Raw genomic sequence first — 132,992 nt, forward strand, 5'->3', positions numbered from 1 at the left:
CTTTCCTCTTCTTTGTGTTATGGCTACATTTTCCTCACTAGTCTTTTCATGCCGTGTAATTTCACATGGACTTTAGGTTCTGATGATAAGATTGAAGTTTTTTAATATGGTAATTTTTTTTTTTTTGAGACGGAGTTTCGCTCTTGTTACCTAGGCTGGAGTGCAATGGCATGACCTCGGCTCACTGCAACCTCCGCCTCCTGGGTTCAGGCAATTCTCCTGCTTCAGCCTCCTGAGTAGCTGGGATTACAGGCACGCGCCACCATTCCCAGCTAATTTTTTTGTATTTTCAGTAGAGACGGGGTTTCACCATGTTGACCAGGATGGTCTCGATCTTTTGACCTCGTGATCCACCCACCTTGGCCTCCCAAAGTACTGGGATTACAGGCATGAGCCACCACGCCCGGCCTGGTAAATTGTTTTTAACTGGGGTGTTTGAGGTTATTTATAGCTTATCAGTGCAACATTTAGATCACTTTTTTTTTTTTTTTTTTTGAGACGGTGTTTCGCTCTTGTTGCCCAGGCTGGAGTGCAATGGCGTGATCTCGGCTCACCGCAACCTCCGCCTCCTGGGTTCAGGCAATTCTCCTGCCTCAGCCTCCTTAGTAGCCGGGATTACAGGCACACGCCACCATGCCCAGCTAATTTTTAGTATTTTTAGTAGAGACAGGGTTTCACCATGTTGACCAGGGTGGTCTCGATCTCTTGACCTCGTGATCCACCCGCCTCAGCCTCCTAAAGTGCTGGGATTACAGGCTTGAGCCACCGTGCCCGGCCATTTAGATCACTTGATTGAGATAAGAGTAATTCACTGTCCACAGGTAAGAGAAATAAGTCATTCAGTATTGCTTTTTTTGTATTTGTAAAAGAAAAATTGTGTGAGATTCTGTCATAAAGTGTGCTAAATATAAGAAAAAGTAGAATAAGCATTAATATGAATGAGTTGCATATTGTAAGCACCATATGAAAAATCACATCAGAATCTTGAAATTTCTTAAGAGAAAATACGTGTTAGAAATAAAATTTTTAGTCTGGGTATGGTGGCTCATGCCTGTAATCCCTACACTTTGGGAGGCCAAGGTGGATGGATCACAAGGTCAAGAGATCAAGACCATCCTGGCCAACATTGTGAAACTCCATTGTACAGTGAGCCAAAGTCACCCCACTGCACTCCAGCCTGGTGACACAGTGAGACTCCATCAAATAAAAGTCTCAATACATTCCACCAAGATTAGACCTGACCCACCCCAGAAAGCTAAGCAGCTCTGGGACCTTGGGATAGAGAAATCAAGGACGAAAATAATGCCTACATTTGCACATCTAAGCTCCAATCCAAACTCTGCCACGCAGCTATAAAACCTCATTTGCTGAGCCTCAGCCTTTTCTGTTATAAAATGAAACTACAGAGGCAACAATAAGCTCAGCATAAGGGCAGAACTGCACTCTGAATGCAGGAGTGCCTGGCAGGTGGAAAACACTCACTGACTTTTGGTTTAAGCACATGAGTAGTAATATGTTTCATTTCCTCTTCCCCATGGTGTCAGTTTCATGGCTCCAAATCCTGGGGCCTTGTGATCAACCCTTCTGCTAAGTGATGGATGAATAGATGAATGGATGGGTGGATGAAAGGATGGATGGAAACGGATGGATGCTCAGGGGAGCAGAAAGAAGTAAAGAGAGTAAAAATGACAATGAGGAGATGATTGAAGGATAAAGAATTGATGCATGAAATAGAAGCATAGTCTCCAGTCCTCCTAACCCCACTCAGCCCCTCCAACACCTGCTATGAGGTAGCAGTGGCACATGCCTCAGATGGTGTCCCCAGTCACCATGACATAGCTGCAGAAGGTGACATAGACCAGAGGCTGATCATGGCCCATGAGAAAGGTGCTGAGGGCCAACAGAAAAAAGCACAGCAGCCTGATGAAGTCAATGTTGAAGCTCTTTTCTGCCATGGCTGCCTAGCCAGACCCTAGTCTATGCACTCCTGGCAGAGGCATGCATGTCATCCAGCAAAAACACTCAGGCAGGCTCACAGGGTCGGACAAAGCTCTGTGATTCCTGCCAATTGAGGCTTACAGGGAGAGCAAGACCCCAGTCAGGTCCCCAGTCAGTCTTTGATTGAGCCCTTACTGCATGGCAGAGTGTGGACACTAAGAAACACAGGTTTCAGGGATGGAAGGCACACTCTCCTTATTTCTGGGGCACAATATAGCCAAGGCTGTGCAACTTCAGAAGTCCAGCATGTGCATGAAGCCAAGAGAGAGAGAGGGAATGGAGGCCAACAGGACAGATTCACAAAGGGACTTCTGAGAAGGCAGTTAAAGTTCTGCTGGGGCAGGGAAAGATTTCCAGGCACAGAAGCCAGCATGTGCAAAGGCACAGAGGTAAGTACACATTGACACACTGCTAGAGAAAAACCTCTAAATGCTGTGTACAGGCTGCCTACATTGCATCCTCCTCCCCAAATCCCATCCTTTCAGTTAGTGAACCAGGCACTATCCTCACCTCCTCTCTCACACCCACCTCCTGTGGGTCCCGACTTCAAGATACAAGAATCCAGTTGCTTCTCATCCCCCATGACTACTCATTGCCTGGGATGAGCCTCCATCTTCCCTCTCCCCCACCTGGTCTCCACTTCCATTGTTGACCCCTGAAGTCCCTTAACAACCCAACACTAGGTGAGATCGTACCAGTGCTCTGCACAGAACCATGAACTAGCTTCCTGTCTCATCAGAGTAAAAGCCAAAGGCTTTAAGGTGACCCGGAAGACATTGGAGAATTGGCTCATGCTGCCTGCACATCACCCCTCTGAGCTTGCCTTCCACCGCACCACCTCTTACTTGCTCCCTTCCAGCCACCCTGGCCCTGTGCTCTTCCTGGAATATATAGGCCCCTTCAGGGCCCCTGCACCTGCTGTTTCTTCTGCCTGAAACTGCCGTTTCTTTAGATAGCTGCACAGCTTTCTCCCTTACCTCCTTCAACCCTTTGCCTAAATGTCACCTTCACAGTGAGGTCTTCCCTGACCTGCCTCTAAAGATGCAGAACTGCCTCCCTCAGGGGTTTGCTGTCTTTTCCCTATCTCTTTTTCTCCACAGTCGTTATCACCACCAGTCACACTACATATATTGTTTATTCATCTTGTCTCTTATCTGTCTCTCTCAAGGAGAACTCAGGCTCCCAAGGATGTGGGCATTGTTTTGTTCATTGCTATACCCCCAGGAGCTGGAATAGGGTAGGCTCTGGACACGTGGATGAATGAATTGAAGGAGTCTACATTGCCTGGGAATGGGAGCTGGGAATGGAAATACAGGCAAGAAACCTCTTGGATCTAAGGGCATCTGACATTTTTCACATAGGTTATGCAGAGGAAACAGGGAATCAGACATTAATTTTCAATTAGGATGAGAAAGACTCAAGTGAGCAATAATTAGCATCTGGGGGAGTAGCAGGGGAGGATACTGAGTGGGAGGGGCTGGGTGAAGGTGGAGTCCTCTAGGAGAAGGGGTTGCCAGTCCACCCAGAGGACAGCAAAAGCCCAGGAGGGGCCTGATACAGTTTGGCTGTGTTCCACCCAAATCTCATCTTGAATTTCCATGTGTTGTGGGAGGGATCTGGTGGGAGGTAATTGAATCATGGGGGCAGGTCTTTTCCATGCTGTTCTCATGATAGTGAATAAGTCTCATGAGATCTGATGGTTTTATACAGGGAAGGTTCCCTTCATGAGCTCTCTTCTCTTTTCTGCCACCCTGTGAGATGTGCCTTTCACCTTGTGCCATGATCGTGAGGCCTTCAAAGCCATGTAGAACTGTAAGTCCATTAAACCTCTTTCTTTTGTAAGTTGCCCAGTCTTGGGTATGTGTTTATCAGCAGCATGAAAATGAAAATGGACAAATACAGTAAATTGGTACCAGTAGAATAGGACACTGCTCAAAAGATAACCAAAAGTACCACATTTCTAAAATCCAACCCATCACTGATAGGCTCCTAGATTGATTTTCTGTCTTTGCTATTGTGCATAGTATTGCAATGCACATATGAGTGCATATGTCTTTTTGGTAGAATAATTGGGTTTCTTTGGGATAAATACCCAGTATGGGATTGTTGGATTAAATGGTAACTCTAAATTCTCTGAGAAATCTCCATACCGCTTTCTAAAGTGGCTGAACAGATTTACATTCCTACTAGGAGTGTATAAGTGTTCCATTTTTCCACAGCCTCACCAATATCTGTCTTTTCTGACTTTTTTTTTTTCTTTTTGAGACGGATTTCGCTCTTGTTACCCAGGCTGGAGTGCAATGGCGCGATCTCGGCTCACCGCAACCTCCGCCTCCTGGGTTCAGGCAATTCTCCTGCCTCAGCCTCCTGAGTAGCTGGGATTACAGGCACGCGCCACCATGCCCAGCTAATTTTTGTATTTTTAGTAGAGACGGGGTTTCACCATGTTGACCAGGATGGTCTCGATCTCTCGACCTCGTGATCCACCCGCCTCGGCCTCCCAAAGTGCTGAGATTACAGGCTTGAGCCACCGTGCCTGGCCCTGACTTTTTAATCATAGCCATTCTGATATGAGATGATATTTCACTCTGATTTTGATTTGCATTGCTCTGATGATTAGTGATGTGGAGCATATTTTCATGTTTGTTGGGTGCTTGTAATTTCTCCTTTGATAAGTATCTGCTCATGCTTTTGCTCGTTTTAAAATAGGCTTTTTTCGCCTTTTTTGATTGTTTACATTTATTACAGATTGTGGAAGTTAGACCTTTGTCAGATACATAGTTTGCAATTATCGTCTTTTTATTTTTTTTTTTAATTTTCTATCTTCTTTTATTCCATAGATTTTCTCTTTACTCTGTGGATAGCTTCTTTTGCTGTGTAAAAGCTTTTTAGTTTAATTAGGTCCCACTTGTCAATGTTTGTTTTTCTTTCAATTGCTTTTGTGGACTTAGCCAAAAATTCTTTCCCAGTGTCAAGAAAATTGTTTTTTTGTTTAGTTTTTTTTTTTTTTTTAGACAGAGTCTCACTCTGTGGCTCAGGCTGGAGTGCAGTGGCACAATCTTGGATCACTGCAACTTCTGCCTCCCAGGATCAAGCAATACTCTGCCTCAGCCTTCTGGATAGCTGGGATTACAGGTGCCTGCCACCACACTCAGCTAATTTTTTATTGTATTTTTAGTAGAGACAGGGTTCATCATCTTGGCCAGTCTGGTCTTGAACTCCCAACCTTGTGATCCACCTGCCTCGGCCTCCCAAAGTGCTGGGATTACAGGTGAGAGCCACCACACCTGGCCAAGAAAAATTTCTAGGTGTTCTTGACCCAAAAAATTCACATATATGTGTGCTCTTCCTCCTCCTCCTCTTCCTCTTCTTCTCCTTCTCCTTCTTTTCCTTCTTCTTTTCCTTTTTTTTTCACTTCCACTTCTGTTTCTTCTTATTTATTATGTATATGCCCACCAACAAACAACATGCTAGTGTGAGCATCTCTGTGCAGATGCTCAAGTGTTCTTATGAGATGCCTTTGAGGAGGTAGAATCCTTTATGCAGTAACATGTGACTCTCAACTTCTTTTTTTTTTTTTTTTAATATGGTTTCACTCTGTTGCCCAGGCTGAAGTGCAATAATACAATCTCAGCCCACTATAACCTGTACCTCCCAAACTCTACTGATCCTCACACCTCAACTTCCCAAGTAACTGGAACTGTAGGCTCACACCACAACACCCAGATCTTTTTTGCATTTTTTTAGATACGAGATTTTGACACGTAACTGAGCCCGATCTTGAACTCCTGTATTCAACCAATTCACCCACCTTGGCCTCTCAAAGTGCTGAAATTACAGGTGTGAGCTGTCATGCTTGGCTTCTTTCAACTATTGATACATATTTTAAAATTATCTTTCAAAAGGTTATTGAACATGTATACACTTTGCAAGTATGAACAGTGTGTTTCTACTGCTCATAAAAAGGGACAATATTAGAAAACATTTAATTTCCCAAACTGATGGTCAGACAAAACTCATATATTTTGTAGCTTTTTTTCCTAACCACCATTGAAGTCAGATGTCTTACGAAAAATGGCCATTTTTACTTCTTTTAATGTGTAATTTTTTTTATAAATTCTGTGTATTTTTTAATTGAGTTTGTGATTTTTTTCTTTATTGTCAGGGGTTTCTAACACCTTTTGTGTGTGTGTGTGTGTGTGTGTGTGTGTGTGTGTGAGACAGAGTCTCACCCTGTTGCTCAGGCTGGAGTGTAGTGGAGCAATCTCGGCTTGCTGCAATCTCCGCCTCCCAGGTTCAAGCAATTCTTCTACCTCAGCCTCCTGAGTAGCTGGGATTACAGGTGCCTGCCACCAAACCTGGCTGATTTTGTTTTTGTATTTTTAGTAGAGATGGGGTTTCACCGTGTTAGCCAGGATGGTCTCGAGCTCCTGACCTCGTGATCCACCCGCCTCAGGCTCCCAAAGTGCTGGGATTACAGGCATGAGCCACCGTGCCCAGCCCTTAACACCTATTTTACTGCAATCTCTCCCACATCATTCTAGCAGGGCAATGACTGTCCACACATTCAAGAATACATCTGTCATGCCAGGCGCAGTGGCTCACGCCTGTAATCCCAGCACATTGGGAGGCCGAAGCGGGTGGATCACGAGGTCAAGAGATCGAGACCGCCGGGCGCGGTGGCTCAAGTTTGTAATCCCAGCACTTTGGGAGGCCGAGGCGGGTGGATCACGAGGTCGAGAGATCGAGACCATCCTGGTCAACGTGGTGAAACCCCGTCTCTACTAAAAATACAAAAAATTAGCTGGGCATGGTGGCGCGTGCCTGTAATCCCAGCTACTCAGGAGGCTGAGGCAGGAGAATTGCCTGAACCCAGGAGGCGGAGGTTGCGGTGAGCCGAGATCGCGCCATTGCACTCCAGCCTGGGTAACAAGAGCGAAACTCCGTCTCAAAAAAAAAAAAAAAAAAAAAAAAAAAAGACAGGTTTCCAGGATTCCAGGACAGATTGATTACAAATAACCTGCAAATGCCTGACACCCTATAAGTATCGATTTTGTTTTTCCTTTATTTAAAGTTAAATTTGTTGTAAGATGATATTGACTTATATGTAAGTGAGGCAGGAGAACAGGGTTTGGAGGCAGGGAGCTTAAAGCCAATTCGTGCTGACTTCCTAAGAGAAAAAGCACCAAGGTCTGGGAGCAGGGAACCTAAGGCCAATTAATATGAACTTTCCACATCTAAACCAAAAGGTAAAACCTCATCTACACCCAGGTAGCAAAGGATCAAAGGCTACTGTCACTACAACCCTCCCCCTTGCACCACTTCTCTGATAGAAAAGGAGAGTGCCGCCGGGTGCGGTGGCTCAGGCCTGTAATCCTAGCACTTTGGGAGGCCGAGGTGGGTGGATCACCTGAGGTCAGGAGTTCAAGACCAGCCTGGCCATCAGGGTGAAACCCATCTTAAAAAGAAAAGAAAAGAAAAGGAGAGTGCCTTGCAGTGGCCATGGGCCAAGCACAGGCCATGCCTTCATCTGCATAGGGTACAAATTCACCTCAGCCTTCAATTGCCACAGTCCAAATCTTTCATTCAGATAATGGATAGCTGATAGGGACCTCAAAAGGAGTACTTAAAACCCAGAAAACTTTGTAACCGGGTCCTTAAACTGCTTGCTGGGGCCTACACCCACCCTGTGGAGTGCTTTCTCACTTTAATAAACCCCCGTTTTTGCTGCTTCCTTCATATGTTTCATTCCTTTGTGCGTTTTGTTTGATTCTTTGTTCAAAATGTCAAGGATCTGGATAACTCATATTCACAGCCTTCCTTCTGGGAACAGAAATGCAGGTAGATACGGATGCAGGTGATTTGTGATTAAACTCACACAGTGCCCCACACCACCGGAGAAAAACATACAGTTACAGCCTGACAATTAGGTCCAAAGGCAAATAGCAAAACAAGAAGTTTGCCTTCAGTCTATTCCCTCTACATCTAAACTCTGGAGGCCAAGGCTGTGAAGAGATCTGAAAACATGGTGCTCTCTCCTCCTGGGGCCCCATCATTCTTTTTTACTGTCTGATATTTAAAAGGAAGAGGAACCCCTGAGAGAGGAGGCAGTCAGAGGCTGGTTAGGAAGATAGGGAGGGAAGGTCTCGGGAGAGGAAAAACACATGCAGGACTGCACCTGCACCACCCATGTAGCTAGCAGAAGAAATATGATTGAGAGCTTCCTCTTATGCCAGAATGTTGCTCAGAAGGGACTGTCCCAACTTAGGCCCAAGTGTAATAAATCAACCTAAATGTCATTAACTTGACCAAGCTCCTTATAATGTTACTAACATGACATAAGTATTTTGGTTTTAGCTTTATGCTTTCCACCTGCCCTGGGTTTCGCCGGGGCACTCATGGGTAATAACCAAGATGGAGATACTGTGGTCAACCCCAGACATATTCAGATGCAACACCCTTGAGGGGAACTTTACCCCTCCCATTTGGGCAGAACCTGCAGAAGACTTCCTTGTTTTTGACACATAAAAGACCTAGAACTCAGCTCCATTTCTGGCAACCTGCTCTTATGTCTCCTCTTGCTGAGAGCTTTCCTTTTGCTTAATAAATCCTACTCTGCTTTACTCTCTGGTATCTGTATGCCTTATTCTTCTGGTCAGGGGATGAGAGCCCAGACCTGGCTGAACTGAGGAGTCCACCACACCAGCACCAAACAGCAACTGGGAGACCGTGGTCTTCACATGGACACTCTCATCTTGCAGCCCCTGATCTCTCTAGGGTCACTGTCCCAACCACCCTTAACCCGGAGGAGAAAAGTTGGTAGACAGGCTGTTTCCTCTCTTCCAGCAGAAATAAGGTGTTTCAGGCCCTCACTTCCCTGAGGTCAGAGCCCTTGCGGCTGCACTCATTGTGGCAGTCACATGCCTTATGCAGCTACTGGGTACCTAGAATATGGATGTTTTGAAGTAAAATGTGTTGCAAAAGTAAATTATACAGTGAGATTAGAAGAATTAAATCAGAAATATACTTTATTTCTAAATAAATATTGATCACATTAAAACAATAGTATTTTGGATAAAAGCGGTTAAAATTATAATTTCACTTGTTTATTTTTATTAGTTTTGATGTGGCTAACAAAAAATCGAAAATTCACAAATAGCTAATTTTTTTTTTTTTTTTTTTTTTTTTTGAGAGGGAGTCTCGCTCTGTTACCAGGCTAGAGTGCAGTGGAGCGATCTCTGCTCACTGCAACCACCACCTCCCAGGTTCAAGCAATTCCCCTGCCTCAGTCTCCTGAGTAGCTGGAACTACAAGTGAGTGCCACCTAGGCCAGCTAATTTTTTTTTGGTATTTTTAGTAGAGACGGGGTTTTACCATGTTGGACAGGATGGTCTTGATCTCCTGACCTCGTGATCCACCCACGTTGGCCTCCCAAAGTGCCGGGATTACAGGGGTGAGCCACCGGGCATGGCCCTAACATTTTATTTTTTAGAGGATTGCTTCCCTCTTCAAATCTCAGGTGTCCTACTCAAAAGACCAGAGGTCAGAAAGGTTATGAAATGTAAAATATTAAAATAGTTGTCATTATATTGTTTCCATTTGTGAACAAGAGTGTGTCGGTGTGTGCGCACGCGCGTGCGTTCACAATTTATAAATGCGTGTAACCTTAACACGTCTGAGGGTTAAAAATGAACCCCCAACAGAGCCAGGCTTAGCACCGAAAGCCCTGGCCGAAAGTGCCCGCAGGAACGAGTCTGTCACTCTTGCCTCATTCAATGCACGGTATGGTCGCTATTTCTGTCACTCAAAGCCTGAGGGCGTGGAGCTTGGAGCCACACCCAGTCAGGGCGCTGGACTGAGAACTGCCCAATCAGGCGCGCAGCCGGAGGAGAGAGGGCGGGATCCGGAATCTGGCGCGCCTTTTGCTCCAGCCCCAGCTGGGTTAGGGCCTCGCCGCCCTGCTTCCACCCCGTCAGGGAGGCCCGGGTGACTCTGCCACAGCCTCGGCCTCCGTCGCTCTGTGAGCTGCGGGCATCGCATGATTCGCAGCTGAGACTCCGCGACACCCTGAAGCCCAGAAATGGTGAGTGTGCGGGGCAGGGCGTCCCGAGGCCGGGGAGGCCTCCTCGGAACCGGCGGGAAATGGCGGCGGCGGCGGGACCGAGTGTGTGAGCCGAGTCCCCGCCGCCGCCGCTCGGCCGTCGGTCCTCAGTCCCCTCCGGTGGGGGACCCGGGCTCCCGTCGGCCCCCGCACGGCGGCTCTGGCCCGGCCTGCAGCCCTTCCTGTGCAGCTCTGCGCCCGCACCCGCAGCGTCCCCGGGCTGTGAGGTGAGGAGGAGCCGATCGGGAAGACGCCGGCGCGGCGTGCGCGGTGCCTGCGTGGGAGGCGCTGTGGTCCGGGGTCCCGCCGCTACTGGACCCCGTTCGGAATTAGATGGAGGCTCCGTGGAAACATGGAGTTCCTGTGAGCAAACGGGGACTCGGGGATGGGACGGCCCCGGCCGTGGCTCGTGGTTTGGGGGCTGCCCGCGGGTCTTGAAGGAAAGGCTTTTGTGAGGTGTGTGAGGGAGCGAAGCGAATCACCCGCCCGCCCCGACTTTCCCGCCGGTTCCCTCGCCCTGTGCGTGTCCCCCGCGTGGCGTTCCTGAGGGGCGTCTTTTCGAATCCACCGGCGTAGGTGCGCCCAGCGCTGCGCTGAGTTCTGAGCAGTTCTGCCACGTGATTGAGCCTGAGGAGCGTGTGGGCGCCCTTGGTTTGTAGGCAGGCGTTCAGAACTGGAGACGCGTGTCCAGAGGCAGGGACTGGCGTCTGCGGGGGGCAGCTGCGGGAAGAGCGCTGAGCTTGTGGGGTCGGCGCTGACCCTGGGTGGTGTCGTTAGTGAGTTGCTGGACATCGCGTTGGGGTTGGAGCGTTGACTGGTGTTGAGCACGTTTTCTGTCAGAAGACAGACGTGGCTGAGTCTGGGCTGGAGGGAGATGCTGGGTGTTGGAGGGAGACCCGGCCGGGTTCAGCACATGCGCTGTCCTGTTGTTCCAGGCCTCCTCCGGGGAGAGAGGGAACTGGAAACCTAGAGGAAAGGAGTTCTGAGAAAATCGATTCCTTGCCCCCTGCTGCCAGCCCCCACCCACTAACCCACTCCTGAGCACACCCACTGGGCATTTGCATGGCCACATCCCTCCCAGGAGAGAGTTCTACTATCAGGAATTGTGCCCATTGCCAGCTTTGCTCCTGCAGTTTCTCCTAAGAACACACATAATGGCCAGAAGACCTGTAACTGGGACTACGGGTACATTCCACCACGCCCAGCTGTTTTTTTTTTTTTTTTTTTTTTTTTTTTGAGACGGAGTTTCGCCCTTGTTACCCAGGCTGGAGTGCAATGGCGCGATCTCGGCTCACCGCAACCTCCGCCTCCTGGGCTCAGGGAATTCTCCTGCCTCAGCCTCCTGAGTAGCTGGGATTACAGGCACGCGCCACCATGCCCAGCTAATTTTTTGCACTTTTAGTAGAGACGGGGTTTCACCATGTTGACTAGGATGGTCTCGATCTCTCGACCTCGTGATCCACCCGCCTCGGCCTCCCAAAGTGCTGGGATTACAGGCTTGAGCCACCGCTCCCGGCTTTTTTTTTTTTTTTTTTTTTTTTTTTTTTTTTTTTAGCAGAGACAGGGTTTCATTGTTTAAGGATGGTCGCGATCTCCTGACCTTGTGATCTGCCCGCCTTGGTCTTTCAGAGTGCTGGGATTAGAGGTGTTAGCCACCTGTAATCCCAGCACTTTGAAAGAGCCTAAAAAATTCCTGTTTTTTAAATTAAATTCATCACATGATTCTACCACGAGGCCAGGGTCAAGCATGAGGGCTTCCAGATACTTTAATGAGAAGTGAGTTCACCCTTTGTTCCAATAGGTCACACAGAGCCTGCTCTGCTTGGTTTTGGGTGGGGGCAGGTCAGTGTAGCCCATATTTTCACTCTAGCAAGAGAAATTACTGGCATGCCCTCCTTTTTCCTCAGTTATATAATTTTTTAGAGAACATTACTGTGTTGAAAGTTATTTCATCAGATAATTCCCGTCAGTCCCATAAGTCAGAATTAGCTCTCTTAACTCATTTCTCCTGTTGTCAAATTAAGAACTCTGTCACTTGATAAATATGTGTTTTCAGGAACTCTTAACATTCAAGGATGTGGCCATAGAATTCTCCCCAGAAGAGTGGAAATGTCTGGATCTTGCTCAGCAGAATTTATATAGAGATGTGATGTTGGAGAACTACAGAAACTTGGTCACCCTGGGTGAGGATAGCTTTAATATGTAATTCCTAATACTCCCTAAGAGTTTTATTTTTTTCCTTTGTAGGATGTCTCTTGGGAGCTTCTGCTTTGCATGGATTAATTTCAGTTTCTTTCTTCATGAAGAAATTGGGAGTTTGCTGATGTGAAAAAGAAAATCTTTTAAAATGTTTCATCTTTACCTAAACCTTCTCTTTTCTTGAAGTAATTTGTGTCCTTCACTCTAGATTAGTTGGTAATTCTAGAAATTCAATGTTATAAGATATTATTTTCCACATCTTAAAATCCAGTTTGCACCGTAGTATTGGGTAGTGAAATTCAGAACCGACAGATTTAAAATACTTAAATATTCTAAAGATTCTGTCAGGAATCTTTAAATAAAAGCAATTATTTTATTTTTTAAAAATCTTCCATAATTTATCTTTTCTGCGTAGCATAGTACTAGGTTGGTAATTAGAGAATCCTCAGCAATAGTCATGTTAATTTTTTTTTTTTTTTTTTTAATAAAACAGGTGCTGCTCCCTCTAACTCAGACGGGGTCACCTGTTTGGAGCAAAGAAAAGAGCCCTTCAGTGAAAGACATGTGAGACAGTAACTGAAAGCCCAGGTAGGTGAGAGTGAATGAAGGAGATGACACAGGCAAGGGGACCAGAGGTGAAGAAGGAAGCCAGGCCTTAGAATGTATTTGGAAAGGCCCTTCTCCAGTGAAAATAATTTCTGAAAAGGCTGCGTTTTTTTCTCATGTTCACAAGTAGGGGCATCTTTAGGCCATGCTGTTAAATATTCTAAGAATTCTCTTTTTTCTTTAGTGATCTCCCTTCAAGTTTACAGGGAGAGCCAGTGTCCACTTTATCACTTAAAAGGGGCTGCATGATCTGACTGCTGTTTCATTGCTTTTGGAGACGTACGAATATTTGTGTTATTGAGGAGCTCTATGTTAATGTATTTTTTTCAAATATTGTTTTTGCATCATGTCTAAAATATGTAAGGCAAGTAGTGGACATGTTGGGATTTGGTTCAGAAATCCTAGGAACACCAGGGACAGATGTTGCATCTTTTCTGCTTAGCGATTTTTTTTTTCTTTTTTTTTTGAGACTGTCTTGCTCTGTCTCCAGACTGGAGTGCACTGGCATGATCTCGGCTCACTGCAACCTCCGCCTCTGGGGTTCAAGTGATTCTCCTGCCTCAGCCTCCTGAGTAGCTGGGACTATAGATGCCCGCCACCATGCCCAGCTTATTTTTGTATTTTTAGTAGAGATGAGGTTTCAGCATGTTGGCCAGGATGGTCTCGATTTGTTGACATTGTGATCCACCCACCTCTGCCTCCCAGAGTGGTAGGATTACAGGCATGAGCCACCGCACCTGGCCCCGCTTAGTGATTTTTAATTCTTTTTTTTTTTTTTTTTTTTTGAGACGGAGTTTCGCTCTTGTTACCCAGGCTGGAGTGCAATGGCGCGATCTCGGCTCACCGCAACCTCCGCCTCCTGGGTTCAGGCAATTCTCCTGCCTCAGCCTCCTAAGTAGCTGGGATTACAGGCACGTGCCTCCATGCCCAGCTAATTTTTTGTATTTTTAGTAGAGACGGGGTTTCACCATGTTGACCAGGATGGTCTCGATCTCTTGACCTCGTGATCCACCCGCCTCGGCCTCCCAAAGTGCTGGGATTACAGGCTTGAGCCACCGCGCCCGGCCAGTGATTTTTAATTCTATGGCAAGTTTAATTCTGCAAATTCTTGTTAGCAACTTTATCAGAATGATAAGCATTTTCCTAAATACAAAAAAATGTAATGTTAATTGTTTTTCAAATTGTTATTGTTTTAGTAGAAACTGAGATTTGTAATTTTTTTTTTTTTTTGAGACGGAATTTCACTCTTGTTACCCAGGCTGGAGTGCAATAGCGTGATCTCGGCTCACCGCAACCTCTGCCTCCTGGGTTCAGGCAATTCTCCTGCCTCAGCCTCCTGAGTAGCTGGGATTACAGGCACGCGCCACCATGCCCAGCTGATTTTTTGTATTTTTAGTAGAGACGGGGTTTCACCATGTTGACCAGGTTGGTCTTGATCTCTTGACCTCGTGATCCACCCGCCTCGGCCTCCCAAAGTGCTGGGATTACAGGCTTGAGCCACCGCGCCCAGCAAAGATCAATCTTTTTTTTTTTTTTTTTTTTTTTTTTTTGAGACGGAGTTTCGCTCTTGTTACCCAGGCTGGAGTGCAATGGCGCGATCTCGGCTCACTGCAACCTCCGCCTCCTGGGTTCAGGCAATTCTCCTGCCTCAGCCTCCTGAGTAGCTGGGACTACAGGCATGTGCCACCATGCCCAGCTAATTTTTGTATTTTTAGTAGAGACGGGGTTTCACTTGTTGACCAGGATAGTCTCGATCTCTTGACCTCGTGATCCACCCGCCTCGGCCTCCCAAAGTGCTGGGATTATAGGCGTGAGCCACCGCGCCTGGCATATTATTATTTCTTAATAACTATTATCTTACAATTTTAGTAAGAAGCCTACTGGGATTCTGTCATTGAGATCAATCTAGATATAAAAATGTGGGTCTCACACATACACAGACCTATATAAGTTATATACGTGTATTGTAAATTCTCACTTAACATTGTTCATACTTTGAAGCAACATATTGTTTAAGAAAACTTTTTAGGACGGGCGCGGTGGCTCAAGCTTGTAATCCCAGCACTTTGGGAGGCCGAGGCGGGTGGATCATGAGGTCGAGAGATCGAGACCATCCTGGTCAACATGGTGAAACCCCGTCTCTACTAAAAATACAAAAAATTAGCTGGGCATGGTGGCGCGTGCCTGTAATCCCAGCTACTCAGGAGGCTGAGGCAGGAGAATTGCCTGAACCCAGGAGGCGGAGGTTGCGGTGAGCCGAGATCACGCCATTGCACTCCAGCCTGGGTAACAAGAGTGAAACTCTGTCTCAAAAAAAAAAAAAAGAAAAAAAGAAAACTTTTTGGGCAGCCGTGGTGGCTCACGCCTGTAATCCCAGCACTTTGGGAGGCTGAGGCGGGCAGATCATGAGGTCAGGAAGTTGAGACCCACCTGGTCAACATGGTGAAACCCCATCTCTACTAAAGATACAAAAAATTAGCCAGGTGTGGTGGCATGCGGCTGTAATCCAGCTATTTCGGAGGCTGCAACAGGAGAATCCCTTGAACCCAGGAGGCGGAATTACCATAGTTTAATTGCATATGGTAACATTGTTTTATTTAAAGATGCAGTTTTCGGGAACCTATTTTGACCGTTAAGTGAGGACTTACTGTACAACTGTGTTTGTATGACATGGATTTTTCTTTTTTTTTTTTTTTTTTGGCCTGGCAATAAATATTTTAATTTTTGCTTCATTTTCATGATGACAAATAATTTTCAAGTTTATTTCCTTGTTTATTTAAATACAAAGCTAAACCAAAAACAGGTACAATCAAGACATTGTATCTCACATTTACACTCCTGTCGGATCCTCGTCCAATTTGCTGACCACTGACCAGGCTAGTGGTAGGGTGGGAGGGAAGACTTTCTTAGGTAGCACCGTCTTGAGGCCTGGGGTGGGGTTGTGGGGAATCAAAGATGAGGACAGGCTCTCATACCTGTCTCCATTCACATTTACCTGGGACCAGGGTGGGCAGGAGATACCAGGTCACGGCTCCTGAGCCCCAGCCTCCTGGACTGAAGGAACAGTGAGAATCAGTTCTGTGAAGGGAGGAAGGAGGCAGCCACTTATTCCTCCTACCCTCATAGTCAAGGTGAAAACCTTAGCCCTATCGTTGATTCCTGGGGGCTGCCGGGCCCTATGCACTCCCCTGTACACCTTTTTTTTTTTTTTTTTTTTTGAGACGGAGTTTCGCTCTTGTTACCCAGGCTGGAGTGCAATGGCGCGATCTCGGCTCACTGCAACCTCCGCCTCTTGGGTTCAGGCAATAACCTCCTGAGTAGCTGGGATTACAGGCACGCGCCACCATGCCCAGCTAATGTTTTGTATTTTTAGTAGAGATGGGGTTTCACCGTGTTGACCAGGATGGTCTCGATCTCTTGACCTCGTGATCCATCTGCCTGGGCCTCCCAAAGTACTGGGATTACAGGCTTGAGCCACCGCACCCAGCCTGTGACATGGATTTTTCTAATAAAAATTGTATAACTATATATTTAATGTGTACAATGTAATGATTTGATATGCATATACATTGTGAAATAAAATACAGTCAAGTTGATGAACACATCTATTACCTCAAATTTTTTTTGTAGTAAGAACACTTATGATCTGCTGTAGCAAATTATAAGCATAAATTGCAGTATAAGTAACTATAAACACAGTGCTATTTGGCTAATCTAATGCGAATTTACATTAGATTTCTCAGACTTACTCAACTTGTAACTAAAAATTTGTATTCTTTGAACATACCCTCATATTTCTACCCCCAGGTACTAACAACCACCATTCTACACTCTGCTTCTGTGAGTTCACTTTTTTAGATTTCCCATGTACCTTAAAACAAGCAGTTTCTTTGTCTTTCTGTGTTTGGCTTATTTTATTTAGCATAATGTCCTCCAGGTCTATCCATGTTGTAAATGACTAGATTTCCTTCTCTTATGGCTGAATAGTATTCTGCTGTCTATATATACATACACACATATCATATTTTGGCTATTGCAAACAATACTACGGTGAACATAGGGCTAAAGATATCTCTTCAAGGTACAAATACTATTTCTTTTGGTAGGATGCCCAGAAGTGGTACTGCTGGATTATATGATATTTACATTTTTATTTTTTACTGGTTTTTATGATGACGATTTATTTACATCTCACCAACAGCATACAGATTTCCCTGGTATGTATGTCTGTATTGGGAAAAAATACATAATCTTTTTTCTATTTTTGAATGGGTTATAATTGTTTTGCTTTGAATTGCATAAGCTTATACATTTTTGAAATTAACTTCTTATTAGATACATGGCTTGATTTTTCTTTTTTTTTTTTTTTTTTTTGAGACGGAGTTTTCGCTCTTGTTACCCAGGCTGGAGTGCAATGGCGCGATCTCGGCTCACCGCAACCTCCGCCTCCTGGGTTCAGGCAATTCTCCTGCCTCAGCCTCCTGAGTAGCTGGGATTACAGGCACACACCACCATGCCCAGCTAATTTTTTGTATTTTTAGTAGAGACGGGGTTTCACCATGTTGACCAGGATGGTCTCGATCTCTTGACCTTGTGATCCACCCGCCTCGGCCTCCCAAAGTGCTGGGATTACAGGCTTGAGCCACCGCGCCCGGCATGGCTTGATTTTTCTATGTTGTAGGGTTAAAAAAATTTTTTTTTTTTGCTGTGCCCAAGCTGTTTAATTTGATACAGTCTCACTTGTTTGTATTTTTTATTGCTGTGCTTTTGATGTCTTATCAAAAGTTACTGCCAAGACCAATGTCAACAAGATTTTTTTTTTTAAACATGTTTTCTTCAGGAGTTTTAAGGTTTTATGTCTTACATTTAAGCCTTTCATTTTGAGTTAATTTTGGGGTATGGTTTTTTTTTTTTTTTTTTGAGACAGAGTTTCGCTCTTGTTACCCAGGCTGGAGTACAATGGCGCGATCTCGGCTCACCGCAACCCCCGCCTCTTGGGTTCAGGCAATTCTCCTGCCTCAGCCCCCTGAGTAGCTGGGATTACAGGCACGCGCCACCATGCCCAGCTAATTTTTTGTATTTTTGGTAGAGACGGGGTTTCACCATGTTGACCAGGATATTCTCGATGTCTTGACCTCATGATCCACCCGCCTCGGCCTCCCAAAGTGCTGGGATTACAGGCTTGAGCCACCGCGCCTGGCCTGGGGTATGGTTTAAGAAAACGATCTACTTTTATTTTTTCTCTTATGGGTATCCAGTTTTTCTGGGACCGTGTTATCAAGAAGACTTCTTTCTGCATTGTATATTCTTGTTGGCCTTGTCAAAGATTACTTGACCTTGTATTCCTGGTTTTGTTTCTGGGCTCCCTATTCTGCTCTGTTCATTTCTGTATCAATTTTTATCCACATACTATACTCTTGATTACTATAACCTTTAAATAAAATTTGAAATTAGAGAGTATGATGCCCCAGCATTGTTCTTTCTCAAGATTGCTCAGGTTATTTAAAGTTTTTTTAGGTTACTTAAATTTTACAATTGTGTTTTCTATTACTGTGAAAAATGCCACTAAAATTTTGATGGGGATCATGTTGAATCTGTAGATGATTTTGGATAATATGATACTTTGACAGGGTTAGTTATCCTAACGGAATATGTTTCCATTTATTTGTGTCTACTTCAATTTCTGTCATCAATCTTTTTTTTTTTTTTTTTTTTGAGACGGAGTTTCGCTCTTGTTACCCAGGCTGGAGTGCAATGGTGCGATCTCGGCTCACCGCAACCTCCGCCTCCTGGGTTCAGGCAATTCTCCTGCCTCAGCCTCCTGAGTAGCTGGGATTACAGGCACACGCCACCATGCCCAGCTAATTTTTTGTATTTTTAGTAGAGACGGGGTTTCACCAAGTTGACCAGGATGGTCTCGATCTCTCGACCTTGTGATCCACCCGCCTCGGCCTCCCAAAGTGCTGGGATTACAAGCTTGAGCCACCGCGCCCGGCCTCTGTCATCAATCTTATATTTAATGTATATATTTTTTATTTCATTGGTTAAATTTATTTTAATTAAATTTCTTTTTATACTATTGCAAATGGAAATTATTTCTTTTTTTGGCAAGTTTGCTGCTACTGTATGGAAATGCAACAAATATTTGTATATTGGGCCAGGTGCAGTGTCTCATTTCTGTAATCCCTGCACTTTCAGAGTCCAAGGCAGGTGGATCACTTGAGGACAGAAGTTTGAGATGAGTCTGGACAACACAGTGAGATCCTGTCTAGAAAAAAAAAACAAAAACCCACAAGTATTCATATATTGATCATGTATCCTGATATCCTGATACTTCCATGAATGCATTTCTTAGTTCAAAGATTTTTTTGTTGTTTTACTCTAGGGTTTTATATATATATATATATATATATATATATATATATATGTATGTATGTATATGCATGATCATATTATCTACAAACAGTAATTTTTACTTCTTTTCCAAGCTGGAGAGCTTTATTCTCCTTTTCCTTGCCCAATTGTTCTGAAAGAAACTTCCAGAAATACGGTAAGATAGAAGCTGTGGCCCTAGAGGCAGGCCTGCAGATCTTGGCCTCAGCTGTGGTCTCTGAAGCAGCCCTGTGTCTGTACATTTGAAGGATCTAACAATGATTATAGTTTCTATAAACTATTTTTGACAGGTAAAGATCTCCTGTTTGTTTGATCCGCAGGCTGATGATATTACCTCTGGGTTTGCAGAGAAGGGTGGTAGCTGGGTCACAAGGATACTGCTGGGTCTGCTGTGGGGTCTGCCTTTGATGGCTGTGTTACCAGAGATTTGTACAGTCATGGATTCTTTGTAGGCTCTGGAAAGATTAAATATCCTTGAGGACATTAATCTGTATGGTAGGCAATAGGGTTGGGTTTTGAAGTTTGTCTGCATATAATGGGCCAAATACCAAGTGTGTGAATGGGTTTGGCTTCTGCTGACTACCTGGGAGCAGTTTTCACAAGTCTGTATGTGGGTCCCAGAGTGTATGCAGCTGGCCACAGACTGACTGTGAGGGCTAGAACTGAGTCACAGGGCTGCTTCAGGGAGCACAGGCGAGGCCAAGATATACAGGCCTCCCTCCAGAGTTTTGGCTGGGTATGTCTCCCCACAGGTCTCTTGATGGGAAGGACCACTTGTGGACTGTAACTGAGAGGAGTTTGAGATAGTTGCAGAACTGTTTCATAATTTTCAGTAAGACAAAGCTTGGTGCACCATTTCCGTATCTGTAGCCATGTCTATGGGCCCTTGAGTTGGCCACCTGGGTGAGGGCCTGCTTTTCCTAAATAACCTTCCTTGAGTTCTGGCTCCACTAAGGTTTCACAACTCGAACCATAGGCAAGCATCTTTCTACTTCTGTTTCCTAGTTTACTACTTAAAATATTGTATAAAAGTGGAATCATACACTATTACTTTGTTGGTGTCTTATTTCTCTTAAAATAATGGCTTTAAGATTTTTCCTAATTGTAGCATCTGACGATATTTTTATTTGGGACTAAAGAATATTTTATTGTATGTATAAAGCACATCTTTTTAAATCATTTATCCATTGAAGGATGTTTGAGTTTTTTTACTCTTCAGCTTTTGTAAATGATATGGTTTGGATCTGCGTTTTCATTCAAATCTCATGTCAAACTGCTATCCTTAATGTTGGAGGTGGGGCCTGGTGGGAGATGATTGGGTCATAGGGTTGGCTTATCATGAATGGTTTAGCTTAGCTCCTTTGGTACTATCTTGCCATAGTGAGTGAATTTTCCTGAGGTCTCATTTTTCAAAAGTATGTGGCACCTCTTCTCTCACTGTCTTACTCCTGCTCCTACCATGTAAGATGACTCGCCATCCCTTCACTTTCTGCTGTGGTTGGAAGCTTTTTGAGGTCTCCCCAGAAGCAGAAGCTGCAGTGCTTTCTGTACAGCCTGCAGAACCATGACCCAGGTAAACCTCTTTTTTAAAACAAATTACCCAGTCTCAGGTATTTCTTTATAGCAATGCCAGAAAAAACTAATGCAGTGAATATTGCTGCAGTAAACTAGGATGTACAAATATTTCTTTCAGGTACACTTTGCATATTTTGAATAGATGCTCAGAAGTGGGGCTGGGCACGGAGGCTCATGGCCGTAATCCTGGTATATTCTTGACACCGTTGTCAAAAATAAGTTTGCCATAGATATATGGATATGTCTCTGTATTCTCTCTACTGTTTCACCGATCAGTTTCATGCTGTTTCAATTATTGTAGCTCTGTAGTATCATTAAGTCAAATACTATGATTCCTCCAGTTTCTTTTTTTCTTACAATGGCTTTGGCTATTCTGATTCTTTTGTGGTTCTGTCTACATTGTAGGATTGTTTTTTCTATTTCTGTGAAGAATGGCATTGATGTTTTTCTAGACATTGTATTAAATCTGTAGATTGCTTTGGGTAGTATGGACATTTTAAAAATGTTGATTCTTCCTATTTATGAACATAAAATATTATTGTTTTTTGTCTTTTTAAATTTCTTCCATCAGTGTCTTATATTTTATAGTACTCATTGTAGAGATTTTTCACGTCTTTGCTTAATTCCTAGGTATTTAATTTGTGGCTATTGTAAATGGGATTACTCTTGATTTCTTTTTCACATTGTTCACTGTTAGCATATAGACACACTACTAATTTTTTATTTTATTTTGTATTATTTATGTTATTTATTTATTTTTTAAAGACAAGGTTTCACCATGTTGGTCAGGCTGGTCTTAAACTCCTGACCTCAGGTGATCCACCCGCCCTGGCCTCCAAAGTGTCTGGATTACAGGCGTGAGCCACCGCGCCTGGCCGTCACACTACTAATTTTTTAATCTTTTTTTTTGAAAAGTCTTGCTCTGTCGCCCAGGCTGGAGTGCATTGGCATGATCTCTGCTCACTGCAACCTCCACCTCCCATGTTCAAGCAGTTCTCCCGCCTCAGCCTCCTCAGTAGCTGGGACTACAGGCGTGAGCTAATTTTTGTATTTTTTTAGCAGAGATGAGGTTTCACTATGTTGGCCAGGTTGGTCTCAAACTCCTGACCTCAGGTGATCTGCCTGCCTCGGCCTCCCAAAGTGCTAGGATTACAGGCATGAGCCACCACTACCAGCTGACTTTTAATCTTATATCTTGACTAAATTCAATCAATTCTAGCAGTGTTTTAATGAATTAGGTTTTTCCAAATATAAGACCACATCATCTGCAAACAAAGATAATTTTACTTCTTCCTTTCCAATTTGGATGCCCCCTTTTTTTCCCTCTTATTGCTCTAGTTAGCACTTCTAATACTATGTTGAATAACAGTGTGCATCCTTTGTGCCTCTTCTTTTGTCTTCTTCAGATACAGATACCTTATCAGAATGGTTTTGGGTTTAGGTTCCCAACTTTACAGGGTAATTTGTCGTCAGCCATCCTTTTGTCTTTTCCTGGTCCTAGGCTTCAGAACTGTCTAGGGACGATTGCACATGCCCACAGTAGCCATGTCTCGTGGAGTGTTTAGGGAATAACAGTTACTGCACCATCTCCTTATAGTGGATGGCCTGAGGTGTCAAGTGGACCCTCTGAGGGGAGCAGCTGGGTGCCCTGGTGCTTAGAGCATTCTGTGGTATACACTTCATTTAAAAAGCCACATCCTCATGACATTAAGATTTTCTTTTTCCCAATCCACTTTCCATTTTTTTGGAGACACATTGCTGTTCAGCTAATGGAATTCTGATATTGAGGGGAAAGGCAGAAATAATTTCCACCATCTGGATTTTTTTTCAGAATTGTGAAGGGAGAAAAAGATAATATCCTCAAAGACAAAGTCCATTCTAGCAAGATGGTGCAAGGACCTGCAAAAAAAAAAAAAAAAAAATTATGTACTCCAGGCACACAGGGGGACACAGTGCAGAGGCTCTTGGGGTGGTCATTGAGTACTTCAATGAGAAGGATGAAGGTGGGAAGATGTATATAATAGGACAGAAAACCCGACTTGACACATGAGTCAGACATATCATTATTCTAGCCAGTACTGCTACTCCTTGGGTTTGTTATCTTGAAAAAATTGTTTACTTATTTCAACTTCCATTTGTATTAATTGTACAATGCATTTTATTGGTAGATCTTGAAAAATAGGAAAATATTCTCAAAGAGGCATAAAAATGTAAATTCAAAAAATGTCTAGTGATTTGTTAAAAATTCTTTCATTTTTCCCTTGAGGGTGTGTAATAAGTTTTTGAGATCTGTACATTTTCGGAGTGGTTTCAAACAGAACCTCAGGGCTTTAGTTATGGGATTGTTACTGGGTAAAAAAAAGTAGGAAACATTTCCTTTATGGGTAGAGACGTGTTAATATTTTTGTTGTAAGTTTTGATTCCATTACAACTCAAAAAATTCTCATTATCATTTGTTGTTAATTCAGGTTTAGTGATTAAAAATTTCCTCAACTTTTTTTCAATCTGAAAAGATTCTGATTGATACTTCATTTATAAAGAACAGCCTTGTCAGGTGTAGTCTTCCTACTTGTCAAGGTTTTTTCTTTTTCTCTCTTTATTTGCACTTTAAATATATACTTTCACTCTTATGTGGCTTGCATGGTTTCTGCTGAGCAATCTGATAACCTTATAGGAGTTCCCTTGTATGTGAAGAATTCTCTTTTCTCTTGCTTCTTTTAAGAATCTCTCGCCGGGCGTGGTGGCTCAAGCCTGTAATCCCAGCACTTTGGGAGGCCGAGGCGGGTGGATCACGAGATCGAGAGATCGAGACCATCCTGGTCAACATGGTGAAACCCCGTCTCTACTAAAAGTGCAAAAAATTAGCTGGGCATGGTGGCACGTGCCTGTAATCCCAGCTACTCAGGAGGCTGAGGCAGGAGAATTGCCTGAGCCCAGGAGGCGGAGGTTGCGGTGAGCCGAGATCGCGCCATTGCACTCCAGCCTGGGTAACAAGGGCGAAACTCAGTCTTAAAAAAAAAAAAAAAAAGAATCTCTCTGTCTTTGAATTTTGGCAGTTTAATTATAATGTGTCCTGGGCAATTTTTGTTAGATTCTTCTTGCTATAGACATTTTGAGCTTTTTAATGTCTATATTTCTTCCACGATTAGGAAGAATTGAAGACGTTATATCTTTAAACAAATTTAAGAAACTTTTCTTAAAATTTTTTTTCTCTCTCTCATGAACCTCCTAAAATACGTACATTCTTACCTACCGTTTATTATGCAGTATGGACCCCAAATGCTTTGTTCACTCTTACATTCTTTTTTAAAATTCTAATTAAAGGAACTTTTAAATGACATACTTTTACCTTTCCTGATTTTTTTTCTGTATAAAGTAGTCTCCTGTTAAAGCTTTCTCTTAAATGTTTTAGATTTCCTGTTATGTACTTCAGTTCCAGTATATCTGATTTGTTTTTTTTGTTTGTTTGTTTGAGACAGAGTTTCGCTCTTGTCGCCCATGCTGGAGTACATTGGTGCAATCTCAGCTTACTGCAACCTCTGACTCCTGGGTTCAAGCGATTCTCCAGCCTCAGTCTCCTGAGTAGCTGGGATTACAGGCATGCACCACCACACCTGGCTAATTTTTCGTATTTTTAGTACAGACGGTGCTTCACCATGTTAGTCACGATCGTCTCGAACTCCTGACCTCAGGTGATCTACCCACCTTGGCCTCCAAAGGTGCTGGGATTACAGGCATGAGTGACCACGTTGGCTCTATTTTGATGGTTTCTCTTTATTATAATTGTGATTTTGATCATACATTGTTGTAAAAAAATTTTAGTAATTTGTGGTTATTTTGCGTCTCATTGAGATTCATTAAGATAATTATTTTGAGCTGGGCTCGGTGGCTCAAGCCTGTAATCCCAGCACTTTGGGAGGCCAAGGCGGGTGGATCACGAGGTCAAGAGATCGAGACCATCCTGGTCAACATGGTGAAACCCCGTCTCTACTAAAAATACAAAAAATTAGCTGGGCATGGTGGCGCGTGCCTGTAATCCCAGCTACTCAGGAGGCTGAGGCAGGAGAATTGCCTGAGCCCAGGAGGCGGAGGTTGCGGTGAGCCGAGATCGCGCCATTGCACTCCAGCCTGGGTAACAAGAGCGAAACTCCGTCTCAAAAAAAAAAAAAAAAAAAAAAAAAAAAGATAATTATTTTGAATTCTTACCATTTTTTTTTTTTTTTAAGATCTGTGTTTTATTGTAAGTGGTCACTAGAGCCATTTTTAGTTTATCCTGGTGGTGTTATGTTTGCCTGATCCTTCATGATCTGTGATGCCTTGTTTTTATGTCCTTGCATCTGAAGGACATAAATACCTCTTTCAGTCATTACTAATTAGTTTGGGGAGGTAAATATTTTCTTCTATTGGATCTCTGTGCTGATGAGATTTTCACTGAGATTGCAGTAAGGTGCACTGGATCCCGGGTCACATTGAAGTTCATGCTTGACAAACCTGTTATCAGGGTATCAGACCATTGTGGATTTTTGTCTCTTTTCTGGGGATCCTGAACTTGCTTCAGGATCTTAATCAGTAAGGCTGGTGCTGAGGAAAAAACATCTCCAGTTATATATGCAGATGACAGTGCTGATATAATCAATGTAAGCAGGTGTGGCTTGTGCTATGTGGCTCTTGCTGAGTTTTGGGGAATCCTCTAACCCAGTCATTGGACAGGTTCCTAGATAAGCAGTACTGACTCTTGATCACAGCTGAGAGGGTGTGGAACTGATTCATAGGGCTGTTTCAGGATACACAGCTCAGACCAAAGTCTTCAAGTCTGTTTGTGGGTTTATGGCATTTCTCCCTCTAGATTTCTGGGTGGGCAGGTCTGCTCCCAGACTCTAGCTGACACGGACTGGAGCTGGGTTATAGGACTGCTTCACGATTCACAGTGGGAATAAAGTCAGCCAGCATGCCTACCAGGGGCACATATAGGTGCAGTTTTTGGCAGATCACAGATTAGGAAAACCTATTCTAGACTTTGGTTTCATGGACTTGGAGCAAGATTGTAGTGCGACATCAAGATCCACGATCAAATAAATATTGGCAAGTCTACATTCAGTGACACAGATGTATGTTTCTGTCACTGGGTTCCTGCATGTGCAGAATTTCTTCCACACCATGACAGCTGTGTGCAAGGGACTAATTCAGAGATCACAGACAGAACTGACCTCTAAAGGCCTTTCACCTGAGACACAGGACATTATGAATCCTCCTAGGTGTCTTGACAGAAGGTGCTAGTGGCAGAAACAAATGGTCTGTAGCTATATCAATGAGAATTAATCATTTTATATTGTACCTGGGACTATGATGGACAAGCATGCCACTCAAGCAAGGTGTTTGATTTTCTGTTCCTTGTGTCAGTTTGCTGAGAATGATGATTTCCAGATTCATCCATGTCCCTACAAAGGACACAAACTGATCGTTATTTTGTTTTTGTTATTTTTTTCTTACTTAACAGGCAAAAGTTGCATCCTTTAGAACTCATGATTTTTTTATGCATGCATAGTATTCCATGGTGTGTATGTGCCACATTTTCCTTGTCCAGTCTATCATCAGTGGGCATTTGGGTTCGTTGCAAGTCTTTGCTATTGTAAACAGTGCCACAATGAACATACGTGTGCATGTGTCTTTATAATAGAAGGATTTATAATCATTTGGATATATACCCAATAATGGGATTGCTGGGTCAAATGGAATTTCTATTTCTAGGTCCTTGAGGAATCGCTACACTGTCTTCCACAATGGTTGAACTAATACACTCCCACCAACAGTGTAAAAGTGTTGCTATTTCCCCACATCCTCTCCAGCATCTGTTGTCTCCAGATTTTTTAATGCTTGCCATTCTAACTGGCGTGAGATGGTATCTCAATGTGGTTTTGATTTGCATTTCTCTAATGACCAGTGATCATGAGGATTTTTTCATATGTTTCTTGGCCACATATTTGTCGTTTTTTGAAAAGCGTCTGTTCATATCCTTTGCCCACTTTTGAATGGGTTTGCTTTTTTCTTGTAAATCTGCTTTAGTTCTTTGTAGATTCTGGATATTACCCCTTTGTCAGATGCATAGATTGCAAAAATTTTTTCCCATTCTGTTGGTTGCCGATTAACTCTAATGACTGTTTCTTTTGCTGTACAGAAGCTCTGGAGTTTAATTAGATCCCATTTGTCTATTTTGGCTTTTGTTGCCAATGCTTTTGGTCTTTTGGTCATGAAGTCCTTGCCTATGCCTATGTTCTAAATGGTTTTGCCTAGATTTTCTTCTACCATTTTTATGGTGTTAGGTCTTATGTTTAAGTCTTTAATCCATCTGGAGTTAATTTTAGTGTAAGGTGTCAGAAAGTTTCTGCTTTCTGCACATGGCTAGCCAGTTTTGCCAACACCATTTATTAAACAGGGAATCCTTTCCCCATTGCTTGTTTTTGTCAGGTTTGCCAAAGATCGAATGGTTGTAAATATGTGGTGTTGCCTTCAAGGCCTCTCTTCTGTTCCATTGGTCTATATATCTGTTTTGGTACCAGTACCATGCTGTTTTGATTACTGTAGCCTTGTAATATAGTTTGAAGTCTGGTAGTGTGATGCATCCCACTTTTTTCTTTTTGCTTAGAATTGACTTGGCTATGTGGGCTCCCTTTTGGTTTCATATGAAGTTTAAGGTGGTTTTTTCCAGTTCTGTGAAGAACATCATTGGTAGCTTGATGGGGATAGTGTTGAATCTGTAAATTACTTTGGGCAGTATGGCCACTTTCACTATATTGATTCTTCCTAACCATGAACATGGAATGTTTCTCCATCTGTTTATGTCCTCTTATTGAGCAGTAGTTTGTGGTTCTCCTTGAAGAGGTCATTTACATCCTTTGTTAGTTGTATTCCCAGGTATTTTATTCTCTTTTTAGCAATTGTGAATGGCAGTTCGTTCTTTAAGTCTTTCATTGTTGTATAGTAATGCTTGTGATTTTTGCACATTGATTTTGTATCCCAAGAATTTGTACAAGTTGCTTATCAGTTTCAGGAGATTTGGGGCTGAGAAGATGGGGTCTTCTAAATATACAATCATGTTGTCTGCAAATAGAGACAATTTGACTTCCCCCTTTCCTAATTTTGAAGACCCTTCATTTCTTTTTCTTGCCTGATTGCTCTGGCTAGACCTTCCAATACTATATTGAATAGGAGTGGTGACAGAGGGCATCTTTGCCTAGTGCCAGATTTCAAAGGGAATGCTTTCAGTTTTTGCCCATTCAGTATGATATTTGCTGTGGGTTTGTCATAAATAGCTTTTATTATTTTGAGATATGTTCCATCGATACCTAGTTTATTGAGAGTTTTCAGGATAAAGTGCTGTTGAATTTTGTCGAAGGGCTTCTCTGCATCTATTGAGATAATCATGTGGTCTTTATCTTTGGTTCTGTTTATGTAGTGGATTATGTTTATAAACTTGGTATGTTGGACCAGGCTTACATCCCTGGGATGAAGCCTACTTGATCATGATGGATACACTTTTTGACATGCTGTTGCAGTCGGTTTGCCAGTATTTTATTGAAGATTTTTGCATCTATGTTCATCATGGATATTGGCCTGAAGTTTTTTTTTCTTGAGTCTCTGCCAAGTTTTAGTATCAGGATGATATTGGTCTCATAAAATGATTTGGGAGAATTCCCTCTTTTTGGATAGTAATAGTTTCAGAAGGAATGGCACCAGCTTCTCTTTGTATGTATGGTAGAATTCGGCTGTGAATCCATCTTGACCTGGGCTTTTTTTGGTTCTTAGGCTATTAATTGCTTCCCCAGCTTCAGCCCTTGTTATTGGTCTATTCAGGGTTTCAATTTCTTCCTGGTTTAGGCTTTGGGAGGGTGCAACTGTCCAGGAATTTATCCAGTTTTTCCAGGTGTACTGGTTTATGTGCATAGAGTTGTTTGTATTAATCTCTGATGGTACTTTGTATTTCTGTGGAATCAGTGGTGATATCCCCTTTATCATTTTTTAATTGCATCTATTTGATTATTCTCTCTTTTCTTTTTTTATTAATCTGGCTAGTAGTCTGTCTATTCTGTTGATCTTTTCGAAAAAACAGCTCCTGGATTTATTGATTTTTTTTTTAAGCGTTATTTTGTGGCTCAATCTCCTTCAGTTCTTCTCTGATCTTAGTTATTTCTTGTCTTCTGCTAGCTTTTGAGGTTTTTAAAAATACCTTCCTCCTCTAGCTCTTTCAATTTTGATGATAGGGTGTCGATTTTAGATCTTCCCTTGCTTGTGGGCATTTATTACTATAAATTTTCCTCTAGACTCTGCTTTAAATGTGTCCCAGAGATTCTGGTACATTGTGTCTTTGTTCTCGTTCGTTTCGAAGAACATCTTTATTTCTGCATTCATTTCATTGTTTATCCAGTCAGCATTCAAGAGCCAGTTGTTCAGTTCACCATGAAGTCGTGCAGTTCTGAGTTAGTTTCTGAATTCTGAGTTCTAACTTTATTGCACTGTGGTCTGAGAGATTGTTATGATTTCCTTTCTTTTGCATTTGCTGAAGAGTGATTTACTTCCAATTATGTGGTCAGTTTTAGAGTAGGTGTGATGTGGTGCTGAGAAGAAAGTATATTCTGTGGATTTGGGGAGGAGAGTTCTGTGAATTTCTATTAGGTTTGATTGTTCCAGGTCTGAGTTCAAGTCCTGGATATCCTTGTTAATTTTCTGTCTTCTTGATCTGTCTAATGTTGACAACGGGGTGTTAAAGTCTCCCACTGTTACTGTGTGGGAGTCTAAGTCTCTTTGTAGGTCATTAAGAACCTGCTTTATGTATCTGGGTACTCCTGTATTGGGTTTGTATATATTCAGGATCATTAGCTCTTTTTGTTGCATTGATCCTTTTACCATTATGTAATGCCCTTCTTTGTCTCTTTTGATCTTTGTTGGTTTCAAGTCTATTTATCGAAGACTAGGATTGCAACTCCGGCTTTTTTTTTTTTTTTTTTTTTGCTCTCCACTTGCTTGGTAAATCATCTTCCATCCCTTTATTTTGAGCCTATGTGAGATGAGTTTCCTGGATACAGCACACTGATGGGTTTTGACTTTTTCTCCAATTTGCCAGTCTGTGTATTTTGATTGGGGCATTTAGCCCATTTACATTTAAGGTTAATATTGTTATGTGTGAATTTGATCCTGCCGTTTTGATGCTAGTTGGTTGTTTTGTCCATTAGAGCAATTCCTTGTTCATAAAGGATTTTACTTCTCCTTTGCTTATGAAGCTTAGTTTGACTGGATACGAAATTCTAGTTTGAAAGTTCTTTTCCTTAGGGATGTTGAATATTGGCCTCCAGTCTCCTCTGCCTTGTATGGTTTCTGCTGAGAGAGCCGTTGTCAGTCTGATAGGGCTTCCCTTTGTGGATAACCCGACCTTTCTCTCTGGCTGCCCTTAGCATTTTTTCCTTCATTTCAACCCTGGTGAATCTGATGATTATGTGCCTTGTGGTTGCTCTTCTTGAGGAATATCTTTGTGGTTTCTCTGTATTTCCTGGACTTGAATGTTGGCCCACCTTGCTAGGTTGGCGAAGTTCTCCTGGATAATATCCTGAAGAGTATTTTCCAGCTTTGATTTATTCTCTCCATCACATTCAGGTACAGCTATCAAATGTAGATTAGGTCTTTTCACATAATCCCATATTTCTTGGAGGCTTTCTTCATTTCTTTTCACTCATTTTTTTTTTTTTTTTTTTAATGATTTTGCCTTCTTGTTTTATTTCATTTAGTCTATCTTCAATCTCATATCCTTTCTTCTGCTTGGTCAGTTCGGCTATTGAAACTTGTGTATGCTTCTTGAAGTTCTCGTGTTGTCTTTTTCAGCTCCATGAGGTCATTTATATTCTTCTCTAAGCTGTTTATTCTCGTTAGCATTTTGTCAAACCTTTTTTCAAGATTCTTAGTTTCTTTGCATTGGATTAGAACACGTTCTTTTCGCTCAGAGACGTTTGTTATTACCTACCTTCTGAAGCCTGTTTCTGTCATTTCATCAGAGTCATTCTCCATCCAGCTTTGTTCCTTTGCTGGTGAGGAGTTGTGATCCCTTGGAGGAGGGGAGGCGTTCTGGTTTTGGGTATTTTCATCCTTTTTGTGCTGGTTTCTTCCCATCTTTGTGGATTTATCTACCTGTGGTCTTTGTAGTTGGTGACTTTCTGATGGGGTCTCTACGTGGATGTCCCTTGGTTGATGGTGAAGTTATTTTTTTCTGTTTTTTGTTTGTTTGTTTGTTTGTTTTCCTTCTAACAGTCAGGCCCCTCTGCTGTAGGCCTTCTGGAGGTCCATTCCAGACCCTGCTTGCCTGGGAATCACCTGTGGCAGCTGCAGAACAGTAAGGGTTTCTGCCCGTTTCTTCTTCTGTTATCTTAGTCCCAGAAGGATACCTGCCAGATGTCATCCTGAGCTTTCCTTTGCAAGGTGTCTCTTTGGATATATGAGGGTCAAGGAAGTGCTTAAGGAGACAGTCTGACCTCTATAGGAGCTCAAGTGCTGAGCTGTGGCTCCGTTGTTCTGTTCAGAACTGCCGGGCAGGTACGTTTAAGTCTACTGCGGTGGAACTCATAACCACCTTTTTTCCCAGGTGCTCTGTCCTGGGAAGGTGGGGCTTTATTTATAAGTTCCTGACGTGCTTCTGCCTTCTTTCAGAGATGCCCTGCGCAGCTAGGAAGTAGCCTAGTCACAGTCTGCCAGCAGAAGCATTGCTGAGCTGCCATGGGCTCTGCCCAGCTGCTATGTGAACTTCCTTGTGGTTTTATTTATACAGGTGTAGTTAGAAGTGCCTCAGTAATGGCAGACTGCCTTGGTAGTGGTGGACTGCCTTGGTAATGGCAGATGCCCTTCCCCCCACAGAGCTGGACTGTCCTGGGTCCAACTGCGCTTGCTGTAAAACTCTCAATCCAGAGTGTTTCCGATTTCTGATCTTTGTTGGGGTGGGACTCGCCTGAGCCACATCACCCGGCTCCCTGTTTCAGCCCCCTTTTTTTCAGTTGAATGGGTGGCTCTGTCTCTAAGGCATTCCAGGCACCAGTTGAAACGGCCACCCAGGTTGTATGAGTTTTTGTGTGGAGACTCAATGCACTGGCTGAAACAGCTATGGTGGAAACTCATGGCACTTTTTAGCCTGGGAATCTCCTGGTCTGTCGGCAGTAATAACTTGTTTGGAAATGATGATCACTCACCCTGTGTTGTTATCGCTGGGAACTGCACTCCATAGCTGTTCCTATTCGGCCATCTTGGATGCATCCCCTTTCCATATTCTTAACAGTGTAAGTATATAATGTGTGTTTCTTTTTGACTTTTATTTTAGGTAACAATGTTCTCGGGCTTTTTGTAAGATGTAGTCATAATAAACGATTGTATTCTCTGTTCTTAGTTCTTACAATTTAGCCCAGATATTTGCCCTGACGTGCCTGGACAAGCCCACGCAAGCCTTAGATCATAGTTTATTCCTCTTCCTGATTTGGAAGTGGTTTTGCCTCTCTAAGCATTCCTCAGGTTACTTCCTCTTTTCCTTTGTTCTCCTCTGCCTTTACCTCTTTAGGAAAGTTTTGAGTTTTTAGCCAACTGGGTGTAGCCTTAGACTGTGAGGTCTAGTTCCAGCCAGTGGAATCAGGACGCAGCAGTAGGGCCATGCATTAGATATAAATAGCCTTGCCTCTGTTTGGTGTGCTCTGCTGGTGAGGGGCACCCTTTCTTCGAAAGTAAAGTTGCTTTGCTGAGAAACCTTTTATCGGAATGCTGATTCTTCCTTGAGTCATCAGAATAGGCATTTATTTCCAACATATTATAATTGTATATGACAGTATTCAACTGTGTACACTGTAAGACTGTGGAGCATGGCTGGGTGTGATGGCTTATGCCTGTAATCCCAGTACTTTGGGAGGCTGAGGTGGGTGGATCACTTGAGGTCAGGAGTTCAAGACAAGCCTAGCCAACATTGTGAAATCCTGTCTTTACTAAAAATACAAAAATTAGCTGAGTGTAGTGGTGGGGCACCTGTAATCCCAGCTACTCAAGAGGCTGAGGCAAGAGAATCACTAGAACCTGGGAGGTGGAGGTTGCAGTCAGCCAAGATCATGCCACTAGCACTCCAGTCTGGGCAACAGAGTGGGACTCCATATCAAAAAAACAAAGACTGGAGCACAAGTTAAAAATGGATCAGTGATAATGTCTGTTTCCAGTATAAAAATCTGTGTTTATCTGTATGCATATGTTCCTGTATAGTTTATGAGTGGTATACTTGTTCTGTTTATGTGCATACAATGGTGGTTTTACCCTACCTAGGTGAGTAGTCATTTAAATTATCCTAATTTTACCCTCTATTCATTTGTAAATCTATATTTTTGTGTGTGGGGAAGAAACACTTTTGTGATTTGAGGGTAATTTCAAAAGCTGTCATACCTCTGTATCTGTTTTAGATATTTTAATTATCAAAAACACAAACTTCACAATCCTAAATTTTTTTTTTTTTTTTTTTTTTTTTTGAGACGGAGTTTCGCCCTTGTTACCCAGGCTGGAGTGCAATGGCACGATCTCGGCTCACCGCAACCTCCGCCTCCTGGGCTCAGGCAATTCTCCTGCCTCAGCCTCCTGAGTAGCTGGGATTACAGGCACGCGCCACCATGCCCAGCTAATTTTTTGCACTTTTGGTAGAGACGGGGTTTCACCATGTTGACCAGGATGGTCTCGATCTCTCGACCTCGTGATCCACCCGCCTCGGCCTCCCAAAGTGCTGGGATTACAGGCTTGAGCCACCGCGCCCGGCTAATCCTAAATATTTTTAAATATTAAGTTTAGTCATTTTATGTTGACTTTGTTATGCACTATATCTGTAACATATGTTTATCTTGCAAAGCTAACACTCAATACGCATTGAACAACTACCTTCATTTTCTGTTTTCTGGCCCTTTACAAAAACAGTTGTTTTCTATTTAGAGTCAAATTGCCTTCGATGTCTCAGGTAAGTTGATTCATACAGTATCTATGTTTTCATGGCTGACTTATTTCATGTCGCATAATGTCATCAAGATTTATCTTTATTATACTTGGTACAGTTTTTTGCTTTTTACAAACAGTAATATTTCTTTTTCTTTTTTTTTTTTTTGAGATGGAGTTTCACTCGTTACCCAGGCTGGAGTGCAATGGCACAATCTTGGCTCACCGCAACCTCTGCCTCCTGGGTTTAGGCAATTCTCCTGCCTCAGCCTCCTGGGTAGCTGGGATTACAGGCACGCACCACCATGCCCAGCTAATTTTTTGTATTTTTAGTAGAGACGGGGTTTCACCATGTTGACCAGGATGGTCTCGATCTCTTAACCTCATGATCCACCCCCCTCGGCCTCCCAAAGTGCTGGGATTACAGGCGTGAGCCACTGCGCCCAGCCTCTGAACAGTAATGTTTCATTATTTTAATATTTCAAATTTATTGATTTGGTGAGAGAAGTTTGCATTGCTTTCACTTACTTGCTTTCATTAACAATACTACAATAATTACGACTGTACAAAAATTACTCTTCATGTGACCATGTGTATGAAAGTGTATATTTTTGCTGGATTTTATTTTATTGGTCTAGCTGTTCAACTTTATACCCATACCAAATTGTTTTAATTCTTTAGGTTTGTATGTGTTTTGAAATAATGAGCTGTGGTGCCTCCAACGTTGTTTCTCGTTTTAAAAATTGTTGGGTGCTTTATTGTCCCTTGAAATTCCATATAACTGTCAGGTTGCTATTTCTATTTCTGGAAAAAAAAATTGATTAGAAATTGAACAGGGATTTCATTTAATCTGTAGATTACATTGAGTAGTCTAGACAGCTTCATAATATTATTTCATAATTGGAACAAGATCATGCTGAACACTGTATTTTTATTGCCTGGCTGGAGTGCAATGGCATGATCTCAGCTCACTGCAACCTCCACATCCAGAGTTGAAACCATTCTCCTGCCTCAGCCTCCTGAGTAGCTGGGACTACAGGTGTCTGCCACCATGCCCAGCTAATTTTTGCATTTTTTGTAGACAGGGTTTCACCATGTTGGTCGGGCTGGTCTCGAACTCTTCACCTCAGGTGATCCACCCGCCTCCCAAAGTGCTGGGATTACAGGCATAAGCCACCGCGCCCAGCGTCTTTTTAAAATTTTTCTATTGATAGGTCCCCTTATACTTTTGTGTATCTATAAATACTTTGTAGTATCTTGGGAATTAAATAAAATTTCTTAATGTTAAAATAATGTATTTTAAACTGCCAAAAATCGTTGCATTTGTAAATTCTTCCTCATTACATTTGGCCTCAACTTTGTTATTGATGTCACTAATCATATTTTATGTTGTAAATTAACAGACTATGGTTAAGTTTATTTCTATGCTTTTATCTTTAAAATTTTAGAGATTAAAATGTTTTCTGCACTATTATAATGGTACAGAACCTTATATTTGTGTATGTGCAAATCTTTTTCAGAAAGTTATTTATTTTCTTATGATAATGTTTTATTTATGTGTTCCCATTTAACTCATTGAGAATTATTCAGGTTAAATTTTTAAAAACTTGTACATCTTCATTTTTTGTGGTTTTCTGAAAATTTTTAAATTTGACCATGTTCTGCTGATATTTCATATGCATTATAATCTTTGCTTGCTATTTGAAGATTAACAAAATGCTATTAGTTAGATTTTTTTTTTTGAGACGGAATTTCACTCTTGTTATCCAGGCTGGAGCGCAATGGCACAATCTCGGCTCACCGCAACCTCCGCCTCCTGGGCTCAGGCAATTCTCCAGAGTATCTGGGATTACAGGCACGTGCCACCATGCCCAGCTAATTTTTTGTATTTTTAGTAGAGACGGCGTTTCACCATGTTGACCAGGATGGTCTCGATCTCTTGACCTCGTGATCCACCCGCCTCGGCCTCCCAAGTGCTGGGATTACAGGCTTGAGCCACCGCACCTGGCTAGTTAGAATTTTACAACGTTGCTTTGTCCTGACGTAGTCAGCAACCAGTTGTCTTTGATAGAGATTACAGGAGCCTCTCATACATGTTCTAAGTATGTGTCTTCCCTGGAATTATATGTTTTTCAGTTAAAAGCATTTGTTCACATTTCTTCTCAATGGTCACTTGCTTTACCTACTCTGTATTTAACACTGCAGTCTGCTCCTGAAACATTTACATTTTGTCTCAGCAAACCCAAGCTGTTCTTTCAAAGCATACTACTATTTCTTTCAGCAGTTACCACCAAAACACAAAGTAAAGATATGTGTGTCAGTATTTTTCTTCTCTTTAAAGAAAGAAGCCAAGAGTTGGCAGTTTATTTCTGAAGACACAGTACTATATTGGGGAGGAGGAAGAGCGGTGTATATGTAACAAATGTTCCTTCCTGTTCTGTGTTGCTCTTGGCATTGTGCATTACATACAGTTAACTCATTTAGAGATTTTGCACAAAGGCATTTTGATCAGTGTATGTTGGTTATCTGTATATATCTGTGAGGGAATGATGTATGGCCTGTGGTATTTTGTTATGCCATTTTACTAATGTACTTTGTCTAAGTTTATTAGATTTGTAAAGTATATTCATATGAATCTAGTAAGTGGAATAATTTGTTATTTTTATTTCTTTCAGTGATGTATTCTCATTTCACCCAAGACCTTTGGCCAGTGCAGGGCATAGAAGATTCATTCCACAAACTTGCACTGAGAAGATAGGAGAAAAGTGTAAATTCTTATGTCCAATTAAGAAAAGGTTGTAAAAGTGTAAATGAGTGTAAGGTACAGACAGGAGGTTATAATGGACTTTACCAATGCTTGTCAACTACCCCCAGCAAAATAATTCAATGTAATATGTGTGTCAGTGTTTTTAATAAATTTTCAAATTCATACAAACATAAGACAAGACATACCGGAGAGAAACCATTTAAATGTAAAAAATGTGGCAGATCATTTCATAGGTTTCTACAACTAACTCAATATAAGGGGAATACATGCTGGAGAGAAACCCCTCACATGTGAAGAATGTGGCAAAATCTTTATCTTATCCTTAAACTTTGACAAACAGAATTCATACCAGAGAGAAACGCTACACGTAAAGAATGTGGCAAAGCCTTTAATAGTTCTACAAGCCTTACTAAATATAAGAAAATTCATACTGGAGAGAAACCCTATACATGTGAAGAATGTGGCAAGGCCTTTAGTTGGTCCTCAGCACTGAGTGAACATAGGAAAATTCATACTGGAGAGAAACCATACAAATGTAAAGAATGTGCCAAAGCCTTTAGACACTCCTTAGCACCGAATAAACATAAGAAAATTCATACTGGAGAGAAACCCTACACATGTAAAGAATGTGGCAAAGCCTTTAGACAGTCCAGAAGCCTGAGTGAACATAATAGTCATACTGGAGAGAAACCCTACACATGTGAAGAAAGAATGTCGCAAAGTTTTTTTTACCAGTCATCAAAGCTTACTCTACACAGGTGCACTCATTGTGAACAAAAACTTTACAAATGTGAAGGATGTGGCAAAATCTTAGTACTGAGTCCTCATCCCTTCATAAACATAAGAGAATTCATAGTGGTGAGAAACCCTACATATGTAAAGAATGTGGCAAAGCCTTTTATAGGTCTTCACACCTTACTCAACATAAGAGAATTCATTCTTGGCAAAAACCCTACAAATGTGAAGAATGTGGCAAAGCCTTTAATAGTTCTACAGGCCTTACTAAACGTAGGTAAAGCTTTTACTTGGTCCTCAACCCTTACTGTACAAAGGAGAATTCATACAGGTGAGAAACATAGTTGACAACATATTCGAATGACTTTTTATTCCATATTCTTCATTTCTTAAAATTTTTGTAGACACATAGTATCTATATATATTTATGGCATATATAGGTTATTTGAATACAGGCATACACCACATAATAATCCATTGAAGAGTTCTTCATCAAATATTTACTACAGATTGTTTTATGATTGTAATATTATATAATTATAATTTATACATTTCTGAATGCTTTTAAAAGTTTTTCATATTTCTCTTTGAACATGTAGCATATTTATCCTATAAACACATACAGACTTTGACTTTATTTACGTGAAGTTAACTATTTAAACATACTGCTCTAAAAATAAACCTTAAGAAAACTATGGAGCAAGCAACAGTGTTTGTGTGAGATCAAATCTGTTTCTTTGTAATTACTGTAAAATCTAATAAATTGAGACTCTTCCCCATGTAAATTGTTTTTGTCTAGTACTCATGTTAGAGCTATAATTTACTTATTTCTTTTGTTTTCACTTCAAGAAGTATTATGTGAGCTTAATGTGTTATAAAATTTTGTACTGCACAAAATTTTTAGATGCAAGTTCACAATTTGTGTATTGTTACATTTTATCTAGCTAGAACATTTCATTTTGTTGCTTTAATTGGAGAACCCTGTATGAGCTGTTTTCTTTAGTGTTTCACTTTTTAATTGACATAAATGAGTTTATGTATTGGGCCAATTTGTTAAGGTAAGTGCTGGGAAATCTTTATAAGTCATGGATATGTTTTGATATATAATTGTAGTGAACAAAGTAATGGTTGTGTAATAGATGCTCTATTTAGCCATATTTTTCTGGAGTCGGTTAGTAGCTGCAAGCAAGAGATTGAAAATATCAATAGTGAAGAAATGGTATGTATTCTGCATGTGGAGAGGACGTCTGTTCCCCGACTGCAAAACTGACTCTTATCTATAGTTTTGTGGTATCCTCATGTGTTTATCCACAGCTATGCATGCGTCACAACCTGTCTCCTTCTTGTGTTAGGCTGCAGTTTTCTCATTGTTCACTGGGCTATTTGAGGTTATTTATAGCTTATCAATGCAGCATTTAGATTGCTTAATTTAGATAAGTATTTTACAGTTCACAGGTAAGAGAAGTCAGCATTTTTTTATGAAAGAAAAATTTTAAGTGTAAGTTAGAATAAGTAAAGAATTAATATGAGTGGGTTGCATATTGTCGGCACCATATGAAGAAACAGATCAGAATTTTGAAATTTCTTAAGAGTAAATATATCTTGGGGTAAAATTTTTAGGAGACAATGCTAGAGGAAGAATTGTACATTTAATTTTCTATTGACATACAGCAAAACTTACTTTTTCATGCAGAATCTTCTGTTTTTGAATGTGAATCTTAAGTGTTAGAAAATAGAATGGTCTCTGTAGATTCAAAATTTAGAATGATGTATTTTGTCCAGATTGATATTATAATCCTGAGGAATTTGTCTTAGGATTTTTTGTTTGTTTTAGTATCCGATGCAATTCATGGTCTAGAGTTTTCATTCTTAGTCACCTAACTTTAACCAAGTCCTTGGTCACTTTCTTAGGAAAAATTTTGGAGAGTATGGCAGCTGTTACATTTAACATTTTCTCAGTGATTTTTAATGCAAATTCATTTACTTTGTTCACACCACGGCTAGTTACCCTTTTTTAGTGTCTTCCCTATGATTACCATCAGCACTAGAAACTCCAAGTGCTTCAAGCTGAAAGCAAAAGCCCTAGAGTACATCATCTTGTCTTATATATAGTGTTGTGGGTCTCGGACATGCTAGTAGAGTTTCTGTGATTATATTACAAAACCAGTACAAAAAGTATCTTTTTTGTAATATTCAAGACAGACCAGCATTTGAAACGTTATTATCCTATGACAGTTTTTAAAATGCATTTTTAATTGAGAGATATGGTGATTTGAAATACATAGACATGCTCTCAAAGGCTTAATTCTAGGTAATTAACCAATGCTTAAACTCAATAGTAATTATTTTTGTGAGAGCACACATAACACTCTTAGCATTTTTTCAAAAATACATTTCATTGATAAACTATAGTCACCATGCTGTACAATAGTTTAGCCATCTGTAATTATGTATTATTTTACAGACATCTCTCCAAATGCTCCTTTTTTCTAAATACCCAAGTATCTGGTAAGCAGATAAGCTACTGTCTGGCTTATTTTCACTTAGCATAATGTCCTCCAAATTTATTCATATTGTTTCACGTGACAATTATTTCCTCACTTCTAATGTTGAATTGTATTTCCTATGTATACCACATTTTTAAAAAATGAAATATCCATTTATTGGCTGAAAATTTTATTTACTGAAAAGATATTTCTGTATTAAAGCATGTATTAATGAAATTCAGCTTTTTACACATTTTATTAATATTATTATTATTGTCCTTATTTTACAGAGAAAGAAACAGAGCCACAGAGAAAAATTACTTGGTCACAATAATGGAGCCAGTTTTAAAACACAGGCAACTTTGACTCCAGAGGAAACACTCTTTATTACAGTAAGTACCGTCTTCAAACAAAATAATTGTCTTTGCCCATTCTTAGTAAAAATATAAGAAAATTCAACCAATTGATACATTTTTGTTATGTGTATATGCATGCAAATGTACAAAATATGATACATAAAGGAGAAATACTTCCTGAACTATATAAACTCTAGAAATTGCCCTTTGATACTGACATGGGGAACACCCTTTCCTTCAGCTGTCCTTCTGAGAGAATGTATTCTCTTCAGGTTCACAAGGGGGCATGGTTTCAAAGGCAAGAAATTCCCAGTATCAGGCCTCTGCCCACTTCTCCCATCAGGGAGCTTAGAGGTCTTTAACTTTCACGCACGGGGGAAGACATGGACGCTGCTTTTCTTTCTCCTTTTTCTCTCTCTCTCTGCCTAAATAAATCACTTTCTGCAAAATTCTTTGGGATTCAATATTTACTTAAGAGCCTACTAAATCTGGCAAGGTCCTCTCCCCCATTCTTGGGTGAGTGAGGGACCAAGGGCCTGGAAGAACACAGCCCATCAGGGAGCAACCTGAGCCCATCATCTGCAATTTGGTCACCATTCTCCACCCCTCCAGCAGTTCAGAATATAGCATAATTTTTACCTTAACCTGTAGTCAGCAAATGCTATAATGGGATTAATCAAATATTTACTACAAATGCAAGCAGTATACTATGATTTAATTGCCTTTCTAATACAAATTTCTCAATTATTTCACTCTATATTAGTTTTCTTTGTGTCTGTTTCTCAGTTTTGCCTAGTACCTTACAGTTGCCTTCCAAATCGTTTGTCTATAAAACTATCTCTGGGAACTTCAGCTCACCAGTCTAGAGCACACAGTCCGGACCAGAGCCCTAGAATAAGAACCAGGGAGTTAGTTACTATTTATACAGATACCAAATATGCCTTTTTAATATTTCACAATTATGCCATCATTTGGAAAGAAAAATGATTTTTCTTTTTTTGAGATGGAGTTACACTTTTGTTGCCCAGGCTGGAGTGCAATGGTGTCATCTTTGCTCACCACAACCTCCACCTCCCAGGTTCAAGCAATTCTGCCTCAGAAACCCTCTCAAGAAGCTGGGTGGGTTTCTTCTTGCTGAACTGGCTGAATTAAGGGACGTAGCTTAAGGCCTTGAGGATTATTATAGACACAGATGGACAGGCTTTACAAACTTGTCAAAAAAGAGGGTTTTTTGGGTTTTTTTGTTTGTTTACAGCTGATGGAGATGGTCTCTCCCAAAGAGACGAGAATTATGGAGTGCCTTTATTTCTGCTGGAGGACCTGAGGAAAATAAAGAACATCTCCCAGTTTATACAGTCTTTCAGGTCCTAGGGTATATTCAGGTTTGATAACCCATTTATTTTCCTCTTGAGCATATTGCAGGGTGGACAGGTTGTTAGGCAAAATTGGGATAAGGGCCATAAGGAGTTCCCCAGAAAGGGTGGTGGCCCTAGCTCCTTGGCCAACCCTCTGTTTCTCTAGGTAATCTCATATTGGCATTTCTGGTAACCCCGGCAATGAACTACAGTTTTCTGTGGTAGGTGGATAGCCTGGAGTAGGTTAAAACTCTGTGACCTATATTTAATAGGGGTATCCTTTGCTGTCAACAATCCTTTTTCAGCTGAGTGTGGTGGCTCACACCTGCAATCCCAGCACTTTGGGAAGCTGAGGCAGGAGGATCACCCAAGGTCAGGAGTTAGGGAGACCAGCCTGACCAACATGGAGAAATCCCATTTCTACTAAAAATACAAAATTAGCCAAGCATGGTGGCACATGCCCGTAACCATAAGGTTACACACAATCCTGCTGCTGGAACCCCAAATGCCCTTGGCTCATGAGCTCTATCGTGGACCTCAGGATCAACCTGCACCCCTGAAAGGCTCCCCTGTGGACGAAACCTCAACTACAGGGCTCCTTCTATGCCTAAGTTCAGCAGGAAGTAAAGAGCGATCAATGCCCATGTTCCAACAGGAGTTGAACTTTCCTGTTGAAAGGGGGAAATGAGGGAATGTGTTCTCTTTCTGGGTCCACAAGGGGGTGTAGTTTTAAGGGCATAAACTTTCCAGAGCCATACCCTCCTCCCATGCTTCTCCTTCCATGAGTTTTAACAGTTTCTGTTTTAATTTTCGCAGGCACAGGTAAAGGTCAAGGGAAAAGGTCAAAAGTCAACCACTCTAGCGGAAGTTTAAGGGAACTCTTTTCATTGGCCACGGGGCTTGGAGAAGGTGGAAATTCCTCCCATATTAAAGGTCTCTGTCTCCCTCATCCAGGTGGACTTACCTCTCTGGAGTCCCCTTACACACTTGTGGAAGCTGCTTTTCCTCTCCTGGATTCCATACTTGGGTCCCCTTTCACACTCCGTTTGTGGAAGCTGTCTTTCCTCTCTGGAGGAAAGACCTCTGGGGTCCCCTTCCGCACTCTTCATGGAAGCTTTTCATCTCCTTTTTCTCTAAGTAAATCATTTCTCTGCCCAAAAAAAAAATTTTTTTTTTTTGTATATAAAAATTTATTATACAAAACAATATTGCCACTAACACAATTCTTTACATATAAAGATTACCACTAACAAATGCAGACGGGCTAGGACACCATGGTACTGGGTGGAAGAAGGGTAGCTCTTTGGAAAGTGAAAGGTTTGGGTGATGTAGGCCTCATGCCATGCTGAATAGTCAGTAGACAGGAGGGCACATGCCAAATGACACAGGGCATCAGGTGCCTGCTCTGCGTGCCCACAAGTGTTCCCTGTCTCATCTGGGCCTTCAAACAGCACACCCAGAAGCGAGTAACTGAAGCAAAAGGGCTTCCTAAGGTGCCCCAGGCTTGTCTCAAGTCATAGCAACACCATTTTAAGCAATATGTTTAATTGGATGATTTCCACAAACTATCTGCAGAGTTTCTAACCATCACAATTCAGTGAAGTACAAAACATTAAGTTACAGGCTGTGGGAGAAGTCAGCACCAATGGTGTCACCTTCCAATCCGGCTGGTTCTAAGGGCAGGGAGAGGGGAAGGTCTTTTTTTTAAACCAAGCCCCTCATTTCAACGTACAAAAGAATTACTCTGAGGCCAGGCGCGGTGGCTCAAGCCTGTAATCCCAGCACTTTGGGAGGCCGAGGCGGGTGGATCACAAGGTCAAAAGATTGAGACCATCCTGGTCAACATGGTGAAACCCCGTCTCTACTAAAAATACAATAAAACTAGCTGGGCATGGTGGCACGTGCCTGTAATCCCAGCTACTCAGGAGGCTGAGGCAGGAGAATTGCCTGAACCCAGGAGGCGGAGGTTGCGGTGAGCCGAAATCGTGCCATTGCACTCCAGCCTAGGTAACAAGAGCGAAACTCCGTCTCAAAAAAAAAAAAAAAAAAAAAATTACTCTGATCAATATTAAATTGTATTGAAAACAAAATGGTCTAAAAAGCAAATACTACTCTATGTTGGGATGGAAGTGGGAGGAAAGAATGCATCATTTGAAGCAGTAAGGGAGACAGCAGGGGGAAGGTTCTGTGCCTGTGACCCTGGGTGGTCACTCACGCTGCTCCATTTTTACATTTGGTGGTCTCAGGAAAGTATGATTTTTCTTCTTTCTTCCCCTTTGTGTTGGCTTGGAAATTCTGCCAGCTGTCCACACAAACATCTGGACTTTCCTCAAAGTTTTTCTGCCACTTTCTCGTTTGGCTTTTTCTTGAGTTTCAATCTCTTCCTTTGTCGTTTCCTTTCATGCATCTCTTTGGCTTCTCTTTCCTTTTAATTTCCAGCTTAGCAAAGAGTTTCATTGTCTGTTTATATACAGCTTGTTTGAACAGCTCAGGATCATCCTCCTCTACAATCATAGGTTTTCCTTCCCTCTTTATTATTATTATTTTTTTTGCTCTTTCACACTGTTTCACATGATCTTTTCTTGCCTGAATTACATACCAGTGGGAAGAATGGTAGGTAGACTTCACTTAATTGTCACTTAATTAGCCTATTGAGGCTACAAATGCCTTTTACTGCCTAGGTTGAAGCCTCTCATACCAGAATAGAAAAAATACAGGGAGTTGAGAAAAAAGATACAAGATCATTCTGAAAGAAATTATCTTTTTGGGCTTCCATGGTCTTCACAATGAGGATGGGTTTAAGAAAATCTTTAAAGGCTCCTTTAGGTTGTGTTAAAAATATTTTGTTAGCAGGGAGGAGGTTTTGTATAGAGAGGTCATGACGGTAGATGAGGCTAAGTTGGGCTAACAGGCTGAGGCATAGGAAGAATTGGGTAGTTCTGTGTCATTTGGCATGTGCCCTACTGTTTACTGACTAATCAGCATGGCATGAGGCCTACATCACCCAAACCTTTCACTTTCCAAAGAGCTACCCATCCGCCACCCAGTAACAATGGCCCATATTTTATTCTACAAACTACACAAACAGTGGCAAAAGCCCTAGGGATAAAATGCTCTTCACACTCCTCCTGAAAACCACAATCTTCCAGGAAGGTAGGAGGGACTAATTGAGCTATTAAAAGGACCTTGAGCAAATGATGCCAGGATACCTCTTTACCATGGCTTCTTGCCCATGGCACTTCTGATCAGAACAACCCCTAAATTATATCTATGCCTTAGTTTCTTTGAAATCTTTTTTTTTTCTTTTTTTTTTTGAGACAGAGTTTCCCTCTTGTGACCCAGGCTGGAGTGCAATGGCGAGATCTGGGCTAACCGCAACCTCCGCCTCCTGGGTTCAGGCAATTCTCCTGCCTCAGCCTCCTGAGTAGCTGGGATTACAGGCACACACCACCATGCCCAGCTAATTTTTTGTATTTTTAGTAGAGACGGGGTTTCACCATGTTGACCAGGATGGTTTTGATCTCTTGACCTCGTGATCCACCCGCCTCAGCCTCCCAAAGTGCTGGGATTACAGGCTTGAGCCACCGCGCCCGGCTGAAATCTTATATTGGAGATCCTACATGCAAACCTAATAACCTACATGCAAACCATCCAGGAATTTGGACAAACAATTCGGAGTTGGCTCCCCTAATAACCCTCATAACCAGGCAGGGTGACAAGTCCTCATTAAAATCTGGAGAGATCGCCTATTAGTAATCCCAGCACTTTGGGACGCCAAGGCGAGTGGATCACGACGTCAACAGGTAGAGACCATCCTGGTCAACGTGGTGAAACCCCATCTCTACTTAAAAAAAAAAAAAAAAAAAAAAAAAAAATCAGCTGGGCATGGTGGCGCATGCCTATAATCCCAGCTACTCAGGAGGCTGAGGCAGGAGAATTGCCTGAACCTAGGAGGCAGAGGTTGCGGTGAGCCGAGATCGCGCCATTGCACTCCAGCCTGGGTAACAACAGCGAAACTCTCTCAAAAAAAAAAAAAAAAAAATCTGGAGAGATGCATCTCTCGGATCTCAACTAACCTCATTACAAAAGAACAATTTTACTATCATACTTTCCACCCCAATAGCTATCAAGTTTTCTGGCATCTCTAACGGGATACATTACTTTTGAATACAACTGGAAACATAGTGATGGAACTAACACTCAGCTACACCTATGAGCCAAAGGAGGACTTAAAAATTTCTCTCAAAATGAGAAGATAAGTAATGCTCTCCCTCCTTTTACCTCAAAGTCGGGTAATCCCAATATTGGAAATCTTATTTGCAGTGGTACTGTTGATTCTTATTTTAACCCTAACTTGCACACCACCAGGATCTCCATTAAGAGCTTGCTTTATCTAATACTAATTTTTTTAACCTAATTTAGTTATTTTATTTTTGACTGCTTTAGGCCATCAGCAATGTTAGTAATATTTTGGTGTTAATATTACAACTCATAATACTCTGCACATTTACTAATGTCTTTGTTACTGTAAACCAATAGCCACTCCAGGGAAGAGTTTGCTATGTCCCTCCTAAACATCAAAGCCATAATCTGAGTAGTGATCTCTCTCTCTCTAATACTCATTGGGGTAACAGTTTCTCTTCCTACTCAACAAGCATCTCAATTTGGTCGTATTCTACTTCCCTTGGAACCATACAGCCTAATGTTCTATGGTCATCACTCGTACTTCTAACTAAATGACCTCATAAGCCCTAACTGCCCCTCTCCTCTTTTTTTTTTTTTTTTCCCACTCTGCAAGCAACTCAACAACTAGGAAAACTACCAATTCTTCCTATGCCTCAGCCTGTTAGCCCAACTTAGCCTCATCTACCACCAGGACCTCTCTATACAAAACCTTCTCCCTGCTAACAAAATATTTTTAACACAACCTAAAGGAGCCTTTAAAGATTTTCTTAAACCCATCCTCGTTGTTTCAAGCTTCTTCTCCTCTGCTACACTCATTGGCTAGGCACTTGTATGCATCTGTGCTACTATAAATTGCAGAACCATCATGGGTGCTTTTGGCCAAGCACAGTGCAACATAACCAGCACCATTATTGATACTTATCAAACTTTTTTGTTAAACTAAATATTTTCAATGTCAAATTAGATTTTCTATTCTTCTCCCAAATGTTCTAACTCCTGGACCATCCATCCAAAATGATGCCACTGAATTCTGCATCAGCCACCCTTCTTGGTAGTCAACTCAACCCATGATATCAATCAAGCCAGTATAAATTATGCAAAAGGTTTCAAGTCTTTAATTTCTTTCAGAAAACCCTTCTCCTTGATACTACCAGACACACGACCATGTTAAAAGAAAAAATAGGACCCATGTCTGCCTCCATAGGCAGCAGCAGCTTTAGGGGCAGAATCTCACATATTGGGTAGCCAACAAGGGCCCTGGTCAATGCTTGGAACTGACCTCACCTTCTGCATCCATTTTTATCGACTACAGAACTTCCTATGTGAAATGCAAGCGTATCTCTCTTCACCCCTAAAACTTCCATTGTCACAAGTGATGCTTCTTTACTGTTATTCTTTACTACCTCACATTGTAATAACCTGCTTTTTGCCAGCTAAAACTAACTCTTTCTCAGACTAAAAGCTGTCCAGGTTTTATGTTAGCTTCTTGAGCCAGACAGACTCCATCTTGGCTTCTTCATTTTAGTTATTTTCTCACCATTAAGTTGTGACTATAGTATGAAGCTGGGTCAGGCTGACACTGGGCACCCAGGAATGCATTCGTTGATAAGTTAAGTGGTACCAGCAGAGCCTGGGAATGCAGGTTCAGTTGGCGCCCAGAGCCCCCATTATCTGTAAGTTGTATGTCTTTCATGACAGCTTTACCCCTCGCACCTGGCACTGTTTAATTTCTTTTTTTTTTTTTTTTTTTTTTTTTTTTGAGACAGAGTTTCGCTCTTGTTACCCAGGCTGGAGTACAATGGTGCGATCTCGGCTCACCGCAACCTCTGCCTCCTGGGTTCAGGCAATTCTTCTGCCTCAGCCTCCCGAGTAGCTGAAATTACAGGCACGTGCCACCATGGCCCGCTAATTTTTTTGTATTTTTAGTACAGATGGGGTTTCACCGTGTTGACCAGGATGGTCTCGATCTCTTGACCTCGTGATCCACCCGCCTCGGCCTCCCAAAGTGCTGGGATTACAGGTGTGAGCCATCGCGCCCGGCCCTAATTTCTTATGTATCAATTTATCTTTTAACTTTTTGCTTATTCTGCTTTTGTGAAAAATTTGCTTCAGCTAGGTTCCCCCTCCATGTTAAAACTAATGTATAAAAGACCACCTAATTTTTTCTTTGGGGCCAAGAGAATTTTGGGCATTAGCCACTCTTGGTCGCCAGCTCAATAAAGGACTCATAATTCAATCATAGTGTGGCGCATTCCTTGACTCACTTGGGTACAACATCAGATCAACTGAGCAGGTTATCTTCTTTTTTTCTTGGCATCTCAAGTACCACTACAGGAATAGCTGGCGTAATTACTGCCTACTCAACTTACCACAACCTGTCTCTGGTGCTGACTCACAAAACAGAAATCACTGCTCAGAGTGACAGCAACAAGTTGGTTATCTCATGGCTGTAGTTCCAAACTGCAGAGGTCTTGCCACACCAGCTGCAGCTCAGGAAAGAATTTGACTTATTCAAGGAGAAAAATGCTGTTTCTAGGTAAACAAAGTAGGGAAAGTCCAGGACCATGTTAGAGATTTTATAAACAAGGTCTGTCACCATCAGAAACATGACACGGTTCTCCTGGGGCGCCACCTGGTCCCAATTCTCATGACATCTCATTTTTGGGGGATCCCTAGTCTTTGTCCTTTTTCTTTGTGGGCTTTGCTCACTAAATCGAGTAACTAAGTTTGTTTCCTCTCACCTAGAAACTGTCTTCAAACAGTCCTGCAATAGGAATATTGGCCTATTTTCCTCCCTTCTGGACAACCATGTTCCTCCACATTTTCCTCTGGACACTGCAAGTTGAACCTTCTGGAAGAACATTGAGGGAATCTGTTTCTGACAATGAGCAAGATAATGAGACACTGATGAGTTTTTTTTTTTTGTTTTTTTTTTGAGACTGAGTTTTGCTCTTGTTACCCAGGCTGGAGTGCAATGGTGCGATCTCTACTCACCACAACCTCCGCCTCCTGGGTTCAGGCAATTCTCCTGCCTCAGCCTCCCGAGTAGCTGGGATTACAGGCATGCACCACCACGCCCAGCTAATTTTTTGTACTTTGAGTAGAGACAGGGTTTCACCATGTTGACCAGGATGGTCTTGATCTCTTGACCTCGTGATCCTCCCACCTTGGCCTCCCAAAGTGCTGGGATTACAGGCGTGAGCCATTGCACGGGTCGGCACATCTGCCCGGGGGTCTCTCGACCTGCAAGAGGGTCCCAATACCTGGAAGAGGGAGTGCGCCTGAGAAAATAATAAAGACAGAGAGAGAGAAAGCGAGGCGTCTGGAGGGCTGATAGGCTGTGCCTAAATAGCAAATTTTATTTTTCAAATGCCAGGAATAAATACACTTTCTTGGCTTTGATCTACGTCATAGTAAGAGGAATGTAAATGTATGCCTCACATGGCCTATACAATAGAGAAATCAGATATGCGATCAATGGTTGTAAAAAGTAACAAAATTTTCTACAATCACAAAGCTTGTTTATATCTAAACATCATTCAGGAGACTTGTTTATATCAAAACATTGTCCAGGAGACTTGTTTATATCAAAACATTATTCAGGAGACTTGTTTATATCAAAACATTATTCAGGAGACTTGTTTATATCAAAACATTATCTAGGGTACAAGGCAGTTAGGTAAGTAAAGGTTAAAACTTATTCTTAAAGTCATAAAAAGGTCATAGCAGGAACCGGTTGCTGGTAGGGGGTTACTCTGCTGGTAGGGGGTTACTCGGTCTAGCAGCAATGCATAGTTTTAGGCCCAAACGATATTGTGGTTGATATTAGAAACTGATCATTCATCTTTCTTCCTATATTTCCGGATAGCTCGACTGCCTCCAGTAGGAAACTGTGTTTGGGATCAAACTCACCGTATAGTGAGACTCACACCTTTTAGGGGTCTCACACGGGAGTGTTCCCCACACCACAGTACCCCTAGACTCAAAGATTTATAGAGTCTCAATCTATTAAGGAGGAAACTTTAGATTAGGCAGTTAGTTAGACATGAGCAGAAAAAAAGCCCCTGGGGAAAAAATAATCTCATGGTCCAAAGACAACCCAAAACATGTATGCTAAATTTGAACAGAGAGGAATGGAAATGCCTATGAAGAAAGTACACCTGGAAACACCCCTTAAGACACCCAGTAATTGCTCATACTGTGATTAAACTGTCAAGATGTAGCTAGCTACATGCTAATAAAAAGGGGGAAAGGGCAAAAGGAAAATTCCTAAGACATGTAGGCACAGTAAGTACAGATTTGACTGCTATTCCTAGGGTGGTGGTAATAAGCAATGCTGCCATTAACTCATTGATCGCTGGAACAATCAGCTGACAGTAAGGAAGCATCTCAGACCTGGGCAGAAACTCAGGATAAAAAAAGAGATTTACCTGGAAGCAGGAAACTAAACAAAGACAAAGGCCACTTAAGACAGAGGTGGAAATTTTTTTGTTAAAGTCTATAATAATAAAAATGGCAACATGTAACTCTCAAGGCTGTTTCCAGGTGAGTCACCCCACTCCTCTTTCAGTGTGTACTTTATTTTCCTTTAATAAGCTCTTGGCTTGCTTCACTAATTATCTCTGGGCTGAATTATTTCTCTCAAGAAAACAACAACTAAGAACCTTACAATTACTGGTAACACTTTCACACGCCCCCAGCTCTTGACAAACACCACTGTATTTTGTTTTCATGAGCTACTAAAAATATCTCACATAAATGAAATTATAAATTTCTTAACTCCTACAAAATTCACCCCTGTGGAGAAGTCACCCTAACTGCTGTTAGGGGGTTTGGGTGACGACTCTTTCTGGCTACTTCCTTTAATAGGGGTATCCTTTGCTGTCAAAATCCTCTTTCCAGATGGCTGCATATGCATGGAGTCTTCTAAAAGGCATATTTGAAGTTTCTATTAATAGTAACTTTTTCATCTTATTTCTAGGGCTCTGAGTTTTGACTGCTGAGATGAGGTTCCTGGAGATAATTTAAAGTTTTATAAACAACTATTTGGGGAGCAACTGTAAGATAACTGGTAGTATTTAGGCAAAACTGAAAAACAGGCACAAAGAAAACTAATATAGAGTGAAATAATTATTTGATTCAATAATTTTGCACTGAAAAAGGTAATAAAATCACAGCGTATTAGATGTGTTTCTAGTAAATAATACAGCATTTGCTGACTAGTTCTGGGTAAAGAAAATATGCTATTAAGTATTCTGAATTGCTGGAGCGGTGATAAAGCGCAGTTGAAAGGAAAATTGTTCCCAAACATCAGTATCAAAGAGCAATTTCTAGAGTTTTTATGGCTTAAATTGAGGAAGTATTTCTCTTTTCTGTATTATAATGTATACATTTACACATACGTATATAAGAAACGTAATATATTCGTTTTCATTTATTAAAAATAGGTGAAGATAATAATGTATTTTCTATCTGAAGAAAGTGTTTACTGTAATAGTTAAAAGTGTTATCTCTGGAGTCAAAGTTGCGTGTGTTTTAGTACTGGTTCTGCTGTTGTGAGGAAGTCATTTTTTTCTGTGGCTCTGTTCCTCCCTCTGTAAAATCCTAATAACTATGCTAGCTATTTTCTGTGAAATTAACACATATAAAGTGTTAGGTTAGTATTTGTGCGACCCGCAGAGACCCTTCCCAAAATGATTCAGTCCGAGGAGTTGTTGGGCCGAGTCCAGGTTTTATTGGGTTCTGCGGGCAACTCAAGCGGGGGAAGAAGAGCTGCCCCCAGCGACTGCTGGAGAGGGTTTTTATAGGGGTGGCGGCCTGCTCAGGTGAGGTGTTGCGGAGTGATTGGTGGCGGTTGGACATGGGCAGAGGGGGAATCTCGTGGCATGCAAGGGTTGGCTTAGCTTTGGCGGGCTAAAGTGGGGAGATGGTTGGCTTGCCTTGTTGCTGGGCAGACTAATCTCTAGAGGCGGCCTGCCGGATGTGGGTTCCGGATATGGGGGAAGGGCTACTTCTACCCAACAGTATTTGGTACAAATTAAAATGTATATGCTAAATTATATTAATGTAACTAACGAATATTTGAATTCAATAGCTGCCATAATCTCCGAATTTTTTTCCAGAGAAGGTGACCAAGGACTTGGATAAAGTTAGTTGACTAAAAATGAAAACTGTATCCCATGAACTGCATCCACTAAAACAACAACAAAAAAAAATCGTAACACATTTCTCAAGATTGTAATATGAATCTCCACAAAAAAGATCATTGCAGATTTTGAATCTACAGAGATCAGTTTTTCCAACATTTAACCTTTACATTCAAAAATAGAAGATTCAGCATTTTAAAAAAAGTTTTGCTATGCCACAGAAAATTATATTTTAAATTCTTCACATACCATTAAGTCTCTTAAAAAGTTTATTTCTAAGATGTATGTTATGAGATTTCAAAACTGTTATGTATTTCTTCATATGGTGCTTACAATATGCAACCCACTTATATTAATGCTTTACCTATTGTGACATATTACATTTAATACACTCTGTTAGAATCTCATACAATTTTTCTCTTTACAAAAAAAGAGAAACAAGGGGCCGGGCACGGTGGCTCAAGCCTGTAATCCCAGCACTTTGGGAGGCCGAGGCGGGTGGATCACGAGGTCAAGAGACCGAGACCATCCTGGTCAACATGGTGAAACCCCGTCTCTACTAAAAATACAAAAAATTAGCTGGGCATGGTGGCACGTGCCTGTAATCCCAGCTACTCAGGAGGCTGAGGCAGGAGAATTGCTTGAACCCAGGAGGCGGAGGTTGCAGTGAGCCGAGATCACACCATTGCACTCCAGCCTGGGTTAACAAGAGCGAAACTCCGTCTCAAAAAAAAAAAAAAAAAAGAGAAACAATGTTGACCTAATCTTCTTACCTGTGGACAATGAATTACTTTTATCTCAGTTAAGTGATCGGAATATTGCATTGATAAGCTATAATCCCAAACACCCCAGTTAAAAACAATAATTTACCACATTAAAAATTCCAATCTTCTGTAATCCCAGCACTTTGGGAGGCTGAGGTGGGCGGATCACGAGTTCAGGGATTCAAGACCAGCCTGACCAACATGGTGAAAGCCCGACTCTAAAAATAAATAAATAAATAAATAAATAAAATTTAAAAAATAAAAATAAATACCAATCCTCTCATCGGAACCTAGAAAGTCCATGTGAAATTACATAGCATGAAGAGAACAGTGAGGAAAATGTAGCCATAACACAAAGAAAAAGAAGACCTGTGAGGCATACATAGCTGGGTATAAACACATGAAGACATCACAAATGATCAGAAAATAAAAACATAAATCCTCCTTAAATTCAGAATAAGTTTTGCAGCCTGGGAACAAATGTCCTCTCCACATACACAATTAATGCCATTTCTTCACCATAAATATTTTCAGTCTCTCACTTGGAGCTACAAACTAACTCCAGGAATATTTATGGCTAGTTCTGGAGCATCTGTTACATACCCAGCACTTTCTTGTGTTTGTTCACTACAAATATATCAAAACATACCTATGACTGCTAACATTTTCCCAGTACTTACCTGAACAAATTGACCCAATAAATAACCCATTTATGTCAATTGTAAAAAGTGAAAGGAACAATAACTAAAGAAAACAGCTTATATAAGGCTATCCAATTAAAATGAAATGTTCTAATTAAATAAAATATAACAACATACACATTGTAAAATTACATCTAAAAAGTACTTTCTGTACACTAAATTAAAAAAAAAAAACTATTCTTATAATTTCTGACCAGCTCACGTACTTTATGAAGTAAAAAAACAAAAAAAAATGAAAAACAAGAAACATAGCTCTGCTGTGAGCACCACATAAAAATAGAATTTGCATGGGGAGAGTCTCAACAACGATGCATTAGATTTTACAGTAAATAGATAAAAAGAAAATACAGTATTTTTTAGTCTCAGCTATTATCATACTAGCAACTGCTGCTATTGCAGCTGATTCTCTGAATCTATTCACACAGCCTCAGTGGTGAACCACATGGTATACAATGTAACCCATAAATTTCAAGAACAGGTAAATATTGACACAACTATTCTGTCTCTCCTGGACTCCTGAAGCTGCTGTTGAATGGCTGGGGGATTAGCAGCAGGCATTCATTACCTGTCAAAATTTACATTGTGATTGGCAATATAATTCTATCTGTAGCAACCCCTGCTATATAATAGCTTCCAATATGCTTGGGAGAGAGTGAAAGCACATCTGCAAGGGTCTTATCATAACCATTTGTCTTCTCAAATTTCCACTTTTGAGTGTAAATTAAAGAAATAAAGAATGGTTACAGCTATTACAAACAAGTGCCCTTCAGCAATTACAAGGATTTCAATGGTTAAACCCAAACACTTGGTTGTCTGGGTTAGATATATGCATTTGGGTGATGGCCACTATACTTACTCTTTTTTGTATCTATTTGCTAGGCATTTGCAGATGGCTCTGTGCTGCCATCGACACATCTATGACCAGAGACGATAGAAGCTTACCTTGCATTGGATAACTGCATGCTCTAAGAGTTAAAGAAGGGGTAGATGTGGGGGAGTGCACAGCAACATATTCAAGCTTATGTACAAGGCATTTCAGGTTGGGGTATGGAAACATACTGAGGCACTGTGTGTATATTCTTTGTGCATGAGAATGAAACTCCTTGACCCTGAAAACAAGACAGAGAGTGGAGTCTGTGGTGTGATAAGGAATGCTGAAAACAGCCTCCTGAGAACGCAGTTTGAGTATCCTATAAGGTCACAGGTGCCTCACTAACCCACTCGAAAAGCCATCTAGTGGACGTTAGTAGGTAATACAAACCCTTTCAATAAATAGTTGGCAGATGTGCTGGGGTGGACTGTCATAGAAGAGCTACCCCCCACCCGATTCAGCTGGAATGTCTGAGTACTTTATTCTTGGCATTCACTGCAAGCTATAAGCTTTGCACCAAAATCCACCCTTTGCACATGTCAGTCATGGTATGGAAGTAATCCTGCCCAAACACCCACAGAAACATCCATCTGTACTCCTGGATGTAGGCTTACCAGTATTTATTTGATGGTGGATCTTGATGTGGCACTATAACCTGGCTCCAAGGCCAGAAGAAGTTTTTCCTAACCTGGTTCTTGCCAAACAGCACACCTATATGTGCCATTGTAGGCATGCTGGCTGACTTTATTCCTACTGTGAATCTTGAAGCAGTCCTATAACCAACTTCTGGTCCCTGTCAGCTAGAGTCTGTGAGAAGTCCTACCCACCCAAAAATCCAGAGAGAGAAATGCCATGAACTCAAAGACCTGAAGACATTGATCTAAGAACCTGTTCAATGACTAGGTTAGAGCATTTCCAAATACCCAGCAAGAGCCACACAGCAGGAGCCACACCTACTCAAATTGATTGTATCAGCAACTTAATCTGCAGATATAATTGGAGGGTTTTTTCCCTGCAGTGCCAGTCATATTGATCAACATCTTGAAGAAAGTTCAGTCTTCTCAGAAAATAGAATCCAAACTGTCTCATGCCCCGATAACAGGTCTGACAAGCATGAATTTCACTGCAAACCCAGTAATAGGTGTTATGTGACCTGGATTCAAAGCACTTTATTACAGTCTCAGTGGAAATCTCATCAGCCCAGAAATCCAATAGAAGATACTTACCTCCCCAGACTAGTCTATAATGACTGAAAGAAGTATTTACTCCTTCAGATGCAATGTTATCAAAACAAGGCTTTACGAATTATGAAGGATCAGGCAAACATAACACCATCAAAGGAAACTAAAAATGATCCAGGATCCACTAACAACAAAATATAGATCTAAAAAATGGCTAACAGAAAATGATACCCACAAAGGGAAGCCCATCAGACTAACAGGGGATCTCTCTGCAGAAACCTTATAAGCCAGAAGAGAGTGGGGGCCAATATTCAACACTCTTAAAGAATTTTCAACCCAGAATTTCATATCCAGCCAAACTAAGCTTCATAAGCAAAGGAGAAATAAAATCCTTTACAGACTAGCAAATGCTGAGAGAAAGTCTGATGAGCTTCTCTTTGTGGGTAACCTGACCTAACAGCCGACCTCTCTGCAGAAACCCTACAAACCAGAAGAGAGTAGGGGCCAATATTCAACATTCTTAAAGAATTTTCAACCCAGAATTTCATGTCCAGCCAAACTAAGCTTCGTAAGTGAAGGAGAAATAAAATTCTTTATGGACAAGCAAATGCTGAGAGATTTTGTCACCACCATACCTGTTTTACAAGAGCTCCTGAAGAAAGCACTTAACAAAAGGAAATACCAGTACCACCCACTGCAAAAGCATAATAAATTGTAAAGACCATTGACACTATGAAGAAACTGCATCAACTCATGCACAAAATAACCAGGTAGCATCATGACAGGACCAAATTTACACATAACAATATTAACCTTAAATGTAAATGGGCTAAATGCCCCCAATTAAAAGACATAAACTTTTTTTTTTTTTTTTTTTTGAGATGGAGTTTTGCTCTTGTTACCCAGGCTGGAGTGCAATGGCGCGATCTCGGCTCACGGCAACCTCTGCCTCCTGGGTTCAAGCAATTCTCCTGCCTCAGCCTCCTGAGTAGCTGGGATTACAGGCACATGCCACCATGCCCAGCTAATTTTTGTATTTTTTAGTAGAGACGGGGTTTCACCATGTTGACCAGGATGGTCTCGATCTCTCGACCTCGTGATCCACCCGCCTCGGCCTCCCAAAGTGCTGGGATTACAGGCTTGAGCCACCGCGCCCGGCAAAGACAGAAACTTTTAAAATTAGATAAAGAGTCTCAAAATCAGATAAAGATCTATCAGTGTGCTGTATTCAGGAGACCCATCTCATGTGTAAAGACATACATGGGCTCAAAATAAAAATGGAGGAATTATTTACCAAGCAAATGGAAAGGAAAAAAAAAAAAAAAAAAGCAGGGGTTGCAATCCTAGTCTCTGATCAAAACAAACTTTAAACCAACAAAGATCAAAAAAAGAAGGCTATTACATAATGGTAAAGGGATCAATGCAACAAGAAGAGATAACTATCCTAAATACATAGGTACCCAATACAGGAGCACCCAGATTCATAAAGCAAGTTCTTAGAGACCTACAAAGAGACTTAGACTCTCACAAAATAATAGCAGGAGACTTTAACACCCCACTGTCAATATCAGACTGATCAACAAGACAGAAAATTAATAAGGATATTCAGAACTTGAACTCAGCTCTGGACCAAGTGAACTTAAAAGACATATACAGAACTCTCTACCTCAAATCAACAGAATATATATTCTTCTCAGCACCACATCACACTTATTCTAAAATTGACCACATAATTAGAAGTAAAACACTCCTCAGCAAATGCAAAAAAACCAGAAATCATAACAAACAGTCTCTCGGACCACAGTGCAATCAAATTAGAACTAACGATTAAGAAACTCACTCAAAACTGCACAACTACATGGAAACTGAACAACCTGCTCCTGAATAACTACTGGGTAAATAACAAAATTAAAGCAGAAATAAATTATTTGAAAACAATGAGAACGAAGATACAATGTATCAAAATCTGGGACACAGCCAAAGCAGTCTTTAGAGGGAAATTTATAGCACTAAATGCCCACAAGAGAAAGCAGGAAAGATCTAAAATTGACGCCATATTATCACAATTACAAGAACTAGAGAAGTAAGAGCAAACAAATTCAAAAGCTAGAAGACAAGAAATAACTAAGACCAGAACTAAACAGAACTGAAGGAGATAGAGACATGAAAAACGCTTAAAAAAAAAAAAAAAAAAAAAATCAATGAACCCAGGAGCTGGTTTTTTGAAAAGACCAACAAAATAGATCACTCGCCAGTCTAATAAAGAAGAAACGAGAGAAGAATCAAATAGACACAATAAAAAATGATAAAGGGAATATCACCACTAATCCCACAGAAATACAAACTACCATCAGAGAATACTATAAACACCTCTATGCAAATAAACTAGAAAATCTAGAGGAAACTGATAAATTCCTGGACACATACACCTTCCCAAGACTAAATCAGGAAGAAGGCGAATCCCTGAACAGATCGATAACAAGTTCTGAAACTGAAGCAGTAATTAATAGCCTACCAACCAAAAAAAGCCCAGGACCACATGGATTCACAGCCAAATTCTACCAGAGGTACAAAGAGGAGCTGGTACCATTCCTTCTGAAACTATTGGAAACAACAGAAAAAGGACTCCTCCCTAACTCATTTTATGAGGCCAGCATCATCCTGATACCAAAACCTGGCAGAGACACAACAAAAGAAGAAAATTTCAGGCCAGTATCCCTGATGAACGTCAATGCAAAAACCCTCAATAAAATACTGGCACACCAAATGAATCTAGCAGCAGCACAACAAAAAGCTTATGGACCATGATGAACTCAGCTTCATCCCTGCAAGGCTGGTTCAACATACACAAATCCATAAACATAATCCATCACATAAACAGAACCAATGACAAAAACCACATAATTATCTATTATAATAGATCAAGAAAAGGCCTTTGATAAAATTCAACACCCCTTTGTGCTAAAAACTCTCAATAAACTACATATTGATGGAATGTATCTCAAAAATAATAAAAGCTATTTATGACAAATCCACAGCCAATATCATGCTGAATGGGCAAAAGCAGGAAGCATTCCCTTTGAATACCAGAACAAGTCAAGGATGAAAGTTCTGGCCAGGGCAGTCTGGCAAGAGAAAGAAAAAAAGAGTATTCAAATAAAAAGAGAGGAAGTCAAATTGTTTCTGTTTGCAGATGACATGATTGTATATTTAGAAAACCCCATCATTTCAGCCCAAAATCTCCTTAAGCTTAGAAGCAACTTCAGCAAAGTCTCAAGATATGAAATCAATGTGCAAAAATCACAAGCATTCCTATATACAAATAATAGACAAAGAGAGCCAAATCATGAGTGAACTCCCATTCACAACTGCTACAAAGAGAATAAAATACCTAGGAATACAACTTACAAAGAACGTGAAGGACCTCTTCAAGGAGAACTACAAACCACTGCTCAAAGAAATAAGAGAGAACACAAACCAGCGAAGAAACATTCTGTGCTCATGAATAGGAAGAATCAGTATCACAAAAATGGCCATACTGCCTAAAGTAATATATAGATTCAATGCTATTCCCATCAAGCTACCATTGACTTTTTTACAAAATTAGAAAAAACTACTTTAAATTTCATATGGAACCAAAAAAGAGCCCGCATAGCCAAGACAATCCTAAGCAAAACGAACAAAGCTGGAGGCATCACACTACCTGACTTCAAACTATACTACAAGGCTACAGTAGTCAAAACAGCATGGTACTGGTACCAAAACAGGTATGTAGACCAACAGAACATAGGCCTCAGAAATAACACCACACATCTACAACCATCTGATCTTTGACAAATCTGACAAAAACAAGAAATGGGGAAAGGATTCCCTATTTAATAAATGGTGTTGGGAAAACTGGCCAGCTATATGCAGAAAACTGAAACTGGACCCCTTCCTTACACCTTATACAAAAATTAACTCAACATGCATTAAAGACTTAAACGTAAGACCTAACACCAAAAAAATGGTATTGCCTAGAAGAAAACCTAGGCAATACCATTCAGGACATAGGCATGAGCAAAGACTTCATGACTAAAACACCAAAAGCAATGGCAACAAAAGCCAAAATTGACAAATGTCACCTAATTAAACTAAAGAGCTTCTGCACAGCAAAAGAAACAATCATTAGAGTGAACAGGCAACCTACAGAATGGGAAAAAAATTTTGCGATCTATCCATCTGATAAAGGGCTAATATCCAGAATCTATAAAGAACTTAAATTTACAAGAAAAAAACAACCCCATCAAAAAGTGGGCAAAGGATACGAGCAGACACTTCTCAAAAGAAGACATTTATGCGGCCAACAAATGTGAAAAAAAAAATCTTATCATCACTGGTCATTAGAGAAATGCAAATCAAAACCACAGTGAGTCACTTTCTCATACCAGGTTGAATGGCGATCATTAAAAAGTCAGGAAGGCCGGGCGCGGTGGCTCAAGCCTGTAATCTCAGCACTTTGGGAGGCTGAGGCGGTGGATCACGAGGTCGCGAGATCGAGACCATCCTGGTCAACATGTTGAAACTCCATCTCTACTAAAAATACAAAAAATTAGCTGGGCATGGTGGTGCGTGCTTGTAATCCCAGCTACTCAGGAGGCTGAGGCAGGAGAATTGCCTGAACCCAAGAGGCGGAGGTTGCGGTGAGCCAAGATCGCGCCATTGCACTCCAGCCTGGGTAACAAGAGTGAAACTCCAACTCAAAAAAAAAAAAAAAGTCAGGAAACAACAGATGCTGAGGAGGATGCAGAGAAATAAAAATGCTTTTACACTGTCGATGGTAGTATAAATTAGTTCAACCATTGTGGAGGACAGTGTGGTGATTCCTCAAGGATTTAGAACCAGCAATACTATCTGATCCAGCAATCCTGTTACTGGGTATATACCTAAAGGATTCTAAATCATTCTACTACAAAGACACATGCACACATATGTGTATTGCAGCACTGTTCACAATAGCAAAGACTTGGAACCAACCCAAATGCCCATCAATGACAGACTGGATAAAGAAAATGTGGCGCATATACACCATGGAATACTATGCAGCCATAAAAAAGAATGAGTTCATGTCCTTTGCAGGAACAAGGATGAAGCGGGAAACCATCATTCTCAGCAAACTAACACAAGGACAGAAAACCAAACACCGCATGTTCTCACTCTTAAGTGGGAGTTGAACAATGAGAATATCTGGACACAGGAAGGGGAACATCACACACCAGAACCTGTCAGGGGGTGGGGGTGGGGAGGGGTAGCATTAGGAGGAATACCTAATTAAATGACGGGTTGATGGGTGCAGCAAACCACCATGGCACCTGTATACCTATGTAATGAACCTGCATGTTTTGCACATGTATCTCAGAACTTAAAAGTATAATAATAAAAAGAGTGGCTAACAGAAAATTCAAAATAATTATCTTAAAAAAATCTCGGTAAGATGCAAAAGTACACAGATTAACAAATTTTTTGCAACAATGCATGACGAAAATTAATTATAATAAAGAAAGATAACCATTAAAAAGCAACCAAGGACGCCAGGCGCGGTGGCTCAAGCCTGTAATCCCAGCACTTTGGGAGGCCGAGGCGGGTGGATCACAAGGTCGAGAGATCGAGACCAACCTGGTCAACATGGTGAAACCCCGTCTCTACTAAAAATACAAAAAATTAGCTGGGCATGGTGGTGCATGCCTGTAATCCCAGCTACTCAGGAGGCTGAGGCAGGCAGGAGAATTGCCTGAACCCAGGAGGCGGAGGTTGCGGTGAGCCGAGATCGTGCCATTGCACTCCAGCCTGGGTAACAAAAGCGAAACTCCGTCTCAAAAAAAAAAAAAAAAAAAAAAAAAAAAAAAGCAACCAAGGGCCGGGCACGGTGGCTCACGCCTGTAATCCCAGCACTTTGGGAGGCCGAGGCGGGTGGATCACGAGGTCGACAGATCGAGACCATCCTGGTCAACATGGTGAAACCCCCATCTCTACTAAAAATACAAAAATTAGCTGGGCATGGTGGCGCGTGCCTGTAATCCCAGCTACTCAGGAGGCTGAGGCAGGAGAATTGCCTGAATCCAGGAGGCGGAGGTTGCGGTGAGCCGAGATCGTGCCATTGCACTCCAGCCTGGGTAACAAGAGCGAAACTCTGTCTCAAAAAAAAAAAAAAAAAAAAAAAAGCAACCAAGGAGATATGCTGAGGCTGAAGTACACAATAGTAGAACTAAAACATTTAACAGAAAGCTTTAACGGGAGACTTGGTTATACAGGGGGAAAAGAATCAGCAAACGTAAAAGTTATTTGAGGCCAGGTGCAGTGGCTCACGCCTGTAATCCCAGCACCTTGGGAGGCCAAGGTGGGTGAATCACCTGAGGCCAGGAGTTTGAAACCAGCCTAGCCAACATGGCAAAACCCCATCTCTACTAAAAATATAAAAATTAGCCAGGCATGGTGGCAGGAGCCTGTAATCCCAGCTACTCAGGAGACTGAGGCAGAAGAATTGCTTGAACCTGGGAGGCAGAGGTTGTAGTAAGCCAAGATCGCACCACTGCACTCCAGCCTAGGCTACAGAGCAAGACTCAGCCCCAAAAAAAGTCATTTGAAAGTTCTTAATTATAATTTTTTTAAAAGTCAAAGAGTGAATAAAGCATATAGCTTCAATAATATGTTAATAGTATATAATATAAAAAGATGTAAAGTGTGACATAGTGTGTTGAAGGGAGTAAAACTGTTTAATAATTTTATACATAGAAGTTAACTTTTGCTTGAGGCCAGGAGTTCAAAACCAGCCTGGTCAAATATAGCAGGACTCTGTCTCTAAATACATGAATAAAATAAAATAAAGATTTCAGAAAGCTACTTAGCCTTTTTTTTTTAAAAAGCAGCAGCTAGGCCTGATAATGTATGCCTATAAACGTAGCACTTTGTGAGGCCAACACAGATCGATTTCCTGAGCCCAGGAGTTCAAGACCAGCCTGAGCAACATGGCAAAACCGTGTCTCTACAAAAAATACCAAAAAAGTAAGCTGGACATGGTGGCATATGCTTGTAGTCCCAGCTGCTCAGGAGGCTGAGATGGGAAAACTGTTTGATATAGGAGAGTCTGAGGCTGCATTGAGCTGTAAATGCACCACTGCTCTACAGCCCGGAAAACAAAGGAAGACCCTATGTGGATAAAAACCGAAGTCAGATTGTTATCTTAAGCTAGACTTTTGTAACTATGAGGTAATTTATGTCTCTTAAAAATTACAAAAAAACAAAAACAAAAAACTAGTAGACACACACACAAACACACACACGCACACACAGAAACCAAAGCATATAACAATAAAAACAACAAAAACTCAATACTACACAAGAGAAGGCAGCATGAAAGAATTAAAAAACACAAACTACTAAGTGGTCAGAAAACAATGAATGAAATGGTAGTAAGTTCTTTCTGTGCCTTTTATCTTTTTTGTTGTCTTTTTTTCTTGAGACAGAACCTCACTGTCTCCCAGGCTGGAGTGCAGTGGCATAATCTTGGCTCACTGCATCCTCCGCCTCCTGAGTTCAAGCAATTCTCCTGCCTCAGCCTCAGTTATTAAAAGAAAACTGCAGAACTCCTCATTGGTTTTTCTTTATCTAATGGTTTCTGTGAAGTGAGATGTGGGTGGTGGGAAGAAGGAATTAGTCTACCTGCCACCCTGCATGTGTGTACACTTGTGCACATGCTATCTACATGTAATCCACTCCCTTTTCTTTCCTTTGAAACTGGTAAGGTTAAAATAGGGAGGAATCCTGTATATTGCAATGGTAGCTTTTTGGAAAATTTAAGAAATCAAACTGTCCAGGCTCTCCGTCTTAATTTATGCTTGAGTTGTTATGTGCCATACTTGCTTTGAACGCTGATTATCAGAAGTTTTACTAAAATGTTGAAGAAATAATTCACTTTCATCTGCTTTATAGATTTTGTACATCTCATTAATAAAGCAAAGCTTGCTGATGGTGTAGTTTTCTAAATGCCACAAATTTGCAGCCATTATCATAACAAAGGAGTTTGAATGAGAGATTTTTTTCTTTTTTAAAATAGTTCCTGTTTCTGTAGAAATTTCATTTTTAGATTAAATTGCAATGGATTAGCTATTTTAAAAAAAGAGAAAGAAAGAAAATGAGATCTCAGGAGAAATCACTCACTATGGTGAAGACAGTACCAAAGGGGATAGTGCTAAACGATTCATGAGAAGCCAACCCTAGGATCCAATCACTTCCTACCAGGCCCCACCTCCAATATTAGAGATTATGATTTGATGTGAGATTGGAATGGGGCCACAGATCCAAACCATATTATTTACAAATGCTGAAAAGTGAAAAAACTCAAACATCCTTCGACGAATGAATAATTTAAAAGGATGTGGCTTACACATACAATGAAAAATTCTTGAGACTCAAAAGAAAATATCTTACCAGATGCTACAATAAGGACAAATCTTAAAGCCATTATTTTAAGTGAAATAAGACCCTAAAAAAGTGACAGTGTGATTCCACTTATATAAGATACTTTAAGTAATACATTCCTAGAAAATATAAGTAGAAAGGTGCTTGCCTATAAATAGCGTTGTGAAACCTCAGTGGAGTCAGAGATCAAGGAGGGTTATTTGGAATAAGCAGGCCCTCACCCACGTGCCAACTCCAGAGCCCATAGACATGGCTACAGACATGAAAACAGGGTACGAAGCCTCGTCTTACTGGGGATTCTGAAGCAGTTCTATAACCTCTCTCAAATTCAATCTCAGCTATAGTCCAGAAGTGGGCCTTCCCATCAAGAGACCTGCAGGAAGACACACCCAGCCAGGGCCCTGGAGACAGGCTTACAGATCCTGGCCTTAGCCGTGGTCCCTGAAGCAGCCCTGTGACTTAGTTCTAGCCATTTCTAGTCATAGTCTGTGGCCATTTGCACACACACTCAGAGGCCCACAGAGAGACCTGTAAAAATTGTTCTCAGGCAGTCAGTAGAAGCCAAACCCATTCATACACCTGGTACTCGGCCCATCATATGCAAATAAACTTCAAAACCCAACCCTACTGCCTGCCATATAGATTAATGTCCTCAAGGAAATCTAATCTTTCCGGAGCCCAGAAAGGATCTATGACTGTCCAAATCTCTGGTAACACAAACATCAAAGGCAGACCCCACAGCACACCCCGCAGCACCTTTGTGACCCAGCTACAACCCTTCTCTGCAACCTCAGAGGTAATCTCAACAACCTGGGGACCCAAGAAAAGGAGATGTTTACCTGCCAAAAAATAAGATTATAGAAACTGTAATCATTGTTAAATCCCTAAAATATACAGAAACAGGAATGCTTCAGGGACCAGGAGGCCAAGATCTGCAAGCATGCCTCCAGAACCACAGCTTCTATCTTAACATATTACTGAAAGTTTGTATCGCAACAATTAGGCAAGGAAAAGCAGAACAAAGCTCTCCTGCCTGCAAAAGAAGGAAAAATGTTACTGTTTGTAGATAATATGATCATGCATATATATAAAACCCTAGAGCAAAAACACAAAAACTGAACTAATATATGCATTTATTATGGTTTCAGAATACATGATCAACACAAATATTTGTGGGTTGTTCTTTTGTTTGTGTTTTTGAGACAGGGTCTCACTCTGAGGCTCAGGATCATCTAACTCTTGTGCTCAACTGATTCACATGCTCTGGCCTCTCAAAGTGCTGGGATTACAAAATTGAACCACAATACCTGCCCCAACATACAAATATTTGTTTCATTCCCATAAAGTAACAATAAAAAAAAAATCAGTGTGCAATGTTGCACCCAAGTCAGTCAAGGAATGTGCCACACTTCTAGATTGATTTATGAGTGTTTTATTGAGCTGGCAAGCAAGGGTGGCTAACGCCTAAAATTCTCTTGGCCCTGAAGGAAGTTAGGTGATTTTTCTATGCATTAGTTTTAAAACGGAGGGGGAACCCAGTTGAAGCAAATTTTCACAGAAGCAGAGTAAGCAAAAAGTTAAAAGATAAACTGATACATAAGAAATAAAACAGTGCCAGGTGCAAGAGGTAAAGCTGTCAAGAATGATACACAACTTATAGATAATGAGGGCTTTGGGAACTCACTGCACCTGCATTTCCAGGCTCTGCTAGTACCACTTAACTCAGCCTCTTATCAACAAATGCAGTCCTGGGTGCCCAGTGTCAGCCTGACCCGGCTTTATACTACAGTTATATATTAACGGTGAAAGAATAACTAAAATGAAGAAGCTAACATGGAGTCTGTCCAGCTCAAAAAGCTAATATAAAGCCTGAACAGCTTTTAGTATGGGAAAGGAAGAGTTAGTTTTAGCTGGCAAAAAGCTGATTATCAGAGCAATACTATAAAAATGACAAATTAGGATGGATCCAAGATGGCCGATTTGGAGCAGCACAGGATTGCAGCTCCCAGCGAAAGCATGGAGGGTGAGTGGATGCCACATTTCTAGATGGATTTTTACTGCCCACAGACCAGGATATTCCCAGGTGGAGGAGCCCCACGGGTCGCCAGCATGGCTGTTTCAGCCGGCACGGTGGGTCCCCGCATGAAAAATCACACAGATCCTGGCGCCTTTTCAACAGGCTACTGGAACACCTGGGAAACAGAGTCGCCCATTCAACTGCAAAAAAAAGGGGGGGGGTCTGAGGCAGGGAGCCAGGTGATCATGCTCGGCTGGTCCCACCCCCAACAAAAAAAACAGCAATTGGAAATGCTCTGGATTGAGAGTTTCACAGCAAGTACAGCTGAATCCGGGACGGTCCAGCACTGTGGGGGAGAAGCGTCTGCCATTACTGAGGCAGTCCACCACTATGGAGGTAGTTTGCCATTGCTGAGGCAGCCCGCCATTACACAGAGTCCGCCACTACAGAGGTGGGCCGCCATTGCCAAGGCAGTTCTAACTATACCCATACAAACAGGACTGCAGGGAAGTTCACATGGCAGCTGGGCAGAGCCCACAGCAGCTCAGCAAAGCCTCTGCAGGTAGACAGTGACTAGGCTGCCTCCTCGCTGGGCAGGGCAGCCCTGAAAAAAGGCAGCAGCACAACAGAAACTCATAAATAAAGCCCTAAATCCCCGGGAGAGAACACCTGGGGGAGAAAAAAGGAGGGGGTGCTATGAGTTCTGCTGCAGCAGACTTAAACTTACCTGCCCAGCAGCTCTGAATGAACAATGGAGCTCACAGCTCAACACCTGAGCTCCTATAAAGGACAGACTGTCTCCTCAAGCAGCTGCCTGACCCCCATATATCCAAAGAGTCACCTCATAAAAAAGCCCAGATTGACATCTGATGGGTTTCCTTCTGGGACAAAGATAGCAGAAGAAGGAACTGGCAGCAACCTTTACTGTTCTGCAGTTGCTGCAGGTGATCCCCAGGCAAGCAGGGCCTGGAGTGGATCTCAGCAGTCCTACAGCAGAGAGGCCTATTAGAAGGAAAACTAAGAAACAGAAAGAAATAACTTCATCATCAACAAACTGGACATCCACTCAGAGTTCCAATCTGAAAGTCAACAACTACAAAAACGACAGGTGGATAAATCCACAAAGTTGGGAAGAAACTGGCACAAAAAAGATAAAAACACCCAAAACCAGAACACCTCTCCTCCTACAAGGGATCACAACTCCTCACCAGCAAGGGAACAAGGCTGGATGGAGAATGAGTATGATGAATTGACAGAAACAGGCTTCAGAAGGTGGGTAATAACAAACTTCTCTGAGCTAAAGGAACATGTTCTAACCCAATGCAAAGAAACTAAGAACCTTGAAAAAAGATTTGATGAAATGCTACCGATAATAAACAACTTACAGAGGAATATAAGTGAATTGATAGAGCTGAAAAACACAACATGAGAACTTCGTGAAGCATACACAAGTTTAAACAGCTGAATTGACCAAGCAGAAGAAAGGATACCAGAGGTCGAAGATCAACTCAATGAAATAAAATGAGAAGGCAAGATTAGAGAAAAAAGGGTAAAAGGGAAGGAACAAAGTCTCCGAGAAGTATGGGACTATGTGAAAACATCTAATCTACGTTTGATAGGTGTACCTGAATGTGATGGAGAGAATGAATCCAAGCTGCAAAATACTCTTCAGGATATTATCCAGGAAAAATTCCCCAACCTAGCATGGCAGGCCAATATTCAAGTCCAGGATATACAGAGAGCACCACCAAGATATTCCTCAAGAAGAGCAACCCCAAGGCACATAATCGTGAGATTCTCCAGGGTTGAAATGAAGGAGAAAATGCTAAGGGCAGCCAGAGAGAAAGGCTGGGTTACCCACAAAGGGAAGCCCATCAGACTCACAGCAGATCTTTCAGCAGAAACCCTACAAGCCAGAAGAGAGTGGGGGCCAATATTCAACATCCTTAGAGAAAAGACCTTTCAACACAGAATTTCATATCATGCCAAACTAAGCTTCATAAGTGAAGAAGAAATAAAATCCTTCATGGACAAGCAATTACTCAGAGGTTTCCTCACCACCAGCCCTGCTTTACAAAAGCTCCTGAAAGCACTAAGCATAGAAAGGAACAACCAGTACCAGCCACTCCAAAAACATACCAAATGGTAAAGAGCATTGACACAATGAAGAAATGGCATGAACGGGCAAAACAGCCAGCTAGCATAAAAATGGCAGGATCAAATTCACACATAACAATATTAACCCTAAATGTAAATGGGCTAAACACCCCAATCAAAAGACACAGACTGCTAAATTGGATAAAAAGCCAAAATCCATCAGTGTGCTATATCCAGGAAACCCATCTCACATGCAAGGATACACAAAGACTCAAAATAAAGGGATGGAGGAAGATTTACCAAGCAAATGGACAGCAAAAACAAGCAGGAGTTGCAATTTTCATCTCTGATAAAATAGACTTTAAACCAACAAAAATCAAAAGAGACAAAGAAGGACATGACATAATGGTAAAAAGATCAATGCAACAAGAAGAGCTAATGATCCTAAATATATACTCACCCAATATAGGAGCACCCAGATACATAAGGCAAGTTTGTAATGACTTACAAAGAGACTTAGACTCCCACACAATAATAGTGGGAGACTTTAAGACCCCATTGTCAACATTAGACAGATCAACGAGACAGAAAATTAACAAGGATATCCAGGACTTGAACTCAAGACATGAACCAAGCAAACCAAATAGACATTTACAGAACCCTCCACCCCAAATCCACAGAATATACACTCTTCTCAGCACCACATCGCACCTACTCTCAAATTGACCACGTAATTGGAAGTAAATCACTCCTCAGCAAATGCAAAAGAATGAAGATCATAACAAACAGTCTCTCAGACCACAGTGTAATCAAGTTAGAACTCAGAATTCGGAAACAAACTCAGAATGGCACAGCTTCATGGAAACCAAACAACTGGCTCTTGAATGTTGAATGTTGATTGGATAAACAATGAAATGAAGGCAAAAATAAAGATGTTCTTACAAGCTAATGAGAACAAAGACACAACATACCAGAATCTCTGGGATACATTTATTTATTTATTTATTTTTGAGACGGAGTTTCGCTCTTGTCACCCAGGCTGGAGTGCAATGATGCAATCTCGGCTCACCGCAACCTCCGCCTCCTGGGTTCAGGCAATTCTCCTGCCTCAGCCTCCTGAGTAGCTGGGATTACAGGCACGAGCCACCACGCCCAGCTAATGTTTTGTATTTTTAGTAGAGACGGGGTTTCACCATTTTGACCAGGATAGTCTCGATCTCTCGACCTCGTGATCCACCCGCCTCGGCCTCCCAAAGTGCTGGGATTACAGGCGTGAGCCACCGCGCCCGGCCTGGGATACATTTAAAGCAGTGTCTAGAGGAAAATATATAGCAATAAATGCCCACATGAGAAGGAAGGAAAGCTCTAAGATCGACACTCTATCATCAAAATTGAAAGAGCTAGAGGAGCAAGATCAAAAAAAAACCTCAAAACCTAGCAGAAGACAAGAAATAACTAAGATCAGAGCAGAACTGAAGGAGATAGGGACACAAAAAAAAAATCTTCAAAAAAATCAATAAATCCAGGAGCTGGTTTTTCAAAAATATCAACAAAATAGACAGACCACTAGCCAGATTAATAAAAAAGGAGAGAGAATAATCAAATAGATGCAATAAAAAACGATAAAGGGGATATCACCACAGATCCCACAGAAATACAAACCATCATCAGAGATTATTACAAACAACTCTATGCACATAAACTGGTAAACCTGGAAGAAATGGATAAATTCCTGGACACTTGCATCCTCCCAAGCCTAAACCAGAAAGAAGCCGAAACCCTGAGTAGGCCAATAACAAGGTCTGAAGTGGAGGCAGCAATTAAGAGCCTACCACCCAAAAAAAGTCCAGGTCCAGATGGGTTCACAGCTGAATTCTACCAGACATACAAAGAGGAGCTGGTACCATTCCTTCTGAAACTATTCCAAACAATCCAATATGAGGGAATCCTTACCAAATCATTTTATGAGACCTATATTGTCCTGATACCAAAACCTGGCAGAGAAATCAGCAAGAAAAGAAAACTTCAGGCCAATATCCATGATGAACATAGATGCAAAAATCTTCAATAAAATACTGGCGAACTGATGGTAACAGCACATCAAAAAGTTTATCCACCATGATCAAGCAGGCTTCATCCCGGGGATGCAAGGCTGGTTCAACATATGCAAGCCTATAAACGTAATTCACCACATAAACAGAACCAAAGACAAAAACCACGATTATCTCAACTGATGCAGAGAAGGCCTTTGACAAAATTCAACAGCCCTTTATGCTAGCTCTTTGGGAGGCTGAGGCAGAAGAATCGCTTGAACCCAGTTGGTGGAGGTTGCAGTGAGCTGAGAGCACCACTGTACTCCAGCCTGGGCAACAAGAGCAAAACTCTATCTCAAAAAAAATAAAATAAAAAATAAGTTAATATCCATATCCAAAATGTGTAAGAAACTTCGGCAATTCAAAGCAAAACAATAATGATCAGGATAAGCCATTCGAAAATACTCAGTAAATTATTTTTTTTCCCAAAGAAGACATACATACAAGGGAAATGCTGTATGCTGTTGGTGAAATGTAAATTGATAAAGTCATCATAAGAAACAGTAAAAAATAAAAATGGAAATATCATATAATACAGCAATACCACTTCTGGGCATACTACCAAAGGAAATTAAATGAGCACCTTGAAGAAATGTCTTCAGCCCCATGTTCATTGTAGTATATATACAATTGCCAAAATATGGTGTGTATATATACACAGTAGAATGCCATTCAGCCATAAGAAAAAAGGAAATCTAGCCATTTACAACATGGATAGACCTAGAGGACATGATGCTAAATGAAATTAGCCAAACACAAAGAGACAAACTGCTTCTTCAGCCTGGGCGCGGTGGCTCACGCCTGTAATCCCAGCACTTTGGGAGGCCGAGGCGGGTGGATCACGAGGTCAAGAGATCGAGACCATCCTGGTCAACATGGCGAAACCCTGTCTCTACTAAAAATACAAAAAATTAGCTGGGCATGGTGGCGCGTGCCTGTAATCCAAGCTACTCAGGAGGCTGAGGCAAGAGAATTGCCTGAACCCAGGAGGCGGAGGTTGCGGTGAGCCGAGACCACACCATTGCACTCCAGCCTGGGTAACAAGAGCAAAACTCCATCTCAAAAAAAAAAAAAAAGAAAAGAAACTGCTTCTTCTCAGAGATGAGGAATCGAAAAATGTAAACTCATGAAAGCAGAAAGTAGAAAGGTGGTTGTTAGTGTAAGGCCGATTGCCTCACCGGGAGCCTGGACACGCCCATCCCTCTCCGAGCCTAAAAACTGCTGTCACCACTCCACGCCGGGGACCAAGCCCTACACTCAGCACCTAGCTGCACCATGTAGCTCCCCCACTGCCCACTTCTGCACTCAGCATCCAAATCTGCACTCAACACTAGGATCTGCACTCAGTACCTAGCCCGTAAAAAACCCTGCCAAAATTTAAAAGAAACCCCGCCAAAGCCTGCCCAATAGCAGTTTGCCCCGTCCATATCCCGTTCCCCCTGGCCGGCCTGCCCACCGGACATCCTGCCTACCTAACAATGGCAGCTTGCCCTGTACACGTCCTGTTCCCTTATAACCAATCAGAAAACCCTACTCCTCGCTCACTATAAAAGCCCCATGCCTCGTGAAATCAGTGCAACTTCTCTGGCCCCCCTCTCCCGGACCACAGAACCTCGCTCAGGAGCTGAATAAATTGGAATTTAATTGTTCTTATGCTGGCCTCAGTTTCCTCATTTTAAACTCGGCAATAACCCTTACAGTTAGTGCCTAAGCATGGGAATATGAGGATATGTTCAAAAAGTACAAATTTTTAGTTATAAGTTAAGTAAGTCTGAGAAATCTGATGTGCAATAGCATTAGATTAGCAAAATAGCATTGTGTTTATACTTAGTAATACTGTAATGTATGCTTACAATTTGCTACAACAGTAGACCTTAAGTGTTAATACAAAAAAAAAAGTTATCTATGTAAGGTAAAAGATGTGTCGATCAACTTCACTGTATTTTTACAATAAAATATATGCAATATCAAATCATTACAAAATATGTGTATCAAATCACTACATTGTACACATTAAATATATATTTTTATTTATCAGAAAAATCCATATCACACTAATACAGGTGTACAGTTAAGTCCTCACTTAATGTAAAAAACAGGTTATTGAAAACTGTAACTTGAAGCAATGTTATATGTGGGGAACACTCCTGTGTGAGACCCCTAAAAGGCGTGAGTCTCACTATACGGTGAGTTTGATCCCAAACACAGTTTCCTACTGGAGGCAGTCGAGCTATCCGGAATATAGGAACTGAAAGATGAATGATCAGTTTCTAATATCAACCACAATATCGTTTGGGCCTAAAACTATGCATTGCTGCTAGACCGAGTTACCCCCTGCCGGCAACCGGTTCCTGCTTTTAACCTTTTTATGACTTTAAGTATAATCCTTAAACCTTACTTACCAGACTGCCTTGCACCTTAGATAATGGTTTAACTGTCAATATTTGCAAAGCAAAATGTCACCATAAGGGATGGCTTTGATTCCTGACTCAGAGATTCCTGAATGGGGAAATTGAGTTGAGTTAGGAGTAGACAAAGGAGAATTCGGATAAAAGATACTCTGATAAGCAAAACCAGAGACACCTGCAGCCAGGAGGAATAATGTCTGGATGCAAACAAGCTTTGTGATCACAGGAAATTCTGTTACCTTTTACAACCACTGATTGTGTATCTGTAAGGCCATGTAAGGTATACATTTACATTTTGTCTTGCAACCATTGTGTATTTGACTTCTCTATTGTATAGGCCATGTGAGGCATACATTTACATTCCTCTTACTATGACGTAAACCAGAGCCATGAAAGTGTATTTATTCCTGGCCTTTGAAAAATAAAATTTGCTGTTTAGGCACAGCCTATCAGCCCTCCAGACGCCTCGCTTTCTCTCTCTCTGTCTTTATTATTTTCTCAGGCGCACTCCCTCTTCCAGGTATTGGGACCCTCTTGCAGGTCGAGAGACCCCCGGGCAGACGTGCCTACCCGTCCGGACGGTCCACGACAGTTATATACCAAACATAACTCTTGTATCAATTAAACTCTGGTAAAACTAGTTTTGTTTTTTTTTTTGTTTTTTTTTTTTTTTTGAGACAGAGTTTTGCTCTTGTCATCTAGACTGGAGTGCAATGGTGCGATCTTGGCTCACGGTAACCCCTGCCTCCCAGATTCGATGATTCTCCTGCCTCAGCCTCCAGAGTAGCTGGATTACAGACACCTGCCACCATGCCCAGCTAATTTTTTGTATTTTTAGTAGAGATGGGGCTTTGCCATGTTGGCCAGGGTGGTCTCAAACTCCTGACCTCATGATTTGCCTGCCTCAGCCTCCAAAAGTGCTGGGATTACAGGCGTTAGCCACCACACCCGGCCCTAAAATCAGTTTTCTTAAATGATATGTTGCTTCACTTCCAGTTTCCAAGAATCTATCAACAATGTTTACTACATACATATATAACTTATTTAAGTGTGCATGTGTGTGAGAGAGACACATATTTATATATACGTATCTCAATGACAGAATCTCAGGCTTCCTAATAAGACAAAATTATAATAGTTATTAAGAAATAAGGTAATGGGTGGGTCAGGAGCTTGGCCTCTGCCCAGCCACAGAGCTGGGGCTGGAGGTGCTAGCCCGTTTCACAGCGAATCCCGGCATGGCCTGGAGCACGAGTTTCAAGATGCTGAACGTCCCTTCCCAGTCTATACTGGCCCCCAGGTCTCAGCAGCGTATCACTGCCAGGCAGTGGAGGGGGTTCATAGCAAGGTATCTTTAAAACAGGGCAGAAGCCTCATGGATTGGATTCAACTGACCAAAGGTAGAAAGGAGCTAACAGGATTAAAAGGCAGGTTAATTGAAGTAACTGAAGAACTTTAAAAACACCACAAAAAAGATGATTGCTGGATATGCATAAGAGGTTTCGTTTATAATGCCAGCCCTTATATGGAGTATCACCCTGGTAGAGAAGATGAGCTAATGAGAGCAGCATGGTACTGAAATTTTTGATCAGATTCATCGTTGGGGCAATTATGAATCCATGCTTAAAGAACGCCTGGTTGGCAGAATAGCAGTTAAACCTGCTGTTCTGAAAAAATGCTTTTCTTCAGGGACTCCTGACAGATGCCTACACATTTTCAAAACTTAGCTAAAATACGACTTCTATGGAGTCTTCAAATTTCTTCCAGTTGAGACATTCTTCTTTTGTGCTTCAGTAACACCTTCTGCATACATCTTTTACAACACTTACCACACACTGTCTTAAAAAGAATGAAGGATATGAACAGACACTTCTCAAAAGACATTTATGCAGCCAACAAACATACAGAAAAAAGCTTATCATCACTGATCATTAGAGAAATGCAAATCAAAACCACATTGAGATACTATCTCATGCCAGTTAGAATGGCGATCATTAAGAAGTCAGGAAACAACAGATGCTGGAGAGGATGTGGAGAAATAGAAATGGAGTGTATCATCCAGGCATGGTGGCTAGCACCTGTAATCCCAGCACTTTGAGATGCTAAGGCAGGTGGATTGCTTGAGCTCAGGAGTTCAAGACCAGCCTGGGCTACATAGCGAAAACCTGTCTCTACCAAAAAAATTAGCCAGGCCTGGTGGTTCGTGCCTGTGGTCCCAGCTACTTGGGAGGCTGAGGCAGGAGAATTGCTTGAGCTCAAGAGGCAGAGGTTGCAGTGAGCCAAGATAGAACCACTGTACTCCAGCCTGGGTAACAGAGCGAGGCCCTGTCTCAAAAAAAAAGAAAAAGAAAAAGAAAAAGAACTACAATTGGGTCATAATTAAAGATCCTTACCAAGAGTGAGCTACGTGCTGTTAGATCACGGCACCAGCCTTCTAAATGACTCTGACCTCTCTGGAAATAGAGGTTCTTATCAAAGTAAATAGTCTAATCAGCTTTATGAGAAGATACAAATTTGATTGGCCATGAAGCCAACTAAATGATGGAATTAGGTACCAAGAGAAGACATCAGATTTTTTTTCAGGGAGGAAAGTATCTCCTGTGACTAAAATGATTCAGATGTAAATATGCTTAAGAGTGAAAAACAGGCCGGGCGCGGTGGCTCAAGCCTGTAATCCCAGCACTTTGGGAGGCCGAGGCGGGTGGATCACGAGGTCAAGAGATCGAGACCAACCTGGTCAACATGGTGAAACCCCGTCTCTACTAAAAATACAAAAAATTAGCTGGGCATGGTGGCGCGTGCCTGTAATCCCAGCTACTCAGGAGGCTGAGGCAGGAGAATTGCCTGAACCCAGGAGGCGGAGGTTGCGGTGAGCCGAGATCGCGCCATTGCACTCCAGCCTGGGTAACAAGAGCGAAACTCCGTCTCAAAAAAAAAAAAAAAAAAAAAAAAAAAGAGTGAAAAACAGTCTCCTCCATTTCTATGACTCAGTTTTTGAAAAGTTATAAAAGTAGACTGGGAGAATTTTTAAAGGTAACCCAGATTCTTTAAGTGGAAGTTCTGTTCATACTAGTACTTCTTGTATTAAAAAAAGACTCAGGGGGAATAAAAACCCTACTAGTTTCACAGGATGCAGAAAGTTCTGACAGATTCAAATCTATTGCTATCAGGCAAGAAATAATCATGAGACAATATTTTTTTTCTTAGAAACAAATTACCTGGGATAATTTTTAAAAAATTGGGAACCTCTTAGATAAAAATTGTTTTAAATGATAAATGAGATTTATTAAACCGTTGACTATATTGTGCACTGAACATATATTTCACAGAACATAAATACACCTATTTATGTTCTGTGAATTTCTAAGATAAAACAAATAATTACAGCTGTAACAGCAAAGACAGATAAAACTGACTGGATAAAAGTAGGTGACTAAGCAGGGGCATGGGTGATCCTTTACAAACTGTAATAGCCAGATTTGTATCTGGCAGTTGATAAAGCTCATTTTGAAGTACAATTTAAATGGTTTTTAGGCCCACTATTTCTTTAGGAAACATTAACTCTAGCAATGGATTGCCAAGAAAAATAGGACTATGTTTCAGGAGAGACAAATCTAATTTTGGCTTCGTTGCTAGAGAGCTGTGGAATTCATTCAAGTCCTTTGACCTCTGATTTTCAGCCTTTATTAGGAGATCAGGTGATAATTTGCCGTATATTGTTAAAATTCCTTTCAGCTATAAAATTAATTTGGTAAAATGAGGAAAAGGAAAATAATGGTCATTTGGCTTCCTTAATGATTATTATTTTGGAGTGAATGAATGAAGTAGAGTTAATTATGCAATTTTTGGCAATTAAAAATTGGAACACAAAATTTGAAAGCTTTGATTTTAAATACGTTAGTTTCTTTTTGTATGAAACAAGATGATGTCAGCTTAACTAAATGATGTCTTTCAATGTAACTACTTGAATATTTTTTGTTAGCTTATCCCTTTTATTTTTTGAAATTTTGACAACTTGCTGAGGTGTTTATTTTGACTATAATGGTATAACACTTGTGGTTACAGTATTAGAATATAATATAGCTTTGTGAGTTGACTGCCATCCTGAAATAAAATATCTGTTAATTTTTCTTCCTGAGTTTGTAATACTAATAATTACATGTATACATGCAAAAATCTGAACATATTTTAAACTTATAATAATGATCACTTTATGCATTTAACTCAGTAAAAGGGAAAGATAATTAAAAAAAAAAAAAAAGAAGGAAGGTAAGGACTGAGAGCTTAATATACACTTAGCAAGGTTCTTGCTTGGTTAATGACATAGTACATTTAAGAAACCTAGAAGGTGGCCGGGCGCGGTGGCTCAAGCCTGTAATCCCAGCACTTTGGGAGGCCGAGGCGGGTGGATCACGAGGTCAAGAGACCGAGACCATCCTGGTCAACATGGTGAAACCCCGTCTCTACTAAAAATACAAAAAATTAGCTGGGCATGGTGGCACGTGCCTGTAATCCCAGCTACTCAGGAGGCTGAGGCAGGAGAATTGCCTGAACCCAGGAGGCGGAGGTTGCGGTGAGCCGAGATCGCGCCATTGCACTCCAGCCTGGGTAACAAGAGCAAAACTCCATCACAAAAAAAAAAAAGAAACCTAGAAGGTAAGCAGATACTTTATCCAGTGGTGTCCAACCCTTATTTATGGTGGTAGATATCACAAAATTATTCGTGAACCTTTTTTTTTTTTAAGCTCATCGGCTATCATTAGTATTAATGTATTTTATGTGTGGCTCAAGACAATTCTTCCAGTGTGGCCCAGGGAAGCCAAAAGGTTGGAAATCTGTGCTTTAAACTATATTAAAATTTGAAAATTTGCACATATAGCGTTTAAATCACAAATCTCCGATTATACTAAAACAATAACATTTTGGGCCGGGCGCGGTGGCTCACGCCTGTAATCTCAGCACTTTGGGAGGCCAAGGTGGGTGGATCACGAGGTCGAGAGATCGAGACCATCCTGGTCAACATGGTGAAACCCTATCTCTACCAAAACAAAAAATTAGCTGGGCATGGTGGCACGTGCCTGTAATCCTAGCTACTCAGGAGGCTGAGGCAGGAGAATCGCCTGAACCCAGGAGGCGGAGGTTGTGGTGAGCCGAGATCGCACCATTGCACTCCAGCCTGGGTAACATGAGCGAAACTCCGTCTCAAAAAAAAAAAAAAAAAACATTTTGAAGTAGTATTACATTTTTTCATATTTAGGAAAATGCTTATTCTGATAAAACTGCTGAATAAGAATTTTTGTAGAATTATATTTGCAACCTCTGTAAGATTAAAAATCACTAAGCAGAAAAGATACATCATCTGTCCCTGGTATTCCTAGGATTTCTGAACCAAATTCCAGTATGTCCACTACTCACCTTACACATTTTAGACATGGTATGAAAAGAGTATTTGAAAAAAATACTTTGACCTAGATCTCCTCAATATACAAATATTTCTATGTCTTCAAAAGCAATGGAACAGCAGTCATATCACGCAGCCCCCTTATAAGTGATAAAGTGGACATTGGCTTTCCCTGTAAACTCTAAGGGAGATCACGAAAAAGAGAATTCTTAGACGATTTAACAGCATGAGACAGAAGATGCCCCTATTCATGAATATGGGGAAAAAAATGCAGCCTTTTCAGAAATTATTTCCATTGAAGCAGAGCTTCCCAAACTACCTTTAAAGGCTTTAAAGGCCTGACTTCCTTCTTGATCTTGGTCCCCTTGCCTGTGTCCTCTCTTTCATTCACTGTCACCTACCTGGGGGTCTGGCTACTGCCTCATGTATCTTTACATTGTAGGGTTCTTTTCTTTGCTCCAGACAGGTGACCAGGTCTGGGTTAGAGAAAGCAACACCTGTTTTATTTTAAAAAGTTATCAAGACTATTGTTAGGGATTCTCCAATTACCAACCTAGTACTATGTGAAGCAGAAAAGAGAAATTATGAAGATCCTAGAAAATTAATCCAAAAATTGTTTCCTGACAGAATCTTTAAAATATTTAAGTATTTTAAATCTGTAGGTTCCACTACCAAATACTACTGAATCAAAATAAGTGGTGCAAATTGTATTTCAAGATGTGGAAAACAATACTTCATGTAATTGAATTGCTAGAATTGCCACTAACTTAGAGTGGAAGACACAAATTTGTTCAAAAAAAAGAGAAGTTTTATGTAAAGATGAAACATCTTAAAGATTTTTTTTTTTTAGACAGAGTCTTGCTTTGTCACCCAGGCTGGAGTGCAGTGGCATGATCTTGGCTCACTGGGTTCAAGTGACTCTCCTGCCTCAGGGTCCTGAGTAGCTGGGACTACCGGCGCATCCCCGGCTAATTTTTTGTATTTTTAGTGGAGACAGCGTTTCACTGTGTTAGCTAGGATGGTCTCAATCTCCTGACCTCATGATCCACCGTGCCTGCCCAAGATACTCTTTTTTACACCAGCAAATTCCCAAGAGTTTCTTGAAGAAAGAAACTGAAATTAATCCATATAAAGCAGAAGTTCCCAAGAAGACATTCTACAAAAATAGAAAATAAAACTCCGAAGGAGTATTAGGAATTATGCATTTAAGCTATCCTCACCCAGGGAGACCAGGTTTCTATAGTTCTCCAACATTACATCTCTATATAAATTCTGCTGGGTAGGGTCCAGGCATTTCCACTCTTCTGGAGAGAATTCTATGGCCACATCCCTGAATGTTAAGAGTTCCTGAAAATATATATGTATCAAGTGACAGAGTTCTTAATTTGACTACAGGTGAAATGAATTAAGAGAACTAGTTCTGACATGTGACTGAGTAGGATTATCTGCTTAAATAACTTTCAACACAGTAATGTTCTCTAAAGTATTCTATAGCTCTGTAGAAAAAGGAAGGCATTCCAACATTTTCTGTTGCTGCAATAAAAATATGGGCTACACTGACATGCCCCTACCAAAACCAAGCAGAGTAAGCCCTGTGACCTCCTGGAAAACCAGTTGAACTCACCTCTCATTAAAGTATCTGGAAGCCCTCATGCTTGACCTTGGCCTCGCGTAATTTGTGAGAAACTTAATTTCAAAAACAGAAATGTTTCCACCCAGAACAACAGACAGGATCTGTGGTGAAGACCTCAGGCGATGATTTCTCTTCAAATTGTGCATGAGATCCTATTGGAGGCCTGGGCTGAAAGTCACTTAGCTAAGCACTGCCTCTTAAGCTTCAATGCACATATAAATTATCTGATATTACTTGATACACATATAAACTATTTCATCTATTATTTCACCTCACTGTAACAAAATTTTGCAGGTCTGAGAAAAGTCCATGAATTAGCTTCTTATACTTAAGTCTCCTGTTAATGCTCACGTTCCTCCTCCTAGAACCATTTATAGTACCACTCAGCTATAGAAAGCAGGCACAGCACACAGAGTCCCTTACACCAACACCCTTATCACAACGCAGATACTTTTCATCCGAAGACAAGATCACCAATCATCAACCTGAAGCATGGCATTCTCTGCAGGCCCTTTAAAGTTTACAGAAGCTGGAGATGGTGTCAATGTCTGAGTTGAAGAGAAAAATTAAATAATAACAATAGTAGTCTGTAATTGCTGCATAATAAAGTTTTACTGTGTTGTGTTCAGTATAAAACCTAAACCCCAGCTCTGCTTGAAATATACTAACTCCTTGTAAAATCTACCTTATCTATTCTCCCTACATTCTCAGCAAAGTTCTCAAGCATCTCAAGACTCTTGTTTTTCTTGCAGACCAGCAGCAAGGTCACAGGGCAAGATAACACCAAAAGAATGTGCAATGTGTTTCTCAAAATGCTATTTTCAAATGTAACGTACATCACAAGACATGTCACAAATTAACTATTCTTTGTTCTGGCTTCTGTAAACCTGTTAGCAGCTACGTCATCCTGGATATATAAAAGTCAAGCCCTGTCTTTGTTAGGGGCTCAGCCTTGGGATGCTAATCCACTGAGCTGGTGGCCACCTTAATAAAATCCTCCTGTTTCACCCATGGTCTCTGGTCTCCTGAATATTCTGTAACAGAGTGAGTCTGCATTTGAAAAACAACATGTGCAACTGCATTAATGCAATGTTTATGGAGCATGTACTATGTGCACAGTAGTATGTCACAGAGCACTGTGCTGTGACACTAACATTATGTATTAATTCTCATAATGTGACATGGTAAAAGCCTCTCACCCTCACCCTCACCCCAACCCAGGAGGTGGTTTACAGAATTTCCAAAGTCCACTGGCCCTTGGAATGTCCAAAGCCCCTTGCCCCCACCCCCAGCCAGAAAGTGGTTTACAAGCATAAAAGGTCTTGACACCCTCCTTTCAGGGCCACAAGTTAGAGAGACGCGAGTCCTCTGTGGCCACTAGCAATAAAGACCCTGTAACTTGGCCTAGGCTTTGTCTCAGTGGTGATTTTGCACTTGCTTGGTTACATTTGGAGGCCCCAGCGAGATTTGTCCATCATCACTCAGACAAAGCAGCAGCCCCTGCCTCGGGGATCTCTAGGGGAGGCGCCCCCCTGAGATGTTCCAGGGCCACAGAGTTCTGGCCCTGTGGTGGATGGGCGACTACCTAGCCGACATTCACCCGAAATTCCTCAGGGTCCCGGGAACCTTCAGAGGTAAGTCAGGTCTAGAAACTGGTGGTGGGGGGGGGGTGGGGAGCGTGGCAAGTGGGGCACAGAGTGATCCATCAGGAGCCTAGGTCAGGACACCGGATGCGGTCATTAATCTCTGACTAGGCAAGCCTACCATGAGACGTCACTGGAGGCTCAGGTAATTCAGTTTTTGGTTGTCTTCTGTAACCTCAGTGTAAGTGAGAGAGTGAGTGCATATATGTGTGGTCCCAAGGCCAGCGGGCTACGAACCTGTGTGGGCCTTCACCTGCAGTTCCACAGAGACGTTATAGGGCATAACAGTGATTCACCTCTGCAGTGACCAGGCCCAGGGTTTATAAGGGTACACCTTAGCCAAGACACTCTGAAATATCCCTTCGGGAACATGGCCAGGCAGGCATCAGATTGGTCTCCCACAGGGGACACTCACCTGTGTCTGTCTACCCCTCATGTGGTTGTGTCTTTACTGTAAATTCTCTAGTTTTCTAAGGTGTTTATTGACTGATCTGCAATGGTTTAGGCCCGCCTCACTAAGGCCAGACGATGTTCTCAATTGGTTAAATAAACACTGGTTGCAGGGGACTTGCACTTATTTTATGCCCCTAATAAAATAATTTTATTATCCTTCCTTTTCCTCTTCCTCTTTCACCATTAGGCCCCTCCTTTTCTCCTTTAAATGTCTGGGAGGCGATTCTGCCCCCAGCAACTCCCTGGTGTTGGGAGGCTGACTGCCATCAACCAGTTGATACTAACTGGAAAAAGTTTTGTGATCTCTATGAGCCGTGGTGAATTTCAAAATTCACACCCAGTTAATTTGCTGGCCCATTTGTTCATTTGTTTTGTCACTTTCCAACCTTCCCTAAGTCCTTGAACTCCAGGGCACATCTAAGTGAAGATCCTACCAAAGCAGGTTTTTTTAATCTCCTAAAAGCTTACCATTCACTGCTGTGGTCCCATGAGGGTAACATCGACCCGCATCCGTGGCCGCTTCTGCACATCTCCTTGCCTCGTGCCAGGGGTAAAGCCTATCAAACCTGTTGCCCCCTCCTTACAAAACCTTGCTACAGAAGCATACTTAAAACTGGTACTGGAAAGGGCAAGGCACAAGTACAATGCTTTCCAGAACTGAGAGTACTGTAAAAGCAAACAGGCCCAGGTAACAACTGGTAGGTTAAAAAAAAAAAAAAAAACAAAAAAAACCAGGCCGGGCGCGGTGGCTCAAGCCTGTAATCCCAGCACTTTGGGAGGCCGAGGCTGGTGGATCACGAGGTCAAGAGATCGAGACCATCCTGGTCAACATGGTGAAACCCCGTCTCTACTAAAAATACAAAAAATAAGCTGGGCGTGGCAGCATGCGCCTGTAGTCCCAGCTACTTGGAAGGCTGAGGCAAGAGAATTGCTTGAACCCAGGTGGTGGAGGTTGCAGTGAGCCGAGATTGTGCCACTGCACTCCAGCCTAGTGCCTGGCAACAGAGTGAGACTCTGTCTCAAAACAAACAAACAAACAAACAAACAAACAAACAAACAAAAACAGATGGGATCGTCTGGTTCCTGGCCCTGCACCCCCCTCCAGTGCATAACGGCCAATTTCAAGGCTAAATTTTCAGGCCAATATGTGGTAAAACTAACCCCAAAAAAACTCTGCACCCTGTGTAAATTGAAGTGGCCATCGTTTAAGATGGGGTGGCCAGACTCCGGGACATATAATCCCAAGGTAACCCAGGCTGTATGAAATGTGACAGGTTCCCCTGGGCACCCAGATCCGTTTCCATACATTGACCAGTGGCTAGGCTTAGTTCAACAGCCCCCTTCATAGCTTAAATGCTGCATAAAACAAGCTGGGCTACAAGTTATGCTGGCAGGCCCTGAATCAGCCCGTTCTGCACCAGCCATACTTCCCTCCCCAGCGAAGGATCAGGAATTACCTTCACCATACTCAAGGCCCTCTAAACCAGGGCCTCAGCACCACCCCCACCCCGGACAGCATCAGTAACCAACCCTGTCCCCACTGCACGCCCACAGCAGGGCTCCACACCCACTGGCAGTCCTTTCTCTCTGAGAGCTGCCCCCAACGGGAGAAAAGAATCAGGGTCGCCCATTCTTTGTTCACATCCCTTTCTTCGTGAAGTGACTTATATAACTGGAAGGTAATAAAAATTAAAGAGAGAGCCAAAACACCAGGTGCCAGAACAAGCTTTATTAAAAGCAGGGGAAAAGCTGCTGGGCAGCACCCAAAATTGGTCCACAGCACCCGTGGCTTGGCAAAAGGAATTTTTATGGCCTGCAAGCCAGCAGATGCATCTGGTGTAAGGGGCTGTGCAGAAGGGGAGGGGCTGGGGAACTGCTAAGATAGTTCCTGGGAGGGGATCATGCTAGGGAACTGCTGAAATAATTCCCGGGAAGGAGTCGTGCTGGAGAACTTAAAAGCGGTGGCAAGGTTTTAAAATGGAGTTAAGTTCTGTCAGAACGTCTTCCGTTCTCTGAGAAGCCTCAGGCTTTGACAGGGCTCTTGGAATCTGTACTCCAGACTCATCACCCCACTTAGGACAACTGCCAACAATTATTACTGATTCTGTTCACCTCAGAGGAAAGAAAGAAGCAGAATTAGACAGGAAGCCCTGAAAGTGATCATAGGTCCAGGGGGAGAAACAGGAAAAACAAAACAAAACAAACAAACAAAAAAAACGGGACCGAAGAAGAGGTTTTTCCGACTACCCAACCCCAATGGGACCCCAACACCTCGAGGGGGTCACCAGGCTCTGAACACTTTTCACCGGTATGTTTTAGCAAGGGTTAAGGAGACAGCTACGTGGCCCATCAACCTGTACGGTGACTCAGGGTCCACAGGAATTGCCGGCTGCTTTCCTGGAACACCTACAAGAGGTGTACAGTACCTATACTCCTATAGACCCTGAGGCCCCAGAAAATCAACGGGGCCGTTAACTTGGCCTTTGTCTCCCAGTCAGCCCCAGATATCAGGAAAAAGTTACAAAAACTGTATCAATTCCAGGGAATAATTTTTTTTTTTTTTTTAATAGAGATGGGTCTCTCCATGTTGGCCAGGCTGGTCTTGAACTCCCGACGTCAGGGGATCTGCCCACCTCAGCCTCCCAAAGTACTGGGATTACAGGCGTAAGCCACTGCACCCTGCCGCCAGGGAATAAATTTAATCAAATTGCTGGAAATTGCTCAGAAGGTTTCTAATAATAGGAATACTCCTAAAGCCATACAAAACAAAAAAGTTACTAAAGCAGTAATAGCAGCCATGCAGGAAACACGTGTCATTCCATAAGGGCAGGAGGCCTTACAAAAGGGCCCCCGGGATTCCCGGCCCCCATTAGGAAAAAAATCAATGTACATACTGTAAACAAGAGGGACATTAAAAAATAAGTGCCCGGAGAAAAAAACACGAGTAACTGCTCAGGAAAAGCCACTGAGGGCTATCCTCAATTTAGAAGGTCAGGACTGATGGGGCCAGGGCTCTTATTTGTTAAGTCCCCAGGAGCCCAGGGGTTACTTTAAAGATTGGGGGCAAACCTATCAGTTTTTTAGTAAACAGTGGGGCGGCCCACTCAGTCCTTACTCAGCCTCTGGGACCACTATCCAGTAGGAAAACAGTCATCCAAGGAGCCACAGGAAGACCACAACCAGTTCATGGATCACAAATAGAGTCGTTGACTTAGGCAATGGCACTGTTACCCATTCCTTCTTAGTTCTTCCAGAATGCCCTTACCCGCTATTAGGGCGAGACCTATTTCACAAACTTTGAGCAACCACCTCCTTCTGCAAAAATCAAGCCTGCTTCTCTATCCCCGCTTTGCCCTCTGTATCAAAAGCACCTCAGCAAATCCTCATCACTTGTGCTCTGTCAGGCAAATATCTCTTGCAGGAAGCCTTATCACCAGAAACAAATCAGGCATCAATGTCAGACCTCCTCCGCCAACTCCAGGAGAGTGTACCGGAGTGTGGGCTGAGACTAATCCCCCACGTCTGGCAGAACACCGTACCCTGGTTGTGGTCCAACTGTTGGCAACGGCAGCTCCAGTCCAGGTACAGCAATACTCAGTGAATCAGGAAGCCAGGCGGGGAATTGCTCCGCACATAACAAAACTCCTAGAAGAAGGAATTCTCAGCACCTGTAAGTCACCCTGGAACACCCCTCTGCTCCCTGTTCTAAAACCTGGCACAAAGGATTACTGGCCAGTATAGGACTTAAGGGAAGTAAATAAAAGAGTAAAAACTGTCTACCCCATAGTCCCAAATCCATATACCCTCCTAAGCTTCCTGAACCTGAACCACCATTACTATACCATCCTGGACCTCAAGGATGCATTCTTTTGCATCCCACTGGCCCCAAGCAGACCCATATTCGCCTTTAAATAGACAGACCAAGACACTAGGGTGTCGGAGCAACTCACATAAACCCGGCTGCTTCAGGGATTCAAAAACTCTCCCACCCTATTTAATAAGGCATTTAGCCAGGATCTTGCCACCTTCCCAGTCGAGTTCCCTAAGTGTACTCTACTCTAATATGTAAATAACTTACTTCTGGCCTCAAAAACCCAAGAGGCCAGCAGGGAAGCCACCCAGTCATTATTGTTAACCCTACAAACTCTGGGATATCTAGTCTCAGCCAAAAAGGCCCAAATCTGTCAACAAAAGGTTACATATCTGGGCTATATCATAAAAAAGGCAACCGGGCACGGGCGCCCAGCTGAGTCCAAGCAGTACTACAGATACCAACTCCTACCACAAAACGCCAAGTTTGGGAGTTCCTTGGGGTGGTAGGTAGGGTACTATAGGCTATGAATTTTAGGTTTTGCCTAAATAGCCAAGCTTGTGTATGCCTACACAGAAAGGAATCAACCCCAAATTTGAACAGTAGTAGAATAACAGGCTTTTGATAAACTTAAAGCCACTCTGACCTCGGCCCCAGCCCTGGTCTTGCCAGATATTTCTAAACTCTTCTGGTTGTTTGTACATAGAAAACAAGAAATCGCAAAGGGGGTGCTCACCCAGACATTAGGACCATGGCCCAGGCCAGTCGCCCACCTATCAAAAAAACTTAATCCCGTAGCCTCTGGGTGGCCAGCATGCCTTCAGTCCGTGGCAGCAACAGCCCTGTTGGTAAAGGAGGTGGACACACTGACTCTGGGGCAGGAATTAAACCTAGTGGCACCCCATGCAGTAAAATCACTGTTCCGCGGGGCTCCAGGAAGGTGGATGTCTAATGCTCACATAGTATAGTATCAGGGTCTACTCTTAGACCAGGCCCGCATCAAGTTCCTAAAGACTACAGTCCTGAATCCAGCCACACTGCTGCCTAATAATATGTCAGAAGAACCCATACATGACTGTCAACAAATAATAAATGTCATCCAAACCTCTCGACTGGACCTCACCAGCATCCCCTCATGGAACCTGGAAGAGGTACTGTATACAGATGGCAGCAGGTTTATGGTCAACGGAGTCAGGTATGCGGGGGCAGCTGTAGTCACCCTAGCGTGGGTCATCTGGGCCCAGGCCCTTCCTCATGAGACTTCAGCCCAAAAGGCTAAACTTACAGCCCTGATAAAAACCTTAAACTAGCCGGGCGCGGTGGCTCAAGCCTGTAATCCAAGCACTTTGGGAGGCCCAGGCGGGTGGATCACGAGGTCAAGAGATCGAGACCATCCTGGCCAACATGGTGAAACCCGTCTCTACTAAAAATACAAAAAATTAGCTGGGCATGGTGGTGCGTGCCTGTAATCCCAGCTACTCAGGAGGCTGAGGCAAGAGAATTGCCTGAACCCAGGAGGCGGAGGTTGCGGTGAGCCGAGACCGTGCTATTGCACTCCAGCCTGGGTAACAAGAGTGAAACTCCGTCTCAAAAAAAAAAAAAAAAAAAAAAAGCCTTAAACTGGGCAGAGAGAAAGACTGTCACTACTTATACAGGCAACCATTATGCCTTTGCTACAGGTCATGTACATGGAGCAACATATAAAGAAAGAGGACTACTTACCTCAGAAGGAAAAGCTATTAAAAATAGAAAGGAAATTCTAGCTCTGCTGGAGGCTATGTGGCACTAGTCCATTGCAAGGGACACCAAAAGAGCGATTCACCAGAGGCAAGGGGAAACAGGGCTGCTGACTTACAGGCCAAGCAGGCAGCCATGGGGCCAGTGAGACCACTGACCCTCCTTGTAACCCTGCCCGCCCCAGTTCTGCCCCATACTCCCACGTACTCCTCAGGTGAGAAAGATTTTGAAAAGGAACAGGGTGCCATACAGGGGTCCACAGGGTGGTAGACAATGCCAGACCAAAGGATTGTGGTCCCTGAGGCTCTAGGATGAGCCCTAGTTAAGGACACACACCAGGCCACTCACTTCGGACCAACCAAACTAACTGAACTGCTAAAAACCAAGTACTATTCCCCATTTACATAAACTTATCAAGGAAATCACTACTCGGTGTGATGTATGTGCCCAAGTAAATCCAGGAGGAAACAGGTCTAGCCAGGTAGGATTGAGACTCAGAGGGACTAGCCCTGGGGAGCACTGGGAAGTAGATTTCACCGAAACAAAACCCCCAGTAAATGGCTATAAATACCTCCTTGTGTTTATAAATATGTTCTCTGGATGGGTCAAGGTCTTCCCCACTAGGTCCGACACTGCTTTGGTGGTCACTAAAAAACTATTACAGGACCTTGCTCCTCAGTTCGGCCTCCTTGTAACACTGGGGTCAGACAATGAGCCCGCCTTTACTGCACAAATTTCTCAGGGCCTAACTAAGGCCCTGGGTATATCCTAGAAATTACACTGTGCCTATTGTCCTCAGAGTTCAGGACAAGTCAAACAAATTAACCAGGCCCTTTAAAAACTCTGACAAAGTTTATCTTAAAAACTGGTGAAAACTGGGTCAGCCTGCTTCCTTTTGTTCTCCTCTGCGTCCAATGCACACTCTATCAGAAAGGCTTCTCCCCTTTTAAAATCATGTTCGGCAGGCACCCTCCCTTACTCCCCAGACCCGCAGATATTGTGCATGCTGAAGTCCATAACTATACACTTCTTAAGTCCTTTCAAGCACTCCAGTCTGTTCAATCCCAGGTACACCAGCTCATTAAGGACACCCGTCCCACCCCATTGGACCCCAGTGCACCTCGCTGACCAGCTGACACACCCCTTCCAGCCTGGAAACTCTGTCTTTGTTAAAAAATTTGCCACCTCCGGCCTCACCCCCACCCCCTTAGAAGGGATCCTACATGGTTATCCTGACCACACCCACCACACTCAAGGTAGGCGGACTAACAACCTGGATTCATCATACCCACGTCAAGACTGCCCCACCAGAAAAACAATGGAGTGTCAACCATTCATCCCAATTCACTAAAGCCAAGACTTGTGCGTTCTTCGCAGTCACCACCCTTGCCACCCTAATCAGTACTGTAAACCCCTGTAGCAAACCCCCCTTAAAATCCAACTACTATCAATAGGTCCTCACAGAAGGCTCTACTGGAGGAATTAATGATTTAATTCCTGTAAATAAAACAAGGGGGAAATGTGACATGGTAAAAGCCCCTCACCCTCACCCCCACCCAGGACGTGGTTTACAGAATGTCCAAAGCTCCTTACCCCCAACCCCGCCCAGGAGGTGGTTTATGGGCATAAAAGGTCTTGACACCCTCCTTTCGGGGCCATGGGTTAGACAGATGAGAGTCTTCCATGGCTGCCGGCAATAAAGACCCTGTAATTTGGCCTAGCCTTTGTCTCAGTGGTCATTTCGAGCTCGCTCAGTTACAACAATAACATCCTGGGAGGTGAGTACCAAGTATGCAATACTTTCCAGGATTTAAGTGCAGGGCTCAGAATTTCCATTTCCTTTGTTTTCCTACCATTGACTTAAAAAAAAAAATGTACAAATAACAGCTCAATATAAATAGATGGCAAAGAAACAGAAAGGAAGTATAAGTGCAATTCAGAGGAATTTATTTTTGTGTTTGTATTTAAGACTTGTAAAAAAAAATACTGAAGTTGCAGGAATGGAGAGCAGTTTGCTGGATGAGATGTCTCTAGAAACACTGGTTTTAATTTTATAAAAAACAATTTGAGGTCCAAAAGTATATAGCATTTCCCCATTTATATGCTTCTTTGTTTCAGGAAATTGTGAGCACCAGTTCTGGGAAGGCAGTAGGAATAGCCACCCCAAACTCTGATCTCCTTTAAGCAGTTCTCAGAGAGATTTCAGTGTGGGCTCAGACCTGGACAAGGTTCAGCAGAAGGTGGATCTGGACACCCTCTTAGGACAGAATGGGCCCTAGGCTTCTGTTCTTTATGTCACTAAGTATTTTCAGTTTTGTCTATTCTAAGACTGGCCAAGAGAAGTTTGATTCACAGAGTTTGTGAAATTTTAATCGATTTTAGCCACTTCTCTGTCTCTTTTATAACATACGTTAACAAGGAATTTAACCAAAACCCTTATGTTTCTCTACAGCAATTATATTAGAAGCTAAATATTTATTATTCTTAGCAAGGCAAAAACAATACTAACAATAACAACTTCTATTCTGTCAATGAATAGTTGTTCAGGTGATGGCATCAAAACTCACAAAATAATAGAGAAGTAGCACAAATGAAGCTTAAGTCTCCTGTACAGGCCAGGTGCAGTGGCTCACGCCTGTAATTCCAGCACTTTGGGAGGCCAAGGCGGGGGGATCATGAGGTCAAGAGATCGAGACCATCCTGGTCAACATGGTGAGACCCCGTCTCTACTAAAAATACAAAAATTAGCTGGGCATGGTGGCACGTGCCTGTAATCCCAGCTACTCGGGAGGCTGAGGCAGGAGAATTGCCTGAACCCAGGAGGCAGAGGTTGCGGTGAGCCGAGACTGCGCCATTGCACTCCAGCCTGGTTAACAAGAGCAAAACTCCATCTCAAAAAAAAAAAAAAAAAAAAAAAAAGTCTCCTGTACAGTTTCCGTCTTTGTACTGAACACATGATGCTGAATTCAACCATTTATTCATGTGCTCTAGACTGCAAGTTCCTTTTGGGTAGGGACAATGACTGCTTCAGCTCTTTTTCTTTTTCTTTTTTTTTTTAAAAAAAAAAACGGGGTTTCACCATGTTGGTCAGGCTGGTCTTGAACTCTCGACCTCAGGTGATCCACCCACCTTGGCCTCCAAAGTGCTTGGATTACAGGAATGAGCCACCATGCTCAGCCTTCAGCTCTTTTTCTAATGACCAGATGAAATACAAGCAATTAGCTTATTGATCAGTTTGAGTCTTCAGATCTCCTCATTTTTCACCAAAAAAACTAGAAAACTGGAGCAACTCTTATCTGGGTACAAACCAAGAAGATTTTTTTCTGTGAGGGGAGGATAGGTCATTTCTCTTTGTCTAAAATGGGAGCAGAATTAGACCTTGCTGTCAGAATGACTCCAGTCTGCACAGGACATCCTCAGATCTGTCATATACAGATGCTGGTGAGAATGTCTCCAGTGACCTTGGGCTGATGTCCCCATAGTGATCCAGGCAGGAGATTCAGACTGAATTTGTGGAGTACAAACAGAAAATGGAACAGGCCTGGTGAAGCTGCAGATCCTAGATCCGGATGTAATATCCCCTGTCCCTGACCAGCTAACTCTGCGGTAGGGGAAGGATAAAAGTACTCTACTCAAGTAACACAATTTACAAGAAGGCATAGTTGTGATTATGGCTCTGGATATTTTATGGCCCTGACATCCCACTGGTAAGGTGCTTGTTTACACTTACAGATTCTGCCAATACCAGAAGCCTCCCACACAGCTATAGCACCTCACTGGACAAGATCTGGAAAACTCAAAGGGCTCCACTCTGAAAGTGGGGCTTAAGATGTCTATGTTGGGCCGGGCGTGGTGGCTCAAGCCTGTAATCCCAGCACTACAGGAGGCCGAGGCGGGTGGATCACGAGGTCAAGAGATCGAGACCATCTGGTCAACATGGTGAAACCCCGTGTCTACTAAAAATACAAAAAAATTAGCTGGGCATGATGGCGTGTGCCTGTAATCCCAGCTACTCAGGAGGCTGAGGCAGAAGAATTGCCTGAACCCAGGAAGCAGAGGTTGCGGTGAGCCGAGATCGTGCCATTGCACTCCAGCCTGGGTAACAAGAGCAAAACTCTGTCTCAAAAAAAAAAAAAAAAAGATGTCTATGTTGGCCTCTCATGATGCAGAAAATGTCTTCTAAGTTTTCTGTATGTTTTCAGCCCAAAGTCTGGTCCTGTCTTGTGAATACTAAGCAGTAGTCAGTTTTTAAGTGCAGATTCTAGGTGAGATCAATATGCCTCAGCATTCTTGGGAGTTACAGCAAGCACCATAAAACCACAGGAGAGATCCTCTCATGGAGCCTCCTTCAACACACTGTAAAGAATATTTTGACCTAAAAGGAAAAACCTGGGGTAAACATAAGTAGAGAGTTTATTTGGGCCAAAGCTTGAAGATGCAATGCTGGAGTACAAGCTGCCCTCAATATACACTCCAATTAGAAGCAGTTATGAGTATAATTTTAACGGTAAAAAGGAAAGCAAGAGGGAACTGCTTAAAAAAAAAGTTGACAGAAATTCTTATTGGTTTACAGAAGTAAGTGGTGATTGGCTATATATATTGATTTTTGTTTTTTGTGTTTTTTTTTAAGACGGAGTTTTGCTCTCGTTACCCAGGCTGGAGTGCAATGGCGCAGTCTCAGCTCACCGCAACCTCCGCCTCCTGTGTTCAGGCAATTCTCCTGCCTCAGCTTTCCTGAGTAGCTAGGATTACAGGCACGGACCACCATGCCCAGCTGATTTTTTGTATTTTTAGTAGAGACGAGATTTCACCATGTTGACCAAGATGGTCTCGATTTCTTGACCTCGTGATCCACTCGCCTCGGCCTCCCAAAGAGCTGGGATTACAGGCTTGAGCCACCGCACCCGGCCTACATTGTTAACCTATAAGGTGTGGGTTATAATGTCCAGTATGACATTATCAGGTTAATTTATAGCCATTTGTGGCAGTAGCAAGCAACGTCAAAAGACAAATCGTTCAAAGAGAAGTACAGTACATGATTGTGGTCTCATTTTAATGTATCACTGGGTCTGATAATTAAAATAACTTGTATTTCTCAGATGAAAGTTCTATTCTTCTCTCAAATCCCAGGACATTCAGAATTTGGAACTGCACATTTAAGACTTGGAGGGGTGGTGAGTTGTGCACATTTGTGGGCATTCAGGCAAAGGGAGGAGAGAGTTGAAGTTCTCAAGTTTAATCAATGCACACATGTGATCCTGGTTGGGTTTATGGGCCCCATGGTCACTGAATCAGTGTCAGATTTGAAGATGCCAGGCACAGTAAAGGAGGAGAAATAACTGATTGCAGTCCTAAAAAGTTATTTTGTAGAAATCTAGTATAACTGCTACAGAAGGGACTATAGCTCTCAAATAGAGAAAACATTCTATTTCCCGATTTGGGGAGTTCTTTGCTGCACTTTGTGCACTTTGCCACAAAATTGTGGGTTGTGAGTGGAATCCTGAGAAAAGTTTTTCTCTAAAGTAAAGCCTGGTAGGCACTTTGTGTACAACATCTGATAATTCTGGACAGTGTGTGGAAAATATAACTAAAAGCAAAATCATCTCCAATCCTAAAACTCTGTCCACAACAATAGAAAAGCAAGAATATGTTTTGTAACATAATTAAACCAAAATGAGATGTGCATCACAGGCAACCTACTAAGAGATTGCAAATACAGAAACTCAGCATAATTAATTCTCAAGTAGACATGAGAGCACCATTTGTCATACAGTTTATTATAATTTCACCTAGTAATTTGGGAGGTCATCTGGGTTTTCTTTTTTTTTTTTTAGACAGAGTTTCACTCTTGTTACCCAGGCTGGAGTGCAATGGTGCCATCTCAGCTCACTGCAACCCCCGCCTCTTGGGTTCAGGCAATTCTCCTGCCTCAGCCTCCTGAGTAGCTGGGATTACAGGCATGCGCCACCATGCCCAGCTAAATTTTGTGTATTTTTAGTAGAGACAGGGTTTCACTATGTTGACCAGGATGGTCTCGATCTCTTGACCTCGTGATCCACCCGCCTCCGCCTCCCAAAGTGCTGGGATTACAGGCGTGAGCCACTGTGCCCGGCTCATCTGGGTTTTCTAATTGGTAATATTCATAGAAAAAATAAGCTTCTGGGCCAGGCACATTGGCTTACACCTGTAATCCCAGCATTTTGGGAGGCTGAGGCGGATGGATCATGAGGGCAGGAGTTCAAGACCAGCCCAGTCAATATGGTGAAACCCCATCTCTACTAAAAATACAAAAAATTAGCTGGATGTGGTGGCACACACCTGTAGTCCCAGCTGCTCAGGAGGCTGAGGCAGGAGAATCACTTAAACCGAGGAGGTGGAGGTTATAGTGAGCCGAGACTGCACCACTGTACTCCAGCCTGGGTGACAGAGCAAGGCTCCATCCCAAAAGAAAAGAAAAAAAAAAAAAAAAAGAAGGGCTGGGCACGATGGCTCATGCCTGTAATCCCAGCACTCTGGAAAGTCGAGGCGGGCAGATCACAAGGTCAGGAGATCGAGACCATCCTGGCTAACACGGAGAAACTGTCTCTACTAAAAATACAAAAAATTAGCAGGGCATGGTGGCACGTGCCTGTAGTCTAGCTACTCAGGAGGCTGAGGCAGGAGAATCCCATGAACCTGGGAGATGGAGGTTGCAGTGAGCTGAGATCGCAGCCACTGCACTCCAGCCTAAGCAACAGAGTTGGACTCCGTCTCAAAAAAAAAAAAAAAAAAAAAAAAGAAAGAAGAATAAGAAAAAATAACATCTTCATGACGGAAGTAGATTTGCAATGTGGAGCTAGGTACCTGCTGAAGGCACCTCCTAGTCTCCTAAAGAAATTGTGAGATAGGTTGTATGTTCTTACTATTTACATTTCAAAGCAATAGAAGCAATAGTTTCCAGGTCCTAGAAAAGTTTGATTCAAAAAAGACAAATGACCTACTTAACTGATAAAAATGACATGTATATTTTAAAGAAGCAGAAAAAATATATAAATATAATAGTTTTCAAGACAGGCAAGTGGCTCATGCCTGTAATCCCAACACTTTGGGAGGCCAAGATGGACGGATCACTTGAGGTCAGGAGTTTGAGACTGGCCTCACCAACATGGTGAAACCCCATCTCTACTAAAAATACAGAAATTTGCCAAATGTGGTGGCACATGCCTGAAATCCCAGCTACTTGGGAGGCTGAGGCAGGAGAATTGCTTGAACCTGGGAGGGGGAGGTTGAGGTGAGCCAAGATCACATCACTGCACTCCCACCTGGGCGACAGGGAAAGACTTCACCTCAAAAAAAAATAAAATAAAATAAATTAAAAAAAATTTTTTTTTTTCAAACTAACTGCTTTAAGAAAAGGAAGAGCAAAAATTCTTCCCTAATTCTAAAGAGAGACCATTAAGCCTCTTCTTTCTGATTTGTGTTTGCTCCTACAACATTAAGGTCTAAAGGCATGGTCTTCAACTCACTAACATCTGAATTCTTAATTAACTTAGGCACACTGAGCACAGGAAAGAGGATCTGTGAGGAAGAAAAAAACAGGAGAGAGAAAGCTATCAAGAGCCATGGGCGGGGGCAGGGCAGGACTGACTGAAGGACTGGTTTGTGCTGCAAGTGCAGGCCCAGGCAGGGCTACAATCGGACTGATTTCCCGTGTCCACGAAGGCAGAGGAGATTAGGATCAGATGGTCCAGAAGCCTGGGTTGCTGAAGAAAACAGGTTCCTGCTACAGATCCAGTACCTGCGACTAACATGAGCCAGGAGTCTTCTGGGCACTGTGTGTGTTCTTGGCAGAACACTCTAGGAGCAAAGCTGCCATGGGCACAATTCCTCAAGGTCCTGGGAGGACCCTGTCCTGGGAGGAGTGTGGCCGTGCAAATGCCCAATAGGCGTGCTCAGTAGTGGGTTCGTGGGTGGGGGCTGGCAGCAGGGGGCAGGGAAGGGCTGTTTCTCAGAACTCCTTTCCTCTAAGTGCCCAGTCCCCTCTCTCCCCGGGAGGAGACCTGGAGGAACAGGACACTGCCCAGTGGGACAGCGCATGTGCAGAACCCGGCCGGGTCTCCCGCGGACACCCGGCATCTCCCTCCAGCCCAGACTCAGCCATGTCTTTCTTCTGAGAAAAAACGTTGGGAGTTTGCTCAACACCAGTCAACGCTCCAACCCCAACGGGACGGGACGTCCAGCAACTCACTAACGACACCACCCAGGGTCAGCGCCGACCCCACAAGCTCAGCGCTCTTCCCGCAGCTGCCCCCCGCAGACGCCAGTCCCTGCCTCTGGACACGCGTCTCCAGTTCTGAACGCCTGCCTACAAACCAAGGGCGCCCACACCCTCCTCAGGCTCAATCACGTGGCAGAACTGCTCAGAACTCAGCGCAGCGCTGGGCGCACCTACGCCGGTGGATTCGAAAAGACGCCCCTCAGGAACGCCACGCGGGGGACACGCACAGGGCGAGGGAACCGGCGGGAAAGTCGGGGCGGGCGGGTGATTCGCTTCGCTCCCTCACACACCTCACAAAAGCCTTTCCTTCAAGACCCGCGGGCAGCCCCCAAACCACGAGCCACGGCCGGGGCCGTCCCATCCCCGAGTCCCCGTTTGCTCACAGGAACTCCATGTTTCCACGGAGCCTCCATCTAATTCCGAACGGGGTCCAGTAGCGGCGGGACCCCGGACCACAGCGCCTCCCACGCAGGCACCGCGCACGCCGCGCCGGCGTCTTCCCGATCGGCTCCTCCTCACCTCACAGCCCGGGGACGCTGCGGGTGCGGGCGCAGAGCTGCACAGGAAGGGCCGCAGGCCGGGCCAGAGCCGCCGTGCGGGGGCCGACGGGAGCCCGGGTCCCCCACCGGAGGGGACTGAGGACCGACGGCCGAGCGGCGGCGGCGGGGACTCGGCTCACACACTCGGTCCCGCCGCCGCCGCCATTTCCCGCCGGTTCCGAGGAGGCCTCCCCGGCCTCGGGACGCCCTGCCCCGCACACTCACCATTTCTGGGCTTCAGGGTGTCGCGGAGTCTCAGCTGCGAATCATGCGATGCCCGCAGCTCACAGAGCGACGGAGGCCGAGGCTGTGGCAGAGTCACCCGGGCCTCCCTGACGGGGTGGAAGCAGGGCGGCGAGGCCCTAACCCAGCTGGGGCTGGAGCAAAAGCCGCGCCAGATTCCGGATCCCGCCCTCTCTCCTCCGGCTGCGCGCCTGATTGGGCAGTTCTCAGTCCAGCGCCCTGACTGGGTGTGGCTCCAAGCTCCACGCCCTCAGGCTTTGAGTGACAGAAATAGCGACCATACCGTGCATTGAATGAGGCAAGAGTGACAGACTCGTTCCTGCGGGCACTTTCGGCCAGGGCTTTCGGTGCTAAGCCTGGCTCTGTTGGGGGTTCATTTTTAACCCTCAGACGTGTTAAGGTTACACGCATTTATAAATTGTGAACGCACGCGCGTGCGCACACACCGACACACTCTTGTTCACAAATGGAAACAATATAATGACAACTATTTTAATATTTTACATTTCATAACCTTTCTGACCTCTGGTCTTTTGAGTAGGACACCTGAGATTTGAAGAGGGAAGCAATCCTCTAAAAAATAAAATGTTAGGGCCATGCCCGGTGGCTCACCCCTGTAATCCCGGCACTTTGGGAGGCCAAGGTGGGTGGATCACGAGGTCAGGAGATCAAGACCATCCTGTCCAACATGGTAAAACCCCGTCTCTACTAAAAATACCAAAAAAAAATTAGCTGGCCTAGGTGGCACTCACTTGTAGTTCCAGCTACTCAGGAGACTGAGGCAGGGGAATTGCTTGAACCTGGGAGGTGGTGGTTGCAGTGAGCCAAGATAGTGCCACTGTACTCCAGCCTGGGAGACAGAGGGAGACTCCGTCTCAAAAAAAAAAAAAAAAATTTTTTTTTTTTAAATGTTAGCTACCGGGCGCGGTGGCTCACGCCTATAATCCCAGCACTTTGGGAGGCCGAGGCGGGTGGATCACGAGGTCAAGAGATCGAGACCATCCTGGTCAACATGGTGAAACCCCGTCTCTATTAAAAATACAAAAAAATTAGCTGGACGTGGTGGCGCGTGCCTGTAATCCCAGCTACTCGGAAGACTGAGGCAGGAGAATTGCCTGAACCCAGGAGGCGGAGGTTGCAGTGAGCCCATATCGCGCCATTGCACTCCAGCCTGGGTAACAAGAGCGAATCTCCGTCTCAAAAAAAAAAAAAAAAAAAAAAAAAGTTAGCTATATGTGAATTTACAATTTTTTATTAGCCACATAAAACCTAATAATAAATAACAAGAAACAAGCGAAATTGTTTCTGATCATTTTAACTGATTGGATCCAAAATACTATTCTTTTAATACGTGATCAACATATAACTAGAAATAAAGTGTATTTCTGATTTAATTCTTCTAAACTCACTGTGCATTTTTTGTTCACAGCACGTTTTACTTCAAACCAGCCATATTCCAGGTACCCAGTAGCTTCATTGACTGTAGCCCTGAGGGCTTTGACCTCAGGGAAGGGAGGGCCTGAACACCTCTTTTCCGCTACAAGTGAGGGAACAGCCTCTCTCTACCAACTTCCCCTCAGGCTGAAGGGTGAGTGGGATAGTGACCCTAGAGAAAGCAGAAGCTGCAAGCAGATAGTGTCCATGTGAAGATCACAGACTCCCAGTTGCTGTTTGGTGGAGGTGTGGTGGTCTCCTTAGTTCAGCCAGGTCTGGGCTCTCATCCCGAGAAAAATGAGACACATGGACACTGGAGAATGAGTAAAGCAGAGTAGGATTTATTAAGTAAAAGGAAAGCTCTGGGCAGAAAGAGGGCACCTGAAAGCAGGTTGCCAGAAATGGGACTGAGTTCTGGGTCTTTTTTAGTTGTTTTTTGTTCTTTTTGAGACAGAGTCTCACTCTGTCCCCAGGCTGGAGTGCAGTGGCATGATCTCAGCTCACTACAACCTCCACCTTCCAAGTCCAAGCGATTCTCCTGCATCAGCCTCCCAAGTAGCTGGGACTACAGGCGTCTGCCAGTACGCCCAGCTAATTTTTTTGTCTTTTTAGTAGAGATGGGGTTTCACCATGATGGCTAGGATGATCTTGATCTCTTGACCTCATGATTCGCCCACCTTGGCCTCCCAAAGTGCTGGGATTACAGGCATGAGCCACTGTGCCTGGCCTAAGTTCTGAGTTTTTTATGTGGCAAGAACAAGGAAGTCTTCTGTGGGTTCTATCCACATCGGAGGGGAAAATTCTCCACCAAGGTGTTGCATCTGCACATGCCTGGGGTAGACCACAGTGACTCCATCTTGGTTATTACCTATGAGTGCCTAAGTGAATCTTACAGAGGAAGAGATAAAACCACAATGCTAATATCATGTTAATGACCTTACAATGAGTGGGGCGAAGTCAAGGAAATTTAGGTTAACTTATTGTGCCTGTGCCTAAGTTGGGACAGTCCCGTCTGAGCAACATCCTGGCATAAGAGGAAGTTCTTTTTTTTTTTTTGAGACGGAGTTTCGCTCTTGTTACCCAGGCTGGAGTGCAATGGCGCGATCTCGGCTCACCGCAACCTCCGCCTCCTGGGTTCAGGCAATTCTCCTGTCTCAGCCTCCTGAGTAGCTGGGATTACAGGCACGCGCCACCATGCCCAGCTAATTTTTTGTATTTTAGTAGAGACGGGGTTTCACCATGTTGACCTGGATGGTCTCGATCTCTTGACCTCGTGATCCACCCGCCTCGGCCTCCCAAAGTGCTGGGATTACAGGCTTGAGCCACCGCGCCCGGCTAAGAGGGAGTTCTTAACCACATGTAGAAAGTGAAATAAATAAAGGTTCCTCTTCAATTTCTTTTAGCCTATTAAGAATAGCTAGTTGTCTCTTTCTCTAAGTTAATCTCCTCAATGGCCTTTGTTACATCTGCTAGCTCTAACAAAGAAATCAGTGTATTTTGTGTTCTTAGTTCTTACATTTTTAGCCTAGATATCTGCCCTGACATGCCTGGATAAGCCCAGGCAAGCCTTAGATCATAGCTTGTTCCTCTTTCCTTATTTAGAAGTATTTTTGCCTCTCTCAGCATTCCATAAGCACTTCCTTTTCCTTTGTTCTCCTCTGCCCTTACCTCTTTAGGAAAATTTTAAGTTGTTAGCCAATCAGATATAGCCTAGCATGTGAAGTCCAGTTCCAGCCAACGGAATCAGGACACAGCAATAAAGCCAGATGCATTAGACATAAATATGCATGTCCTTTGTTCAGTGCACTCCCATGGCAAGACTGCTGGCAGGCAGTGCCCTTTCTGCAGAAAGTAAAAGAAAGCCTTGCTGAGAAACCTTTTGTCTGAATGCTGATTCTTCCCTGCAACATAGAAGATAAGCACTTATTCCCAACAATTTGATGGCCTGTATGGGAAGCTGGTCCTAGGGGTGGAGAGCTGGGACCCAACAGTGTGAGGAATAAACCTGGATTCTCAGCAACATGGGGGAAACGGAGACTTGCTGTGCAGGTGACCAGGCAGCCTCATGCATGAGCCAAGGTAGGAAACGTCCCAAGAGGACGACAAAGTACTTACTCAGTCAAACTTCTGGAGGATTGAATATGTGTATGCAGGAGTGCGCAAGGGACCTTCAGAAGGGAAAAGGGAGGGAACAGGTCAACCTCCCAGGGCTGGAAAGGCTAGAAGTCCCTAGCTTGAGGGGTTGGGCCTTCCGCTGGTTTCAGGAGATTAAACTGGACCAGTACCCGATATGGGTAAGCTTCTAGTAAAACAAAGACAGGAAGTAAAGCTGACTCTGGTGATCAGATTCCTCCTGACAGCCCTTTAGGGCATATGCTAACCTATCAGAAGGATAATGAAAGGACTAAGCATAAGAAAAAAGCAACAAATGATAAAATATTGCTGTTTTATTTGGATCAAACAACCGATCCTCAAGCCTGCAGTTTTCTGGCCAAAATTTAGGTCAAATAAAGTTGACATTATCTGTCAACTTCTGATAATGTATGTCAATAATAAGAGCCCAGTCTTACAAGAGGAGATAGATTATGATCTCTGTTGGTGGCAGGGGCCGTCCTCCTTTACCCATTAAGGGAGGGAAGGAAACAACCAGAGAGTAGAACAAAGTTGCAGGGGGACCTCACCTGACAAGGGTAAAGTTTTATCCATGCACAACTGTCATATAACCCTCACGTCTACCTGCACTTCTGTTCCCAGAAGGAAGGCCGTGAATGTGAGTTGTCCAGATCCTTGATATTCTGAACAAAGAATTGAACAAAGCAATGAAACACATGAAGGAAGCAGCAAAAACGGGGGTTTACTAAAGCGAGAAAGCACTCCACAGGGTGGGTGTGGGCCCCAGCAAGCAGCTCAAGGATCCGGTTACACAGTTTTCTGGGTTTTAAATACTCCTTTAGAGGTTCCCATCAGCTACCCCCCCTTATCTGGATGAAGGATTTGGACCATGGCTAATTAAGGTCTGAGGTGAATTGGTACCCTATGCAGATGAGGCATTGTCTGTGCTTGGCCCACAGCCACTCCAAGGCACTCTCCTTTTCTATCAGAGAACTGGCAGAAGGGGAAGTGTTTAGGGACAGTAGTCTTTGATCCTTTGCTAGTCAGGTATGGGAAGATGAGGGTTTTCCTTTTGGTTTAGATATAGGAAGTTCATATTAATTGGCCGTAGGTTCCCTGCTCCCAGACCTTGGTGTTTTTTTCTTTTAGGAAGTCAACACAAATTGGCCTTAAGTTCCCTGTCTCCAGAGCTTATTCTCCTGCCTGACTTCTATATAAGTCAAAACAATCTTAAAACAAATATAATTTTAAATAAAGGAAAAAGAAAATCAATACTTTAGGGTACCAAGCATTTGCAGGTTATTTGTAATCAATCTGTCTTAGCATCCTGGAATCCTGTCTTTAATGGATGTGTATATTAGCAAGCTATAACTCCGTAACAAACAGCTCCGTAACATACTAGTTCAGGACTGAGCTGCTTAGAAATCTAGCTGGCCCATTCTTCTGGGTTCAGTATGGCTCCTTCCCATGTAAGTGGTCAGCTGCTGGTGAATTAGGGGATCTGCTTCTGCAGGTCAGCTGTCCGTAAATTGAGACACTTTGGCTTTTCTCAGCATGCTATTTTATCCTCCAGAAAGCTAAAAGGGGCTTGTTTTCATGGATGTGGAAAAAATGCTGAAAAAGATAATATACGCACTTAAGACCTTTTGAGCCTGGGCCCCAAACTGGCACACTGTGATATGCACAGCTTCGGCCTGTGCAAATAAGGCAAAAAAGATTCAAGGTTTGGGAAACAGAACCTGTCTCTTGATGGGAACCACTATAAAAGCCACTTCCAAGAACATGCATACAATAAGAAAAGTTTTTTAAAATTCTGATTTTGCAATCAATTTTATTATGTCTTTTCTTGCAGATAAGGCTTATAAAGGTCCCACATCTAATAAGTAGCTGGCTCGGACTCAGGATCAACATTGGCCTGACTCTGAAGCCCATGCACCTCCGTAGACCACATTACTCAGCCAAGTTTCCTGGTCCTTAAAGGGGCTGAAGATGGACACTTCTGAAATAGAAGCAAGATTTCTTTTTTGAGAATTTCATCTCATCTCATCTATGCAGGACTCTTCACCATTGAAAATAATTCGCTCCAGGGAATGCTGCTGAAGTCTCTTGGAAAAACTGAAAACAATTTGAGGAAATGGCTAAGCATTGAATTTAGGAAATTAATGCCCAACATTACATTTTAAAAATGTTATAGGAAAAATTTGAAAACATCTATAATGCACTCAAGATATCTGCAAACTCTTTGCATTTTTTTGTATTTGTAGACTACTTGTGATTTTACTGTAGACTAAATTGAATTACTGTTCCTGAAACAACTTTTGCTCTGAAGGCAAGTGACATAGCAATAGGGCTGCTGAAATATTTTCCTGTTGCAATTTAGCAACCAGCAGAGTATGCTTTGAAGGGCAAAGATGTTTTCTAAGACCTCACATTTAGGAGCAGCTATAGGGTAAATCCCTAGAGCACACAAAGAAATCACATACAAGCAATACATTCCTCGCTGTGAATCAATGCTTCTCACCCTTGCCTACATGTTAGAATAACCTGCTGTGCATGTTGTTGGTGGTGTTTGAAGTTCCCAAACCAAGCTGCAAGGGAATAATTAAGCCAGAATCTCTAGAGTGAGACCCAGGCAACAGTGTGATTTAAAGCTCTCCAGGTGATTACAATACACAACCATATTCCCAAATGTCTGCTGTAAACCAACATCTTTCGGAGAACCAGTTGAAAATGTTTCTTGGCCAGGCATGGTGGCTCACGCTTGTAATCCAAGCACTTTGGAGGCCAGGGCGGGCGGATCACCTGAGGTCGGGAGTTCACGACCAGCCTGACCAACACGGTGAAACCCTGTCTTAAAAAAAAAAAAAAAAGAAAGAAAATGTTTCTCAAATTGATGTAAAAAGGGTTTGCCATTGAGTTGTGGCCTTTCGGTCTACCTGTATGATCTACATTCTATCCTTTGCAAAACTGACTTCTGCTACTTGTTTTGTTCCTAATTAGAACCAGTTCCACACACACTGAGTGCACACTATGTGCAGCCCAGCGTGCTAGGTGGCCTGACCGTGGTGAATATTACTGTGGAGGAAGGACTTTGCTGTAAGAAATTATATTCCCCAAAACTAAAACCATGCTACTCACTCAATTGAGGTAAAAAATGAAAGACTGAGGCGGGTGCCGGGCGCAGTGGCTCATGCCTGTAATCCAAGCAGTTTGGAGGCCCAGGTGGGCGGATCACCTGAGGTCAGGAATTCAAGACCAGCCCGACCAACATGGTGAAACCTCGTCTTTATTAAAAAGAAAAATTTTTAAAAAAATAAGAAAGACTTAGGGAGAATGCCCGAAGGTCAGGAAATGAATACCTTGGAATATTAATATCCATCTCATGATGCCTGAGGGTAAATGCCCCACTTTCAAACAAAACAATACCAAGCATTGCTATTATTCTGAAATATTAAGTTAGGATTAAATAATTAATAAATAAAATTTTGTTGATGTATACAGAAATATATGCACAATAAAATATTAATGTAATGCTCAATAAATTATAATAAAGCTAATACATTTGTGTAACTATAGAACTACCCTTGTTTTTGCCCACAAACCACTTCCTCTTTTCTTCCTCCCCAAATTAACCACAATCTTGAGAGTTAATGTTATAGTTTTTCTTTTTATACAAGTGTTTTATTAGAGAATATTTTAAACTTATACACAATAACCAAAATCATATAAGCTGATGTTCAGCCTCAACATATAATTATGTCCCAATTCTGTTTAATTTCTACTTCAACTTCTTCCCTATCCCCACTTTATTATTGTATGTAGTTATGTTTTGTAAGATAAGATGTATATGCATTGAAATATACAGTCTTTACTGGACCTCTTTGACAAGTCGATATACCTATATAACCTTTTCCTTTTCAATTATAGAATTACCACCAGTTAACAATTATCAGTGTGCATGTGAATCACCTGAAAATATTATTTGAAATCCAGATTTTGATACAATATATCTGGGTTTTGCCTGAAAAACCCAGTTTCCAGTCTAGACCAAGGGGCATGGGTTGAAGCAGGGCCTGAGGAGTGTGCTAGCAACATCACCCTGCCCACACCTGACCCCATACTCACCCACCTGTGACTCACCTCAGGGACCACAGGCAGGGAGGGTCATTTTGGCAAACCAGGGACCTGTGCCATGCAAAGATGCCTGCCCCTTTAGAAATGAGTGAGGGTGAAAGTGTCATGGCCTCCAGCTTTTTTTTTTTTTTTTTGAGACGGAGTTTCGCTCTTGTTGCCCAGGCTGGAGTGCAATGGCGCATTCTCGGCTCACCACAACCTCCGCCTCCTGGGTTCAAGCAATTCTCCTGCCTCAGCCTCCCAAGTAGCTGGGATTACAGGCATGTGCCACCACGTCCGGCTAATTTTTTTTGTATTTTTAGTAGAGACAGGGTTTCACCATGTTGGCCAAGATGGTCTCGATTTCTTGACCTCGTGATCCACCCTCCTTGGCCTCCCAAAGTGCTGGGATTACAGGCGTGAGCCACCGCGTCCGGCCCGGCCTCCAGCTTTTCATGCTCATCTCCCCTGAGCCCACATGGCCACCAAGAGGGCTGCTGATGGCCTCTGGTATGCCAACAAATTGCCCCACGTCCAGATGGACCAGAGCAAAGTCAAGGGAAAGTCTGTCTGGTCCTTGTTTCTTGTCAGCCACTTCTGAGCTCTGTAGCCTTGCACAGGCCTTTGCTCCTCCCTGAACCTAAGTTTCCTATTACAAGATGGGGACATTTACACAAACCACACACATGGTGAAGATGAAGAGAGAGAATGACCTCACCTGCCAGGGGAGTCAGCGTTCAGGTAACTCTCATGCACTGGGGTGGAATATTTCTTCAGAGACAAAGAGCTTGAGAATCCAGGACCTGGGCCTGACACTGACCTGCTCGGTGACTCTTGACACAGTGGCTTCCCCTATCTGAGGTCAGATCCCCACTGGACAGGCTGCTCTCACCTGTGTCCCTGTGCTGGGAAGGGAGTTAGTCCTCCCCAGCTTGTAGGGGAGCCCTTGGCCGTGGCTGAGTACAATCTGGCCCCACTGTCCTGCTTGGGAAAGGCGAACACAAAACCCAGACCCCAGCTGATCTGGGAACAGGCTCTCCTTGAATTTGTCAGGCACTCTCAGGAATATGTCACAATTCAACCAGCCTGTGACTCTGTCCACAAGCTGCCCCTTTGGCACGGATGCTGCTGTCCACTGCCACTCTACTAAGACACCTCTGATGCCCTCCTATGGAAGTTCTTACACACACTCTCACACACACAAAGTCACACACAGTCTCACACAGACACAGTCACCCACACCCACCCACAAAGTCACATTCACACACACACTCATGCAAAGTCACACACACACAAACATCCACACAGAGTCACACAGTCACACACTCACAACCATACTCACACGCACATATACAGAGTCAAAAACACACACATTCAGTCACACAGTCACACACACAGACACAGTCACACAGTCACTCTCAGCCCACATGGCCTCGCTCAGACTCCTGAGCCAAGGCCCCCTCACCCTCACCCCCGTGTTAAAGACACGATCACACACACAGTGTCACACACACACAGACACACACAGTGATATACAGTCACACACACACACACACGGAGTCACACACACACACAGAATCTCACACACACACAGCCCGTCCTTCCTCCAGGCTCACGAATCACCTCTCCACAAACCCCGCCTTGGGGCGCAGCCCGCATGCTGACCTCAGTCTGTCCTCACACAGCGAGTGGGGTGCGCGGCCCCCCCCCTGACGCGGGAGGAGCAGGTTCAGGGGAGTCGGTCGCGCTCCCCAGCGCCCTGCGGGCCTCGCACCGGCTGGGGCAGGAACCTCGGGTGAGGAACGCTTCGGGACCGGTCGCCGTTGCTGAGGACGCCCTCCTCGCCAGGAAGCGGGGTCCTGGGGGGAATGGGGGGCCTGGGGGGCCGGTCACTGCCCGCTGGGAACAACAGCTCAGTGGTGTCCATGCAGCAGGCAGCAAATGCGCAGGAAGGGACCGTCCCGTGTTTGGCCTCAGCTTCGCGTCTGTAAAACCGGGGTGAGGGGGCCTCGGTCAGGCCTCGGAGCGCGGCCGGCGGGGCGATGTGGGCTGAGCGTGTGTCTCCATCCCCAAGCCCACCCGGAGCTGCGCGGGGCGGGGCGCAGGACCCTCGGTGCCGAGCAGCTCCCGGGGACTCCGGGCAGCCGCAGCCCCGGTCCCGCCGGCCCCACCGCGCTGTCGCTTCGAGGTCGGCCGGGGTCTGCCCGGCGATGGCGACGCTGCAGCCGCTGGAGTCCTCCCGGCGGCGCCGAGGACGCGGACCCGGGAGAGGTGGGAGTGGGCGCCCGGAGCCCAGTCCCCGCCCACACCCGGCGGCCGGCGGCCAAACCAGGGCGGGGGCGGACACCGTGGGCGTCCAGGGCGAGGCCGGGCCGCGCCCCTGGGCGACCCCCTGAGCCGCGGAGCCCCGCGGGGTGGAGCCGGGCCAGGGCCCTCGGGTCCGGCGCGGGCGGCTGAGTCTCGGGTGGGCCAGGGCCCAGGACGCGCCCGGGAGTCCGACCTCATGGCGCTGCACGGTGGGGAGCGGGGCTGGGGACGGTGCCAGGGCTGCCCCGACGCCAGCGCCCCCGCAGGCCCCAGGGCCGCCTGTGGAGAGGCCGGACAGGTGCATTAAGCGATCCGAAAAGTCACTGGCCCGCTGTTGAGCAGAACGCTTGGCGGGAAGGTATGCTCACGGAGTGCTTGGACAGCATTCACGTAGTCTGACACTTGTCTGCTTGGGCAGATAGATGCTCATATGCTTACACGGAATGGATATTGTGATGGTGGAGGGTCGGTGGATGCTACCAGTAAAAATTACAGTCATGAGTTACTTTAAACAAGCAGTGGTGAAGGATCTCCTTCTGCAAGTTGGCCGGGCTTGAGGTATACTCATTCCATGTCTTTGATTTACATGGATATGAAACTTGGTAATATTGCCATGTCTCAGACCTCGATCCCCAATGCAGCCTCTGAAGAAGGGGATGAAAAGGACTGGGTGTATCGGTCATTTTCATGCTCCTGATAAAGACATGCCTGAGACTGGGTAATGTATAAAGGCAAAGAGGTTTAAGGGACTCTGTCGGGGACGGTCAGGACGGCACATCTGCCGGGGATCTCTCGACCTACAAAAGGGTCCCAATACCTGGAAGTGAGAGTGCGCTTATAGAAATAAAGGGAGACAGAAAGCGGGGTCTGGAGGGCTGAGAAGGCAGTGCCTAAACAGTGAGTTTATTCTTGTCCAGGGTCTCGTTATATACCTTAAAATCAAAGTAAATGACATCATCTTCACAGTATGTGAAGAACAATAAAAGGGAACAGAAAGTTACAAAATCAAAAAGTCACAAGTACATTTTGTTGTGCAGGGGGTTTATGATCACAGCTCATAAAAGTGACCAGGTGGTGTGTTTTATCTATTTTTCCAGAAGGGGTCTCTGTTCAGATAACAATATCAAAAAGTCACAAGCTAAGTCATTAAACCATTATCGAGGGTACAAGGCAGTCATGCAAGTAAAGAAAAGGTTAAAGCTATTCTTAAAGAAAGAGTCATAAAAGTTAAAAGCAGAAACTGGTTGCTGGTATGGAGTCACTCAGTCTAGCAACACTGCATAGTTTAGGCCCAAACGATATCGTGGTTAATGTTAGAAACTGATCAGTCATCTTTCAGTTCCTTCTATCCCATAGCTCGACTGCCTCCAGCAGGAAACTGTGTTTGGGATCAAGCCCACCGTATAGTGAGACCCATGCCTTTTGGTGGTCTCACACGGGAACGTTCCCCACAGGACTCACATTCCACATGGCTGGGGAGGCCTCTCAATCATGTGAGAAGGTGAAAGACACATCTTACATGGTGGCAGACAAGATGGAATGAGAGAACCAAGCAGTTTACCCTTATAAAACCATCAGATCTCATGAGACTTATTCACTACCAGGAGAACAATGTTGGGGAAACTGCCCCCATGATCTCCCAGAGTCCCTCTCACAATGTGTGGGAATTATGTGTTACAAGTCAAGATGAGATTTGGGTGGGAACACACCAAAGCATGTAACTGGGCATCCAACAAAGTTATGCTTAAAACAGGTGATCCTGGACATATAACAAGGATCTGTAGTCCACAGATTGAACAGGATGAGAGTCATTTTTTTGCAAATGAAATTTTACAGAAGAATTATACCATCTATTAAAAGCAGATGTCTTGCACTTGACCTCACAGTGGTATGTGCTGCTGCTGCTGAATCTCTCCCCAGGAATGGAGACCAGTGGCATGGAATCAGACAGGGCAGATTACCTCAGACACCACACGGGCTTTTCCAAGAATTTATAGAGTTACTCACGGTTATGATTCATCCAGATCCAGAGGGAAGACCTTCAGCAATCGCCCTGGGAAAGCATTCAGTGTTGCTGCCTGCTTCTAGAAAGAGCAGAGAACAGTTATGTATAGAATTGAATGTTGAAAAGTACAAAAATACACTTTTACCTAAAGAACTCATGAAAGCACAGATAACAAAGGCTGCAGCTGAGGAAGGAGCACTCTTCACTGACCAGATGCCACTAGGTCCACCACGCAGAGGAACACAACATCTTGACTTACTGGACGAAAATGAAGTGCTCTCTCAGCCTTCCAGTATATTAAACTACTCATTTCCCATCTACCCCATCCCCACCAAAACACACTGTGACAAAAGCAACCTAGGTTGAAATACTGCTAAAATCCAGTTTGCAATTACTCTCTCTACATGTGCCAGTAGTTTTACTGATTAGGACTTTTATTTGTGAATTACATTTGAAAGCTGTATTTTGACCATAGCTTCTTCAGGTTTTGTGTAGTCTTAACAATCCATCTTCTGTAAGACGTCAGTCACTGGTGGATGTTACAGCAGCCTTTCCAAAATTAACCGCTGTGGTGCTGTGTTGCTCTCAGTGTGCTGCTGCACTGTAATGAAGGTATCTTTTTCTATAGTGACCTGGGGAAAAGTATTCAAGGTCTTCATGACAAACATATTCTCCTCTCAATAAGGCAAATGCTAAAACCACTCATTACTACTCAGCCTTCAATGTTTCTGTGTGTCAAATTTATATTTCTTTTTTTTAACATGAATTATACTTGTATATTCAATTGAGAGCGCTTTGTAGGCATTGCATGAGACATGAGATGATAATTCTTAGTATTGCCTTGTGAATTTGCTATTTAGTTTTGTCTTTGTTGTAAACTTGTAACATTAAACAATCACTGGTGTTAATAGCCTTTGCTTTTGAAACAATTATGTGAAATGTACAGATGCTCTTGTGGAAAAGCAGCTCTTGGTCTTTTTTCTTTGTTTGTTTGAACTTTAAAGCTAGTACATTAAAGATGCACGTTCCCCATGCCTTTGGAATTTTGTATTAATGCCAAATAATAATTACTGAGTTTTGTAATTTTTTTCTGATAATCTACTTGCTTAACTCTTTAAAAAAATGCCCTTTCCTCCTGCCCAGTTTTGTATTTGATTGTATTGTTAGTCTTATGTTCAGTGTTTTGCCAGGTTTGTCTGCAGTGTTTGTGTATATAATCTGATCGTGGCGATACTCTACACAGCTGTTTGAAAAGCTAGAGTTACATCTGACATTCTAAGTTTTTCACAAAATACATTTTATCTGTGATTACCCATTTGACTAGTAATACTGGCACAAAAATTTGCAAAAAAAAAAAAAAGGAAGAATTTATTCATTGTTTTCTCACTAATTTTGATCTAAAACATGTTTCCCCTTGTCTTTGACTTGCATTTTATTAATATTAATAGGCATGTTAAAAGTCACTTAATTGTTTAGGAAAGAAAAAAGAAAATGGGTCTGTGGGTAGGACTACCAGGCAGAAGGCCTGGTGTGAGCACAGATGTGGGCTTTGAGAACAAGCATCACCTTGAGGGGCAGGAGGCCGGAGGTGATGACCAAGAACAGGAAAATCCCCAAACCCAGCAAGTCAGGGAGCCAAATGAAAGCGTTTTATCCTGCATCAGCCATTTAACCCATCAACACTCCAAGGGAATACCCTCTTTTAGAGATGCTGATAGATCTAATTTTCCTGTAATTCTGTAAAGAAATCTCATTTCTTTCATCAGCCTGTCTGCAGGTTTAAAATCCCAAATTAGACTACTACTTTTAGGAAGGCATCTTTTTGGATTAGGTTGCAAGGAAACTGAGGAAGCTGCTATCAGTCATTCACAGTCTGTGCAAACATTAATTCACAGAGCTTTGGTCAAAGATGAAGGAGCTCATTATGGGGCAGGCCTGGATGGTCCACAGAGTGTGAAGTCATGTTAGGAACACAGGGAGGCTAGGCCCAAAGACAGCTGCAAACCTAGAAGGCAGTACTATTATGCCCATTTTACAGAGGAGGAAACTGAAGCACAGCAGGTAACTTGATCAAGACCACACTGTCCCAGACTAGAGGAACCAGGCTCTAAATCCAGCCAAGCTGCCATCAGAGCTCACACAAAGCTTGTTCTGCAGTTACGCAGGACTGCACTGTGGTAAGTACACAGACTCTGAGTTCACATCCCAGCTGCTCTGCTATTTCCAGCTGTGTGGTCAGGGGCAAGTTACAACATATGTGCTCAGTGTCCTCTCTAAAGTGAAGATAGCAGCACCTGCCTCATGGAGTCCCTTAAGTGAGTTAATAGCGTAACGTTTAGAATGGTGGCATGCACACAGTCACCATCTGTATAGTCTATTCTGCCTGAACCCCAGATGGGCACATGTTTTGAAAAGTCTAAAATTCAGGACTCTGACATGCCAGCCTGTGACATCCTGAGATCCTCCAGCAGCATTCTAACATCTCTTGGCTGCGTAATTGTATGCTACTTCCCAGGGCTGCAAGGTGTATCTGTATTAATACAGTGTAATGATATGGCCACCTGTCCACGTAGTTCATCCCTATAGTAGGCAAATAAAGTGATGTCAAAGCCTTGGCTGAGGCCCAGGCCTGGTAACCTTCCCTTCTCTCTTTCCTGCGTACTCTCATTCAGATTCATGCATCCCCTGCAGGACTACTTAGCCTGCAGGGAAGGCAGAAGGGTGAGGAGAGAAGGTGGGTGGTGGGTGCACCTGTCCACTGAACTGTGCTGCCTCTTGCCATGCTGAACTTGTGGGCCCAGGCACTGGGTCTGGACCTGAGAGGTCTTGTTTCCCCTTTAACTTCTGGCAGTAATTGCAGAGCTTCATCCCTCCCCGTGAGCCTGTCTGGGTGTTTATGCTGGATGGCATGCACCCCCGCCTCCCCGCCAGGAATACATAGTCTATGTCCTGGCCAGGCAGCTGTGGCAGATGAGAAGAGCTTCAACATTGACTTTTTATCAGGCTGCTGTGCTTTCTGCTGGCTCTTGGCATGTTTCTCGTGGACCATGATCAGCCTCAGGTCTATGTCACCTTCTGCAGCTATGTCATGGTGACAGGACAGTGTCTGAAGCATGTGCCACTGCAACCCGAAGGCAGGTGTTGGAGGGTCTGGGCAGGGTTAGGAGGGCTGGAGACTATGCCTCTATTTCATGCATCAACTCTTCATCCTTTAATCATCTCCTCAATTTCATTTTGACTCTGTTTTCTTCTTTCTGCTCTCCTGAGTATCCATCGATCTATCCACCCTTTCATCCACCCATCCATTCATCTGTTTGTCCATCACTTACCCACAGGGTTGATCACAAGCCCCTAGGATCCGGAGCCATGAACGAAACATCATGGAAGAGACACAACATAACACAACATATTATACATGTGCTTAAACTAAGTCAATGAGTGCTTTCTACCTGCCAGGGACCCCTGCATTTACAGTGCTGTTCTGCCCTTATCCTGAGCTGCTTTTTTTATTTTATTTTTTATTTTTTTGAGATGGAGGCTCTGTTGCCCAGGCTGGAGTGCAGTGGCATAATCTCGGTTCACTGTATGCTCCACCTGCTGGGTTTGTGCAATTCTTCTGCCTCAGCCTCCCCAGTAGCTGGGACTACACGCCAGCTAATTTTTGTATTTTTAGTAGAGCGAGGGTTTCACCATATTGGTCAGACTGGTCTCGAACCCCTGACCTTGTGATCCACCTGCCTCAGCTTCCCAAAGTGTTGGGAGTACAGGTGTGAACCACAGCACCCAGCCTGTAGTTTCATTTTATAGCAGAAAAAGCTAAGGCGCAGAAAGTGAGGTTCTATAGCTGAGTGGCAGAGTTTGGATTGGAGCTCAGATGTGCAAATGGAGGCGTCTTTCTCTTCCTTGAGTTCTCCACCCCAGGGCCCCAGAGATGCTTAGCTTTCCAGGGTGGGTCAGGTTTAATCTTGGTGGAATACATTGAGCAATTTTCTATCTGTTGGAGTCTTAACGTATTCTTAGTCCTAGGAATGATTTAGTGATGGGAACAGCACTGGTTTGAGAGTCCTGTGTTCTTGTTCCAGTTCTGACTCAAACTTTGTTTGTGATGTTTGTCTTTCTGAGCCTCGGCTTTTTCATCTGCAAAATGGGACTCAAGCCTCTATTTTGCACAGCCACACAGGGTTTAAAGATCAGAGAAGAGACGGGATATAGGAATATTTTTTAAACTCTAGAGCAGGCATCCCCAAACTTTTTACACAGGGGGCCAGTTCACTGTCCCTCAGACCGTTGGAGGGCCGCCACATACTGTGCTCCTCTCACTGACCACCAATGAAAGAGATGCCCCTTCCTGAAGTGCGGCGGGGGGCCGGAAATATGGCCTCAGGGGGCCGCACGGGCCGCAGTTTGGGGACGCCTGCTCTAGAGTGTTGTATGTAGTTGAAAGGCTGCAGGGTACTGATAACCCTGAGAAAAAAACATGTCAGCTCCCAAATCAAGTCTTTCACTCTCATTTTTAACTTTAGACACAAAGTATTTCTTTTTCTTGAATTACACACTTAAGCTTCTACTGATAACCAAATTAATGTTTTTCTTCTTTTTTTTTTTTTTGAGATGGATTTTCGCTCTTGTTACCCAGGCTGGAGTGCAATGGAGTGATCTTGGCTCACCGCAACCTCCGCCTCCTGGGTTCAGGCAATTCTCCTGCCTCAGCCTCCTGAGTAGCTGGGATTACAGGCACGCGCCACCATGCCCAGCTAATTTTTTGTATTTTTAGTAGAGACGGGGTTTCACCATGTTGACCAGGATGGTCTCGATCTCTCGACCTCGTGATCCACCCGCCTCGGCCTCCCAAAGTGCTGGGATTACAGGCTTGAGCCACCGCGCCCGGCCAAAATTTATTTCATCTTACTCCAATGTTGGTAAATATAGAAGGGAGGCTTGGTTTGCCTGCTTTATACATTCCAAAGTCAAATTGCAATTTTATTAACTCTGTTTCTCTTCAATAACTCCTTTGTCTCCCACAGTAAACATAAATATTAACTAATACTATCATAGTCATATTCTCCATCTTAATAATGGAGCAAAATTTGCATTATTTATTAATTTACGACTTTATATTTTTATTTCATATTATTTCATGTCAAGGACTTACAATATGAACTTCTGTAAACTACTAGAACATTTTTTAAAATGTCTTTTGCTTGAGCTCAGGATTTCACCACCAGCCTGAGCTACATGGCAAGACCCCATCTCTACTAAAACTACAGAAGTCAGTCATGTGTGGTGGTGCATACCTGTGGTCCCAGCTACTCAAGAGGTTGAGGCAGGAGGATCCCTTGAACCCAGGAGGCAGAGGTTGCAGTGAGTGAAGATCACCCCACTGCACCACAGTCTGGGTCACAAAGTGAGACCATGTCTCGAAAAATAAACAAATACGCGGTGGCTCACGCCTATAGTCCCAGCACTTTAGGAGGTTGAGGCAGGTGGATCAAGAGGTCAGGAGTTCGAGACCAACATGGTGAAACCCCGTCTCTACTCAAAGTACTATATTGATATATACATATATATATGTATGTATGTGTATGGAGCCAGGCACAGGGGCTCACACTTGTAATCTCAGCACTTTGGGAGGCTGAGTTAGGTGAATCAAGAAGTCAGGAGTTCCAGACCAACCTGGCCAACATGATGAAACCTCATCTCTACTAATAATACAAAATTAGCTGGGCATGGTGGCACATGCCTGTAATCTCAGCTACTCGGGAGGCTGAGGCAGAAGAATCACTTGAACCCAGGAGGCAGTGAGCTGAAATTGTTGCACCACTGCACTCCAGCTTGGGTGACAAGAGCAAGACTCAGTCTTTAAAAAAAAAAGTATCGATAGGCACAGATTATGATAGTAATGTTATAGTTACAATGTTATAGTAATCAAAGAATACAGTACTACCATAGGAATTGATTTATGTAGATTAAAAGAATAAAATTGGCCGGGCGCGGTGGCTCAAGCCTGTAATCCCGGCACTTTGGGAGGCCGAGGTGGGTGGATCACAAGGTCAAGAGATCGAGACCATCCTGGTCAACATGGTGAAACCCCGTCTCTACTAAAAATACAAAAAATTAGCTGGGTATGGTGGCGTGTGCCTGTAATCCCAGCTACTCAGGAGGCTGAGGCAGGAGAATTGCCTGAACCCAGGAGGCGGAGGTTGCGGTGAGCCGAGATCGCGCCATTGCACTCCAGCCTGGGTAACAAGAGTGAAACTCTGCCTCAAAAAAAAAAAATAAAGAATAAAATTGAAGGTATATTAATATTAATAAACACACTAATTTGAGGTAAAAATAATTTTGTCAGAGATGCCAAGAAATTCCAGTGGGGAAAATTTGTTCAATAAATAATGCTGAAAAATCAGTTTTCAACATACAAAAATGAAGAATATACATATATATATATAAAATGAGAGTAAATGAATACCCATATAACAAGAGAAAATATTAACTAAATTATTTTCACATGGAAAAGCTCAGTGTCAAATTGCATAAATTCTAAATTTCACTAACATTTAATAAACACGTAACATAATTTTGTCACAAAAACTTTCAGCAATAGAACAGGTTACATTGTTCTATTCATCTATTAGCCAGGAGTACTGTGATTTTTTTATTCTCACAATTCTCACATTATTTCATATATTTGCACATCCATACAGAATTTAGAGCAGCTTTCAATTTCTATGAAAATAATTTACTTTGAAATTTACATTGAATCTGTAGATACATTTGTTGAGTAATGTGATCTTAACGTTTCTTATTGATAACCTTGAATATTAGATGTATCATATACAGCTTTTAAAATTTGAGCATTTTAAATATTTTTCAGTGTAAAGTGTGTGTACCTGCTTTTAAAAATATATTCCTGGCTGGGCGTGGTGGTACACACCTGTAATCCCAGCATTTTGGGAGGCTGAAGCAGGTGTCATGAGGTCAGGAGTTCAAGACCAACCTGGCCAACATGGTGAAACCTCATCTCTACTAAAAACACAAAATTAGCTAGGTGTGGTGGTGCATGCCCGTAATCCCAGCTACCTGGGAAGCTGAGGCCCCTGATGTTAACTTCACCTTGTGCCTTTCACAGCAGGGGAAAAGTTGACATTCCTTGAACACTTAACAGGGTGCAGTGAAACCAAGCCTTTTCAAGAGCTTACCAATCAGTCTGTCCTTGTTTATCTCCAAGCAGATGGGTGGTGGTATTGCATACTCTGCCCAGTAATTACAGCAGCACCCGTGCTCTAGTCCAGTTGGCCATCCCTTTCATCCTAGCATTCTGTCAACACTATAAAAGAAACAGAAAAAAACAGAAGGGCCTCACATGGCTCCCTGAACCCCCATGCTTATGTAAACACTATGGGAGTTGCCAAATAAATTTAAAGACTGAGATCAAATAGCTGCAGAATTTCAGTCAATATTTTGGTGGGTGACAATGTAGATTGGATAAATTATATTTATTACAACCAACAGTGGTGTATTAACTACACTAGAGATGCCATTAAAGGAATAGCTGAGCAATTAGGGGCTACTAGCCAGATGGCTTGGGAAAAGAGAACAGCCTTAGACATGATATTAGTGGAAAGAGGAGGAGTCTGCATCATGATTAAAACTCAGTGTTGTACCTTCATCTCAAACAATATTGCCCCTGATGGAAGTGTAACAAACGCATTGCAAGGTCTAACTGCTCTGTCCGATGAGTTAGCCAACAACTCAGGAGTAAATGATCCCTTCACAGAGTGGCTAGAGAAATAGTTTGGTAAATGGAAAGGACTCATAGTCTCCATTCTGACTTCTCTCGCAGTTGTAGTGGGTGTACTCATTCTTGTCGGGTGTCATGTCATAGTATGCACCTGTGGGCTGGTGCGGAGACTCATAGAAGCAGCACTTACGAAACCTCCCTTAACTATCCTCCACCTTATTCAGAGAAGCTGCTTATTTTAGAAAATCAAGCAGAACAACTAAGCCAAGACATGTTAAGGAGTTCTGAAGAGAAAGAGCTGTAAAGAAAATTCAAGACAACGAATTGTTGGATACAATGAGTTTTAAATTTCTCTTCAAAATATCAGTATGTCAGTATGTTCAGTTCTTTCTCCTCCGTTTTAAGGTTTAACTTCTTTCTAGTTTCAGAAACAACCTTTTCCACCAGTTTTAATCAGTAGTTCACATCTGTTCCCCCAGTCCCCTGCTCTGTCCTGACTCATCCTGGTCACCTACTCCAGTCACCTGCTTTGGCCTGAGTTACCCCTGGTTACCTGCTGTGACCTGTGTCATAACCATCCTTCCCGCCAAACTACCCACCCTGCCACCCTGCCACTTCAGTTCGTACCCCTGCTCTCTTTAAAGCAGCCATTGAGGCCGGGCGTGGTGGCTCAAGCCTCCCAGCACTTTGGGAGGCCGAGGTGGGTGGATCAGGAGGTCAAGAGATCGAGACGATCCTGGGCAACATGGTGAAACCCCGTCTCTACTCAAAATACAAAAAATTAGCTGGGCATGGTGGTGCGTGCCTGTAATCCCAGCTACTCAGGAGGCTGAGGCAGGAGAACTGCCTGAACCCAGGAGGTGGAGGTTGCGGTGAGCCGAGATTGCACCACTGCATTCCACCCTGGGTAACAAGAGCAAAACTCCGTCTCAAAAAAGAAAAAAAAAAAAAATAGCCAATCAGAATTAGCCCAGACTGTGCAGTCTAACCCCAGCCAATAGGGGGACGATACAGTGGTAGGGGTTACCTCCACCACGAATAAGAACCCCTTCCCCTCCCTTGTCTAGTTGTGTAATCACCATTGTTCCATTTGTGAGCTGCACCCTTCTATAGAAGTTAATTGCCTTGCTGAGGAAATTTGAGTGCTACATCTTCTGCAACACCAAAAATTTACATATAACAGGTAGATGACTGCAGGCTGTATCTGTAAGTTTAAAAATGGAGTAAGAATGTACCCTTTTTCCATTATGTTTTACATTGTACTGGAAGTATTAGCCAGAAAACTATACTAGATAAATAAATAAAACCTTCAGATTAGAAAAGAAGTAGAATACTATTTTCTTGCCATAATATTGCATTAAAAACTATGATAAATTTACCAAAAACATATTTGAGTTAATAAAAAATTTTATTTGTGTCACAAAATACAAGATTAATATACAAGGTTAAATAAATCTCTTATATAACAGTAATCAACATACTGAAAATTAAGAACAAAATTTAATAATATCATAAAACCATTTAGGGATAGATGTATATATATACGTATTTTTCTTGAGATGGAGTTTCTCTCTTGTTGTCCATGTTGCAGTGCAATGGCATGATCTCGGCTCACTGCAAGCTCTGCCTCCTAGGTTCAAGCAATTCTCCTGCCTTAGCCTCCCAAGTAGCTGGGATTATAGGCACGCGCCACCATGCCCAGCTAATTTTGTATTTTTAGTAGAGATGAGGTTTTACTATGTTGGCCAGGCTGGTCTCAAACTCCTGACCTTGTGATCCACCCACCTTGGCCTCCCAAACTGCTGAGATTACAGGAATGAGCCACCATGCCCAGCCAGGGTATATTTTTAAAAGCAGGTACACATACTTTACACTGAAAAATATTTATAATGCTCAAATTTTAAAAATTGTATAAGATATATCTAATATTCAAGATTATCAATAAAAAATGTTAAAATAAGAACACTCAACAAATGTATCTACAGATTCAAGGCAAATTTCAAAGTAAATTATTTTCATAGAAATTGAAAGTTGTTCTAAATTCTTTTTTTTTGAAGAAGAAGAGGAGTCAGCGGTAAAGGAGGAAAACTGGCTTTTATTCAATATTTACACTTGTGTCAGATACCAATGATAGTTTATTTAAACCTTATGATAATTATATTAAGTGGGAACTACTGTCTCTATGAGGAAAGTACAGTTCAGTAACATGCCCCAAGTCAGAAATTCCTCACTTGGTTACAGGAGAAGATTTGACCAGCTTTGATGTGAATTAGCCTATTACATTGTCTTGCTTATAAGATTCCTAGTCTGACTAAAGATTCAGGCATATATAAAAGGCAGGAGATGGAAATAATCACACTAATGAAGATTGAGAAGTCTGTTGAGAGAATATAGACAGATCACTTTAGAATTTGTGAAATGCTTTGGGTGTCCTCAGGGGAACCAGAATGTTAGAATTTCCCTTTTATCTAAATAAAGATACTTTTGGGGGGAACAGTCTTATCATAAACAGATGTTCTAAATTCTAAAATCTATATGGATGTGCAGAAAAATGAAACACACATGAGAATTTTGAAAATAAAAATAAGGCCAGGCACAGTGGCTCGCACCTGTAATCCCAGCACTTTGGGAGGTTGAGGTGGGTGGATCATCTGAGGTCAGGAGTTTGAGACCAGCCTGACCAATATGATAAAACCCCATCTGTACTAAACATACAAAAAATTAGCCAGGGGTGGTGGCAGACACCTGTAATCCTAGCTACTCAGGAGGCTAGAGGCAGGAGAATCACTTAAACCAGGGAGGCACAGACTGCAGTAAGTCGAGATCATGCCGTTGCATTCCAGCTGGGGCAACAAGAGCAAAACTCCACCTCAAAAAAAATTATTTCTGATATCAGTTCTTACTAAAATGTGATAGTAACCAAGCAATATGGTATTACCATAGGAATAGATTCTGGGTATCCACCCAGGAGCAACGCAGAGCCAAAGGAACCCTCACGTCCAGCCAAGGAATGTGGTGAGTGAATGTGTGACCCCAGGAAACCACACTTCTCCAACAAATTTTTGCAACTGTTGAGATCCCCCTGTAAGCCCACTCCACCAGGGCCTTGGGCCTGACACACAGAGCTGTGTGGAGTCTCAGCAGAGTCGCTGCTCAGACATGCACAGAGACCCAGGAGCTTTACATACTTCAGCCCTGGAATTTCCAAACAAAGGTGACTGCAACTCAGGCACGGTGGCAAGTTGGTAAAGGTGACTGCAACTCAGGCAAGGTGGCGAGTTGGTTTGTATCCTTAGGAAGGGGCTGAATCCAGGGGGCTGAGCAGCATCAGTCTGTGGGCCCACTTCCACAACACCTCACAAGAGACCCACTGGCTTGGGATTGCTGCCAGCCACCAGAAAAAATGTAGTCTGACCTGTTGACTGCCTGAACACAGAGGTGGCTGCTTGAGAAGGGTCAGAGCCCCTGGGGAAGGGGTGGGCTACCATCTTTGCTGTTTGGATGATGAAACCATTGCACCCTGTGGGTTTTGGATGGTTCAAATGATCTGAATGAGGAAGGGACCCCACAGCACAGTGCAGCTGTTTTATTGAAATATGGCCAGAATGCTTCTTTAAATTCGACCCTAATCTATTCCCCTCACTGGAAGAGTCCTCCCAGCAGGGGCCACCAGCCACCCCCACCCACATTTTTATGAACAGAGTTCTAAGATGAAGTGCCTAGGGAGGGGGCTAGCTTTGCTGCCACCTTTGCTGTTTGGGTAACTTAGCCATTCTAGCCTAAGGGTTTGGGGAATCCAAGCTAACCAGGACAGATGTGGTTCCCCAGTAGAGCATGGCTGTATTGTTGAGGCATGCCCCAACTGCTTCTTTAAATGGGACCATAATACATTCCTCCCTGCTAGGTGGGTCCTCCCAGACAGGGCCTCTGGCCATCCCTACCCATGTTCTAAGGCCAACAGAGTTCTAATTTCTCCCTGGATGGAGTGCCCAGGGGATGGGGTGGGCCACCACTTTTGGCGTTTGGGCATCTCAGCCAGTGCAGCCTGTGGGCCTTGGAGAGCCAAAGCCAATTGTGGGCTGAAGGGATCCCCAACACAGCACAGCTGTTCTACCAAAACATGCCAGACTGCTTCTTTAAGTGGGTTGCTGATCCCATTCTTCCTGATTAGGTGAGACCCCCAAACCAGGGTCTCCAGCCATCTCCGTGTTCAGGCAGTCAACAGGTCAGTACCTCCCAGGATAGAGATCCCAGAGGAAGGGGTAGGCTGCCATCTTTGCTATTTCACAGCCTTAACTGGCGATACTGCCAGGTACTGAAAAAACCAAGGTGACTAGGGTCCGTAGTGGACCCCCAGCAAACCACAGCAGCCCTACACAAGAGTGGCCAGGCTATTAAAAACAAACAAACAAAAAAACCACAGCAACCCATTCGAAGCTCAACAAGCAAAGACTGAAAATAGATAAGCCCACAAAAATAAGAAGCAGCACAAAAATGATGAAAACTCAAAAAGTCATTGTGCACCCTTTTCTCCGATTGACTACAGCACCTTTCCAGCGAGGGTTCAGAACTGCACTAAGGTTAAGATGGCTGTAATAACAGAAGTAGGCTTCAGAATGTGAATACAAATTAAGTTCACTGAGCTAAATGGGCACATTGTAACACAATACAAGGAAGCTAAGAATCATGAAAAAACAATGCAGGAGCTAGAAGCCAAAATAGTAAAAAGAGAAACATAAACGACCTGACTGGAGCTGAAAAAATACACTACAAGAACGTCACAATGTAATCACAAGTATTAATCGCAGAATAGACCAAGTGGAGGAAAAATATCTCAGAGCTCGAAGACTGTCTTTCTGAAGTAAGACAGGCAGATATGACTAGAGGAAAAAAATAAAAAGGAATGAACAAAACCTGCAAGACATGTGAAATTACGTAAAGAAACTGAATCTATAACTCACTGGGGCACATGAAAGAGATGGGGAGAATGGAACCAAGTTGGAAAACATATTTCAGGATCATCTAGAACTTCCTCAACCTAGCTAGACAGGCCAATATTTAAATTCAAGAAATGCAGAGAAGAGCAGTAACATACTCCATAAGAAGATTATTCACAAAACACTCAACAGATTCTCTAAGGTCAAAATGAAAGAAAAAATCTTAAGGGCAGCCAGAGAGAAAAGCCAGGCCACCTACAAAGAGAAGCCCATCAGACTATCAGCAGACCTCTCTCAGTGGAAACCCTACAAGCCAGAAGAGATTTGGGACCAATATTCAATATCCTTCCCCCGTCCTCTTTCCCCCTTCCCCCTTCCCCCTTCCCCCCTTTCCTTCCTTCCTTCCTTCGTGTGTGTGTGTGACAGAGTTTTGCTCTTGTTACCCAGTGCAATGGTGCAATCTTGGCTCACTGCAACTTCCACCTCCTGTGTTCAAGCAATTCTCCTTCCTCAGCCTCTCAAGTAGCTGGGATTACAGGAATGCACCACCACACCTGGCTAATTTTGTTTTGTTTTGTTTTTTATTTTTTGAGACGGAGTTTTGCTCTTGTTACCCAGGCTGGAGTGAAATGTCGCGATCTCGGCTCACCGCAACCTCCGCCCCCCTGGGTTGAGGCAATTCTCCTGCCTCAGTCTCCTTAGTAGCTGGGATTACAGGCACGCACCACCATGCCCAGCTATTTTTTTTTTTTTTGTATTTTTAGTAGAGACGGGGTTTCACCATGTTGACCAGGATGGTCTCGATCTCTTGACCTTGTGATCCACCTGCCTCAGCCTCCCAAAGTGCTGGGATTACAGGCGTGAGCCCCCGCACCTGGCTAATTTTGTATTTTTACTAGAGACAGGGTTTCTCCATGTTGGTCAGGCTGGTCTCAAACTCCTGACCTCAGGTGATCTGCCCAACTCAGCCTCCCAAAGTACTGGGATTACAAGGGTGAGCCACCACGCCTGGCCTCAACATTCTTAAAGAAAAGAAATTCCAGCCAGGCGCGGTGGCTCAAGCTTGTAATCCCAGCACTTTGGGAGGCTGAGGCGGGTGGATCACAAGGTCAACAGATCGAGACCATCCTGGTCAGCATGGTGAAACCCCGTCTCTACTAAAAATACAAAACATTAGCTGGGCATGGTGGCGCGTGCCTGTAATCCCAGCTACTCAGCAGGCTGAGGCAAGAGAATTGCCTGAACCCAGGAGGCGGAGGTTGCGGTGAGCCGAGATCGCGCCATTGCACTCCAGCCTGGGTAAACAAGAGCAAAACTCTGTCTCAAAAAAAAAAAAAAAAAAAAGAAAAGAAATTCCAACCCAGAATTTCATATCTGGCCAAACTAAGCTTTATAAGTGAAGGAGAAATAAGATCCTTTTCAGAGAAGCAAATACGGAGAGAATTCATTACCACCAGACCGACCTGACAAGACCTCCTGAAAGATGTACTAAACATGCAAAGTTACCATTACCAGCCACTACAAAAACATACGGAAGTACCCAGATCAGTAACGTTCTGAAGCAACCACATAATAAGTCTATAAAACAACCCCAGCTAGCATCATGATGACAGGATCAAATATACATATAACAAAACTAACCTTAAACATAAATGGGATAAGTGCCCCAGTTAAAAGATGCAGCCTGGCAATCTGGATAAATTACCAAGAACCATGGGCATGCAGTCTTCAAGAGACCCATCTCACATGGAAAGACACACCTAGGCTCAAAATAAAGGGATGGATGAAAATTTACCAAGCAAATGGAAAACACAAAACAGTAGGGGCTGCAATCCTGATTTCTCAAAACAGACTTTAAATCAATGAAGATCAAATGAAAAAAAAAAAAAAGACAAAGAAAAGCATTACATAAGGGTAAAGGGTTCAATTCAATAAGAACTAACTATCCTAAATATACATGTACCCAATACAGGAGCACCCAGATTCGTAAAGCAAGTTCTTAAAGACTTTCAAAGAGACTTAGACTCTCATATAATAATGGTGGGAGACTTAACACCACACAGACAATACTAGAAATATAATTGAAACAGAAAATTAACAGATTTCAGAATCTGAACTCAGCTTTGGATCACGTGGAACTGAAAGATATCTACAGAATTTTACATGTGAAAACAATAGAATATACATTCTTCTTATCAACACATGGGACTTACTTTAAAATTGACCAAATAATCTGAAGTTAAACACTCCTCAGCAAATGCAAAAGAACCGAAATAATAACAAATAATCTCTCAGACCACAGAGCAAGCAAATTAGAACTGAAGATTAAGAAATTCACTCAAGCCGGGCGCAGTGGCTCACGCCTGTAATCCCAGCACTTTGGGAGGCCAAGGCAGGTGGATCACGAGGTCAGGAGATAGAGACCATCCTGGTCACATGGTGAAACCCCGTCTCTACTAAAAATACAAAAAATCAGCTGGGCATGGTGGCGTATGCCTGTAATCCCAGCTACTCAGGAAGCTGAGGCAGAATTGCCTGAACCCAGGAGGCGGAGGTTGCGGTGAGCCAAGATTGTGCGATTGCACTCCAGCCTGGGTAACAAGAGCAAAACTCCGTCTCAAAAAAAAAAAAAAAAAAAAAAAAAAATTCACTCAAAACCACTGAACTACATGGAAATTAAACAAGCTACTCCTGAATGACTCTCGGGCAAATAATGAAATTAAGACAAACGTCAAAAAGTTCATTTAAACTGATGAGAACAAAGAGACAACGTACCAGAATATCTGGGATGAAGCTAAAACATTTTTAAGAGAGAAATTTATAGCACTGATTGTCCACATCAAAAAGCTAAAAAGATCTCAAGTTAACAACCTCACATCTCAACTAAAAGAACTAGAGGGCTGGGCGCGGTGGCTCAAGCCTGTAATCCCAGCACTTTGGGAGGCCGAGGCGGGTGGATCACGAGGTCAAGAGATCGAGACCATCCTGGTCAACATGGTGAAACCCCGTCTCTACTAAAAATACAAAAAATTAGCTGGGCATGGTGGCACGTGCCTGTAATCCCAGCTACTCAGGAGGCTGAGGCAGGAGAATTGCCTGAACCCAGGAGGCGGAGGTTGCGGTGAGCCAAGATCGCGCCATTGCACTGCAGCCTGGGTAACAAGAGCAAAACTCCGTCTCAAAAAAAAAAAAAAAAAGAAAGAACTAGAGGACTAAGAACAAACAAACCCCAAAGGTAGTAGAAGGCAAGAAAAAGCCAGGATCAGAACTGAAGTGAAGGAGACAGAGACACGAAAAACCCTTCAAAATGTCAACAAATCCAGGAAGTGATTTCTTGAAAAGATTAATAAAATAGAATGCTAGCTAGACTAATAAAGAAGAAAAGAGGGAAGACTCAAATAAACACAATTAGAAATAAAGGAGATATTTCCAGTGACTCCACAGAAATACAAACAACCAACAAAGAATATTATAAACATGTCTACACATATAAACTAGAAAATCTAGAAGAAATGAATACATTCCTGGACACATACACCCTCCCAAGACTGAACCAGGAAGAACTGAATCCCTGAATAGACCAATAATGAGTTCCGAAATTGGGGCAGTTAATAAAGAGCCTACCAACCAAAAAAAGTCCAGGACCAGACAGATTCAAAGCTGAATTCTACCAGAGATACAAAAAAGAGCTGGTACCATTATTACTGAAACTATCCCCAAAAAATGGAAAAGGAGACTCCTCCCTAAATTATTCTATGAGGTCAGCATCATCCTGATACCAAAACCTGGTAGAGCTACAACAACAACAAAAAAATGGCTGGGTGCAGTGGCTAATGACGGTATTCCCAGCATTTTGGGAGGCTTAGGTGGGCAGATCACCTGAGGTCAAGAGTTCGAGACCACCCTGGTCAACATGGAGAAACCATGTTTCTGCTAAAACAAAATACAACATTAGTCGGGCATGGTGACACATGCCTATAATCCCAGCTACTTGGAAGGTTGAGGTGGGAGAATTGCTTATCTTGGGGGCAGAGGTTGCAGTGAGCCGAGACTGCACCATTGTACTCTAGCCTGAACAACAAGAGCGAAACTCTGTCTCAAAACAAACCAAAAAAATAAAAATAAAAATAAATAAATAAAACTTCAGGCCAACATCCTTAAAGAACATCGATGCAAAATTCCTTAATAAAATACTAGCAAACCAAATCCAGCAGCACATCTAAAAGCTTATCCACCATGGTCAAATTGATTTAACATATGCAAATCAATAATTGTGATTCATCACATAAACAGAACTAAAGACAAAAACCACATGATATTCTCAATAGATGCAGACAAGGCCTTCAATAAAACTCAACATTCCTTCACATTGAAAACTGTCAATAAACTAGGTATTGAAGGAACATACCTCAAAATAGTAACAGGCATCTATGACAAACCAACAGCCAATATTACACTGAATGGGCAAAAGCTGAAAGCATTCCCTTGAAAAGTGCCATAAGACAAGGATGCTCACTCTCACCACTTTTATTCAACACAGTATTGGGAGTTCTGGCCAGGGCAATCAGGCAAGAGAAATAATTAAAGTGTATTGACATAGAAAGACAGAAAGTCAAACTATCTTTTTTGCAGATGATGTGATCCTATAGCTAGAAAACTCCATTGTCTCAGCCTAAAAGTTTCTTAATCTAATAAGCAACTTGAGCAAAGTCTGAGGATACAAAATCAATGTGCAAAAATCACTAGCATTCCTATACACCAGCAACAGGACAGTCAAGAGCCAAATGAAGAATGAACTCCTATTCACAATTGCCAAAAAAAGAATAAAATACCTAGGCATACAGCTCACAAGAAAAGTGAAGCACCTCTTCAAGGAGAACAACAAGTCACTGCTCAAATAAATCAGAGATGACAAAACAAATGGAAAAACATTACATGCCCCAAAACATTAAGAATCAATATCATGGGGCTGGGCACAGTGGCTCAAACCTGTAATCCCAGCACTTCAGGAGGCCGAGGTAGGTGGATCACAAGGTCAAGAGATCGAGACCATCCTGGTCAACATGGTGAAACCCCGTCTCTACTAAAAATACAAAAAATTAGCTGGGCATGGTGGCACGTGCCTGTAACCCCAGCTACTCAGGAGGCTGGGGCAGGAGAATTGCCTGAACCCAGGAGGCGGAGGTTGCAGTGAGCCGAGATCGCGCCATTGCACTCCAGCCTGGGTAACAAGAGCGAAACTCCATCTCAAAGAAAAAAAAGAGGCCGGACGCGGTGGCTCAAGCCTGTAATCCCAGCACTTTGGGAGGCCGAGGCGGGTGGATCACGAGGTCAAGAGATTGAGACCATCCTGGTCAACATGGTGAAACCCCGTCTCTACTAAAAATACAAAAAAATTAGCTGGGCATGGTGGCGCATGCCTGTAATCCCAACTACTCAGGAGGCTGAGGCAGGAGAATTGCCTGAACCCAGGAGACGGAGGTTGCGGTGAGCCGAGATCGCGCCATTGCACTCCAGCCTGGGTAACAAGAGCGAAACTCTGTCTCAAAAAAAAAAAAAAAAAAAAAAAAAGAAAAAAAAGAATCAATATCATGAAAATGAACATAATGCCCAAAGTAGTTTATAGATTCGATGCTATTCCCATTAAACTACCATTGACATTCTTCACAGAATTGTTAAAAACAAAACAAAACAAACAAAATGTTTTAAAATTCACATGGAACCAGAAAGGAGTCCAAACAGCCAAGGCAATCCTAAGCAAAAAAGAAGAAAGCTGGAGGCATCACATTATCCAACTTCAAACTATACTAAAGGCTATAGTAACCGAAACAGCATGGTATTGGTACAAGAACAGGCACATAGACCAAAGGAACAGAATAGAGAACCCAGAAATAAGACTGCAGACATACAACTACCTGGTCTTCAACAAACCTGACCAAAAAAAGCAACAGGAAAATAATTCCCAATTTAATGAATGGTGTTGGGAGAACTGGCTAGCCATATGCAGAAAACTGAAACTGGATCCCTTTCTTACACCATATACAAAAATCAACTCAAGATGGATTAAAGACTTAAGTGTAAAACCCAAAACTATAAAAACCCTAAAAGAAAGCCAAGGCAATACAATTCACAACATAGGCACGAGCAAATATTTCATGATAAAAATGCAAAAAGCCACTGGGAGAAAAGCAAAAATTGACAAATGGGATCTATTTAAATTAAGGAGCTACTGTACCAAAAAAGAAACTATCAAAAAAGGTAAACAGCCTACTGAATGGGAGAAAATTTTTGTAATCTATGCATCTGATGAAGGTCCAATATGCAGCATCAAATCCAGAGCCAACTCAAGAATGAACTCCCATTCACAATTACCACAAAAAGAATAATTTATGAGTTTGTGGAGAAAAAGAAATGCTCTTACACCATTGGTAGGAGTGTAAATTAGTTCAACAATTACGGAAGACAGTGTGGCGATTCCTCAGATTGCTTAAAAACTTAAGAAATTTACAAAAAGAAAAACATCCCCATTAACAAGTTGGCAAAGGACATTAACAGATAGTTTTCGCCAGGCGCGGTGGCTCAAGCCTGTAATCCCAGCATTTTGGGAGGCTGAGGTGGGTGGATCACAAGCTCAAGAGATCGAGACCATCGTGGTCAACATGGTGAAACCCCGTCTCTACCAAAAATACAAAACATTAGCTTGGCATGGTGGCACGTGCCTGTAATCCCAGCTACTCAGGAGGCTGAGGCAGGAGAATTGCCTGAACCCAGGAGGTGGAGGTTGAGGTGAGCCGAGATCGCGCCATTGCACTCCAGCCTGGGTAACAAGAGCGAAACTCCGTCTCAAAAAAAAAAAAAAAAAAAAAAAAAAAAAAAAAAACAGATACTTTTCAAAAAAAGACACACTTATGGCCAATAAACATAAAAAAAAGTTCAACATGCCTGATCATTAGAAAAATGCAAACCAGGTACAGTGGCTCACACCTGCAATCCAAGAACTTTGGGAGGCCAAGTTGGGCAGATAACTTGAGGTGAAGAATTTAACACCAGCCAGGCCAATATTGTTAGGATTATGGTCTCCTAAAAATAAAAAAATTAGCCGGGCGCAGTGGCTCACGCCTGTAATCCCAGCACTTTGGGAGGCCGAGGCAGGTGGATCACGAGGTCAAGAGATCGAGACCATCCTGGTCAACATGGTGAAACCCCGTCTCTACTAAAAATACAAAAAATTAGCTGGGCATGGTGGCGCGTGCCTGTAATCCCAGCTACTCAGGAGGCTGAGGCAGGAGAATTGCCTGAACCCAGGAGGCGGAGGTTGCGGTGAGCCAAGACTGCGCCATTGCACTCCAGCCTGGGTAACAAGAGCGAAACTCTGTCTCAAAAAAAATAAAAAATAAATAAATAAAAGAAAATTTAAAAATTAGCCAAGGGTGGTGGCAGGTGCTTGTAATCCCAGCTACTTGGAAGGCTGAGGCAGAAGAATCACTTGAACTTGGGAGATGGAGATTGCAGTGAACTGAGATTGCAAGGCTAAGGCAGAAGAAGAATCACGTGAACTTGGGAGGTGGCAACTGCAGTGAGCTGAGATTGTGCCACTGCACTCCAGCCTAGGCAACAGAGTGAGACTTCAATTGTAAAAAACAAAAGAAAACAAAACAGAGAAATGTAAATCAAAACCACAATGAGATATCATCTCATACCAGTCAGAATGGTTATTGTTAAAAAGTCACAACACAGCAGATGCTGGCAAGTTTGTGGAGAAAAAGAAATGCTCTTACACAGTTGGTGGGATTGTAAATTAGTTCAACCACTGTGGAAGATAGTGTGGTGATTCCTCAGAGACCTAGAGGCAGAAAATAACATTTGACCCAGCAATCTCATAACTTGGTATCTACCTAAAGGCTTATACATTGTTCTATTATAAAGATACATACATGTGTATGTTCATTGCAGCACTATTCACAATAGCAAAGGAATAAATCTAAATGTCCATCAATGAGATTGGATAAAGAAAGTGCTCAAGCTGTAGAAAATGATAAAAATTGAAAAACATTAGGTAAGACTAGAATCTAACAACAGGTGTACTATAGTTTTTGAAATATAATTTTTACTAAGGATAAATCATGGTATCACTCATTTGCTTTAGTATACTTGGCTAGATTATTTGTATAAAGTGCAGAAAGAATAATTGTTTTTCACATAGGCTTTTGTTTTAATTGGCTTTGATGGAACTTTGTTCCACAGAAGAAATTTCACATAAAACTTTTTTTTTTTTTGATAGAGTCTCACTCTGTTGCACAGGCTGGAGTGCAGTGGCATGATCTCAGCTCACTGCAACCTCTACCTCCTGGGTTCAAGTGATTCTCCTGCCTCAGGCTCCGGGATAGCTGGGACTTCAGACTCACACCATCATAAGCCTATATAAAGGCAGAGCTTCTCTTTGTTAGGTGAGCCTGGCCATTTAGACAAAACATAAAGCCTCGCTCTTACTTCCCAGTTCGGTGTTCGAGAGATCTGTTTCTTGCGGCTGCTCCTGCTTCAGTATATAGAGAAAAAGTCTGCTGGTGCTAGAGAGAGATGGTTTTATTTTTCTTTGAGCCAAATCAAACATAAAGTATAGAAATCTATCATAGGATTGTATAAGGAGACCGATTTTATTTAGATAGGGACTACATGTTTTTTAACTGGATCTCAGAGCTCTGGGCAGAGCCCACACTGAGTCCTGGGTCTCCAGAGAAAGGGAGAATTATTTTGAGGTTAGAACATGATGCTTTTATAGTGCATTTAATTTTTTTTTTTAACAAAGACATTTCTGTGTGTCTAAATTACATTCTTCCTTAAAAACCCAAGAGTAGCCTGTTACAATAACTATTTTAGTCAAAAAATCAAGTGAAAACAGAATTCAGTCAACTGAGAAAAAAAAAAACTTTTGCTCAAAAAAAAGACAAGGTCCTAGGAGAGAAAAACAAACAGAAAACAAAAACATGAAAACTTTCTAAATACAAATATGAACACATGCATGCATACACACATAGATCTTGTATGCTAGCCTTTAATTAAGCTAACTTAACCATTGAGCGCCTTTAAACAAATATTTTTAAATCTCATTACCATATTTTGGCTAGGACAAAATGCTGTTATTTCAGAAGTATAACCACTGCTCTTTCAATTTGGTCTGACTGGCAAAAAGGTGGCCGGCCTTGTTATGTAAATAAAGCCCCTTAATAGTCAAAGTCAAAATCTTTTCTCTTTTTTTTTTCCTTTTGCTGGTCATTTTCCTCCCCCAACCATACCACCCTTTTTGTGTGTGGGGTAGAGGGTGGGGTATTTAGCCGCTTCAGAGGCCTTGTTACCATAATTTAGAGTTCCCCTTCAGATTTGGCCAAGTCGGAATGTGTGTGGGACCCAAAATGTGTTGCTTGCAGACCTAGCTTTTCAGGGCTATTATCCCCTGAACTGGTTCAATCCATCTGTGTAGCAACCACCTGGCACAGGGTCAGAGGCTGAAGGTGCAGGAGGGGTCAGCTCTTTATATGCACCTGCCAGCTGAGATTAGACCCTAAGTATGTTCTTCTGAGGGGGAAACCTATTTAGAGCCGCTGCATGTCTTAAGAAGCATTCCTCCCAGACACCCTCATGTGATTCTCAGTTGTCTGAGAATGCCCGGAAAGGCTGAGGGGAACAAGTTGGGTGCTCTCATTTCTTCAGAGGGGAAGATTCCATGCTCTTGCGCTAGAGGGTTTGGAGTTGGTCAGATCTGATAAGGGAAAGGACCAAAACATACAAAAAAAAAAAAAAAAAAAGAAAAAGAAAAAAACCCAACAAGACAGAAACAAACAGCAGAACAGGTAAGCAAAACTAACAATGATCACACAAATTACATGGTTTCTGAACGCTCTAAGTGTAAGCAGAAATTAACACCAGCTGGTTGTTAATGCTATCTTGTGGGGAACGCTCCCGTGTGAGACCCCTAAAAGGCGTGAGTCTCACTATACGGTGAGTTTGATCCCAAACACAGTTTCCTACTGGAGGCAGTCGAGCTATCCGGAATATAGGAACCGAAAGATGATTGATCAGTTTCTAATATCAGCCACAATATCATCAGCCACAATATCGTTTGGGCCTAAAACTATGCGTTGCTGCTAGACCGAGTGACCCCCTACCAGCAACCAGTTCCTGCTTTTTAACCTTTTTTATGACTCTTTTAAGAATAAGTTTTAACCTTTTCTTTACTTACCTGACTGCCTAATGGTTTAACTGTCGATATTTGCAAAGCAAATGCCACCATAAGGGATGGCTTTGATTCCTGACTCAGAGATTCCTGAATGGGGAAATTGAGTTAAGTTGAGTTAGGAGTAGACAAAGGAGAATCCGGTTAAAGGATATTCTGATGAGCAAAACCAAAAAACTTTTCACATCTCAGTTCTAAAACAAGATCAAACCGGAGATACCTGCAGCCAGGAGGAATAATGTCTGGATGCAAACAAGCTTTGTGATTACAGGAAATTCTGTTACTTTTTACAACCACTGATTGTGTATCTGATTTCTCAATTGTATAGGCCATGTAAGGTATACATTTGCATTTCCTCTTGCAACCATTGTGTATCTGATTTCTCTATTGTATAGGCCATGTGAGGCATACATTTACATTCCTCTTGCTATGACGTAAACCAGAGCCAAGAAAGTGTATTTATTCCTGGCATTTGAAAAATAAAATTTGCTGTTTAGGCACAGCCTATCAGCCCTCCAGACGCCTCGCTTTCTCTCTCTCTGTCTTTATTATTTTCTCAGGCGCACTCCCTCTTCCAGGTATTGGGACCCTCTTGCAGGTCGAGAGACCCCCGGGCAGACGTGCCTACCCGTCCGGACGGTCCAAGACATTTGGCGACCACGACGCGGGGCCTGGACACGAGGGATTACAGTGACGCACATCAATTAAGGAGTGAGGCTGCAGCAGTTAAGTTTTTGAGTTGTTTTCTTAATCGTGTATATACAAGTGTTGATTTTCAAGTTTTCAGGCTGGAGTAAAACATGGGGCATTTAGAGTCTAAGGAATATAAGTTGTTTATACATTTTATGATTAAGACTAGAGGTCGTGATGTAAAGTTTAGTCATGTACAGAAATTTTTGCAAATTGTTCGTGAATTGTGTTCCTGGATCCCTGAAGGTGAAAGTTCGGATGAAAAAGCTTGGGGACTTAATGGAGAAAAGATTAATCAATTTCGCTTTCCAGGTAATGATCTGCCTCAAACTGTCGTATTGACGCTGTTTGGAGAAAGCTTTGTGAATGTGTTTGTCCTTCTGTTTCGCTCTTAGAAAATTTGACCACAGAAGCTTTGCCTCCGCATGATTGGGGCGGGGGTACTCGCAGCGGGGCCAAAGGCCCAGAAACTGCTAGCTCAGTTTTAAACTGACATTTTTTTTTTCCTTTCTCTGCCGACTGCAAGCCCCGCCCCCTCAGGTCTCAGGCAAGCTACACCGCCTCAGGTGGCCAAATTTGCATCCAAAATACAATTTAAGGAAAGCTTTCTAACTTTGTAAACCAAGCGACTTGTTAGCTCATTAAAGTGTGAGGCCTGCAACTATAAGGTTGTTGGTTCAAGTCCTCAGTAAATCTAGTCTTTTAGAAAAATTAAAGTTATTGTTTGGGCACCTCGTGGAATATTTACTCTAACTCCTGATAAGCCTATAGTGCAGCTTCTTGTCATACCTGTGAATACCTCTATAGGCAAACCCCTTTCCACTGAGACTCGAGGTTGCTCCGCTTTTGGATCCTCAAATCACGCTTATTGGGTGCAGTCTATTACTGACTCGCCCTGAATTGACTATATGGATTGCTAGCAAGCCTTTTAAGGGTCTGCTAGATGCTAGAGTTGATATTTCTGTTATTTCATCTAATCACTGGCCTTTACAGTGGCCTTCCTCCCCTTCTATGACTTCTTTACAAGGAATTGGAATGAGTAATAATCCTGAACAATCTACTAATTTATTAAAGTGGACTGATGCTTAGGGACATGAGGGATATTTTCGTCCTTATATCCTTCCAGGACTCCTGTTTAATTTGTGGGGTCGAGATGTTTTAGAAGCAATGGAAGCAAAACTTAATATTGGAAATTTTGCTTGGCAGATTATGAAAAGACAAGATTACCAAGAAGGAAAA

General features: G+C 42.8%; 2 protein-coding genes, 2 long non-coding RNA genes and 1 pseudogene across 9 annotated transcripts; 2 read left to right on the plus strand and 3 right to left on the minus strand.

The window, feature by feature from the left end:
- Positions 1 to 9,924: 9,924 nt before the first annotated feature.
- LOC141583961 (uncharacterized) lies at positions 9,925 to 40,013 on the plus strand. 4 transcript variants are annotated; one of them, XR_012516778.1, is made up of 5 exons: positions 9,925 to 10,081; positions 12,156 to 12,282; positions 12,792 to 12,886; positions 33,836 to 33,875; positions 36,526 to 40,013. It is a non-coding gene; the product is annotated as an uncharacterized LOC141583961 (long non-coding RNA). The 4 variants fall into 4 exon arrangements; XR_012516777.1 differs by having other exon boundaries at positions 33,836 to 40,013; XR_012516779.1 differs by lacking the exon at positions 33,836 to 33,875.
- LOC120363567 (uncharacterized) lies at positions 10,172 to 10,891 on the minus strand (the record flags this gene model as incomplete). The annotated part of the gene is given in 3 exon segments (XM_074395696.1): positions 10,172 to 10,298; positions 10,300 to 10,475; positions 10,478 to 10,891. Coding segments are annotated over 3 exon segments (717 nt in total), but the record flags the coding sequence as incomplete, so codon positions are not given.
- Positions 40,014 to 40,075: 62 nt separating the features above from the next.
- Positions 40,076 to 96,349, minus strand: LOC101045711 (uncharacterized). Of its 3 annotated transcripts, XR_012516774.1 has the most exons (4): positions 96,169 to 96,349; positions 52,751 to 52,862; positions 42,514 to 42,699; positions 40,076 to 41,083 (listed from the first exon to the last, which is right to left on the minus strand). It is a non-coding gene; the product is annotated as an uncharacterized LOC101045711 (long non-coding RNA). The 3 variants fall into 3 exon arrangements; XR_005579078.2 differs by lacking the exon at positions 52,751 to 52,862; XR_012516775.1 differs by lacking the exon at positions 52,751 to 52,862 and having other exon boundaries at positions 40,076 to 41,514.
- Positions 69,266 to 81,429, minus strand: LOC141579931 (zinc finger protein 141-like). Its single transcript, XM_074395731.1, has 4 exons — positions 81,384 to 81,429; positions 79,091 to 79,249; positions 78,272 to 78,367; positions 69,266 to 70,956 (listed from the first exon to the last, which is right to left on the minus strand). The coding sequence occupies exons 1-4, from the start codon at positions 81,427 to 81,429 to the stop codon at positions 70,901 to 70,903; spliced, it is 357 nt and encodes a 118-aa protein (XP_074251832.1). The 3' UTR covers positions 69,266 to 70,900.
- A 10,105-nt stretch (positions 96,350 to 106,454) lies between the features above and the next one.
- Positions 106,455 to 108,429, plus strand: LOC101046026 (wee1-like protein kinase pseudogene; annotated as a pseudogene).
- Positions 108,430 to 132,992: the final 24,563 nt, after the last annotated feature.

Source organism: Saimiri boliviensis, chromosome 3 (genome assembly GCF_048565385.1).
Source record: "Saimiri boliviensis isolate mSaiBol1 chromosome 3, mSaiBol1.pri, whole genome shotgun sequence".
Lineage (NCBI taxonomy): Eukaryota > Metazoa > Chordata > Mammalia > Primates > Cebidae > Saimiri > Saimiri boliviensis.

What these genes read in the sequence shown, in the direction of transcription:
- LOC141579931 (XM_074395731.1), bottom strand. Translation starts at nt 81,429, where the DNA reads ATGCCCTATAACGTCTCTGTGGAACTGCAGGTGAAGGCCCACACAG. An exon ending in GCAGGTGAAGGCCCACACAG is followed by an intron (nt 79,250 to 81,383) that starts GTTCGTAGCCCG and finishes AGTCAAATTAAG; the next exon opens with AACTCTGTCACTTGATACAT. An exon ending in GGCAGTAGCCAGACCCCCAG is followed by an intron (nt 70,957 to 78,271) that starts GTAGGTGACAGT and finishes TTGTATTTTTAG; the next exon opens with TAGAGACAGGGTTTCGCCAT.